The sequence below is a fragment of the Mesoplodon bidens genome, assembly GCF_964165515.1.
Source record: "Mesoplodon bidens genome assembly, chromosome: 1".
NCBI lineage: Eukaryota > Metazoa > Chordata > Mammalia > Artiodactyla > Ziphiidae > Mesoplodon > Mesoplodon bidens.
In genome coordinates this window covers 181182209-181326387 of record NC_138176.1, presented here as the reverse complement: position 1 = coordinate 181326387, position 144179 = coordinate 181182209, and the positions used below count along the sequence as shown (strand labels likewise).

At 38.4% G+C, this 144179-nt stretch overlaps 2 protein-coding genes and 1 pseudogene across 3 annotated transcripts in view; 1 reads left to right on the top strand and 2 right to left on the bottom strand.

The window, feature by feature from the left end:
• Positions 1 to 15908: 15908 nt before the first annotated feature.
• LOC308617178 (heterogeneous nuclear ribonucleoprotein K-like) lies at positions 15909 to 18300 on the bottom strand (annotated as a pseudogene). The gene has a single exon. The product of its transcript is annotated as a heterogeneous nuclear ribonucleoprotein K-like (transcript).
• A 26701-nt stretch (positions 18301 to 45001) lies between these two features.
• On the top strand, positions 45002 to 103781 carry RASSF6 (Ras association domain family member 6; the record flags this gene model as incomplete). Its single annotated transcript, XM_081232654.1, has 11 exons — positions 45002 to 45190; positions 56946 to 57044; positions 76190 to 76268; positions 81004 to 81143; positions 87770 to 87867; positions 89195 to 89379; positions 92559 to 92660; positions 92994 to 93045; positions 103298 to 103416; positions 103513 to 103610; positions 103706 to 103781. The coding sequence occupies exons 2-11, from the start codon at positions 56980 to 56982 to the stop codon at positions 103779 to 103781; spliced, it is 1014 nt and encodes a 337-aa protein (XP_081088780.1). The 5' UTR covers positions 45002 to 45190; positions 56946 to 56979.
• A 5283-nt stretch (positions 103782 to 109064) lies between these two features.
• Positions 109065 to 144179, bottom strand: part of LOC308616375 (alpha-fetoprotein-like) — a 43235-nt gene continuing 8120 nt past the window's right edge. The window contains 10 exon segments of the mRNA XM_081232627.1: positions 109065 to 110016; positions 116848 to 116980; positions 123866 to 124092; positions 126517 to 126655; positions 129127 to 129224; positions 130870 to 131002; positions 132649 to 132860; positions 138356 to 138485; positions 139523 to 139620; positions 142637 to 142769. Coding sequence (XP_081088753.1) covers positions 109972 to 110016; positions 116848 to 116980; positions 123866 to 124092; positions 126517 to 126655; positions 129127 to 129224; positions 130870 to 131002; positions 132649 to 132860; positions 138356 to 138485; positions 139523 to 139620; positions 142637 to 142769 — 1348 coding nt within the window. The 3' untranslated portion in view covers positions 109065 to 109971.

Sequence of the window (144179 nt, the reverse complement as noted above, 5' to 3'; positions counted from 1 at the left end):
TGTGTTTGGGGTCTCCTTTTCGCAGGCTGCAGGTTCGTAGTTCCTGTTGTTTTTGGTGTCTGCCCCCAGTGGCTAAGGTTGGTTCAGTGGGCTATGTAGGCTTCCTGGTGGAGGGGACTAGTGCCTGTGTTCTGGTGTATGAGGCTGGATCTTGTCTTTCTGGTGGGCAGGACGATGTCCACTGATTTGTTTTGGGTTGTCTGTGAACTTAGTATGATTTTAGGCAGCTCTCTGAGAATGGGTGGTGTTGTGTTCCTATCTTGCTAGTTGTTTGGCATGGGGTGTCCAGCACTGCAACTTGCTGGTCATTGAGCAGAACTGGGTGCTGGTGTTGAGATGGAGATCTCTGGGAGATTTTTGCCATTTGATATTACGTTGAGCTGAGGAGTCTCTTGTGGTCCAGTGTCCTGAAGTTGGCTCTCCCACCTCAGTTGCACAGCAGTGACTCCTGGCTGGAGCACCAAGAGCCTTTCATCCACACGGCTCAGAATAAAAGGGAGAAAAAAAAAAGAAAGAAAGAAAGGAAGGAAAGAAGGAAGGAAGGAAGGAAGAAAGAAATAAAGAAAGAAAGAAAGAAAGAAAGAAAGAAAGAAAGAAAGAAAGAAAGAAAGAAAGAAAGAAAGAAAGAAAGAAATGAAGGAAGGGAGAAAGAAAGGAAGAAAGAACAAAAAAGAAAGAAAGGAAGAAAGAAGATAAAATAAAATAAAGATAAAATAAAATAAAGTTATTAAATAAAAAATAATTATTAAGAAAAAAATGTTTAAGTTAAAAAAAAAGAAAAAAAAACCAGATGGACAGAACCCTAGGACAAATGGTGAAAGCAAAGCTATACAGACAAAATTTCACACAGTAGCATACACATGCAGACTCACACAAAGAGGAAAAGGGGAAGAAATAATATATAATTTCTCCCAAAGTCCACCTCCTCAATTTGGGATGATTCGTTGCCTATTCAGGTATTCCACAGATGCAGGGTACATCAAGTTGATTGTGGAGATTTAATCCGCTGCTCCTGAGGCTGCTGGGAGAAATTTCCCTTTCTCTTCTTTGTTCGCACAGCTCCCGGGGTTCAGCTTTGTATTTGGCTCTGCCTCTGCATGTAGGTCGCCTGAGGGCATCTGTTCTTTGCTCAGACAGGACGGGGTTAAAGGAGCATCTGATGTGGGGGCTCTGGCTCACTCAGGCCGGGGGGAGGGAGGGGTACGGATGCAGGGCGAGCCTGCGGTGGCAGAGGCCAGCAGGATGTTGCACCAGCCTGAGGCGCACCGTGCGTTCTCCTGGGGAAGTTGTCCCTGAATCACGGGACCCTGGCAGTGGCGGGCTGCACAGGCTCCCGAGAGGGGAGCTCTGTGGAGTGACCTGAGCTTGCACACAGGCTTCTTGGTGGCTGCAGTAGCAGCAGCCTTTCATCTCATGCCCGTCTTTAGGGTCCACGCTGGTAGCCTTGGCTCACGCCCGTCTCTGGAACTCCTTTAAACAGCGCTCTGAATCCCCTCTCCTCGTGCACCAGGAAACAAAGAGGCAAGAAAACGTCTCTTGCCTCTTCAGCAGCTCCAGACTTTTTCCTGGACTCCCTCCCGGCTAGCTGTGGTGCACTAGCCCCCTTCAGGCTGTGTTCTCGCCGCCAACCCCAGTCCTCTCCCTGGGATCCGACCTCCGAAGCCCGAGCCTCAGCTCCCAGCCTCCGCCCACATCGGCGGGTGAGGAGACGAGCCTCTTGGGCTGGTGAGTGCTTGTCAGCACTGATCCTCTGTGCAGGAATCTCTCCACTTTGCCCTCCGCACCCCTGTGGCTGCACTCTCCTCCGCGACTCCGAAGCTTCCCCCGTCCCCCATGTGCAGTCTCCACCCACAAAGGGGCTTCTAGTGTGTGGAAACCTTTCCTCCTTCACAGCTCCCTTCCACTGGTGCAGGTCCCGTCCCTATTCTTTTGTCTCTGTTTTTTCTTTTTTCTTTTGCCCTACCCAGGTACGTGGGGAGTTTCTTGCCTTTTGGGAGGTCTGAGGTCTTCTGCCAGCGTTCAGTGGGTGTTCTATAGGAGCATTTCCACGTGCAGATGTATTTCTGATGTATCTGTGAGGAGGAAGGTGATCTCCGTGTCTTACTCTTCTGCCATCTTCTCAAATCCCCCCCAAAACAATCTTGAGAAAGAAAAATGAAGCTGGAGGAATCAGGCTCCCTGACTTCATACTAAACTATAAATCTACAGTAATCAAGACAGTATGGTACTGTCACAAAAACAGAAATATAGGTCAATGGAATAGGATAGAAAGCCCAGAGATAAACTCACGCACATATGGTCACCTTATCTTTGATAAAGGAGGCAAGAATATACAATGAGAAAAGACAGACTCTTCAATAAGTGGTGCTGGGAAAACTGGACAGCTACATGTAAAAGAATGAAATTAGAACACTCCCTAACACCATGCACAAAAATAAACTCAAAATGGATTAAAGACCTAAATGGAAGGCCAGAAACTATCAAACTCTTAGAGGAAAACATAGGCAGAACACTCTATGACATAAATCACAGCAAGATCCTTTTGGACCCACCTCCTAGAGAAATGGAAATAAAAACAAAAATAAACAAATGAGACCTAATGAAACTTAAAATCTTTTGCACAGGAAAGGAAACCATAAACAAGATGAAAAGACAACCCTCAGAATGGGAGAAAATATTTGCAAATGGAGCAACTTACAAAGGATTAATCTCCAAAACATACAAGTTTCTCATGTAGCTCAATATCAAAAAAACAAACAACCCATCCAAAAATGGGCAGAAGACCTAAACAGACATTTCTCCAAAGAATATATACAGATTGCCAACAAACACATGAAAGAATGCTCAACATCACTAATCATTAGAGAAATGCAAATCAAAAGTACAATGATGTATCACCTCACATCAGTCAGAATACCCATCATCAAAAAATCTACAAACAATAAATGCTGGAGAGGGTGTGGAGAAAAGGATACCCTCTTGCACTTTTGCTGGGAATATAAACTGATACATCCACTCTGGAGAACTGTATGGCGGTTCCTTAAAAAACTAAAAATAGGACTACCATATGACACAGCAATCCCACTACTGGGCATATACCCAGAGAAAACCATAATTCAAAATGAGTCACGTACCACAATGTTCATTTGAGCTCTATTTACAATAGCCAGGACATGGAAGCAACCTAAGTGTCCAACAGAATAAAGGATAAGGAAGATTTGGCACATATATACAATAGAATATTACTCAACCATAGAAAGAAATGAAATTGAACTATTTGTAGTGAGGTGGATAGACCTAGAAACTGTCATACATAGTGAAATAAGTCAGAAGGAGAAAAACAAATACCGTATGCTAACACATATATATGGAATCTAAAAAAAAAAAAAAAAAAGTGGTTCTGAAGATCCTAGGGGTAGGACAGGAATAAAAATGCAGACGTAGAGAATGGACTTGAGGACAGGCGGAGGGGGAAGCGTAAGCTGGGACGAAGTGAGAGAGTAACATGGACATATACACACTACCAAATGTAAAATAGATAGCTAGTGGGAAGCGGCCACATAGCACAGGGAGGTCAGCTCGGTGCTTTGTGTCCACCTAGAGGGGTGGGATGGGGAGGGTTAGAGGGAGACACAAAAGGGAGGAGATATGAGGATATATGTATATGTATAGCTGATTCACTTTGTTATATAGCAGAAATTAACACACCATTGTAAAGCAATTATACTCCAATAAAGATGTTAAAAATAAATAAATAAATAAATAAATAATGCAAAATTTTTTTAAAAAAGATATATGCATCCCCATGTTCTTTGGAGCATTATTTATAATAGCCAAGATATGGAAACAACCTAAATGTCCATTTTTGGGTGAATGGATAAAGAAGATGTTCTCTCTCTCTCTCTCTCTCTCCCTCTCTGTATATATATATATATATATATATATATATATATATATACATGTGTGTGTGTGTGTGTGTGTATAATTATGGAAAATGGAATAGAGTATTATTCATCCACAAAAAAAGAGGGAAGTCTTGCCCTTTGGGAAAACACGGATGGACCTTGAGGGCATTATGCTAAGGGAAAGGCAAATACTATATGATTTCACTTATATGTGTAATCTAAAAAAAAAAAAACATAAGAAATGAAACAAAAGTCAAACAAACAGAGCTCGTGGCTACAGAGAACAGATTGGTGGTGACCAGAGGCAGGGGGTTGCGGAGTGGGTAAAATGAGAGGGGGCGTTAAAAAGTGCAAACTCCAGCTATAAAATGAATCTGTCATGGGAATATAATGTACAGCATGGGCAGTATAGTTAGTAATAATGTATTGTATATTTGACCATTGCTAAGAGAATAGATCTTAAAATTTTTCATCACAAGATAAAACATTTTGTAACTATGTATGGTGATGGATGTTAACTAGACTTACTGTGGTGATCATTCCACAATACATACCAATATCTAATCACTGTGTTGCATACCTGAAACTAATATAATGTTATATAGCAATTATATCTCCACAACAACAAAAAGAAATAGGCCCTGTACCCATACATATTTTTTGGTTGTTGAAATAACATATTCTTTCATACCACCTGGCAAATAACCTTCGCTCTTGTTCTCTGAGTGTTTCCCAGTCATCACAGAAACCTGAGTCACCCTGGAATTCCCCAGGATCCAGGAGCTAAAGGGTTAATGGTTAGCACAAATAAGCTCCAAGCCCTTGCTTCTGTATTTGGCCAGCATCTCTACCAGTTGCTAAATATTTTTAATATCAAACCTGCTCAGGATGTAAATTTCTTTTTGAAAAGTCTTTTGGGAGCCCAGAGGATGAGGTGATTAATTTCAACCCTGGAGATTTAGGAAGGCTATAGAAAGCAGTTGAAATGTGAGTTGAGTCTGTAAGTGACCAAAATAAACCTTTCTTCTTTTATCTAGTCATTTTTGCTTTGATGTTTCTAATTACCTCTATATTAGAAAATAAAGCTATTACTTAGTTTTAAAAAATCATGTATAGGGAGCTTCCCTGGTGGCGCAGTCATTGAGAATCTGCCTGCCAATGCAGGGGACACAGGTTCGGGCCCTGGTCTGGGAAGATCCCACATGCCGCGGAGCAACTGGGCCCATGAGCCACAACTACTGAGCCTGCATGTCTGGAGCCTGTGCTCCACAATAAGAGAGGCCCACGCACCATGGTGAATAGTGGCCCCCGCTCGCCACAACTACAGAAAGCCCTCGCACAGAAACGAAAACCCAACACAGCCAAAAATGAATAAATAATAAACTAATTAATTTTTTAAAATGTATAAAGAAAAACAAAACCTAAGTGTCCATCAACAGATGAATGAATAAAGAAGATGTGGCACATATATACAATGGAATATTACTCAGCCATAAAAACAAATGAAACTGGGTTATTTGTAGTGAGTGGATGGACCTAGAGTCTGTTATACAGAGTGAAGTAAGTCAGAAAGGGAAAAATAAATACCGTATGCTAACACATATATATGGAATCTAAAATAAACCAAAAAATGGTCATGAAGAACCTGGGAGTAGGACGGGAATAAGGACGCAGACCTACTAGAGAATGGACTTGAAGACACAGGGAGGGGGAAGGGTAAACTGGGACAAAGTGAGAGAGTGGCATGGACATATATACATTACCAAATGCAAAATCGATAGCTAGTGGGAAGCAGCCGCATAGCACAGGGAGATCAGCTGGGTGCTTTGTGACCACCTAGAGGGGTGGGATAGAGAGGGTGGGAGGGAGACGCAAGAGGGAAGAGATATGGGTATATATGTATATGTATATGTATAGCTGATTCACTTTGTTATAAAGCAGAAACTAACACACCATTGTAAAGCAATTATACTCCAATAAAGATGTTAAAAAAATAAAATAGAATAAAAAGTAAAATTAAAAAGAAAAACAAAAAGTTCAACAGAAGTTAATCTTTGCCATTCCAAAAATATATGTACCCTACAGGCCTCAGAGAAACAACAATTTTCATACACAAAGTCCTTACAGAGTATCAGAGCACACCCTGGTTTTTCCAAGTTGTGGAGATTTGGACAAATTGCACACCTCTCTTCACTTCAGTTTCCTTGTACTTAAATGAGATAATGAAAGTGCCATTCCAAATGGTAGTTATGAATAATAAGCAGGATAATGCATGTACAGTGCTTAACTCAATGTCAGTACATAGTAGATGCTCATTAAAGTTGGCTATTATTAAGACTGTCCGAGTAGTACTGCAGAAACTTGGCCTCAGGCAAGTCACTTCTTCCTTCCAAGAACCCTCTGTCATGTGATGACAGTTTTCTCAATAGGTCCTTGGCCAATTAAAGAAAGCAATGTGTGAAGGTGGCTTCATTAGGTGGGAACCATATAGGAATGTGTCAGGCAGCTAGTCTCAACCTGACTCAGGCTCTGACAGGAACAGGGTGGGTAGCCATTTACAGGACCTTCTGGTCTCACCAGTAATCAGATCATTTACTGAAACACAAATTAAAGTTCCCTGAATATGCAGGTCTCGGTACTAATCAGGAAGAGCTTTCTTCTCACCATTATGTTATTTACCAATGCAGCGTCAAGGTAGAAATTGTCTTCAAATAATAGTAAAAAATAATGGCTGAAATGTAGTGAATTCTTACTATACAGTCTGTGGGCTAAGCACTTCATTACACATTCTCAAATTTTATGCTTACAGTAATGAAGTAGTACTATTTTTATATCAATTTTCTAGAAAAGAAAACAGATCTTTAGAGAGGTGAAGGAATCAGCCTGCGGTCGCACACCAGTTAGTGCATCTGTGCTTTGATCTGATCACAGGGAGCTCCAGAGCCAGTACTTTTGATAACTCTTCTGCAATGTCTAACTGGGTCAAACCCACTACCTTGCTGAAATAATTCATTTTGAGTCACCTACAAGAAGCTGTGTACATGTGATATAGATGCAGCTTTTCGATGACCAGAGAAATAACCAAAATGTTATCTTTTGGACCAGGACACACTGCTATGTTTCACCAACACTTTGCCTATATTGCATGGTTTCCAATGATCAGAAACTCTTGTGTTACTTGAGCAATGCCAACTGGATATTTCTTTGGTTAAAATATATTCTAACTGCATATGAACTGTTCATGAGCCTTCTATTCTCTAAATAGGGATTATTCCTCAATACTACAACCTCTGTCATCAGCTAAACCATTAGAAATCCCAGTACCTCCTTAAGATGAGAAGCAATGATGAGGTCCAGGCATCCTAAAGTCATATGGGTGTTAGGTGGGAAGATTATGTGATAAGGTAGTCAGATTATTACACTGAAAACAATGGAATTGACCCTAGAATTTAACAGTCCTAAAACTAAGAGCCTTGTGACTGAATTGGTTGGTTGTTTTGCCATTGTGAAGGGCTTGCCTCTCAACTGATTTTTTTTTTAATTTTGAAAATAGTACATTTCGTATTTGACACATATGTAGCACTTCTGTATTGGGTATATGAAGAAATTCATAAAGAAAGTCCCAGCCCTTGAAAACTTTATATTTTAACCTGAAAATAAAGAAATTATAGGAAAGATATTTAAGAACATTTATAACAAAATACTGATGCAAAGTGGTGATCACAACCATTGCTATACAGTTTACTTAGTCACCTATCTTGCATAGCCGAGAAATTTCTAAGTTGATGCCACTGGTGTACAGGCTCCATGTAGTATTGCTAAAGTTGTTATACATCTGAATTGGGATGGACACAAATGATGATACTCTTACTAACTTACACAGTGTTTTCTCTGTGGCAGACAATGCTTTCATTTAAACTTCCTTAAGCCCTACGACATAGGGGAGGAAAGTGAGGCAGTGAGGTGAAAAGAGGTACAGCATCTGGAGTCATAGAACTTGCAAGTGGCAGAGTTGGGATTTGAACCCAGAAAATAGGACTCCAGAATCTTAGATCATCACTACCATACTCTGACTCAGTGTTACTCATAAAAGCTCAGCTTTAAGCCCAAGGCAACGGCTTCTCATAAGGAACCCTAGGGCGGAAGTTCGTGCTCTGGGAAGATTGCAAGAGCTACCCAAACTGAGAATGATGGAAGATGAACAAACTAACGGACCAGAATGACCAGCCCTCCTAGAATGGCCACTTACCAAGAGAGAGTGAGGGCAGGATGACCACCTAGGGACACTTCTATGTGCAAATGCCCCTCTGGCCCTCAGTGTTCATGATTTGGGAGGAAAGAAGGGTATCTGGCACATGTGAACTTTCCTGAGCATTACACAATATAAAGTGTTGTAGCAAATCACCAATGGGGACTGAGGACACAGAAGTCACAGGTCTCTGTTTTCCAGAAAATTACATTCTAACGTTAAAGCTTATTGGAAGCTATTCTTGATTCTCACTTCCCTCAGGCTCTGCTCGTATTTCTGTAAATATTTCATTTTCAAGAAATTTCTAGTATTACACAGTGGTTCCATCTTTTTCACACTGAGAAATGAGCTGACTGTCCACATTAATCAGTCAACTCCTGAAAACCAGACAAACAAGTTATAAGAAATCCTGCACCCCCAAGCCTTGCTGTGATTCAGACATAGCCGTCAGTGAAGCTTAGGATGTGATGTGAGCTGGTTCCCAGAACTACTGATATCCCTCAGCTATGGACTCTGAGACCAATGTGCAGTAACGAGCTCGGGACAAATGGAGGGCTTCGTGCTGCAAAAAGCAGTCTAAGCGCCACATCTACTCTGTGTGTGCCAAGTAATGCCAATTCATGAGTTGACTCTGTCAACACCACTTGATACATTCACCATAAGCTGGAGGATCATTGACAAGCTGCCTCAAGTATGGTCATAGGAAAATTAGGAGGTATTCATTAATGCCAAGACAATGACTTTGTCTTATAACTTTGCCAAGTTAACGTTGCATGAAATCGTGTGTTTTGAGATTATTTTCAACACAACATTTATCATACATCTCCTATGAGCCAAGAAATGAGTCAACTTCTTGGAATACAAAGATTAATAAGACACAGTCACCTCCAGTGAAGAACTCGTAATACAATATTAGTGGAAGCAACAAATGTCCATGATATATTAATACAACAGGAGCAAAATTTGTCCTCTTTCCTCTCTGATTTCAGATTTAAATTTGATGGTAACCTAGTCCTTGTTTATAAATAAAAATGTAATTTTGCCTTCTTGGTCTTAGATTTTGAAGAGAGCAACAAAGATCATACTGTTTTCAACTTCTAGGTGAAAACTTTCAAAAAGCTTATGGCAATGCGATAAGAACTGTTTTACTAGAAACAAAATTTCCAAGATACAAATTGCAGCCATTCTCAAGTAAAGAAATAAATCAGTTTGGGGATAACAAACCTGCTGATGATTCCCTGTGGGCCAATGTAATTGCCTAATTCGGAGATCGTCTCAACAATGAAGAAGGACAACTGTTAATGGTGTTTTAAAGACCTACGTTGTCAATACACTAGCATATCCCACTTTTCCCTGCTAAGAGGATCCTGATTTGACCGTGTGTTCTCCACAATGTGACAATGTGAATTCTGCCCAGGGATGAATTATGAGAAATCTAAATCCATAATGATAATCCCATTCTTATTTGTCAGTGATTGGTTCAGGGGTTGACCTGCAATCTATTCCTGCTCAGTTAGATGACAGGGCAGTCAGCTAGGGAGTCTTCTAGATAGGACTTTTTTCCCTGATTAAATAGAGGTATATGATATACGCTGTCTTTCTATTAAGGGCATTGTCCTGTGTAGGTATGATACCTGTGCAGATATGATACTTGAAGTTTCCACAGTCATCATGATGAAACACATTGTCAGTGTGACAGGATCAGGAGAAACTTGATAACATGGTCAAGCTGCATGGTCAAGCTGCATGGTCAAGCTGCTGAGCCATTCCTAAAACCATTATTTCATAACTTCTTGTTATGTGAGATTATAATAAGCAATGATTTATGCAAACAAGCAAAGTACTTTGTCCCAAACTCAAAGACAGAAAATAGGAAGGGCTGACATTTCAAACCTAGATATAGCTGACTCAAATGCCATTGGCTTGGTCGACTATGCCAGGCTAAAGAAGTAAAAAAAAAAAAAAAAACCAACAAGAAAGTAAAAAATGGATATTAAGTATCCTGGCTCTCTCCTTTAAAGGCACACCACTAACATGATATTCCTGTTCCATAGCCTGGACAAGTCCCAGATCTATTCAGGAGTTGCTGCTTTCTTTACCAAAAGTCAAGGTCAGCTATGGGGCAGCTGGTAACAGTCTGACCAGTGGAGTTTAGCCAAATGATCCTGGACAAGACAGTTCAGTTTAAAGCTGCTTTGGGGATTCAAATCTAAATCTCAGCAGTATCAACAATTCTTAACAGTTTTCAGTGTAAACAAACACTGCCTGAATAAGCATTCTTCTTGATTTTTAGTTGTGCGTAAATTATCTTCTTTAAAAACTTTTCAGAGCAGTCAAATTTCTGAAGGTGTTCATATTATGTCAATACTTTTACAATTTTTTTCATGATAAAATTGTGAGTCATCTTGTACTGAAGACAGAGGTATATATTTTTCATAAGTCAAAATTACTGATATTTTAAGAAGGGCAAAGCAGTTTGAAACATTCCTGGAGAAAGAATAATATTCTCCTATCATGGATAAAGATGACAGTGGCCTCAGAAGTAAAAGCAATTCCTAGGAGAAATGCAAATCAGATCCACAATGAGATATCACCTCACTCCTGTTAGAATGGCCATCATGAAAAAGACACCAGATAGGTGCTGGTGTGGATGTGGAGAAAAGGGAACCCACGTACACCATTGGTGGGAATGTACATTGGCACACACACTATGGAAAAGAGTATGGAGATTCCTCAAAAATTTTTAAATGGAACTACCATATCGTCCAGCGCTTCCACTTCTGGGTATTTATCCAAAGAAACCAAAAACACTAATTTGAAAAGATACAAGCACACTAGTGTTCATTGCAGCATTATTTACAATAGCCAAGACATGGAAACAGCCTAAGTGTGCATCAGCAGATGAATGGATAAAGAAAATATAGTACACACACACACACACACACACACACACACAGGAATGTTATTCAGCCATAAAAAAAGGAGGAAATCCTGCCGTTTGTGACAACATGGATGGAGTTTGAGGGCACTATGCTGAGTAAATAAGTCAGCCAGAGAAAGACAAATACTACCTGGTATCACTCACACATAGAATCTTAAAAAAAAAAAAATGCTTAGAAAAAGAGAACAAGTTTGTGGTTAACAGATGCAGGGCATAAGGGGTGGTGGAATTAGATGAAGGTTGTCCAAATATACAAACTTCCAGTTAAAAGACAAATATGCTCTAAGGATGTAATGTACAACACGATGACTACAGTTTACACTGCTGTATTGTACATTTGAAAGTTGTCATGAGTGTGGTTCCTAAAAGTTCTCATCAGAAGGAAAAAAAATTGTTTGTACTTATATGAGGTGACAGATATTAACTAAACATATTGTGGTAATTATTTCACAATATAGGTATGTCAAGTCATTATGCTGTATACCTTAAACTTATACCGTGATATATGTCAATTATTTCTCAATAAAACTGAAGGGGAAATAAAGCTATTCCTAGGAAAGAGAAAGTATTTTTATAAAAGGCTTTTTTCCCCAGAACTGGGTGGTGGTGGAAAGAGAGAGAAAAATAAGCATCTGAGTGTCTGGCTGCTCAAAGTGTGGTCCGGGAACAAGCAGCAATGGCATCGCCTAAAAGAGTACTGGAAATGCAGAGGCTCAGGCCCCACCCCAGATCTATAGGATCAGAACTTGCAAGTTAACTAGACCTCAGGTGATTCACACGCACATTATAGTTTGAGAAGCAACAGCTTAGAACAATGATTCTCTAGCTTGGCTACACTTTGAATTTTCTGCAGAGCTTTAAAAAACGCATGGCTGGATCCAACTCCCGGAACTTCTGATTTAATTGTTCTGGGTTACGGTTGGGGCATTTAGGTTTTTCAAAGTTCCCAAGCAATTATAATGTGCAGCCGAGCATTGATTCAGTGGGCTGACAGTGGCATTCCAGTTTATTTGTTCTCCTCAGTGACACTAGGAAGTGTGTAAGTCTCTCAGTTTTAAACCTGAAGTGATGAGATCCTGTGACAAAAGAATGCTTTAGGATCAGATGTAGGACATTCAATAAGAAGTCATAGAATTCTGAGTGTAGACGTGCTTTACTTTATATAATTGATCTTTCCTTATAACTTACATGTTCAATGAATCTTTATAAATAAGAATAATTTTGTGCTCTTTACATCTATTATTCATTGTGCTAGACAATTCTTTTTTAATCATTCCATAAACTCTTACAAAGAAGGTATTATTGTCCCTCTTTCACAGATTTGGAAACTGAGGGCTCAGAGATGTCAAGTTATTTTCCAAAGTCACATAAGTAATTTTCCAAAGTCACACACCTGACAAACAGTGATGTCAGGATTTAAGGAGTGGTCTTTCTGTCTCCAAAGTTGATGTTCTTTCCCTTGATCTAATTGTTTTCATATACTTAAGCACAAGTCATATTCCAAATTCATCAAGTTTGTCATTTCTGTAAATACATAAGATAAATCATTTTGAAAAGCAAAGAGCTATTTGAAGGAATCACCCTAATTCATCTACTTTATATATTATGAGGTTTATATAGATTTTTCAAAGGAATGTAGTCCAAGCTCCATCTTTAGCCCTCACTTGATGGGTTTTAAAACAAGTAACCAGGGTTATTTCACCTCCTTTCTTCTTGCTCTCCACTGTCCCACCTCACCACTAGCTTCAATTAAAATGAAATTTAAAAGTTGCAAGCCAAAAGAAAATTACTTTGCTATTGCCATATGCTTATATTCAGCTATCCAATTACTTGAGCTCATGGAAATAAGCAAGGAATAATCAAAACCTTATTGCCCTGTATGGGTTTAGCAGGCCTTCTGTGGTGATTTTCCTAACAAGAAGCTATGGAGACCCAGTAAGATGCTGCTGGTACCCTGTATTCAAACCATTTAAGAATGAAATTTATCCTGCAAAGGAAATTCCCTATCACGAACACTTGGTGGGGTTTTTTTTGGAGAATTTATATCACAATGTGCCACAGCATATCACTTCTTTAGTACCAGACTGCTGGTCTCTGGGTGAAAGAACTGAGTTTACTTAAAATAAATTAGTTAACTGATAAAAATGTCCTAAAAATGGGAAGAAAAACCTCCAAAACATTCTGGGCAGCGTGCACATGCCCCAACAGATAAAACAATGCCTTAGAGAGTCCATCAAATGGCTACTTCACCTGCAAATATATTGTTCCCAATACTTAGAAATTGACAAGCACTATGCTAAGTGGTGTATATGCATCATTTCACTGAAAACTCATAGCAGCTCTACAAAGAAGATTCTACTAATTTCATCTTACAAATGAAGGCTCTGAGGCAAGGAGAGGTTAAGTGACATGCATAAAACCATACTGCTTGTAACTGTCGACCTAAGAATTGAATGACTGCAACCTGTCTAGATCCCATGTCTTTAGCCCAATACTGCCACTTAGAGGTAAAATGGGATATCACTTCCAATAGGTCAAAGATTTAAAATGAAAAGTCCTGGACAGGCCTGACCAGCATCTATTCCCTCTGTTCCTCCTACCCAATAGATCTCTGACTTTCCTAATGAAATATCTGGTAACCATGTAGTAATCACGCAGTAACTGTGATGTGAAAATGGACTTATCCATTTCCACAGTTCCAGTTGACAGTCAGTCAGCCTATTCTCAAACCCCTTGCAACTATGGTCAATGTACCTTAGTTCAATCTGCCTGAAGAACAGGAAATATCATTTGATATGTAAGAAGTGCCACTTTCTACCCTGGAAATAGACAAGGAAGCCCATCGCCCCTTCATGACCATGCATCTTTGTGACTGTGGAGTGACGTCCAGCTGGGGATAAAGCCAGAATGAAGAAACAGAACCAAGCTCTTAACCAAAACATGTCTGATGTGGGATCGTCCTTTGGTTTTCAGTTACAAGAGCCAATAAATCCGCATTATTGTTTAAATCCCATTGACTCAGGTTTTCTGCAACTGAAAGCTCTTCATTAATAAATAGACACCAACACTGTATACTTTGGTGTTTGAAATGATTTTAAATGAGGGATTTACTTTCTACATGCTATAGTTTTGTTTTGTTTTGTTTTGTTTTTTGCGGTACGCGGGCCTCTCACTGTTGTGGCCTCTCCCGTTGCGGAACACAGGCTCCGGACGCGCAGGCTCAACGGCCATGGCTCACAGGCACAGCCGCTCTGCGGCATGTGGGATCCTCCCAGACCAGGGCACGAACCCGTGTCCCCTGCATCGGCAGGCGGACTCTCAACCACTGCGCCACCAGGGAAGCCCTACGTGCTATAGTTTTAATAAGGGCTTCCTTGTGGACATCTTCCTGGGATAAAAGATATAGAATTATATCCACACCCAAGCAGTAATCAGATCATTTTTATGCAGCTTATCTAGATTTTGTCATTTGAAATTCATGATAGGTTCATAAGACTAAAGGAATTCACGCTGAGTCAGTCATATTACTATTCACCAACTTGTGTAACAGTGTGAAATAAAAGTTACATCAAACTCAAGGAAAACAAAATTTTTTTCCTAGCATTATGGGAGTTTTATTTGGAAGTGAACTTTTAACTATCAATACAAATGCTAAGATACTACACAAAACATCCACAGGAACTTTTTTCATCTTTTTTTGAATTGTTCACAAATATTTCCTACATAATCCAACATACAACAGAGAAATGGTACATCTCTTTCTTTCAATTTGCATACAATGGAAAAACAAGAATATATATATATATATATATATATATATATATATATATATATTTTACAAAGTTTAGCTAATAGACACTACCAAGCTGACAGTTTAAGTCTATAGGTGAGAAATTATCTAATAAAAAACAATCATAATTTATTTAGCATCAGTCACTTCCATAACCAAGTATTATTCTGATTAATAAAACTTGCCACCATTAGGCTTCTGGTATATTCTTATACCAAATACTCCATCTGTTGTGTTGTTCCCCACCTTGGTTCTTCACAATTACAAGCAGAAAATCGTTGCAAAGTAGGGGCAAGTATTTGCAAAAACAAGCAAAAATCGCCAGCTTATTATAAGCATGAATGTATGGTGGAATTTCTTCCCAAGCAATGGACTTTCAAATCACTTAAGAAATCACCAATGTGATTCCTTGAATATTTCGAATGTGTCAAGATATTTTGCCTTGAATGTGTCAAGATATTTTGCCTAAGTCAAACAAGAGATTTATTTATTTATATCCAACAGAGGACTGAAAATTAAACTTAGTGTTTAGTTTGGGGGCAGTTTGGGGGGAATTCAGCCATTTTAAAAATGACCGTCTTACAGATGAATGGATAAAGAAGATGTGGCAATATATACAATGGAATACTACTCAGCCATAAAAAGAAATGAAATTGAGTTATTTGTAGTGAGGTGGATGGACCTAGAGTCTGTCATACAGAGTGAAATAAGTCAGAAAGAGAAAAACAAATACCGTATGCTAACACATATATATGGCATCTAAAAAAAAATGGTTCTGAAGAACCTAGGGGCAGGACAGGAATAAACATGCAGACGTAGAAAATGGGCTTGAAGACAAGGGGAGGGGGAAGGGTAAGCTGGGACGAGGTGAGAGAGTGGCATGGACTTATATATACACTACCAAATGTAAAATAGATAGCTAGTAGGAAGCAGCCGCATCACACGGGAAGATCAGTTCGGTGTTTGTGACCACCTAGAGGGGTGGGATAGGGAGGGTGGGAGGGAGACTCAAGAGGGAGGGGATATGGGGATATATGTATATGTATAGCTGACTCACTTTGTTATAAAGCAGAAACTAACACACCATTGTAAAGCAATTATACTCCAATAAAGATGTTAAAAAAGGGGCTTCCCTGGTGGCGCAGTGGTTGAGAGTCTGCCTGCCGATGCAGGGGACACGGGTTTGTGCCCCGGTCCGGGAAGATCCCACATGCCGCGGAGCGGCTAGGCCCGTGAGCCATGGCCGCTAAGCCTGCGCATCCGGAGCCTGTGTTCCGCAATGGGAGAGGCCACAACAGTGAGAAGCCCGCGTACCGGGAAAAAAAAAAAAAAAGATGTTAAAAAAAAAAGTCTTAAAAAAAATGACCACCAAAAACAGGTTCACTAAATTTATTTTAAAAATCATAAAATGTTTCTTACAAAAGAGCATTACATTGTGCACACTGCTCCGAATAGATGCCAGGGACATATGGACTATTGTTACTTTTCCTCCCTGTCCCACCACCACAAATGTTACAGTGGCCACAAAGCAAAGTGTTCACAATAATTACATGGGGGGACTTTTTTTAAACCACCAACAATGAGCAAAAATTAAAATTCACTCACTCTGCTGCTGTTTCAAAATTTCAATGTTCATTTTTGCACACCCTCCCCCAACCCCCAACCCTGTTTGTAAGGAACTAAAACATTTCATCTGGTGAACTGCAAAGATTTCGCTACACCTCAAATGCAGCGCACCCATGAAGCAGAGGAATGTTGGCTCTTTAAACAGAAGCAGATTAAAAAAAAAATGCAGGACTCCTTCAGTTCTTCACTATTCTTAGAAAAACTTTCCAGAATACTGCTTCACAGTATAAAAAAGAAAAAAATATCTTGCATTAGAATCCTTCAACATCTGCATACTTCTTCACACTGTTCTGCAGCAAATACTGTGCATTCTGTATCTGGTCTTGTGTTCCTGTAATGGTAATGATCCGATCTTTGGAACCTTCTAAAGGCTCATCAATTTTGATTGAAGCTCCTGACTCATGACAGGTTTGTTTAATCCACTGACCACATTTGCCAATAATCAATCCAGCCAAATCTTTGGGAATAGTTACTTGTGTAGTAATAATAGGTCCACCAAGATCACCATATGAGCCACGACCCCCTGCATAGGAATAATCATGTCCAGAGCCACCCTGTGGTTCATAAGCCATCTGTCACTCTGATGGGCTCCATGTATCTATGGCAGAGTCCCAGGTTTTATCAGCACTGAAACCAACCATGCCATCATAACGGTCTCCAGGTCTCCCTCTTCTGTCATAAGCCATTAGCTCTCCTCCTCTAGGCGGTGGTGGAGAAGGAGGAAGATTCTGAGCTCTGCCACCACCCCGGCCACCTCGTCCAGAAGGAGGTCCTTGACGAGGGCTCATATCATCATAATCTCTTCTGGATGGAGGCATGGGACGCCTACCCCGACGAGGAGGCATTCTGTCAAAACTACCTCTTGCCCGCATGGGAAATCCCAAGGGACGTCCACGGCAGTCATCAAACATTGTAAAACCACCATAATCATAGGTTTCATCGTAAAAATTGGGATCATACAGCTGAGAACGTCCTTTGATGGGAGACTCTGATATAAGATCAAGGATGATCTTTATGCACTCTACAACCTTAAAAGGTTTTCCTCCAGTAAGGACTACTCTGTCAGTGGATTGAGGACAACATTCCTGGAAAAGCTTGATTGCTGTCTGAGTGTTCACTTGAAATTCTTTGATTTTAGCACCTTTGACCCCAATAATTCCTCCAGCCAGACTCTGATGAATCAACAGTCTCAACTCACAGTCAAAGTTGCCTCCTTTATAGTGCTGGTAATTTAAGCATTCCATAGCATCAGATTCTAGCGGGAGCTGGCTGATTGCAGTGGGTGATGGCAACTGCAGGCCCTCTTCCAAGGTAGGGATGATTTTCTTCAGAATTTCTCTGTTGCAGTATCAGCACTGATACTCAATGTGCGCTCGGGGCCACTGCTGTCTGGGACTGAAACACTGACATTGTAGTCTGTATGGAGAGCCTTAATATTCTTGCCTCCTTTTCCAACCACTGCCTCAGCATTCTTGCTCTGAAACAGAATGCATAATTCAACCATCTCATCAGTGTTTCTAGATCTTTTAAAAGCTTGTTCCTCTTCCATATCTTCAGCAGGGTGTTTACCAAGTTCGCCATTGGTTTCGGTGTTGGTAAAGGCTTCCTCTGGCTGTTCAGTTTCCATTTTTTTGTATTAAAGGGACACACCAATCAGTTATTAAATACATCCTTACAGGGCAGAACTGAAGTGTTCTGGGAGGGACCAACTGACACCCTAGTGCTGCAGTAGCCTGTAGGCCGCAAATAAGCAGGAAGTAGGCAAGACGTCAAGGTTGATGCAGCAGAGAAACAGGATAATGACACCTTTCATGGAAAACAAGCTTTATCTTCTGAGAATTTGGAGCAAATGTTATCAGTCATAGGTACCTTTTAGTCTAAGAACAGGAAATGATGTTGAGAAATAAAACATGACCAAAAGGATTGTTTCTCATTTTGTTCAAAACCGTTTCCTCCATGAACTTTTCCTCTAGGAATTCAAAGAATTACATAGATGGAGCATGACTCAGTCTCTCCACTGACCTCACTTACTGACAGTTGGGAATTTTGGCTTCCCCATGTCAGTACCCTGACACAGGTCTTTCTACTTGTTTACCTACAGGGAGCTGACTCAGAGGAAACCTCAGAGTTTCAAAACGCCTTACAAGCAAATGGCAAAACATGCACCAGCTAAACAAAAACTTGATTGTCATCTTTCCATAAGCATTTCTATGTTTCTATGATGAATAAATGAATGAATGAATAAATAAATAAATAAATAAATAATAAATATCACATTTATTAAAATACTTGGAAAGGAGGAAGATTGCCAAGCCTTTAACAAAATTATTGTGGACCTATTACATGTCTAAAGAAAAGAATATCGAAAAATTGAGGAAATCTGGAGAGAAAATACTGTGTAAATTAGAGATGTGAACCTGGAAAGCTAGATTAAGATACATCAAGTTTACCTGCAATGTTCTAGCCAAGTTAAGTTGAAATTACTAATAGGTGAAGTAAAGAAGGTGTCACACCCTCCACTGGGACACCACTGTGGTTGAACCTGCAGTGTGTGCTGCTCATTGTGTGAGGGAGAAATCACACCTTGGGGAGGGGGTATCTCATGAAAATGGCATTCATTCAGAAGAATTTATTTTTAGATTTGGACTTGCATTAGGTGATTTGGGGGGAGGGTTAGGAAATAGGGCTTCGCTCTGGGCTGAATGTTGTCAGAAAGTGGGGCAATTCTATGGTTGGGTCTCTTATTAAATCTTACCTAGACAGAGGGATATCAAGACTGAGGCTAAAACTGTAACGAGTAAAGAAGCAGCAGGCATGCTGATCAGCCTGCACAGCCGGATGTTTGATCATTTTTGTGGCTTAGCCCACATTCATGATTTACTCTGTGTCCAGCTGTAGTTATGAAGTGGTCTTATTTGTGTCTTGATCCATCAGGGTCACAGAGCAGCTTGTCTGATGTCAGTGTTCTGTGAAATTGTTTATTTCAAAAGAAGAACATGAAGATCTTGCTGGGAGTACCAGCTCAACTCCTGGAGGTTGGGGACAGCTTTTCTCTTTCTCAAAACCATACGAGATTTTCAGCATCAAATTATATAAAACAATTCTTCCTAATAAACAAAGAAACAGGTCCAAAAAGACTGAGAAAGAGATCTGTAAAGTTATAGTGTGAGTGAGGAGAAAATTGTTTTATCAAGTTGACAGCCACTTTCATTAGACAAGCTGATAAAATTTCTCATCTTCATCATTCAAATTCAGATAAATTTTTTAAACTTTGTCAATACAAAGTTTCAAAATTAGCTAAATAAATTTTCTTTATGTCAAGAAAAACTGGGCAGAATTTTTAAGAGTCCACAAATACTGAGCTGGAAATATTTACAAAGCACGGGCTATACAGAAACATATTTTGATGTATGCCACAACAAACCTGCCTGACCCTTTTGAAAAGTGATTAGGCCATAGACATCAGGAGGTATAAAATTATACATGTGTTTTGAGTTAGTAACACTGATCATAAGGCTATATTCTTTGTAAATATTCCTTAAAAATAGAAAAATTACATGCTTAAGATGTTACCATCAAATTACTAGTGGTAATTACAGTTGTTTTTCTTTTTTAAAAAAGGTGCTGCCGGGCTTCCCTGGTGGCGCAGTGGTTGAGAGTCCGCCTGCCAATGCAGGGGACACGGGTTCGTGCCCCGGCCCGGGAGGATCCCACGTGCCGCGGAGCGGCTGGGCCCATGAGCCATGGCCGCTGAGTCTGCACGTCCGGAGCCTGTGCTCCACCATGGGAGAGGCCACAACAGTGAGAGGCCCGCGTACCGCAAAAAAAAATAATAAAATAAAATAAATAAATAAAAAAGGTGCTGTACTCTTTTTAATTATTTAATTATTTTATTTATTTATTTTTGGCTGCGTTGGGTCTTTGTTGCTGCGCACGGGCTTTCTCTAGCTGCTGCGAGCGGGGGCTACTCTTCGTTGCAGTGCGCCGGCTTCTCATTGCGGTGGCTTCTCTTGTTGCAGAGCACGGGCTCCAGGCACGCGGGCTTCAGTAGCTGCAGCACGCAGGCTCAGTAGTTGTGCCCCTGGGGCTCTAGAAGCGCAGGCTCAGTACTTGTGGCGCATGGGCTTAGTTGCTCCTCGGCATGTGGGATCTTCCCAGACCAGGGCTCAAACCCGTGTCCCCTGCATTGGCAGGCGGATTCTTAACCACTGCGCCACCAGGGAAGTCCCTAATTACAATTTAATAGCATCCTAATTTCAAACAATAGGAGAAACAATAAATTTGCATCTAAGTCTCCTAGATTATCTATTAAGGCATAATTTAACTGATCATTACTGGAGGTGCTATGGCCCGTCAAAATTGTCCTGCTTTTGAGTCCATTGGGTCTTTTATCTCCACCTTATCAGTCATCGGATATGGGTAGGGCCCAGAAGGCTATGACCTTAGGTGAGGTCAGCTCACCTCGGCAGTTCATCTCAGCAGCTGAGGCATTTCTGAAGGGTCTGAGCTGAAGGTCATCTGCTCACAGTATTCCAGTAATGTTACTGAGTCCAAGCTCATTCTGCTCGCCCCACGACAGGCCGATAAATCTGGAGGTGAGGTGTTGGGGCAAGGTATAGCGAGTTTATTCGGAAAGCCGGAAGTCCAAGAAGATGGCAGACTAGAATCCTAGAGAACCGTCTTCCCAGGGTCTGGATGCTAATTTCTTTTATAGAACAGAGAGCGGGTTGGTGAGGAGGTAAAGTTAAAAAGGCCATAAGTTTTGCAAATGTCTTCTGGTTTCGCCAGACTCAGGAGGGGGTGTGTTAATTTCTTCTTTCCTGCAGCCATTCACAGGTGAGCTGGGTCAGGATGTTCCTTGTGAGCTGAACAAAGGTATTTTAGTTTAGCATTCAGGCAGAGGGGCAGGGTGTCCTGAGACAGGCCATTATGTGTGTTTATAGCTATAGTCAACATCCTTTTAGTGAGTAACTTGTAACAAAAGCAACAGAAAGCAAAGAGACAGATCTAATATGGAATCAGATTTGTTCTTCCCTATTCCAGTAGCTAAGGTGATGAAGGAGAACCTAGGGCACAGCCCATGTCCACTGCAGTCCACCCCTAGCACTGCCGGGATCCACTTCCTCACATACATAGAGGGAGCAGCTTTTCTAGGATTCTGGGGATCTCTCTTCCTAAGGGAAGCTTGGGTGAGGAAATGAAATGGGAAGAACTATGGTCCCAACCACTGCAACTGATATGATCTCTCTCCTCCATTATCCATTGTAGATTTCCTTTCTCTTTAGCTGGCACCTCTGCTTGTCTCAGAGGCTTCCTGGTGACATGATTTGGAAATTCGTCCTCAAAGAGCCTAAAGCCCTGATCACCATGATCTTCTCAAGGCAGGATTACTATACTGGTCTATTTTCCATCAAAACTGGGCAAGAGAATGCCAAGTGGCACCTAAGTGGATCACCTGAGTTTGATCCACTGGTATGGGAGGCTACATAACATCATATTCAGTCAGAGTCACATGTTCCACAAAGGAGATTCATCCTTCAGGAGTCAGCCCATGACCATGAGCTCCGCTTGTACTTAACAGAGTGCCTGGCACCAGGAAAGCTCTTGTCATCCTCAGCAAATGTGTGAGGGAGGAAAAGGAGCCTACTATGCAGAAATTGCTTAGGGGTATGTGTGTGTGTGTTTTGTTTGAGCTGAAGCATAGTAGGTGCTTAGTACATATGAATTTAATGAACTGTAAATGCACAGTTTTTACATTTTGCAAAATACATTTTGCAAAATAAGGTATTTTTAACCATTAACATTCCCCTTGCTATCCCCAAACAGCATAAGAGCAGCTAACCTCCAACCATGAAGGAAGATGACTCCATATTAAAGGATACAGATTTTTTTCTATTTCTATGGTATTCCATTATACATTTTATTTCTATATTTCTATTGTGTTAATCCTTTATAGGGTTTCTAACCATCCTATATTGCCACTTCAGGCTCCTATCTTCAGGCTGGAGAAAAGGCTGATTACTATTCCTCCTTTATGTGTCACAAATGAAAAAAAATACTGTGAAAACAATAGTAGTATGGACAGGATAATTAGTTACTTTATTACTAGCTCAGGTGGCAGCTCAGGTAAGTCTCTTAATCTGTGACCTCTGTTATATAAAAAGCAGGCAGCTGGATCTCAGCTCCTTTCCATTCTAACAGATGTTTGTTGACAGTTTTTCATTTAATGGGAAGTGCATCTGTAGCCTCCACACACACACAAAAAAAGTGTCTCAGTCCCTGCCACTAGAGGACGCCACAGCCTAAGACCTGAGATGAGGTTGCCACTAAGGCCACTGCACTGCGGCTGCAGTGAGTTACCGCATTGTATTGCAATGCATTTTTTGCTGTATTGTAGCGTAATGTATTGCATTGAATTGCATTAGATTAAGTTGTGTCATATGATATGGATTTATATGGTATTTAATTGAATTGCCTTAGAGAACCTGTTCTCTATTTGCTACTACATTTTTAAATTGATGCCTATAATTCGTGCCCATAATCGTCATTTTCTTAAATCACAGTGGCTAAATTGAAGTACAATAAAGCATAATTCATCTCAAGAAATCTTCACCAGACTCACTTAGAAAGAGGCAGAATGCTCTAGTTGGAAGGGCGTGGGTGATCCAATCTATCTTGTTAACCATTGCCTCTTCACAGCCTAGAGCACTGCTTGCACACAGTAGGCTCTTAAGAACATATTTCAATGAATTACACACAGTTTTATTCCATGTATGCTATTATTGGGGTGAACTTGGGCAAATTATTTAATCCAGTATTTTTTAGAGTGGATCCACTGATTAGCCATAGTTGGATCATCTGGGTGTTTACTTAAATTATTATTTCTTAAACTACCTTAGATCTAATACTTTAGCACTCCTCTGAGTTGTTGGTGGTGGTCGTGGGAAATCTGCCTTTTTAATAAGCATCCCATGTGTAATTGAAGCTTCAGAACCACTGGCTTAGTCTACTTCTGGTCTCAATTCCCCCCTCCCATATTCATCTGAGGAATTAATCAATTAACTAACTCATTTCTTTGATGCAAATATGTCTATGGAGTCATCACCACTTGTAAGGGATGGAAAATGTCAGGCCTCACGCTGCAGAAGCAGAGCACAGTCAGGGAAGAGTGAGACGTGGGCTTTCTCCTGCCCATTGCTTCTAGTCCCTGCCTTGCTCAGCCACAAGCAGCAGCCCTGGATGTGAAGAAGAGGGAACACAGGGTCCAGCAGGGATGGTGGAGGAGGGGTTTGTACACAACCTTGAAAAAGAGAAGCAGCAAACAACGGTCAAGGCTCTACTGTATTCCAAAGGCTGATCCCTGACCAGCAGCAGAGCATCACTTGGGAACTCATTAAAAAATGCAAGTTCTTGGATTTCACCAAGGACTGACTGAATCAGAAACTCTGGGACGGTCACCCAGGAGTGTAAGTTCTAATAAGTCCTCAGGTGATTCTGATGCATTCTAAGTTTTGCGAACCAGTGCTCTGTCTGTATGCAGTGCCCCCAGGGCCAGCTGAACCTGGGGCACCTGAGTCCCTACCTGATTCCCCAGCTGAAGCCTGGGCCCCTGTTGACCCACATATGCAGTGGTCTCCATGCACAGTGGCTGCAAGGTCGTGCTTTTCCTTCACGGATCAAACGGTGTTTAGCAAGATGACCACCTTGGAAAATCTCACAGACCCTTAAATAAGTATTAATATTGGCATATTAATTCATCTGTTAATTTTATCAACCAACAAATAATTTTTAGTGTCTACTGTATTCCAGGCACAATTGTACCACTCAGATTATAGTATGGAACTGAAGGGATGAAAAGCCCTGTCCTCATGGAGTTTATAGTCAGGTGAAAGGAGATGAGCAGTACACAATGGCAAAATTGAAGAGCAGTAAGTGCTGCGGAGTCCTCACTGTTCATTGCAGCACTATTCACAGTCGCCAAGACATGGAAGCAACCTAAGTGTCCATCAGCAGATGAATGGATAAAGAAGATGTGGCACCTATATACAATGGAATATTACACAGTCATTAAAAAGAATGAAATAATGCCATGTGCAGCAACATGGATGGACCTAGTGATCATCATACTAAGTAAGTCATACAGAGAAAGACAATTATCATATGATATCTCTTATATGTGGAATCTAAAATATGATACAAATGAATTTATTTACAAAACAGAAACAGACTCACAGACACAGAAAACAAACCTACGGTTACCAAAGGGGAAAGTGGGGAGACGGATAAGTGAGGAGTTTGGAATTAAGAGATACACACTACTATATATAAAATAGATAAACAACAAGGACCTACTGTACAGTACAGGGAACTATATTCAATACCTTGTAATAACCCATGGAAAAGAATCTGAAAAATATATATATACATATCTATATACATATATATTTGAATCACTTTGCTGTACACCTGAAACTAACATATTGTAAATCAACTATACCTCAATAAATACATAAATAAATAAATAAATAAACTTTAAAAAATAAGTTCTATGGAGGAAGTAAAGCAGGGAAGGGGGATGGGTGGTGCCAGGGTGGGGGGGTAAGCATGCAGTTTTAAGTGGAGAATCTCTATGGAGGTGACAATTCAGCATAAACTCAAGATAAGCCATGTGCATGTCTTCTCTGGGAGGGATGTATGTCAGGTAGAGGACATAGCAATTGAAAGCACCCTGAGGATGATCCAGAGGCCAGCATGGCTAGAAAAAAGAGGGTTGGGTTGCACTGGTGTATACATTTGTCAAAGGTCATCGAATGGAACATTTAAGATTTGTGCATTTCATTATACCTAAAAAAAAGGAACAATTTTGGTTTATACAGCTATATTGAACTCTAGTTAATAATGTTAATGATATGCACACAAAGGTGTCTGGGGGTAAACTGATTTCTATAATTTATTTTAAATGGATCAAAACATAAGATGATGACGTAAAATGGATAGATGGAAGGATGGATACATAGATATATAATTTAATAAACAAGTATAGGAAAGTGTTCATTGTTGAATCCATGGAGTGAGTATATAGTATTCATTGTAAAAGTCTTTCTACTTTTCTGTATATTTGAATTTTTTTATAATAAACTGATCAGTCCAGGTTTTCCTACCCCAGCACTGGTTCCCATGGAGATTTCTGCTCGTGGGTTTCTGTTCCAGCAAGTTGTAATTCTCTGTACATGCCTGTTGGTCTAATCAATTTGGGGGAAGTGGTTTGATTGTGACCTCACTTCTCTTACACATCTAAGAAGAGATGTTGCATTTTCAGTCTGTTCAGCATTTTATTTGTTAGGACAGAGTGGTGACTTCCAAGCTCCTTACATGCTAGATCAGAAGCCAGAAATCTCTATGTTATTCCTTAGATTTGTGACTGAGGCCATGAAGAGTAGGCCTGCTGGTGGCAGCTGAAGGGCCGCCTTCATAGGGGGACTCTATGAGGTTTTGGACATGAACAGTACAATTGGGGCCTGGTGCCAGTGTGGCCGAGAGCAGGAACATCTCTTGTGTATCTGCTGACATATGCACCACTTTGGCCCTTCCACAGTGACAGTGTTGGAACCTCAGGATAAAATACTCAGGCTTGGGCATCCAACGCTTCACAAAGAAACCCAGAAGCAGTGGAAGTGGAGTGGCCTCAAATGGTTGTAGATAGGGGTCAAGTTGAAGAAAATGGAGAACTGAGTTGTGATCCCTAGAGAAAGCTAGAAGCCCTGAGGCGGGATATTGCCAGGGCCGAGTTCTCATGCTGTGTCGGTAGAGAACAAATGGTAGTGAAATATGAGGTTATACTTACCCCAGGTTGAGCCACATTTCACCCTCACGAGTGTTCACCTCTCCTTACAGAGGTTTCTGGGTTAAGACAAATGATTAGAGCAAAGAGAGTTAGGAACACAGCAACTCTCAGTGGCAGCAAAGAAAATGTGTTGAAGTCTGCAGCGTAACAATCCACACACAGGTCAGATAGCAACATGTGTAGAAAGGAAAACTGGTAATGTGTGTCCTGAAAGTGCAGCCTCAGTATCACTGAGCACTGGTGTCTGCAGTCTCAAGTTCTCCAGCTTTATAAAGAATGGCAAAGAAACCAGACTCAAAGTAAGAGATTGGCAGGAACAAGGGCACCCTCTGGCTATAACATTGCAATGGAAATGTGAGCCTCTGAGGTTCAGGTTCCAGGAAGCTGTACCAATAGGAGCCTGAAGTTAGGAAAGCCAACCTACTGCTTCTGATGACAGCTGATGTGGAGTTAGAGAGGTGCTGATGGGTTAGCTAATCCCTTCTTGTTCACTCAAAGCCTGGGGATACATCTTGAGTCCCAGCCTACAAGAGCTCAGCCTTCTGCAAGCAAAGGTGGCCATGGGACCTTGGTCTGGATACAGGAAGCTAAACTGTGTGCAAAATGAGGCAACGGGTTCTCAACTCCCATCCCTGCTATCTAGCTCTTTACCTTTTCCTCAGGCTTTAATTATGCTGGGGTGGGTGTCAGGGGATGGGGCAGCCGGGAAGATTGATGTGGATTGGTGGTCACACGTGAATTTGGAGGAGGAAGAAGAGCTGCTCCCCAAATAACCCTCCCACTTCTTTCTCCCTCATGCACTGACTATTAAGAAACAACACTACGGGGCTTCCCTGGTGGCGCAGTGGTTGAGAGTCCACCTGCCAATGCAGGGGACACGGGTTCGTGCCCCGGTCTGGGAGGATCCCACATGCTGCAGAGTGGCTGTGCCCGTGAGCCATGGCCGCTGAGCCTGCGCCTCCGGAGCCTGGGCTCCGCAACGGGAGAGGCCACAACAGTGAGAGGCCCGCGTACCGCAAAAACAACAACAACAACAAAAAAACCCAACAACAACACTAGTCCCTGGAAAGATGCTGTCGAAATTAAAACATTCTTCCAGGGGACTTCCCTGGCGGTCCAGTGGTTAAACCTCCGCGCTTCAAATACAGGAGGCGCAGGTTTGACCCCTAATTGGGGAACTAAGATCCTACATGCTGCGCGACGCTGCCAAAAAAAAAAACTTCTTCCCTTTGTCTATGGCCCTTAATAGCTGCAGCATTTGAAAACTCATGAAATTCAAAGCCTTTTCAATTATATACAACACTCTAAGAAGTTTATACACATCTTGATACCAAGATTATGAAAACCTTATGTGGGTGTATTTATTCATATTTATATACGTACATAGGTGTGCATGTGTATATGTTGAAAGGGGGGAGGGGCAAAACTGGCAACTTCTTCAGGCATTAAAATAATAGCTAACACTTACACATATGCTTACTCTGTGCCAGGAACTGTTCTAAAGCCTTCGCACATTCACTCTGCTTACTCATTTAATCCTCACAACAACCATATGAAGTAGATATTACTGTTTTCATCATTATCCCTATCTTACAGATAGGGAAAAAAGGACACACAGAAGTCAAGAGTGAAGACGGGATTTGGATCCATGATATTCGTGCTACAGGCTCTGGGCTATAGGGGCTCTCATCCTGGGGTCCATTTAAAAGGCTGGATGGGTGAGTCTTTCTAATTCTACAATTCAATTCAATTCCACTCTTACTGCTAAAAGAGATTCTCTACAGTTGTTTCCTTGTTCAGACCTTTGCTTGCAGGAACATGTTGGGAGATTGGAACCTTTGCCTGTAGGATAGAAAATGACAGATTAGGGGAACGGAATGTCACATTTCCAGACATGTCTGGGGAAAAAAGATTTAGAACATCGAGCTTCTTTGACCTCTTCCCTCCTTCCTTTCAACCATGCCTTTTAGACATTCCTCTTCTCACTGACAGGCATCTTACATAGTCCAAGACCAAAAGAAAACACCCCACTTTCTCCCTAAACTACAGGTCTGCTGGGCAATGCAGGGACTGAGACACATTTGTCTGCCAGTAGCCCATCACAAAGGTCAAGCACAAATAAGTGTTAAAGACAAGGTTGATTTGATTTACGTGATTCAAGAAATGTCTTCATCTCTGCAGCAATTATGTTATAATAACTGTAGCCACCATCTAACTAGTAGCCACTATTTGTTGGTAATTATCTTAGGCTCTCACTAATCCATAACATAGCCCTCTACGGTATTAGCTCCAGTTCATAGACAAGGAAACTGAGGCTTCTGCATTCTCCTTGACTGTCTTCACTCCATCTACCTTTGATTTTTCTGTCTTTTAATTTTCCCTGCTCCCTCCTGCTCCAGATCTTTTGCACATGCTGTTCCTTCTAAATATAATACTCTTCCCCCAACCTCCTTTAAATTATGATACAGTTTAGAACTTATCTAACAGTGTAATTATACATTCATTAGTTTCATTTTAAAATAATGTCTGCCTCCCACTTGATGCTCTGAGGTCCATGAGAGCAGGGATTAACAGGTGTCTTTGTTCACCATCATATCATCAGAAATTTGTGCAATGCCAGGGACATGATAGGGACTCAATAATAGAGGTTACACTAATTAGTTTGCTCAAATTGGCAGAGCTAAGAGTCAAACCTACTTCTGCCTGTGTGTGTTGCCTCCAACATATTCATGACATTTCACAAAAAGAAATCAACCTTAAATTAATAACCTAAAAAGAAGTGCCAAGGAAAAGGAGCTAGGCAAACAGTTGCACAACCACAATTGCAAAACATAGGTCTTGGGCTGAATGACATTGCAAAGTCTTCAACTTTTGAGTTCATGGAGACCCCCTGTCCTTTCTACCTGACTTCTCTCATAGTTACCTCTCCATCTGTCTATCTAGCAATCTGTGGCTTAGGTTCGCACCACTCTTCCTACCCTTTCCTTGTCCCCGATTAATTGCTGTTGCCTTCAGCCTAAGTTTGTCATTAGATATAGATATAGATATAGATATATACATACATATACATATAGACATATATGTCTATGCTTTCAGAAAGTATTAAAATGGATTCTTGAGTCACATTGGAAAACAAAAAACTTCAAATTAAACTTTTTTCATTGGCCACCGTCTACTTTCATTTTTCATGTAGCTCCATCCTTCCATTATAACTCATAACTCCAGTCTTGGAAGCATCACTTTTGAGATCTTTGCCCTCTCCTGTTCACACATCTGTAAATAGCAATAACAGCTCCTATTAATTGAGCAACTATTATGTGAAAGGCACATGGTGCTTCACTTACCTCTCCTTATATAATATGACTACATCTGAGGTCTCTATCAAGGTTCTTATGTCACAGATGAGGAAACTAGGGCTCCAAGAGTTTAGCTGGCCAAGGCACAAACCCAGTATGAAGCAGGACCAGAATTAAAATCACATCTGATCACAGTGTCTCTGTTCTTTCTGCCAAACTGCAAAATGGCCAAAACATTTAACTCAATTTAAAAGAAGTAATAAGGTGGAAGCGTGCACTCGGATCCTTAGGCACCACTTTCCCCTTCGCGAGTAGAGCCTGGGTACAGAAACTCACCATCCTTTGCCTGATTTCATCAAACAAGCCTTCTGACAGGTCTCCAATCCTCTAGCTTTCTCCGGGCTTCAGTCTCTCTTCTCCAGGATGACCCAGCCATGGAGCTGAAAGGATCTTGGTGTTCTGGCCAGGTGTCAGGCCTGAGCCTCTAAGGTGGGAGAGCTGAGTTCAGGACACTGGTCCACCAGAGACCTTCTGACCCCTCATAATACCAATCAGCAAAAGCTCTCCCAGAGATCTCCATCTCAAAGCTAAGACCCAGCTCCACTCAACGACCAGCAGGCTCCAGTGCTGGACACCCCATGCCAAACAACTAGCAAGACAGGAACACAACCCCACCCCTTAACAGAGAGGCTGCCTAAAATCATAATAAGTTCACAGACACACAACCGGACACGGTCCTGCCCACCAGACAGGCAAGATCCAGACTCATCCATTAGAACACAAGCATCAGTCCCCTCCACCAGGAAGCCTACATAACCCACTGAACCAACCTCAGCCACTGGGGGCAGAAACCAAAAACAATGAGAACCACGAAACTGCATCCTGTGAAAAGGAGACCCCAAACACAGTAAGTTAAACAAAATGAGAAGACACAGAAATACAGAGCAGATGAAGGAGCAAGGTAAAAACAAACCAGACAAAACAAATGAATTGGAAATAGGCAGTCTACCTGAAAAAGAATTCAGAGTAATGATAGTAAAGATGATCCAAAATCTTGGAAACACAGTGGAGAAAGTGCAAGGAACGTTTAACAAGGACCTAGAAGAACTAAAGAGCAAACAATGATGAACAACACAATAAATGAAATTTTAAATTCTCTAGAAGGAATCAATAGAAGAATAACTGAGGCAGAAGAACAGGTAAGTGACCTAGAAGATAAAATAGTGGAAATAACTACCGCAGAGCAAAATAAAGAAAAAAGAATGAAAAGAATTGAGGACAGTCTCAGAGACCTCTGGGACAACATTAAAAGCACCAACATTTGAATTATAAGGGTCCCAGAGAAGAGGAGAAAAAGAAAGGGACTGAGAAAATATTTGAAGAGACGATAGTTGAAAACTTCCTAAATATGGGAAAGGAAATAGTCAGTCAAGTCCAGGAAGAGCAGAGAGTCCCATACAGGATAAATCCAAGGAGAAACATGCCAAGACACACATTAATCAAGCTATCAAAAATTAAATACAAAGAAAAAATATTAAAAGCAGCAAGGGAAAAACAATAAATATCATACAAGGGAATCCCATAAGGTTAACAGCTGATCTTTCAGCAGAAACTCTGCAAGCCAGAAGGGAGTGGCAGACATATTTAAAGAGATGAAAGAGAAAAACCTACAACCAAGATTACTCTACCCAGCAGGGATCTCATTCAGATTATGGAGAAATTAAAACCTTTACAGGCAAACAAAAGCTAAGAGCATTCAGCACCATCAAACCAGCTTTACAACAAATGCTAAAGGAACTTCTCTAGGCAGGAAACACAAGAGAAGGGAAAGACCTACAATAACAAACAAAAAACAATTAAGAAAATGGTAATAGGAACCTACATATCAATAACTACCTTAAATGTAAATGGATTAAATGCTCCAACCAAAAGACATAGACTGGCTGAATGGATCCAAAAACAAGACTCGTATATATGCTGTCTGCAAGAGACCCACTTCAAACCTAGGGACACATACAGACTGAAAGTGAGGGCATGGAATAAGATATTCCATGCAAATGGAAATCAAAACAAAGCTGGAGTAGCAATTCTCATTCTCATCAGACAAATTCTCATCAGAAAAAACAGACTTTAAAATAAAGACTATTACAAGACTCAAAGAAGGACACTACATAATGATCAAGGGATTAATCCAAGAAGAAGATATAACAATTGTAAATATTTATACACCCAACATAGGAGCACCTCAGTTCATAAGGCAAATGCTAACAGCCTTAAAAGGGGAAATTGACAGTACACAATAATAGTAGGGGACTATAACACCCCACTTTTACCAATGGAAAGATCATCCAAAATGAAAATAAATAAGGAAACACAAGTTTTAAATGACACATTAAACAAGATGGACTTAATTGATATTTATAGGACATTCCATCCAAAAACAACAGAATACACTTTCTTCTCAAGTGCTCATGGAACATACTCCAGGATAAATCATATCTCGGGTCACAAATCAAGCCTTGGTAAATTTAAGAAAATTCAGAATTGTATCAAGTATCTTTTCCGACCACAATGCTATGAGACTAGACATCAATTACAGGAAAAGATCTGTAAAAAATACAAACACATGGAGGCTAAACAATACAGTACTAAATAACCAAGAGATAACTGAAGAAATCAAAGAGGAAATCAAAAAATACTAGAAACAAATGACATTGAAAACACAGTAACCCAAAACCAATGGGAAGCAGCAAAAGCAGTTCTAAGAGGGAAGTTTATAGCCATACAGTCCTACGTCAAGAAACAAGAAAAATCTCAAATAAACAACCTAACCTTACACCTAAAGCAATTAGAGAAAGAAGAAAAAAAAAAACCCTCGAAGTTAGCAGAAGGAAAGAAGTCATAAAGATCAGATCAGAAATAAATGAAAAAGAAATGAAGGAAACGATAGCAAAGATCAATAAAACTAAAAGCTGGTTCTTTGAGAAGATAAACAAAATTGATAAACCATTAGCCAGGCTCACTAAGAAAAAAAGGGAGAAGACTCAAATCAACAGAATTAGAAATGAAAAAGGAGAAGTAACAACTGACACTGCAGAAATACAAAGGATCATGAGAGATTACTACAAACAACTATATGCCAATAAAATGGACAACCTGGAAGAAATGGACAAATTCTTAGAAAAGCACCACCTTCCAAGACTGAACCAGGAAGAAATAGAAAATATAAACAGACCAATCACAAACACTGAAGTTGAAACTGTGATTAAAAATCTTCCAACAAACAAAAGCCTAGGACCAGATGGCTTCACAGGCGAATTCTATCAAACATTTAGAGAAGAGCTAACACCTATCCTTCTCAAATTCTTCCAAAATATAGCAGAGGGAGGAACACTCTCAAACTCATTCTATGAGGCTACCATCACCCTGATACCAAAACCAGTGGTTAAATATGAGTTGCAATGTAGAATCTGAAACGATGTCAATGAAGTTTTTATACTCTGATATAATAAAATCATCTGGTCTGTTTTAAACTTTGGATGGATCTTTTACCCGTGCAAGATTCTGTGACATTATGTATTGGTCATTTGGAAAATATTGGCTTAATGACTTATGCAGATCTTCCAAATGTTAAGACATTTCATTATATAATATCAAAAAATCACATTGTCTATATCATCACTGGTCTCATCAGAAAAGTGCTGAAGAATTGGGAAAACTCTTCCCAAGAATCACAAAAATATACTCCAGAAAATCACAAAAACATATTCAATGTCATTAATCATTGGGGTAATACAAATTAAAACCACAATGAGATACAACTATATACCTAATAGAATGGCTAAAATTAAAAAGACTAACCATACCCAGTGTTGATGAATATGTGAAACAATTAGGATTCACATGTGGACAGAATGGGGAGCAGGATTACAAAGGAGCATGAGGATACTTCTGATGGTGATAGACATGGTCATTATCTTGAATGTGATGATGATTCCATGGTGGTATACATATGTCAAAACTTACTAAATTGTATGTTTTAACTATGTACAGATTATTATATATCAACTATACTCAGTAAAACTTAATACATGACAAAAAATCCAATTGTCCAAACTGAAAGTTAAAGAAATGTACTCAGAATATTCCCTTCTCTTAACTTTCACATTGCATATTGACAAGTAATATAAATTTCACCTATGAAATCTAATTATGATATTATTTCTGTTTTCATTGTTATCAATGAAAGAGGATTGGTGGGAAATGTCTGATGCCTGGTAGAAGTTCAATAAACATTTGTTAAATAAGAAGATAAATCTTCGTTAGAACCTGCAACCATTCCAAGTAAATGTACAGGCTAAGTAAGATCACTGTGGTGACTATACAGATGCAGTTTCAAAACAAGCAAATTGTCCACAAGCAGTAAGGAACACATCAGTACCTGCCTGTGAGTAGGAGTGAGGGACTACAACGGGGAGGAGGGAAATGTGGGGGTGATGGAAATATTCTCTGTCTTGATTGCAGTGGTGGTTGCAGGGTGTGTACATTCGTCAAAACTCAAAACTGTACACTTAAGATGGGTGCATTGTATTAGGCATAAATTACACCTTAATAAAATTTATTTAAACATAAAAACTAAATTATAATGCAGGAGAAACTTGAGAACTATTCCTCTACATTCCTGGGATTGTTGGCCCAACAAAATATAAAGCAGCAAAACTACAGAATATTAGATGTCAAAGCAAAGACTATGTAGCTGTGGAAATTAATAAAAAAAATACATAGCCTAAATGAAAAATGTTCAAATATACTAATATTAATTCCAGATCATTTTATTCTAACTAATAAGCAGACACTACCCAATAATTACAGTTACTTAAGTGTTTAACCCAGTTCTGCCAAAATGCTGTGATCTATGTGATATCACAAGAATTTACCCCAAGAAGAATCCCTTAGCACAAAGAGGATATGCTCCAGGAGCTGCATATTGTGACTGTAACCAACACAAACTCAACTGTATCTTGTTTTCTGAAATTATGCAAGTGTCTATGCTTAGAATATATGATGGAGTAGCCAGGGTTATTAAGGGTGGGAGAGAAAGCAATTGTGCATCCTTCGAAGTAAGACAATAGTTAATAGCTTAGAACATTGTTTTTAAGTCTGTCATTATGTATGATACCTTTGAGCACATCATATAGAGTCAGGATTAATGAAATTTGTGTTATTTGTTTGATAATCATATGTCCATGATTTCCTTGAAAATTCTTAATTTCATGTATTCTATCCAGGAATCCAATCAAATATTCCAATTTTTTGTTTAGAAATATTGTCATCATTACAATACGGCCTTAAAAAACATCCAGGTTACAACCTGACTTTCAGCAGCATTCAACTATTGGGTTGGCCAAAAAGTTCATTTGAGGTTTTTCTGTTATGGAAAACCCAAACGAACTTTTTAGCCAACACAATACTATACTGAAGTTTCAGTACACTGATCTTAATTGCTTATAAGCTGTTACTGCATGGAATTGAAGTTTTCATACGTTATTATTATTATTACTATTACTTTATTAGTTCTTTTCCAAAACTTGAAGAGAGGTCTTACATGGTATCAAAAATTCTGTGCATTGGGAGAGAAGGAATGGAGAAACAGAATGGAATACAGATCAAATTAGCTAAATGCCATATTTATAAAAACAACAATCACTGTCACATTCCATTGAATTTCTTTATGTTTTGTGCACAATTATCAGTTTTCAAAAGCAGTACCATTTAGGGTGGGATAATGACTACTGCTCATTTCATTTATTTGAAAATGATTCTCTATTCATTTACTGAGTACATTTGTTTATATATATTGAATATTAATCCCTTATCAGTCATATCATTTGCAAATATTTTCTCCCATTCTGTAAGTTGTCTTTTCGTTTTGACAGTTTCCTTTGCTGTGCAAAAGCTTTTAAGTTTAATTAGATCCCATTTGTTTATTTTTGTTCTTATTCCTTTTACTTTAGAAGGTGGATCAAAAAAATAATGCTGGGCTTCCCTGGTGGCACAGTGGTTGAGAGCCCACCTGCCAATGCAGGGGACACAGGTTCGTGCCCCAGTATGGGAAGATCCCATGTGCCGTGGAGCAGCTAGGCCCATGAGCCATGGCCACTGAGCCTGTGCGTCCAGAGCCTGTGCTCTGCAACGGGAGAGGCCACAACAGTGAGAGGCCCGCATACAGCAAAAAAAAAAAAAAAAAAATTGCTACAATTTATGTCAGAGAGTGTTCTGCCTATGTTTTCCTCTAGGAGTTTTATAGTATCTGGTCTTACATTTAGGTTTTTAATCCATTTTGAGTTTATTTTTTTATATGGTGCTAGAGAATGTTCTAATTTCATTCTTTTACATGTATTTGTCCAGTTTTCCTTGCACCACTTATTGAAGAGACTCTCTTTTCTCCATTGTATATTCTTGCCCCCTTTGTTGTAGATTAATTGACCATAAGTGTGTTGGTTTATTTCTGGGCCCTCTATTCTGTTCCACTGATCTATGTGTCTGTTTTTGTGTTAGTATCATTCTGTTTTTGTGTTAGTATCATACTGTTTTGGTTACTGTAGCTTTGGAATATAGTCTGAAGTCAGGGAGTGTGATTCCTCCAGTTCTGTTCTTCTTTCTCAAGATTGCTTTGGTTATTTGGGGTCTTTGTGTTTCCATACAAATTTTAAAATTAATTGTTCTGGTTATGTGGAAAATACCATTTTGATAGGGATTTTGATAGGGATTGTATTGAATCTGTAGACTGCCTCAGGTAGCATGATCATTTTAACAATATTAATTCTTCCACTCCATGTTGGTGAGGATGTGGAGAAAAGGAAACACTTTTACATTGTTGGTGGGAAAATAAATTGGTGTAGCCACTGCATAATATAGTATAGAGGTTTCTCAAAAAACTAAAAATAGAGCTACCATATGATCCAGCAATCCCGCTCCTGGGTATATAGCCAAAAAACATACAAACCCCAAAACTCTAATTCAAAAAGATACATACACCCCAATGTTCATAGAAGCATTATTTAAATTGCCAAGGTATATGGAAGCAACCTAAGTGTCCATCAACAGATGAATGGAATATACAATGGAATACTACTCAGCCATAAAAAAAGAACGAAGTTTTGCCATTTGCAGTAACATGGATGGACTTGAAGGGCATTGTGCTAAGTGAAAAAAGTTAGACAGAGAAAGATAAACACTGTATGATATCACTTATATATGGAATCTAAAAAATACAAAAAAACTAGTGAATATAACAAAACAGGAGCAGACTCACAGATATAGAGAACAAATTAGTGGTTTCCATTGGGGGGAGGGGCAACATAGAGGTGGGGCAATGGGAGGTACAAACTATGGGGGTAAGTTAGATTCAAGGATGTAGTGTACAACACAGGGAACATAGTCAATATTTTGTAATAACTGTAACTGGAAAATAATCTTTAAAAATGTTATTAAAAATGTTATAAAAAGTTTTTAATTTAAATAAAGAGTACATTTGTTAAAAAAACATTGTGCCTTCTACTTCTTAAAATCTATCTAAACACCTCTATGCCCTGTGTTTTTCTGTCACTGAATTTTGAAAATATGTGTGCTTTGAAATCTCTTTTCTCCTATGGCAGAGAAGACTGAATGGAGTCCATCTAGATGTTGAAGATTTTTAGTTTCTTGAGGGCAGAGATTGTCTTATTCATCTTTGTATGACCATCTCTGCACCTGCCTGGCACAAAGTAATTTTTCTTTTTCTTTTCTGTTTTTTTTGAAAAGAAAGGTAGACTGCTACATGTGTGCCTCATTCAGATGTATCTGGAGTCTTGAAAGCATGACTGCCCTACGTTCTCCTATAAATGCACCTTGAGAGCTTGTTGGGTAATTTCATCAGGGGAGAACAGCTACTCATATACCCTTGGCCAAAGAACGGTCTGCCTATGTAGGGGAAGGTCATCTTCTTTGACCTAGGGGAGCATGCAGCTGCAGGAAGGACATTCTTGGAGGGGTGAGGGAGAAAGGGGACACCTCCTAGCCAGCCAGTTTAGCTATATCAACCCTTGTGATCAATGGGGTGACAGATGTCTCAGTCAGATCAACCTTATATTCCAGTAATTTTTCAATGTCTGACTAAGCTGAATGCTTTCCACTGGCCATTACACTATTGAAAACCAGTCCATATTGAAGATAAGAGAGGAGAAAGAAAATGCATTAGAAACAGAGATTATTTTATCACTTCTCAATTAATATAATGTTTTTCATTGTTCAATTGTAAAAGCAGTTGTGTGGCATTTATGCCCATGATTAGGACAAACTAGAGCCTGATTCTAAAGTCAATATAAGTACAAAATATACAATAACTACAGAAGAGTGAGACTTTTTAAAAATTTATCAACTGTGGGCTTCCCTGGTGGCGCAGTGGTTGAGAGTCCACCTGCCAATGCAGGGGACACGGGTTTGTGCCCTGGTCCGGGAAGATCCCACATGCTGCGGAGCGGCTGGGCCTGTGAGCCATGGCCGCTGAGCCTGCGCGTCCGGAGCCTGTACTCCGCAACGGGTGAGGCCACAACAGTGAGAGGCCCGCATACCGCAAAAAAAAAAAAAAAAAAAAAAAAAAAAAAAAAAATTCATCAACTATATAAGAGTTTTTAAATGACCCGTACATTAATAACAGCTTTACTTTAATTAAATTTTTAGGGGAATTTTAGAAGGGAATTTCCCCTCCCTTATTTTTCTCAACAATTTTTTAAAAAGTCCAAGTTCTAACGTCTTTGTTTTTATTTAAAAAGCAATTAAATGTTTCTTAATTTAAACAGGAAATGATGGTTTATTCTTCAAATTCAAGAAAAATGTTGGGATTTTTCCCAGAGAATTAATGTTGTTATTATAATTTATTAAGATCTCCATGGCAAAATTCCCAAATGTAAAATGTATTTATTTTAAGCTTTACATATTGGAAAAATAATTTATCCTGTTGCCTTATCAATGCCTGGCTTCCTTTTTAAGGCGATTTCTAGTTAGGTTTTTATTGCGAGTCCGCTCATTGTTTGGAGCTCCTCTGCTTCCTTTCTTTACTTCATTTAGTGCGTTGCCTTGGCTTCCAGTGCAGCCTCAGATACCTAACAAGGTGTAGGCTATGAAACAAACTGGTATGAGTGACCCACAGCAATTGGGTCATAGTGTTAGAATCAAGCAATTTGTTGTTCTCTTTGTATTTTCTTCCAGTTGCAATCAGCTCTAAATATTTTTCAGGAGTGATTTAGTGGGATGTAGAAATGACCCATTCTAATTATACACATCTCTTTTTTTCTCCTTTTCTGTGCCATTTCTATGGGTGATTGTATCCCTGCAGCAGAATTATATTAAGAACACATTGTGATGGACATATATACACTACCAAATGTAAAATATAGCTAGTGGGAAGCAGCCGCATAGCACAGGGAGATCAGCTCGGTGTTTTGTGACCACCTAGAGGGGTGGGATAGGAAGGGTGGGAGGGAGATACAAGAGGGAGGAGATAATGGGGACATATGTATATGTTTAGCTGATTCACTTTGTTATACAGCAGAAACTAACACACCATTGTAAAGCAATTATTCTCCAAGAAAGATGTTTAAAAAAAAAACACACATTGTGATCTTAAGATTTCTCTCACTTTCCAAGTAATAATATATTAGTGTGTACGCATGTTCATGTGTGTGTACACGTGTGAGAAAAACACCAGATGTATCAGTTAGCCTGTGCCCTGAAAAATACCAACCTAAAACTTAGTGGCTTAACGCAACAGCCATTATGCAGCTCATAGTTCTGTGGATCAGCAATTTGGGCTGGGCTCAGGTGGGCAGTTCTGCTGTTCTCAGTTGAACTCTGTTACGGGTCTTCAGTCAGCTGCAGGTTAGCTTACTGACTCTCCTTTTAGGCTGTCAGCTGGGGTAATAAAACAATGGAGCCAAGGGTCTCTCATCATCCTACAGGCTAGCCCAGGCTTGTTCACATGGTTGTTCAGGGCCCCAAGAGCAATAAAAGTGTATGTGCCAGTGCACAACTAGTCTTCAAGCCTCTGCTTACATCACTGGGTACTGACCCATTGACCAAAGCAAATCATATGGCCAAGCCCAGAACCAGTGTAAGAAAGTCCTTCCAAGGGATACAGGGAAGCAGGAACAAATGAGAGCTATTATTGCAGTCAAACCACCATTCACTTCAATGTCCTAAAACAAAGCATCAAACAAGAAAAATATCTACTTCTAGGATCCTTTAGCCCCTAGACCTGAAGTCATTAATTGCTAATATGGATTAGCCTACTGGCCTAGGAGAATTGCCAATGACAACGGAAAATCGTGAAATCACTAAATGTAAATAAACTATTTATGCTATAGTGAGCAGTTATTTATGTATCACAAAGCTAGAATAACCCAGAAAATTTTAGAAATAAATGATGATCAGGTTACACTGCCAGATGTTAAGTTGTACTATAAAGCTTTTATAATAATATGGAACCAATGCCAGTATAACTAGATAGGTCAATGGAACAAAGTATAAATTCTAGAATCATGTTTTAAAATATATATGCCCTTAGTACTAGATAAAAGTATCACTTCAAATCAGAAAAAAGTATGATCTTGATTTTTTTACTCAACACGTATTTATTAAGCCACCATGAATTGCTCACGAACCATGTTTCTTTAGCCTTTGACATGGACCTGGCATTGTTCTAGGCACTGAGGACAGAACACTGAATCTAGAAGTCAAGGTCCCTGTTCTCTTAGATCTTATTTTTAATGAGAGGACATGTAAAATAAACAGGTCACCCAAAACAATAAATATATATTCAATAATAAACAGAACAGCAAAATACATTCAGATAGTGATAACAATTGCCCTTAATGAAATAAAACAGGGGACTCTGATAGAGAAAGACTGGAGGGTTTATTTAAATAGAGTGGTCCAATGTTCATTGCAGCACTATTTACAATAGCCAGGACATGGAAGCAACCTAAGTGTCCATCGACAGATGAATGGATAAAGATGTGGCACATATATACAATGGAATATTAGTCATAAAAGAAACGAAACTGAGTTATTTGTAGTGAGGTGGATGGACCTAGAGATTGTCATATAGAGTGAAGTAAGTCATAAAGACAAAAATAAATACCGTATGCTAACACATATATATGGAATCTAAAAAAAAAAAAAAAAAAAAAAACGTTCTGAAGAACCTAGGGGCAGGACAGGAATAAAGACGCAGATGTAGAGAATGGACTTGAGGACACGGGGAGGAGGAAGGGTAAGCTGGTACGAAGTAAGAGAGTGGCATGGACATATATACACTACGAAATGTAAAATAGATAGCTAGTGGGAAGCAGCCGCAAAGCACAGGGAGATCAGCTCAGTGCTTTGTGACCACGTAGAGGGGTGGGATAGGTAAGGTGGGAGGGAGGGAGACCCAAGAGGGAGGGGATATGGGGATATATGTATACATATAGCTGATTCACTTTGTTATAAAGCAGAAACTAACACACTATTGTAAAGCAATTATACTCCAATAAAGATGTTAAAAATAAATAAAAATTAAAAATAGAATGGTCATGGGAGGCCTCTCCGAGGAGTAACATTTGAGGAGAAGAAAAAAATGAAAAGAAAGAAGCCATGACAAGAGCAGAGCTTTCTTGGCAGAGACAATACCAAATGCAAAGGCAGTGAGGCAAGAACCAGCTTGGTGTGTCCCAGGAACAAAAATCAAACCAGGACAGCAAGAGAGAGTCAGTATCAGGAGAGCAGAGAATCAGTAAGGTCAAAGATGTAGGGAGTTCAGATCTAGATTTTATCCCAGATACAGGGGACAACCGGCAGAAAGGTTTTCAGCAAAAGAGATGAAAGGTGGCATTGTGATCTGGTTTTTGTTTATAGGAGATTACATTGACTACAGGTGGAGAATGGACTATTGTGGGACAAGAGTACAGCCAGAAAGACCAGTTAGGAGGCCATTTGTAGTATCTGAGCAAGAAGTGATACTGCCTAATCTAACAGGTAGTGGAGATGCAGAGACTAAGATACAACTTCAAGACTTGCTGGGAGTGGAAGGATGGAAAGAAAAGAATCGAGTGACTATTAAACATTTGGCCTGAAGAAACAGACTGACAGATATTGAGAACAAACTAGTGGTTACTGATAGGGAGAGGAGAAAGATAGGGGTAGGGGATTAAGAGGTACAAACTACTATGTATAGAATAAATGAGCTACAGGATATGTTACACAGCACAGGGAATATAAGCAATATTTTATAATAACTTTAGATGGAGTATAACCTATAAAAATTTTTAATCACTATGTTGTACACCTGAAACTAATATAATATTGTAAATCAACTATATCTCAAATATATAAATAAGTAAGTAAGTGAATAAACAAATAAAACTCTGGCCTGAGTTAACAATGAACCTGCTAGTCATGTGCTAGGCTTTGGAGATAAAATAGAGCAGAAGACATAGTCCTTACCTTGTGGAATTTATAATCTATAATTAGTCAATAAATCCTACTTGGTTAATAACTAATAATTTTTAAAAATTAATTTAGATTTAAATATCACAGTTGTTAGCATCATAAAGTCCAGATGGGTTGAGATGTTAAATTTAATAGATAATCTCTAAATAAATAAACTAGAAGAAAAAAATATATATATATACTTTAAGGATGGGAAAGCTTTTTAACACTGAGTTATAAGCAATAAAGAAAAATAGTAATAAATTTAATAACTAAATTTTTAAACTCTCGTAGGTCAAAAATTATCATAAACAAAGTTAAAAGGCAAATAATACTGGGAAATATAGTCACAGCATATATGACAATATGTTGATGTGATTAATATATAAAGAGATCTTAGAAATCAATACCGAAGAAATGAACAAAGAGTACAATAAACAAAAAGCAAAAATGCAGGGTCAGTCTAAATGTGAGTTCAGTCTTACAGGTAATCAATAATATACATATTTAAAATAGGATATGATTTTTTTACCTTTCAAATAGGGAAATGTTTAAAAGAAGAAAAACAATCCAAGAGTTACTCCAGGAGTATAAAATTGAGAGACACTTGAGAGAAATTCTATGAAAATGTGCATTACCTTTCATCTGGCAACTTGATTTTTTGAAATGTCTAAAAGGCATAATTGTGGTTGTGTGCAATTGCATACAAATATTTACTACAGCGTTGTTTATAGTAATATAAATTTCTCAATAGGGAACTGATTAAATAAATAATGGTATATCCATATGGTGTAATACAGTGCAGCTAGTTAAAAACATATTGCAGAAAAAAAACTGACTGACATGTGGTAAATTGTTCATAATATGTTTAATGTGATAAAAGCAGGTTATAAAACAATAAGCAAATGTAATAGCATTTTGGTAAATATCCATAGAGAAAGTATGTCAATAAAGACATTCACCAAATTGTTCTTGGTAACTATATTTGAGAGATGGAATTGTAGGTGAATTTTTTCCTCTACATATCTGTGCTTTTCATATTTTCCACATGTGCAATTATGTATTTTTTATATTACAAAATAAAAATTACATATTTATAAAAGGTTAAGTACTCCAGAACAAAAGGAATCACTGAAACTAGTAAAAGGAAACCAGTTGAAAATGAATAATCGGAATAAAGGTTTCAAGGATGCTTGCAGATAAAAAAGGCAAAACAAGGTTTCTCTGATACTGATAATAAAGAAATGCAGACAATGGGAGTGGGGCATGGATTTGAACAAAGACATTCTGGAGCCTAGGAGCTGTGGACGCTGCAGCTGCTGTTAGTCATCATTCAAAGGTCAGTCCATACCAGCAGTCACAAATGGGGGGTTGTAAGGCCAACGTGGCCATCAAATGAATCCCCACAGGTAATACCAGGTCACACTGTCCTCATATATGAGGTTGTAGAAGGTTTGATTGTAATCCAATAAGCCCATTTGCCTGTTCAGTTTATTAAAATAGCCCAAGGAATGATCAGTCTGATCATCCCTGGTCTCCACACACGCAAGTTAACTAGATAAACTGTCTGACCTTTCGAACATAGAGAATCCTTAAAGTTCTATATCAAATATGTAACCTGCAAATCTAGAGTGACGGTCAGTCTGTTAATTTGACATTTGAATACACAGGACACCAGAAATCAACTCTGCCTACTCAACTCATTGTAGGAATTATATTTAATTCCTTTTGAGGGCTCTGAGGTTTATTCTTGTAAAATAACCTTTTTTTTTTCATGATCAAAGTGCTTTACACAGGAAACAGGTAAAGTACCAATGATACCAAAAAGTGCATTTGTGTGAGTGTAAATAAAAGCACTATTTCCAGAGTATCTGTCATCTGGGTGTCTCTAAGTTTTTGGTGCCCTTTTTTGGGGTCTGATTTTACTAATTTTAAGTAAATTTGGTAGTTTTCAAAGAGGGAGCTCTTTTTTTTTTTTAACTGTCAGTTCCTTTATCCATTCCTTTCTTTTTAATTGAGGTATAATTGACATATAATATTATACTAGTTGCAGGTATACAACATAATGATTCAATATTTACATATATTGTGACATCATCACCATAATAAGTCTAGTTAACTAGACTTTAGTGCCTTTTTTAAAATTAGAGGTATTAAGGAAAAGCAGTCTCCAAACACAATTCACTAGGTAGTGACTAAATTACTATTCATTTCCTCTTGTATACTTTTATTACAATAGTTTTGAAATTTTGATATCTACCAGATTCTTCTGTGAAGCTTATTTAAAACATACCCTAGATCTACCACCTACTAGATCTACTAGATCTACCCTAGATCTACTAGATCGGAGTCTCATAGGTGCTGAGGCCCATGGGTTATGAGGGTTTCGCAAGATACTGGGTGGCTCTTGTTTGCTCTGAGCGGGAGAACCACCGCTCTGGGTGAAAAGGTGCCAGTAAGGAAAGGAGGTGGCAAAAGAACAAGGGGGGAAAATTAAGAAATTTCTGATTAAAAGAGAAGATTTTCAAAAGAAAGACAAGTGAATAACGACATTCAGTCCTAGTCGGTGTCATTGCTTAAAGACTATTTCTCTACAGACTAGAGAGGAGAGATTCGAATCCGGCCAGTTCAGAGGTTAAAGCGTTAACCAGCATGTCAATTCACTTGTCCTCAAGATGTGTGACAGGGAGCAAAGGAGAGTTCCTATCAGTGGTTCCGAAGAAAGAAAGTAAACACTCCCAACATGCACTGAGGCACAGGGAGTGGCTCAGGTTTCTAACACCTCCCTGCTGTGGCGAAAAGGAGTAATAATTAACAGTTTCTTGGGCTTGCTGTTCGTGGGAGGGACACTGCCAGGCGCAGAGGGAGCCCCTCCCGGGCAGGAGCGTGTGCGCCCCTCCCCCCGCGCTTGTCTCCGACCCCGGCTCCACCTCCGGGACAGGTGAGCAAGCCCTGACTCTCCAACGAAGATCAGAGTTTGGAACTGAGCAGGGAAACACACTCTCCGGAGCAGGTTCAGCTCAACAACGAAGGTAAAAATCTCCCATTCACAGTGTAGCAGGTGAAACATGGGGGTAGGGGAAAACAAAAACCCTCTAGTCTACTCCCTGAGGTCAAGTTGAGGGCAAGTTGTTAGAAAGCAAAATCCATAGGGAGCCAAGTTTGAAGGCGTGCATGTGTCAGAGCAGCCCGAAACCCGGACGTATTTTCCTTTTGATTTTTTCAGAACACCCTTTCCTGACCAAGGTAAGCATATGGGGAGGGGGGAGGGAAAAGAAGGGAGGGCTTGAAGGTAAGTGTGGCCATCAAACCCTCCCCCCTTTTCTGACAGGTGTCGAACTCAAGTTCTTCACCCGGAATTGTGGTTTGCCTGGAAAAGATACTAGACTCCTGCATGACTTCCCCCTTTCCCTCAGTACCCTTATGGTTACAAGGTTACGTTCAACCAGCAGACTTGAAAGGTCTTTTTAATTGCGGTTCAGCTAAACTTTTATATTTTCCACAAATCAACAGAGACTTCACACACACACACACACACACACACACAAAATTGAAAAGGATTTCTGATATAATTTAAGACTGCCCCAAACAATGAAAGGATAATCATAATTAAATAAGAGTCCATGAGTTAAGGGTCGAATTCTGAAGCAAGAGAGCTATAGGTTCAAATCTTGGCTTTGCCACTTACTGGTTTGTCCCATATCAAGTTACTTAACCTAGCCAAGCCTCAGTTTGTCATCTATAAAATAAACGTCATAACAGGATCTGCCAATAGGGCTTTGATGGGAATTAAACACTTAGCAAGCCTTCTATAAATAGCTATACGTAGTGCCTCCAATTAGCATTAAGAAATTTGCAGCTCTGCCAAAGGGTCCATGTCAAGGAGGGTGAGTGAGCTAGTGAGACCAGACAGTATGGGGGTACCGCAGTTGAACTGGTTTCCAGTGAGTGGGTCCAGGACACAAAAGCAGATGGCAAGTGAGCAAAGCATGACCTCTGAGTAGCAATGAAATTATCTGGCTTCTTGCCACTTTTCCAATAGAGTATGTGGTGGCAAATTCAAACTTTTTGCTACTCAATTATTTTTACTTTGGAGAAGTCTCACTTATATGAATATGTTATTTCTAACAAGAAACAATAATAGGAGAGAAACACTCAACCCCCTGCTGTAGAACCCATCAATTTTGAGTTTTATTTATGAGAGAGACTGCCCCTGAATAACTTTGATAAAATTAGACCATATAGTCCATGTTCTTACATTGTAGCACATATTGTATTGTTTGTATTAAAGTGATATGGACTTTTATTTGTGTTTACGGACAAGAAATATAAATGAATGATACCTGTGTTTTGCTGGCCTTTACCAGTTAAATTATAGGGAAGTGAACTTACTTTATGAATTTTTCTTTAAAGGGCATTTTGGTTAATGTTGCTGATGGTTTTATTAATGTGGATAACTTTGAGGAAGTAATAAACTTAGTAGGTGTGACTAGCAAAGTATTTCCAATTATGACATTTTATCTTTTTATTTTATTCATATAAAACAGTTAAATGCTTTGCAATTGATCCTAGCTTAATATTATCATTGTTTTAATGGATTCAAATTGCAGGGTTGAAAATCTGCAAAGTATGTACTGTGTTTTTGTTTTGTTTATTTGAGTTTTACTTTGGTTTTTTTTTGTTTTTAGAGCTAGAAGGAACTTTTTTTTCTTCCAGTTTTATTGAGATATAATTGACATACAGCACTGTATGAGTTTAAGGTGTACAGAGCAATGATTTGACTTACATACATCATAAAATGATTACCACAATAAATTTAGTGAACATCCATCATCTTACATAGATAAAAAATTAAAGAAATAGAAAAACAAATTTTTACTTGTGATGAAAATTCTTAGGATTTACTTTTTAACAACTTTCATATACAACATACAGCAGTGTTAGTTATATTTATCATTTTGTACATTACATCCCTGGTACTTATTTGTCTTATAATTGGAAGTTTTACCTTTTGACTACCTTCATCCAATTCCCCCTCCCACCCACCCTTATAATGGGATAGTGACTGGAGAATTGGAGATAGAGTTCTAAAGCCAAATAAACTGAACTGTACTATTATATTGTCCTCCGGGGCTTGATTGAGTTTAGTGTAGTTTAACTAAAAACTTATAAAATAATCCAATCTATTTAGAATAAATTATAGTACCAGTGTTTACTAAATAGTTTTCAAAGAGGAAATATGCCTTTATGCTGAATAAATATTAGAATTTAAACAAGTTATCAATATTTGATTTTTGTATTCCTTAATAGGCATATATCTAAATAACAAACGGTGGCCCCAACTGAGATAAATCCATTAACCATACTTGAGAATAATTTGAGACTTATTTATTTAACCACATAACCAGTTATAAATCTTCCTAAAGTCTATTTTAGTATACAAATGTTTTTCTGCTATTTCTAATGCTTATAAAATTTTGTGATAAACTATTAAATGTTTTGGTCAATCAGAAGAGATAGAAGTAATCATCAGTGATTAAGCAAAAATTAACTTTTCTTGGTTACATTTAAAATAGTATAACATATATGTAATATGTCTTTTTAACATGTAATTCAAGGTTTCATATTTGATACTTGTTTTAACTTCCTAAAGTAAGATGCATCCTCTTCCTTTCATCAAAATAGAAATCTAGTGCTAATAGTCAATTTACTTGTACAGATTCTTTGGTTACAATGCAGACAGGGAATTTAGGATTGTTAGAGATACATGGGCTTCATATAAAAGTTTAGATTTTTAAAAATAGTCAAGTAAAGGTCAATTGAAAATACAACCTCTGAGAAAGAACTTCTTTTGAATGTTCTCTCTTTTCACTAAAGTCTAGGTTTAGAGAGGGTTGGATCTGTTGGAAAAAAAATTAGTCTTTTAAAGCTATCAAGTAGAGTGATTTCATCATTTCATAACATCGTCTCAAGTACCAAACGAACCAATACTACTGCTTTCAGTAGTTGAACATGAAGGTTTCTCTCTCTTAAGGGATGAGGGTGTTATCTTAGTAGCTGAGACGGTTGAAGGACATCGCCGTCATTATCCCAGAGTCTAGGAAATGGAGCTCAAGAGGAGGGCTGATTCTTTTGCAGCCAACAGATGAACAGGAAAAACTGAGCCATGGCCCCTGTGAAGTCAACCTTAGAATTTCCTCTTGGAAACCCAGATGAAACAGAAACTCTTGAGCTGTGCCATAGAAGCAATTCCAGAAGAAGCCATTGGCAGATGGAGTAGCTCCTTCCCAGACTGAGTGGTGGCAAGATGCCTTGAGTCCTGAATGGCTTCCAACTACCTCGCTTCTCCTACTACTCCTGCTTTTCTCACCTCCCTGAGGGCACTCTGGGGAGAATGGAGCACAGGGCATTATCGCCATGTAAATATGCAATAGCATACTAAAGGTTTGGCATTTCAAATTAGATTCCACTGGACTGATGGTGATGGTATACTCACATAGAAACCTGGTTGTTTGATATTCATCCTGTTTATCCTGTCTTAAATTCAAGCACTGTAATACAGTTTTGTTTGTATCTCAAAACAAGCATTCCCTAACTGCAATCAATATCACTTAATAAAATGATAGTGATTATAGTCCAACGCTCAACTTTTACCATCTCTGCAAATGACACACATTCTTTAGAAAAAATATAGAGCCAAATATTTCCCAGAAACCACACTTTTCTTGACTCTTTTCCTGTTTTCTAAGAATTGGATAACGGTTAGAATTATAGAAGTTTTGTCTTGTTTCCTTGAAGTGATGTAATTGTATACGGGTCTACTCTTCTCTACTACAAGGTTCCACGTCAGAGCTTAGAGAAAACAGCTTTATTTTAGAGGTAAATACATATTTGTAACTTTCCATTGCCTCTTCAGGCCAAAAATAATAAGTAAAACAAAACCCACTATGCATACAGCCTTTAATCTTAATTCATAATTGAAATACACACTGGCTATTCTAATGTTATACTCTCTGCTCTTTTTTCTTTTTTTGGAATTTTTATGGTGTGTGTTATTAAGTTATGTTCCTCGTATATGACTTAGAAAGTACATATGAAATCAAAAAGAAAATAATTATCACTCAATTTCATAGCTCTCAATTTTACTGTTAATATTTTTGTACATCTCTCCACATCTTGAATATACAGATATTCATAATTTTATATATGTATTCTCTACATACTTGCATATATACATTCACTCTAGGAGATACAAAAATGAAATGAGCAATCATCCTCTTCTAGAGGAAATCAGGTAAAATGAAATATGATTAGGGAGAGAAAGTAGTAAGTAATTAGAAAGCTGCAGATATTTTTCTATCAAAGTTCAAAGGCAGGAGAAATTCTCTTTGGCTGGAGGACACAAGGAAATTAGCACATGTATTTTTTTTTGGTTCATTGTAAAATCATGACCACTTTGACACTTCCTTCACGCAGGGGCTTCAGGAATCAGGAGCTGCAGATATAGATGCAGGCTACACTTCCTGGCTAGCACAGCAGCAGCACAGAGAGGGAGCTCATGAAATATTTGTTGATATACAAAGGAGTGAGCCAAGTTTCCCACTTTTAAACAAGCAACCATTTAATTAATCCACGTTTGGACCAAGGAAGGTACTTTAAATGAGTGGCACTTTTGAGTTCACTGAGCTTCACCTCCCATCCTCTGGCCTCATTCTGGCCAGTCCAGGCAAGCCCACATCTAGGCAGGATGCAGAGCAGGAAGAGGTGAACCACTGATGCTCTCAGATGCTCTCTGTTCTCAGCGTTGCCCAGATACTGGTGCTGACTTATTCTACTTTCTCAGGTTCCTGAACCCTGCTGCCTGCTCAGACTGATTCTATCTTCCTGGTCTTCTCTCTTCCCTGTTGAGCCTCCAAGGTCTGTTCAAGCCTAGACCTGCCTAGTACTTCTAGGACTGTTTATTTCTCCAGGATTTAATTACTTGCCTGTTTAATTCCATATCTCTTGAGCTCTAGTCTGTCTGGACATAATTAAAAAATAAATAGCCAAACATTAAATAAGTGATCTTATTTCATACACAATCTAAGTAATAAGCTCTGGGCCCAGGATGGGAGAGCCCTGTACGATTATCCCTCCCAGTGAAGTATATAGAGTTTTAACAACTACCTTCCTCCTCAAGTCATAGTTTGTTCTGTTCTACCAAAATAATTGTGAATATTCAAAGTAAGACCCTTAGGCTTCTAGACCTGTAATTTTTCTTTTGTTAATAAATCTTTCTGTTAATCATAACCTCTGGTTATCCTCCTCTTAAGCCTTTTGAGGTAACTAGCTCAGACTCTTAAATTTACCAAGTCTTTATAACTTAGAGGATATTCACAAAGGCATTACCAGATTTTAATTTGCAGTGAATCGTGGTTAATGGGAATGCAAAAGGGAAACTTTTGGAATTCATAGATCTATTTCTCACTTCAGCAATTAATAATAAAATGGGATTTTTACTAAATCACATTTTTACCTTTCAGGTATTTCAATTGTTTGAATATTTTGCTTAGCCAACTTTTGGATTCAGACATGGTCGATATTATTTCCTATTCAATTAGCATATACTGCTTATGAAGAAAAATTTTATCCTATTTTCATTTTTCTTTCATAATTTCCATTCAACTGTCCTTATTTCTAGGGTCAGAGAATAATGTAAGGGCTTTTGAAATTGTTTCCTTTTTCATTAATTAATTAATTAATTAATTAATTAATTTTTGGCTGCACTGGGTATTCCTTGCTGTGCACAGGCTTTCTCTAGTTGTGGTGAACAGGGGCTACTCTTCGCTGCACTGTGCAGGCTTCTCATTATGGTGGCATGTCTTTTTTCAGAGCATGGACTCTAGGTGCTTGGGCTTCAGTAGTTGTGGCTCACGGGCTCTAGAGCACAGACTCAGTAGTTGTGGTGCATGGGCTTAGTTACTCCATGGCATGTAGGATCTTCCCAGACCAAGACTCGAACCCATGTCCCCTGCATTGGCGGGCAGATTCTTAGCCACCAGGGAAGTCCCAGGGCTTTTGAAATTGTTTAATCACATCTTCTGAAGCTAGCTATGATTTGCTTCAGCATAGGTCATGAGTTTGACAATATAATTACATAGCGATTTTTGCTGTCTTTAATGATACCTTAGCTAATTTTTTTTATGAACACAAATAGAATGGAGCCAATCAGGAAGCCACTGCCATGATTCTTCAGCCCATCACAGTCAATTTGCACTTTGTGCTTCTTCAGTTCAAAATATCCCCGACTTCTAGTCCCAGCTAAAATATCATATTAACTATGAGGTCAAGAAAAGTTTTATTAATCGTAATTAGTCCTTTGGGTCACAGCTACAATTTGACATTTAGTCAGTCACTCAACAAATATTAATTAAATCCCTTCCATGTTCTAGGCAAAATTCTAAGAACTGGATGTACACAAGTAAACAAAAAAACAAACAAAAAAGCCCACATCCTAAACAGTTCATGTTGTAGTTGGGGAATACAGGCAATGTAAATAAATAAGATCCTTTCAGATACTGATGTGTACCTAGATGAAAATAATGTGATAATGACTGACTGAGACTTGCTTAGGGAAAGCCTCTGAGAGAAGAGACCCAGGGACTGAGATCCACATCATGGGAAGCAGGCAGCCACGTGAAGGTCTGAGGTAAGGTGCTCCAAGTAGAAGGAGCAACAAGTTCAAATCCCTGAGGCAGGAATGAGCTTAGGGAGTGACTGAAAACCAGAAAGAAGGCCAATGTACTGATAGATGAAGTGTAATCAATGAGGGAAATAATGAAGGGAATGAATACTGAACAGATTGACAGGATCTTGGGGGTCATCATAAGGAGGTTATATTTTATTCTAGTTCATTCTTGGAAGTCTTTGCAATGTTTTAATCATGAAATGAGAAGATCTAATTTGCTCTTTGAAATTATCATCCTGGATGCCATGTGGAGAATGGAATATGGGTCACGATGTGGGTGCAGGGAAACCAGTCAGGAGGCTGATGCAATAAACCAAGAGAACGATGGTGGTGGGTTGGCTCAGAGTGGTAGCATTGGAAACAGAAGCTTTGGAGTTACCTATTGGAGGTACCAATAGGACTTACTTTCAGACTGGAATCTAGTTATGATGAAAGAGGAAAAAATAAGACAGAGTTTTAGTTTTGGTGCCCAGTTGGGTAGATTGGAAAGAATTGTGGAGGAGGGAGTTCTGGAGCATGGGAGAAAGTCAGTGATTCTGGTTTGGCCATGTTGACACTGAGATGCCTGATAGACATCCAAGTAGAGATAAAGTAGGTAGTGACATGAGTCTGGAGCTCAGCAGAGAGGCTGGGATGGAACTGGATTAAATTAACTGGAAGAAAGTGTAGTTAGAGAAAAGAGGATGGCTGAGGACAGACTATTAGAACTAGCCAGCATTTTATATAAAGGAGGAAGCAGTAGAGAGGACTAAAATGTTGAGACCTGCGAGACCAAGGAAATAAAGTAAGGTTGTGTGATTGCTGTTTTGTCTCAAAAGTCTCCAAAAAAAGTGTTTCAGAGGAGGGAACAACCAAGTCTGTCAATTGCTGCTAAGAGGCAGAGAAAATGAGGAGAGAAAATGAACCACTTGGCAAGATATGGGGTGCTGGAATGTGGAAAGAGAGGTACAGGAGAAATAAAAGTATAGAAGTAAAGAATAGATGGTAAATAATTTGGATCCAGGAGGGAGAAAGTTACGTTTGGGTAGCAAGGTGACCACCTGGGGGTGGGGGTGGGGGGTGGACCTCACTAGGGAGCATCAGTAACTCTTTCTGAGGATGATTAGAATGACAAAGTCTAGGGGCAAAACTCAGGTTTTAGAAGCAAGAACAAAGGCTATATAACCAAACAGCCCAGACCAAATCTTGTGACTGAGTAATTGGGATCTGTTGGGCTCTTGGAGCTTGCTGTGTCTCTGTCCCAAGGTAGCCTAAAATGCCCTTGTAGCTTCTGACCTATACAGTTAATTTGCCTGGTTGGCTAAGCTTCTGTCTCTTCTGTCATGAGTCCTCCACAAAACCCCCTTCCAATGATGTGCTATCAAAGAGGATGACATTCCCAACTAGAGGAGCACCACTCTTTGAGCAAGAGGATATGAGTAGAAAATTAAATAAGGTATAAATCAATCATGACAATACCAATGGACAGCAGAAAGCGGCATCACAGCAGTGTAGAACAGGTCATGGGGAGATTGATACGATCCCACTTGAGCAGATACTAGAATCTGCAATGATGAGGGAAAGGGAAATAGTGAGAAGAGACTTGCTGACACGTAATTCCACTAGACTAGAAGGCCTGGTATTAAAGAAAGCTTCAATTTTGAGTTTGGAAATGTAGGTTTGGGTGAAACTGCAGAAAGCCTGAACATTAGGTTAAGAGACTTGGGCTATATTTGCTAAGAACGAGATCCCAAGGTTTGTGAACAAGATGATGTGATGATCAAAATGGTAAAAGCATAAAGGGAAACTAGTCAAGCATTCAGCTTGACTATTAGAGCTTGACTATTACATTATGCCTGTTGAGATGTGCTCATAGCTCACTATAAGGAAAAACTATGCATCAGGATTTCATGATGATAGCTTTTCTTTATCTTTTTTTCTTTCTCTCTTTTTCCCTTTCTTTCTTTTCTTTTTTTTTTTTTTTTTTTGCTGGTATTCTCCTGGAGAAAGAAAACATAGAATGTCTTTCACACAGTTTACCACAACCAAAATCAAAATGACCTGCTTCAGAAGGAAAAGGAGGAAATTCCTCCCCTTTTTTTAAAAAATAAAAAAATTGAGTTATTTGTAGTGAGGTGGATGGACCTAGAGTCTGTCATACAGAGTGAAGTAAGTCAGAAAGAGAAAGACAAATACCGTATGCTAACACATATATATGGAATTAAAAAAAATGTCATGAAGAACATAGGGGTAAGATGGGAATAAAGACACAGACCTACTAGAGAATGGACTTGAGGATATGGGGAGGGGGAAGGGTAAGCTGTGACAAAGTGAGAGAGTGGCATGGACATATATACACTACCAAACGTAAAATAGATAGCTAGTGGGAAGCAGCCACATAGCACAGGGAGATCAGCTCGGTGCTTTGTGACCACCTAGAGGGGTGGGATAGGAAGGGTGGGAGGGAGGGAGATGCAAGAGGGAAGAGATATGGGGACATATGTATATGTATAACTGATTCACTTTGTTATAAAGCAGAAACTAACACACCATTGTAAGGCAATTATACTCCAATAAAGGTGTTTTAAAAAATGGAACTTTTCTCTCTAGCCTACCTTTTTATCCTGGCTATAGCTCCTATGATTCAATAGGCTTGAAGCAATGATAATTAAATATTCTATTTCTGCAAAATGGAATGACTAGAAAATATTATATAAAATCTCTGATCACACCCTAATGCCATTTATATGAAGACATAAATGAGGTTATTACTCATGTCTGACCACAGTTTCCAGAGCCTGAAGGAGACTGGAAGGATGTTACATCACACTTAATCAACACTGCAAGTCAGAGCTTGATTTTGGCTGCCTGGTAAATTCAGGCTGTGTTTGTGAGATGGGACAGGGTTCAATCAGTTTGAATTCAATTGCTGGAATAGAAGGAATATGTTCCCTTGCACAGAATCATACAGGAGAGAATTTCTTCTAGAAATACTCCAAAAACAGACTTACTAAACTGCCTGATCCTTCCTTGCCTTGGGCCACAGTTTCTCTAGTTTTTCAGTTTACACAGTACATTTTCCTTTTTTCTGCACACCGCCAAACATGGCCCTAGGATTTCTTCCCTACTTTAGCTAGCTTGTATTATCATGTTGCCCCCCAAAATTTCAATGGTTGCAACATGCCTCTTTTTGGGTCACATAAGCCTTTGGGAATTTAATATATTTTTAAAGAAAATAACACTGAGCTGCTATATAAACAGAAGTTTAAAACTAAATGAATTTTTTTCACAAGTCAATTTTATTTTACAAATAAAATTTGGAAATTTTATTTACAAATATAACACGAAGACATAGAATTTTTTCTCAAAAATATCTAGAAATTTTACTATAAAATATAACATCAGGAAGGCTTCAGAAACATTATTTCAACTAGACAGAATTCCTCATGGGCCTTCTCTTTTTTCCTTTTTACACTTCTCAATAAAGCATAAGCTCTGCACCAGGAAGCAGCAGCTTCAAACACCCTAAGCCCATCTGTGCATTTATAGAGAGATGGAACAGGAGGATAACTTTTTTTTTTTTTTTTTTTTTTTTGCGGTACGCAGGCCTCTCACTGCTGTGGCCTCTCCCGTTGCGGAGCACAGGCTCCGGACGTGCAGACTCAGCGGCCATGGCTCACGTGCCCAGCCGCTCCGCGGCATGTGGGATCCTCCCGGACCGGGGCACGAGCCCGTGTCCCCTGCATCGGCAGGCGGACTCTCAACCACTGCGCCACCAGGGAAGCCCGAGGATAACTTTTAAATCACTAAAACCTGGTAGTATCGGAACTGTGGATAAATGGAAAAATGAAGAAAATTCTTAGCATGTATTCCAAATCAAATACTAAAAGTTCAGAAATAGGACTCCTTATAAAGGGAGTTATGCCAAATTCAGACATACTGGATCCCTGCATCACTGGGAGCATGGCTAGTACAGCCGTGAACTGGGAAGTGATTATCAGCACATCTTTGATCCAGGATTTCACTTATAAATTTGCAAATCAGTAGCATTTATCATGGGCCAACATTGCAGTTTGTTTTGTCCTTTGTTAGAAATCTTGCTCCACCCCTGTCTGCCTTTCTCTCTCCCCTTCTCTATCACACAGTTGTCAGTCTCTTGAATTGATTACCAAGGGGAAAACCATATGTCAAGCTATGTATTTCTGGCTCATCTAGTACTTCTTCATATGCCCTCTTTATCATATTTCTTTAGATGGTCAAAATTAAATTATATGTTCCTCTTCCTTTACTACTATTTTCCATAGATTATATGAAGAATATAATTTTCAGTTTAAAATGGGAAAGTGATATCAAAAGAGAATAAAATAGATTTTTCTCAAAAGCATGTATTGAGTAATAAGAATGGAGTAAAACACCTAAACATCTTAAAGCTATATGGAGGCGGGGGAGGGGGTGGGAGGGGACGGGAAAAAACAACACAGTATTACTTGTTCGAAAAACAAATTATCCTGTGAATAACCATGAAAAGCAGGTTTAGAGGATGCCATTTAGAAACCCACTCAAAGTGAGTCTTAGTTAGAACTCTGAACTTATCCTCAAAATTAATTCCCTTTGACATAGGAAAAAAATCTTTTAAAAGAATCTTAGAACAGACAAATTTATAGAAACTCAAACCCTTTTCAAGCTGCAAAAACAATGCTGGAAAGAAAAAAAAGAGGAAACCCTAAAGACATTCAGACCTTGCTTCAGATTATTTGTTCCACTACTTACTAAGTGAAATGGAAATAACACCCCTACTTTGCTGGCATGGTCTGAGGAGTAAATGAGATAACATCCATCAAATGGCCCACAATCAGAATGTAAGATCCAGAGCAGGCACATGGTTAAAAAAAAAAAAAAACTCTCTTTCCTCCTGGCCCCTCCAACCCAACCCTCATGCCCATACAAAAAACACTACTTAAAAACTCTCCCCAAAATACTTTTACACAATAGGGACACAACAAATAATTTCAGTTTAAGGCAGAAACTAATTGATGAATGCATCACAGGAACATATCATTAATATTATTCTAATGTTTTAGGGTAGCCTCAGATGATCTCAGAAAGGGGGAGAAAATGACTATGATGGCTCACCACTCCTCTTCTTGGATCTTCATCAACGAGAGGACATTCATTACCAGGTAACTGTACACCTGTATTATATGTTATTCTAGTTATCAGTCATTTGTGGATTACACCTTATGTGTATTATGCATTTTGTCATTCTAAGCTTCATTTTGAAAGCTTTAACTGTATTGGAAAAACTTGGAAAATGGCATCATTACATTTTCTAATTTTTCTCATTTGCTACAAAGAGAGCCCAGTGAATTAAAAGTTATAAAAATTATGAGGGCTTTGTAAAATATTTCAGAAAATATGATATAAAGAGTGCCTAAATTTGGGTCTTCCATAGGTATTATAATAAAGTCTAAATGTGTATCAATAAAAAAAGCATGATGTATGACCCACAAGATCAATGATATGAATCATCAGTTGAGACACTGAATTAGAAATTGAATAAATATGTTCCTAAAGACTGAAAAGCCATAGCCTATCATGGAACAATCACTCATATTTCATAAATAGTGGTCTAATTTCACCAAAAGCTAAATTTCTATTTTAATAGCTGTCACAGTTCTCAGGAACAGCATTAAGTAAAGGATCCGAGGCTCCTCATAAATAATATATCCAAAGAATTAGCCTATGGGCCTAAACCAGGCTTTCTTGGCCTCTCCTTCCCTCCGTTGCTCCTCAGGATATACTTCATTTTTACTGTCTCCCTCTTGATGTTAGATTATGCAATAGATGGCCAACAGCTACAGCTGTTGCATCACAGCAGACAGCATCTTATGCTAGTTTAGGAATAATAGAGCAGGGATTTGAAAACTATAAGAGTAAAGATAAGAGATAAACCTGGATGAGCTAGAGCAGAAACTGAAAAGGGAAAAGACACAAAGGTAAGAAAAAAAAACAAGTCACCCTGGAAAGTGATCCATGTCTTACAGGGAAGAGAAACAAAGCCAAATAAATGACAGAGGAAAGTCGTATAAATGATGCAGGATTGCACAATAGGAAAGCAAAAGGAATAAATATGGTCAAAAATGGAATTAAAGCTACAGCTGAAGGATAAGCATGAAATATAAGAGGTGGGAAGAAGGCAGGAAGTAAAAGATAGAGGAGTTACTCATTCATTCCCCAAATACTTATAAACTGCTTCCTAAAAGCAGTTTATACTCCTGTGGACCCTGAGCGTTCAGTAATGAATGAAACAAAACGCTTACCCTCTTGGGGTTGCCTCCTAAAAGAGGGATACAGTCAAAATGTAGGATAAATGTAAAACAAGATGCACTCTTAGGTGCTGAAAGATATGAAGAATAAAAATAAAGCTGGAAGGGGAGTAATGATTGCGGGGGGTAGAGAGCAGTGAGTTATGATTTCATATAAGATGACCAAGGAAGGCCTCAGGAAGGAGATAGCAGTAGAGAAAAGCCTGAAGGAGGGAAGCGAGTGAGCTGTGTGGGTATCTGGCTGGCAGCCTCCCAGGTCCCCTTCCAGGAAAGGGGACAACAAGTTTACAGCCCTGAGGCAGGCACACGCCTGTAAGGGTGCAGGAAGCTGGTATGGGAAAGTGAAATAGGGAGGACAGTAGGAGAAGGTGAGGTCAGAGACAGAATGGCACCAGAATATGTAAGGCCTCATAGGCCACTGAGACTTTGTCTTTCCCACTTACAAGATGAGAAATCATTGAAGATTATTGAGTACACGAGTGACTGAATCTGTCTGGCTGCTGCTTTAAGAACAGACTGAAGAGGAGACAAGGATAGAAGCAGAGAAACTATCGAGGAGCTGATAGTCCAGGGTAGAGGTGATGGTGGCTTGGACCAAGGTGGCAGCGGTGGAGGTGGGGAAAAATGGTCAGATCCTGGGTATATTTTGAAGGAAGGAACAATAGGATTTCCTGAAGGCTTAGATGTGGGTATGAGAGAAAGAGAATGATTAAGGATGATTCCAAGGATTTGGGTCAGGAAGAATGGAGTTAATACTTTCTGACATTATAAAGACTACAGGAGGAGCAGGTTTGGGGTAGGAGATCGGGAGTTCAGCCCTAGACAAGTTACATTGGAGACTGACTAATATCACCAAGGGAATAAGTGTGATAGAGAAGATTCAAGGTCCAGGGTTAGAAAAGATTGAAAGGAAAAGTAGGAAACAACAAGGCAAGGCAGTAGTACATTGGATGGAAAGTGGGCAGAAGGAATGTGGACACTGAACAGAGAGGAGGGGCAGTGACAGAGTGGGTAAGTATAGAAAACACCACTTGGGGATGTCAAGGTAGCTAAAGTGTTGCTGGAGATACAAGGAGAAGAGGGAAGTTGAGAAAATGGAAAATTGAAATGAAAGGCAGAAATTAATTTTTAAAATAAGTGCAGATGGGCCTCCCTGGTGGCGCAGTGGTTGAGAGTCCGCCCCCCGATGCAGGGGATACGGGTTCGTGCCCCGGTCCGGGAGGATCCCATATGCCGCGGAGCGGCTGGGCCCGTGAGCCATGGCCGCTGAGCCTGCGCATCTGGAGCCTGTGCTCCGCAACGGGAGAGGCCACAACAGTGAGAGGCCCGCATACCGCAAAAAAAAAAAAAAAAAAAAAAAAAAAATAAGTGCAGATGGCTGATAATGAAAGTCAGAGAAAGTAACATCCATATGAAACCAAAGGGAAGAGAGACAGGAAGATCCTAGAGAGAACTAAGAGATGGACATGGTAACAGGATGGACATTGTTGAGAGGACCTGAAAGATGATGGTTTGGGAAGAGAAAATGATGAAAAAATCATGTGAGTGATCTGCAGGGGAAGCAGCAAGCAGGCAAATGAGATTCAAGATAGAGGGATGATGGAGAAGATGGGAGAGACTGTGAAGAAAGGGAAGAGGCTCACGAGAGAGTGACAGAAAAGGCAAAACAGGGTAAGAGCCCAGCACAGCCCCAAGAAGGTACCCCTACCACAGTGCCTCCCCCCAGAGAAAATTACAGAAACATTGAACAAAGGTGTCTCCAAAGACAGTAGCCCTGGGTCTACACCAGTGTTCCTTTTTGCGTAAATGCCTTCTGTGCAGTGTAAGTTTAACCAACCAGGAAAACAAATTTACCACACTGGGAGGCAAGTTTCGAGAAGAAACAGTACACGGCATAAGAGAAGAATGTACGAACCCTTGTCCGTATTTTCCTGTTATTCAACTCTGCTTGACTCAGGTCAGCCCATGGAATCCTGATTCTCATCTCCCACCAGCCCCACCCTCAGTGCATTGCTAAACTACTCCTGGGGCCACCTCTCAGTCTGAGGTTGCAATCGTTTTCTTTTTCATCTACTTCAGCTACACAGCTGCTCTTCACCTCTTGGATTCCTGAGGAAGCAAAGTCCTTTCTCACCAAAACCTTTAGATTTACCCTTATGATCGGATTAAAAAGCACCCTAAGCAGGCACCGCATAATCCAAATAGCAATTCACAGTCCCCTTCTGCACTCACTGGCATCTCCATGACCTCTCTTCCCCTATAAAGCCTCAAGACAAATGTCATAGAGAAGTCCCAGCACCCTCCCTAACTCATGTCTGCTCCAAGGGGTGGTCCTGTTCTTCCCAATCCTGCTATTTGTTCACATGTGTTTCTCTTTATTCTCAGTCCTTGAATCCTCTGTTTCTCTAGAACAGCTTTCTTCCACCTTCATGAAGCTCTTTGTTCTGTTCTTAATTGGTTTATGTTGATCTCATTTGTAACCATGAGCAGCTGATGGTAACTTCTCGTCCTGGACACCACATTCCTTTTATTCATCTGTGTATTCAAGTATTTTCACTGAAATAAACACCTATTCCATACACTGGTGGTTACCAGGGCAACTTTTGTTTCCTTTGTAATATTTTATAGTTTCCTAGTCTCAGTTCCTCACTTTTCCCATGAAATCCTCCCTGAACTGCAGTAAGATTTTAATTAGCCTGTTAATTACTTGTGTATTTGTTCTTCTCAAATATTTACTTCCTAATTATGAAAGTATGATTATTTTATAAATTATTGTATTTTATATATTTATATTATAAAAGCTGAGAAAATATAGAAACATATAGATTGAAAGAATAAAATTATCCATAATCTTACTACTTAGAAAATGTACTGTTTAATTTTGTCATATTACCCATATTCTAAGGATTTTATTTTATAGAGTTGAGATCATTCTATATCTTGTTTTACACACCTGGCATTATATTACAAATATTTCCCCATACTATTAAAATAATCTTCCTAAAGATGATTTTAATGATACTATATCACTCAACAATATAGAAATGTCATAATATAATTCCTTTAATTTTGACCTTCAAGATGGCTCCAATATTTTGAATACACAAGGACTAGTTCACAGAAGTGTAATTACTGAATCAAAGTATACAAGTAAATCTAATTATTGTTATTGTTACAAATTAGCTTTCTAAACTAGTTTGATGAGCTGTCTCTCCCACCAACAGCTTAAGGCTTCTTACCTTGTCTTTACTGCCTCATAACAGATGCTTGGTTTCCCAAGGTAGAATGTAAGCCCCTTGAAGGTAAGACCTAATTATCTTTTGCATCCTCTTTCCCAAGGTGAGGTACCTGGATGCCCTTGATACATGAGATGATTTTAGGTTAAACGTAAATAATTGGTTTTTATTTGAACACTCTTGGAAAGCATTACAAAAATATAACTAGCACATGAAATCTTTGATTTCACAAACATTATTTCTCAGGACAGATAAAAGCTTACTTAGTAACCAAGTTACTAAGTAACTTGGTTGGGTTTCTGTCACTCACAACCATGGGTCCTATAACTAATGAAAACACTCATCCTGAACCACATGCTATCAGAACACTCTCACTTTCTAAAGTATTATATTTATTTATTTTATTCCCCAAATAAGACTGAAAATTTAAGGGGAGAGGGTAGTGTTTCATATATAATTCTGCAAATATTAATGCAATAAGTAATATATAATTGTTGAATAAATATATAAAAAGAGGAACATCAACTAGAAAAATATTAAGTGATAACAGATTATACTTGGAGTTAGCCAAACTCATAAAAGCAGTACATGAATAATTAGTTTTGAACAGCACATCCATAGCCCTCAGCCAGACTGTATCAATCACCACTTTCCCACAAAATACCTTGAAGCCAGCATTTTGCCATTTTTTAATCACTGAAAATATTTTTATACATATATTCTAATCATTTAGAATATAAGAAGAGAAAGAAAACTAACAAAATTTGAGAACCTATATGCATTCCCATTTTATAACTGGCCTACAATGAAATATGTTAAAATGAAACCACATATTCTGGGGGAGGATATTTCCAAAGTGTCTGCATTTCTAGTGACCCTTATTTTGTGTCATATTTTGAATTCACTGAATTGGGCACTTGCAGTTTATCTTCTATACCACAGAGACCCTTTCAGACCCTAGTATCCATGTATTATTGGCATTCCAGGTGGTAAAGTAAAATAATATAGCATTTACGCAAACACTGGACTTGAAGATAGCGTTCCTCAAAATGTGGTCCAGGGGCCACCTGCCTTCCGATCAAGATGCTTATTAACAATGCAGATGCTGCGCTCCGCCTCAGAGCTAATCAGGTGATTCTGATGTATTACTGGAGTCTAGAAACTACTGCTCAGAGGAGGAAAGGCTTAAAGTTTGAGAACTTCTACCCACCTGAAATAAACAAAATTTCTGGAACTCAGGGAAATCTTTACAAAATAGTCACCAAAAATTATAATGATACCATTGACTACCTATGATATCCAGCTTGTCATAAACCCCTCCATTCTTCATTTATTCACTTTAGTTATTCAGCTCCCATTCTGTGATAGGCATTGTTCTGGCAAGACAGAACTCACCAACTTATTAAGGGATATTTATTTTCATGCCCAGAAATACATGAAAAAGCTGCAAATTAATAGGAAAATAGACCTTCCTTAATGTAAATTTTGCTTTCAGCAAATATAGGATCCATGAAATAAGAGGTATTGATTTAATAGCACAGTAAGCAATATAACATTTATGTCTTACTCCTGGATAAGAATTTTCTGAGTTTAGAAACTTCCCTGAGTGAAGGGTGTTGGCATAAGTTAACTCCATGCTCAAATGATTAAGATTCCAGTTGCTGTTTCCTTGCCTGGGGTTGTCACTGCTCTGTTGCTTCACGTGGTAAATATTCTAAGTGAGCTGAGTATTAAAAAAAAAAAAAAAAAAGTGGTTCCCTATGGTTGCTTTCAAAGTGCTTTCACTTCAGGTTTTAGGCTAAAATCAGGGCATTTTAGGCGCGAGTAAATGCCAATCCTGAATTTGAAAGAAGAGTTCAAATCCAGTTTTAGAATGTAGATCAGATTTCACTCTCGGAACTTGTTAGATTTTTTTATTCTCCTACTTAGGAACCTAATACAAACCCTCGCAGGCTGCAGCTCTTCCAACAGTGGCCACAAGGCACATGTGCATTCCTGTCCTTACTAACTAACCTTAATTAGCATGATGTAATAAATTTGAGCAGAAAGTGCATCACTCCAAACAGTTCCTTTTGCCAAGCAGGTTGGCCAGTACCCTTTGCTGAAACAAAGAAAGCAGCCACCTGCACCTCTGAGCACAAAGAGCCAGTGTTCCAGAGGCTGCGTCCTACCTGGCGGGCAGAACCAGAGGGCAATGTTTGCCCAGGTCCCATGGCCTGGGTCTTCTCTGGATCAAAGGAACGGGCGCAAACACTGCGAGCCCCAGCATGCCCTGCAGGTAGGTGTATAAAGACAGGGCACCACTCTTCTGAAGACCGTTGGACTTTTGTCTTTAATGAAGGATAAGGGAGTCCTCCCTGACATAGTTTGATAGGAGTCAGGATTTTAAAATAAGCTAGGGCAAAAAGTTTGAGACATGTGTAGGACCATCTCCTTTAAAAATGAGGAATCTTGGGCTTCCCTGGTGGTGCAGTGGTTGAGAGTCCGCCTGCCGATGCAGGGGACACGGGTTCATGCCCCGGTCTGGGAAGATCCCACATGCTGAGGAGCGGCTGGGCCCGTGAGCCATGGCCACTGAGCCTGCGCGTCCGGAGCCTGTGCTCTGCAATGGGAGAGGCCACGACAGTGAGAGGCCCACGTACCGCAAAAAAAAAAAAAAAAAAAATGAGGAATCTTTTTCTATGTGGGAGTTTTTCTTTTAAATTTATGTAAACATTCCCATTATTCATGTCTGGTGACCTAGTAAAAATTCATTTTTATTGTGAGAAATTGGATATCACAATTTTACATAAAGGTCAATAATATCACCCCCAGACTAGTGAAAAGGGTCATTAAGCTTTATGTCAGATATTTTTCAATGAATATATATTGTTAACAGTCATTGAGCATACCAATATGACTGCTATTCACAATAAAATTTATCTACTCCACATTTACCTATTTTATCACTTTAGTCCATTAAAAAACAACAAGATCATCTGTCTGCCCAATACACACTGAAAATGTTTCAATAGTCTGATGAGGTCAAAATTCAAAGACTCTAGAAATAGATGACACAGAGTTTACTTGAATTTCTGGTCACGTTAGCTATGCTGGTAAAAGATCTTTCCCCTCTAAATGTTGCTCAGCATTCAGTTTTCTATATTTTATTCCCTAAACAAACAATTGCTAAGAGCAAACCATTAGCTGACTAGAAGCTGGGGTAGCAATTTTGAGCAAAAACAGACAAGAGCCCTACTCTCATGGAGGTTGTAGTCTGAAGCCACAAATCTCCAACTTGAGCCTTTATCAGAATCTCTGGAGGGCTTGGTAAAATAAAGATTGCTGGGCCCCATTCCCAGAGTTTCTGATTCAGCAGGTCTGGAGTAGAGTGAGCACTTGCACATATAAGTTCCCAGGTGGTACAGATGCTACTGCTCTGGAAATCACGGTGAGACCACAGCTCTAAAAGCCTGGTAACAAAATGAGGTCAGTGTTCAGAAGGAAAAGAACCAAGTTCTACGAGAAAATAAGGATCTAGCCTAAGCAGGGAAGTCCAGAGATCTGAAGGTGAAGCAAGCTAACAAGGTTAAGAGAGTCAGCAGGACAGCACTCCTGACACAGGGAGCCAGCCTGACATCTTCACGGCCAGAGGGAGCACAGAGTTCCAGCCAGTGAAAGTTCCCAGAATGGTTGAGGTGCAGGACACAGGAAAAAGCATCTCTATAAAAGAGGCTAAAGAGGAAGAGAGACCAAGCAGGACTTTACCTGCTGTGATAAGGATTTGGGGTTTTTATACCAAGAGCAGTAGAGAGACATTTAAGGATGTTAACCAAAGCAGATGATATGCTTATGTATGTTCCACATACTCTGGATAGAGTGTGAAGAGTATATGGAGGATGCCCAGAATAGAAACAAGGAGGCCGCTTAATATGTTTTTTCCAGGGTAAAGAGAATCAGTGGTCAAAGTCACGGCGGCATTACAGAAGAGCACCATAAAAGCCCTGTAAGGAAAGCCCTGTCTCTAGTTCACGCTCACGTAGATGGCCCCGAGGATCACTGACCACCTCTTGTGTTTCAGACACTCTAGTAACAATCCCGATGGTCCAGGTGGCTGAAAGCCATATCAGTCCGAAAGCCTTAACAGAATAGTTTCCCCATCTCAAGGGAACAAGGGGCATCAGACTGTGATGTCAAGGTAATCATCCTCAACAAGCACAAAATTTCCTAGCTGTTCATACACAAAGCGTGTTCTTTTACAGTCAGCCTGCATCTGCTCCAATCATGACACATGTTGTGTGACACATCTGTGTTTACTTTTTAACTGGCTTTAAAAAAAACTCTATAGGGCACGTATTAGAGAGACCTAAAAGTTTAAATCATGGAAAAATGAGAAACAAGATCCTAACGGAAGCTAGAAACCAATGTAATTGTTTCATTTCCCCATTTCTACACCCAGCCCCCCAGCAAGTCCCATCAACTCCACCTCCAATATCCAACCACTTCTCACCATCTAGTCCAAGCCACCACTATCTCTTGCCTGGACAACTATAAGTGCCTCCTAATTGGGCTGCCAGCTTCCATTCCCTGTCCCCGTAATCCATCCTCCCCCAGCAGCCAGAATGTCTCTTTACAATGTCGTCACAGCGTCCTGCTTGAACCCTTCAAAGCTTCCTATTGCAGACTCCTTAGAGACTCCCAATGCGATCTAAGGCCCAATGCAATCTGGCCTGGAGAACCTTTTGAACCTCATCTTGAGCCATTCTTCCCTTGTTTTTCTCCTTTAAACATGTCAAGCTTAGTCCTGCACACAAGATGTGGCACCGGCATCTCTTGCTCGGGACACTTTCTTTGACTCTTCACAGGGCTATAGCTCCTTCCCATTATTCAGGTGTCAGTTTAATATTTCAGGCCTCCTGATCACCTTTTCTAAAATGCCCTCTTTCATCCGCTGCATCACAGGATGATGTTTTCTTGTTCTTATGGCACTTACCCCTATGTAAAATCAACATATTTCTTTATTTGCTCTTTTGGGTTTTTTTTTTTTTCTATCTTCCTCCTCCAGAAAGCAACTCCCATCACTGCAGGGGCCCATTGGTTTTAAATATTGCAGTCTCCCCAGCATCTATTACATTGTTTGTTACATAGTAATCCCCTAATAAACTTTTGTTGATGATGAGTGAGTATGGGAGTATCAGCATCAAGGAACTAAATCAGGACTTTAGTATTTTGGCTTGACATATGTCACCCTTAAATACTGTTTCATACCTAGTGGCAAGGTGATTATATCAGGGCTTCTCTTCATTTTAACATACATGCAAATTTCCTGGGGATCTCGGTTAAAATACAGATTCTGATTTCTAACAAGATGCCTCCCAAGTATTCAGACAATATTTGGATAGGAGTCACCCTTGAATCCCGTGATAGAATAATGACCTCCTAAAGATGTCTACTTCCTAATCCCCTGAACCTGTGAATATTTTACGTTACATCGCAAAAGGGAATTAAGGTTGCAGATGGAATTAAGGATGCTAATCCATTAGCATCCCTTAAATTTGGGAGATTATCCAGATGGGCCCAATGTTATCATAAGTGTCCTTAAATGTGGGAAGGTAGGAGAACTATGTGAGAAGGTTCCATGTCAAAGTAATGGAGTGGGAAGGATTGTATAGACACTGCTGGCTTTGAAGATGGAAAAGGGAGCTGGAAGCCAAGGAATGTGGGTAGGCTGTGGAAAGTGGAGAAAGCAAGGAAATGTATTCTCCCTTAGAGCCTTCAAAAGAAGTACAGCCTTGCTGACACCTTGGTTATAGCCAGTGAGACCTGCATTTGACCTGTAGAACCGTAAGATAATGTTTATGTTGTTGAAAGCCACTAGGTTTGTAGTAATTTTTTACAGCAGCAATAGGAAACTAGAACAAACCTCCCAAAGAATGTCTGCAAGGACAGTGTTCTCTGGCCTCTTGGTTCAGTAACAGAGGAGGAAAGGGCAGAAGTGTTAGCAGGCTGGTTATATGTAACTATTTTAGTTTCAGTTGGAATGTCCACCTATTTCAACCTGCAACCTGCGAGTTGATAGACTTCCCTTCCCCTAAAAGAATAATATCACCATGATTCTCAGCATCTTGAGATCTAAAAGAATGGATCTCAAAAGCGTGGTGTCTGGACTAGCAGCATCAGAATCACCTGGGAACATGTTAAAAATGCAAATTCTGGGGCTTCCCTGGTGGCGCAGTGGTTGGGAGTCCGCCTGCCGATGCAGGGTACACGGGTTCATGCCCCGGTCCGGGAAGATCCCACATGCTGCGGAGCGGCTGGGCCCGTGAGCCATGGCCGCTGAGCCTGCGCGTCTGGAACCTGTGCTCCGCAACGGGAGAGGCCACAACAGTGAAAGGCCTGCATACTGCAAAAAAAAAAAGAAAAAAAGAAAAAAAGCAAATTCTCAGGACCCACACCAGACATAACTCAATAAGAAACTTTGGAGGTGCCACTAATGATCTGTTTCAACAAGCCCTTCAGGTCCGGTTTTAGAACCATTTATCTAACATAGCACATCTACCACTGTGTTTCATATTGTCCACACATTCAGGGCACGTAATTTTTCTGTAGTTTTCAAACAGCTTTTTCTTGGGCACTAAATATTTCTTTGTTCTCTCCAAAACCATCAGCTACAACAAGAAACAGACTATTCCATCAAAGTGGAGGTAGTTTCAAGTCCCTACTTTGGATTAGAATATAATATAAAAATCAGTACCGATTTGCAAATAGTGTCAGGGCTGCGAGCCAGAGACCATACTTCTCTGTGTTTCAGGCCAGAAAAGGAGATTGTAGGGCATAGACTTCCCCCATTCTTTCTCCCCTGTCCCCAAACTGCTTGGGCTGCCCTTAGGAAGTCAGCTGCATGTGATAACAGAAACCAAGGTCTGATGCGGAAGCTGCTCATTGCAGCCGCCAACTGGAATAATAGACTGTGAATTTTTTAAAAATCTTTTTCATAAAAATCTTCAGAAGCCAAACCATAGAGGGAAAGAGAGTAGATAAGCGTCTTCCTTTATCTGAGGTTGTTAGAAAACAAGCTAGTGTGTTAATATATAAAATCTGATAGTTACACTTATAAAGGAATTCTCTTCAAAATCAGATATCAGTTCTAAAGCAGAAGCACGAGCATTTTAATAAATGATACAATCCTTCTTTGCCTCTCCCTTTTTATCCCCTCTTCCATGTCTTACCAACATCTAGTGACATTGTTCTGAGTAGATACAGCTCCTCTCTTAAACCGTGGAGTTTTCATAATCAAGAAAACATTTTGGGGGGTTTTGTTTTCTATCAACCGACTAGCCATCAGTCACTTCAAATTTCTTTTTAATATTGTAAAGTTATACCTTAATCTTTAATTCTTTTGCTCTTATCTGAGTTCTAGGTGTTAAGGACCTGAGAGAAGTTGATGGATCTATTTATTAATGGCTCCAGAGCCATTGTTTACAGGGGTAATCTTAAAAAGATGTATACCTCGGAAAATACAAAAGTCACAAAATGGCCACAAGCAGCCAGAGGGTGGTTATGTGGTGGAAGTGAGACAAGCCTAGTTATATTACCTTATTGATTAGATTACTAATGGATCTCAGGAAACTACCAGGTCCTTTTTTTTTTTTTTTTTTTTTTTTTTGCGGTACACGGGCCTCTCACTGTTGTGGCCTCTCCCGTTGCAGAGCACAGGCTCCAGACGCACAGGCTCAGCGGCTATGGCTCATGGGCCCAGCCGCTCTGCAGCATGTGGGATCATCCCGGACCGGGGCACGAACCCATGTCCCCTGCATCGGCAGGCAGACTCTCAACCACTGCGCCACCAGGGAAGCCCCCTAGGTCCTTTTTATTATCAATTGTCAGCACTGACAGAGACAGGTTCTAGAATAAAACTGCTTGGAAGAAAAAGGCAAACAAGTCACAGGCACCATCATCCCAACCACCAGCAATAATTAATGATACTTGAGCAGAGTTGCTAAAGATGTTCAAAACCCTTCCTTTTCAAAAAGGGCAGCCCTTTGAAGGAAGTCGGGAGAGTTAAACAAATTCAGGGCTCCCTGATCATTTAGGTTTTGCATTTTTGCTTCAGTCGAGATAGCCCTTCCCTTCCCAGCTTCTCAGTATTCAAACTGTGGAACCCAATCCCTTCATTTGCAATGGAAATGCATAACCTACTTTGCTAGCTGAAGAAAGTCTCTAAGCAAAGATTGAAAAGCAGTCTTCTTTCCTCATCGTTTGAGCCAGGAGATGAGGCCAAAGACAAAAAGAAATGGGGCCGTAGCCACTTATGAAAGAGGGGCGGCAGGAGTTTGCAATTTTAATTCCAGGATTCAAGTGGACAGTAACAAAGGATAACGTGGGTTAAGAGAATCCTGCTCCTGCTTGCAGACGTCAGTGATATGGAATGATGGTTTGTCTTGGCAAAGAGCTTAATGATAAGGCTTTATTCATTCTTTTGCCCGCATATTTCCTGGTTCCCCTTTCCAAAAACATACAGAAGTTCATATTACATGTTTATGGAAGAAAAATGATGAAAACATTATGGCTGTATTCTGCACTTACTATATAGAGTTTGAAAAGTATACAGAACTACAACACATAAAATAAAAAATCACAACCGTAATTCCCAGAAAATGATCAATTTGCTATCTTTACATGTTAATATGTTTTTTTGTAAAACTAATTCTGAGTTAAGTTTTAAATTCAGTTTTTTGAACCTGACATTAAATAGTTAATCTCAATGCTAAAATGTAACATTATGAACAAAATTGGGAGGGGCGACTGTGTAAGAGAGCAAGCTAGCATTTTTATTCTGCCTCAATTTCTCATCTTTTTGAAAAGACTCTTTCGAATGTTTTAGGTTCCTGCTCTTGAACATGGCAATACACACAGCAGAATGCTGTCTCTAGTGCCGCTGTCACTATCTGGTTCGGTGGCTGCCTGGCTGGGAGCCTGGACATTTTTCAGCAAGTCTCCAAGAGGCAGAAATAACACAAACGCAGGAAGCACAACCATGGCCAAATTTGCCTTTGGTGACTGCATTGGGTTGTATTTTCCACTGAAGTTTATTTTGTGTCATGTGGCAATCTCTGAAGCTTGTGTTGGGCTACAGCATACAACAGTATTTCTGGTTTGCCTTTGTCCAAATTGTAAGAATCACTTAGCAAAGAATGAGACGGGGTTTTCGGGTTTCCAGGAAAAGGATCAGATAGCCACTGAATTATGCTGCAAATCACTACTAAAATGAGGGAGAACTCTTATTACAACGAAAATTTGACATTCATTCTGTCTATGGATGCAGGGCATAACTCATTTCCACTCATCATGCTGTCCAATATGTCAATGCATATTACAGTTTATAAAATTAAAAACAAAGTGTTTCTTCCGGCCAAATAGCGTGATAAGATTGAGGAACTCCTCTCTTGCTCAGCCCATTATTCATGACAAACGTCAGAATGTGGGTAATTCCCATCTGCTGAGCAGATGCAATTCAGACCACAAAGTGCAAAGTACACCTAAGCATTTTACAGTCAACTCTGGATCCACTTTTACTCATTAAAACTGAGCTGGGAGCCTTACAGGATCAGGGAACCTTTAAAGGAGCAGGAACCCTGGCATCATTCCCCTACACCTGTCGCCCCCCGCCCCCGCCCATGTTAAGTCTTTCCCTGGTTAGCACTCACCCAGGAGCTGTAGTGACTAATTCTGGGTGTCCATCTGCATCTATCAGGGTCCCCTCTCTGTACTGTCAATGCACAGTGCCAGCTTCTGTCCTGGTGAAGCTTAAGATTCTATGTGTTCATTTAGTTAGAAGTCCAGTTTACATGGAAGTTTGCTATTCCTTAGTTTTATAAAAACACTATTCATGTTATATATTATGTGATAATGTTTTTTTTAAATCCTTACAATATATTATGATACAGTATTTCATGTTCGAGAAAACCAAGCTCTTCTTAGAAAATCAATTTATGTATCACACATAAACTATGGCTTTATGCACACATAAAGTATGGCTGTTTGTACCATGCCGACTTCTTGGGTGTCCCTGTGGCTTCTAGACAAATTTGCAAACTGAGAAGACTGGATATGGAATTCATTTCTTATCACCCACCTTATAGCTTTGTTAGGGCAGCTGAACAGTTGCTAAGCAGTCTGATCTAGGCTGGTGGGGGACTCTTTGGGGCTGAGAGGGAAAAGTACACAGATGATTTTTTTCCTTTTTTATGAGATAGGGAGGTCCATAGGTAACATTTAAGTTAAATTCTAAAAAATACATTATAATTAGCACTGACAAGTCACCATGTATATTAAATCAGTCTTCCCTTTCCTGACTAGGGACTGCCTAGATAACACTTTAGTGGTGGCCTTTGGATCTCCTAAACCAAATAATCCCTATACTTATTTTAGGTCTCTTCTAGACTTTAGATTCTTCTGTACATGAGGGACATTTGATCACCTTTCCAAAGAACATAGCCTTGGCTCTCCACCCCAATACCATTGCAATTGTTCCACTCACCTTGCTGCCTCTGTGTTGTTTTGTCCTGAAATCTGTCTCCCATAAGCTCCCTAGTGGCCCTTAGGAGCATCATACCTTACACTTGCCTGCAACCTCCAGTAAGTGCCCATTGCCTGCAGGGTGAATTTTAAGCTTCTTAAAATGGTTCACAAGGTGCCTGCCTGCTTCTTCATCACTCACCATTCCCCATTTTACATGTTCTACTCTTAGAGTCCCAACTCTTTGAGCTTTTGCCACAAAAACTACAGAAATATCTAGAATGTCCTTGTTAATATTTTCTTTGCCTGGTAAGCTTCTCACACTCTTCTTGCTTAATCCTTCCCCTCCAGAGTGCACAATAGGCAGCATCTATTCCCCCAAGCTCTCACCCACCTCAGTGTATGGCTGAGGCCTCTTTATTGTGCTCACACAACAAACCATTAGGACAGGTCTTCTGTTAGAGGACAAAATTTGAATCAGTCAGCAGATAAGGGATAATCAACTTGACAATAACTTCTTCAGCTCTTTGTGCCCTTAATGCCAACAAGTCGAGTTCGAATGTTGCAGGCTACACTTTACCCTCATGTTGTAGTAACCCATTGCTTCGACAGGTGCATAAACTAATCATCTCCAAAAGTTCCTCTGGTAAAGTCCATATGATTAAAATGTGATGAAATTTTAATATTTAGAATGCATACACCATTACTATAGTTGTTCATCTAACTTCTGAATTTTCTTTTCTAGTTCCTCACTTTATTGCATCATTAACTTACCTAATTTTATCCCAACACTATTTTACTGAGCTCTTTTCTTCTTCCACATGCCAAAATCCTTCAAAGTTTCACTGATAGTCAGAAAGATCCTGCCTGTGGTGAGAAAAATATGGAAGATTTCTGTGGTATTTAGTTACCCTGTATTACACATGGTTTATAGGTTGGCCAATTGCCTCTGTAAAGTGTCAGATAATAATATTTTAGGCTTTGTAGGCCATATGGTTTGTATCACAACTACTCAACTCTGCAGTTATAGAAAGAAAGCACCTATAGACAATAGGCAAACAAATTAGTGTGGCTGTATTCTAATAAAACTTTATTTGCAAGAGCAGGTGGCCTGGGACCACAGTTTGCTGACTCCCTGGGTCATTTGGAGACTTATTTCTGTGCAGAAAGATTTAGTCAGGTTTTTTCAGATACAGAAACATTTTCCAAGTAGCTTGTTCCTAGAGAATAATCTTTCTAATCAAACATGGTCCTGAGGTAAATACTTTGAAGGATACTTGTACCATACCTTATCATGCAGTTTTATCAGAAACAGAAGCTGAGGGAATAAGGTTATGTAAAGATTCATTTACTTTAATGACAACTCTCACAGCTCAGCATATCAGGAGTTGCATCCCAAGTGAACCGGAAATTTCCGTATGCTGCCCTGGCACCCAATAATGAGAGCTATAAGAGTGTTCATGCTCTTTACCAGTATGTTAATTTTAAGGAACTATTCCACAGCAATGACTCCAATGAAACAAAATCCCTTGTGTGCCCAGTGATGTTTAGAACAGAAATATTCATCAACACTAAAATTCTAAAGTAAGCCAGTTGGGAAATGGAAAAATAACATGGAGGAATTCTGTAGAATTTTTTTATGTGGTATTTGTGTGGAGTGTACTGATCCTTGGAAATGTGTGCATTAAAAATTACAAGTGAGGACTTCCTTGGTGGCTCAGTGGTTGAGAGTCCGCCTGCCGATACAGGGGACACGGGTACGTGTCCCGGTCCGGGAAGATCCCACATGCTGCCGAGCAGCTGGGCCCGTGAGCCATGGCCGCTGAGCCTGCGCATCCAGAGCCTGTGTTCTGCAACGGGAGAGGCCACAACAGTGAGAGGCCCACATACCGCAAAAAAAAAAAAAAAAAGAAAAAAAAGAAAAAAAATTACAAGTGAGAAAAGTCAAGTGGAAAGTATGTTTACCTGATCTCAAACATAAAAATCAATATACATGAACTCTGTCATTCATTATTCATTAAATGCTTATTGAATAAGCACCCACTATGGGCAAAGCTCTGATCTAAGCACTGGAAGACAGCAATGAATAAAATAGACCAAAATTCCTGCCCTCACAGAGCCAAGTATTCTTATGGGAGGGAGGCAAGTATTGAAGATCAAAGAGATTTTAGCAATTACTATATCTGGAAGTTTAATATCATGAGATGTCTCCCCCATAAAACAACTTATATAAAAAAGCTTTCCACCTCTTGATATGTTTGGTTTTATTTTAGGAATAAGACTTCTTCTGATCCTTTCATTCAACCAATGTTTGTTGAGTTCTTTCTATGTGCCATGCTCTCTTCCAGGCACATGAAACATAGTGTGAACAAAATATGGAAGCAAGCCTAGTCTCTTGGAGCTACAGTCTAGTGAAGGAGACAGAATATAAGATAAATAAATAAAATATATTAAAGGTTAGATGGTGACCAAGGGGCAGAGGTAAGGAGGAAAGCAGGATATGAATGTTGGGAGAAAGCAAACTTTCAGATTTGGTTGTCAAGAAGGACTCCTTGAGCAGGTGACTTTGGAGTAAATACCTTAAAAAAATGAATGCACTAACAGTGTGATGGCGTGGGGGAGGTCATTCTGGGCAGAGGGATCAGCATGTACAAAGACCCTGGGGTGAGAATGTGCCTGGAGTACTCAAGGAACATCAAGGAGGCCAGCGGCTAGAGTTCAGTGAGCGAAGGAAAGAGAAGTAGAAATGAGATGGAAGGTATAACAGGGATCAGATCACAACTGGCCTTTGAAGTCATTGGAAGGATATTGGCTTTTATTCTAATGATGAGAAGATATTAAAGAGCTTTGAGTAAAGGAGAGAGGTGATCAGGTTTGTTTTAATATAACTCCTGCTGTTGAGAATAGACAACAAATACAGGGAGGCTTTTAGGAGACTGTTGCCATAATGCAGGTTAGAGAAGATAGCTTGGACCAGCAGGGTGAGTGAGAGCAGCATCTTGAGCTGTGGTAGCACAAAGGGAGGATGGAGGTGTGGCAGGAACCAGCATTCCCGTTGCCAGAGCCCACCTGCCACAGAGGGTGAGATGCTCAGGAGCAACAACAATTCCTGAACTGTTGCTGTATCTCCAGTGGAAAGCATAAAGTCAGGCACATACTAGGTGCTTAAATTAGGTTGATTAAATGTTGTAAAACAAAAGAGGAATGTGAAACGAAATCTGTTTTACAGCTGTCTCCTGCTGCAGAACACTCTCCTCACCACTTTGTCTGCAGTCATTTTCCATCCTTTGGTTATTTATTTATTTATTCTCTTATGAAAATATTTTAATTGTTAACTGTCAAAATAAAACTAACTCAAAATTTTATAAAACAACAACCCCGGGAAGAACTTGACAACAGAGAGGACAGTAGAAAAAAAGTTAAAATCATCTCAAATCCTACCACCCACTAGAAATATTTTGATGTATATACTCCAGAATTGGTTTTTTTTTTTTTTTTTTTGGCCGCATTACATAGCTTGCGGGTCTTAGTTCCCTGAACAGCGATCAAACTTGGGCCCTTAGCCATGAAAGCCTGGAGTCCTAACCACTGGACAGCCAGGGAATTCCCTTTTACTCCAGAATTTTAAACAAAGAATATTTTTAAATGTCAGTTTGTTACTGTCAGATAAAAAGAACCTATACTTACACCACGTGGAAAATAACTCCTTCCTTGTTTATCAGGAAAGTCTTTCAAAATAGCACATAAATTAGCTACTACACATTGTATATGCAAAACTATGTGTTTATATATAGGATTAACCCGCTCCACCCCCTGCAGGGAAGCCAAAGCTTTCATCAGGGTTTCAAAAGATACTGTGACTTAAATGGGTTGAGAACCACTGCTTTAGATTATAAATTCAATTCAAACAGCTCTTTGCAGCCAGTCATTTCTTCATTAAGGAAAATTTTGAAGGACTTATTAAAAATCAAATTCAACTTTGAAATTCTTAACACACATCTTCACTAAGGGAAAGTAACCACCTAAGACCAGATTTTATTTGTTTTACTTTGATTATTTATTTATGAATTAACACCTTCAACATTTGTTGATGTCCTAAGAAGGCTTCAGTTTTCAATGACCTATATTAAAATGACAGAATAGTAAAGATTCCATTGAACCATTTTTTCCTATCTCATACCTTTCTGAACTGAAGGCACCATTATTGCCTTCTACCATTAAAGAGCCTAAGACTGATTGTAACTGAATGTAATATTGTTTTTTTAGGGAACAACTTAATTCTTTATTGAAGACCTATAACATCTTTTATAGGAACCAGAAAAATCTGCATATTTTATATGGACAGGTAAGCCCATCAAAGAAATGCAGTACAGTTTGATTCACAGGAGAAAAAAATCCATAAAAGTACAGAGAAATCAGGATAAGTTGGAGTCCATAATGCAAAACGTCTGGGAGAAGCGGGTGAATCTTTAACTTGATCATGATTTTTCAGTTTTAGACTATATTGCAAAATCCTAGTCCTGAAACATCTGTGACTTTCCAAGTGTTTTTTAGAATGGGAAAACATTTAAAACAACTTTAATGACATATTTGCTTTCTACTTTAAAAACAGAGTATGAACATCTTTTGAACAGCAATTCCATTAAAAATCTATCCTAGAAACAATTCAGCAAGCATTTTTAAGGTTGCAACTGGCAGGCTACTGTACAAAGTGGCCTTAGATTGGTTTTTTTAATGCCTCATCCTCCACAAGCCTTCCTACTCAGTCTTGTATTCTAATGGGACTCACTTCACATCTTTACAATATCTTCCTGGTCCTAGGGAACATTAGAACTTTCTACCTACGTTTCAGATCTTCAAATGTGTACAGCATTGACTTTAGGCCACCATTGGCTTAAATCTGCAATTGGAACAGAAGGAAATTTATAAACCTCTCTGGCCTTTACTAGTGAGCTTAAATGATTTAGTTTAATTGGACATTTCAATTACCTTCCCAAATGTAATTTCCTACAGAAGTAGGAAATAACTAATCCCTTTATAAAGAAATGGGCCTAAATTTTTTAAATGACCTAATTTTAAATTATTTCAATATTATCCTGTATCTTAGATTTCTCATATAGGTAACTGTAAAAATATAAAATTTAAGAAAAGATCAAAACTTTAAGAAAATGATTTTATATTTTAATTCAGTTGTTTCCATAGAATTCATGATGTTAAGAAGTTCATTTCCTTTAGGAAAATGTTTGAATTTTGATGTGACAAGCATATAAGTTGAGGCATGTCATTTCCTATTCTGTGAATCAGTGCTCAATCTGCAAAAGTCATTTGATTATTTAGAATAAAGTGTCCTGTCTTACATAATTTTTTAAAACTGTATGAAGTAAAGTATACAGTGAGAATATCAGATTGCTTAATATTTCCATCTTTACTCACCACCAATAAAGTTAGAATCTGGAATTTTCCAAGTCTCTGACTTAGTTACAATGATGGACACTGTTAAAAGGGGCAGTCCATGGAGAATAGCGTGTAGCTTTCTAAATCTCTGATTAATTAACTCAATGAATATTTATTGTATACAACACAGCAGACATTGTTCTAAAAGCTAGAGACATAGCAATGAAGAAACTAGACAATGTCCTGCCTTCATGCTGCTTACATTTTAGTAGTCAGAAAAGAAACAAAAAAGTAAACTGTGTATCCAATGGCGATAAAGGCTGTGGAGAGGGACTTCCCTGGTGGCACAGTGGTTAAGAATCTGCCTGTCAATGCAGGGGACATGGGCTCGAGCCCTGGTCTGGGAAGATCCCACATGCTGCAGAGCAACTAAGCCTGTGCGACACAACTACTGAGTTGCCTACTGCAGCTACGTGCTGCAGCTACTGAAGCCTGCGCACCTAGAGCCCGTGCTCTGCAACAAGAGAAGCCACCACAATGAGAAGCCCATGCACCGCAGCAAAGAGTAGCCCCTGCTCGCCGCAACTAGAGAAAACCCACGTGCAGCAATGAAGACCCAATGCAGCCAAAAAAAGAAAGGCTGTGGAGAATAACAAAGCAGGGAAGAGGGCTTAGGAATCTAAGTGGATGGGGAAAGAGGAACATTTGACCAAAGACTGAAAGCTGTCAGGGAGCAAATCTTGTAGAAGTCTGTGGGACACACATTCTAGGCACAGACATATCCAGCAGCCCAATAAAGGTCCTGAGCCTGGCTGGTGTAACTGAGGTACGGTGGAGAAGCCAGTGCAGCAGGAACCTTGTGGGAATGGGATAGTAGAGAACAAGGAAGCTATAGAGAGAACTGAGAAGGGGAGAGCACCAGAGCATGTAGGGTCTTATAGATCATTGTGAAGACTTCAGCTTGTATTTGGAATGAGATGGAAACCCACTGAGGAGTTGTGATTATCTAAAGATTCATTTTAAAAGGATCTCTCTAATGAACTTATGGTTACCGGAGGGGAAGGGGGGAGGGATAGTTAGGGAGTTTGGGATTGACATGTACACACTGCTATATTTAAAGTGGATAACCAACAAGGACCTACTGTACAGCACAGGAAACCTGCTCAATATTATGTAACAATCTAAATGGGAAAAGAATTTGAAAAAGAATAGATACATATATATGTATAGCTGAATCACTTTGCTGTACACCCAAAACTAACAGCATTGTTAATCAACTATACTCCAATGTAAAATAAAAAGCTAAAAAAGTAAAAAATAAAACGATCTCTCTAGCTACTAGGAATACATAGAGGGGCAAGAGAAGAATGAGGTAGACCACAAAGAAACTATTGCAATAATCAGGCAAACAATGACAGTGGCATAAACTAGAATTGTGGTAGTACCCATGGTGAGTAGAGCCATATTGGGGATATATTTTTAAGGTAAAGCTAATAAGATTTGCTAACATATTGGATTTTGAGAGGTTAAGTATGAAAGAAAGATTAATGGTGACTTTAAAAATGTTGACCTGAACAACTGGAAAGATGGGGGTTCTATTTACCAAGATGGGGAAGACTGGGAAAGGAAAATATTTACAGGAAGAAAGATCAAAAGTTAATTAGGAACATACTAAATTTGATGTCAAGTTTGACAACTGAAGTTTAGGGGAAGGTTTGGGCTGTATATATAAAGTTGGGAGCTATTAGTTTAGAGATGGCGCATAAGGATCATTGAGATCACCAAGGGTATTGGTGTAGATCTAGAAGAGAAAAGGCCTGAAGATTGAGACAATGAGATTAGATAAGTATAAACAAGCCTTCAGGGATAATTTATTTAGTTAACTTCAAAAGGGATGATTTCTTTTTTTTAATTAAATTTATTTATTTATTTACGGCTGCACTGGGTCTTCGTTGCTGCGCACGGGCTTTCTCTAGTTGCGGCGAACGGGGGCTACTCTTGGTTGCAGTGTGCAGGCTTCTCACTGTAGTGGCTTCTCTTGTGGAGCACAGGTTCTAGGTGCACAGGCTTCAGTAGTTGTGGCGCTCAAGCTCAGTAGTTGTGGCTTACGGGCTCTAGAGCACAGGCTCAGTAGTTGCAGCACGCAGGCCTCGTTGCTCCATGGCATGTGGAGTCCTCCCGGACCAGGGTTTGAACCCGTGTCCCCTGCATTGGCAGGCGGATTCTCAACCTCTGCACCACCAGGGAAGTCCTATAGATGGTTTCTGAAATTTAAAAATGTTCTGATATTCCTTACATGAGAAAACCTCATTTTCTGATAATAGTTGGAGTATTTCTTCTTGAAAGCAAAAGTTAGATAACCTCAGAAGAGCAGTTATTCTATGAGTTTTTGATATAAGGGATTCATTGTAGTATAATTAAGCCACGAAAAGATGTTATACATCAATAACTAAAATGTAGGCTCTGCATCATGTACTGCCCTTTCAGAGAGCAAATTATGTTTGGCTGTTAAGGACAACTGATTGGTACCTGACCTCACAGTGATCTGAAATATGAACTCAAAAGGGGGAGAAAGAGCAACACTTTGTTTCAGGAGTGACTCCAAAGTAGGTTTGTCAGCCAAAGAAATAATAAGCAATAACATTTATTGAGCACTTTAAATACGAGGTCCTATGAATCAAGGATTGTTATGATTTCATTCTTCAGAAGAAGCAGCCCAGGTTTATAGGTTTGACCTCTTGTCCAAGAGAACACGCCTAGGAAATGGCAGAGCCAGAGTTCAAACACAGGTCTGTCTGATTCCAGAGTCTGGAGTTTTCATTACACTCTCAAATAAGAATTGAGTCATTTATGTTTATATTTATTATGTTTTCTAATTATTGATTTTTCATAATAACAAGTAGTTATTGCATGTTAGAGTAGTTATTGGATAGTTGGAATATTCTTTCTATATTTCCCAAATTTATTATAATAATAACACTACTTTAATAACAGACTTTTACATATATAAGAGAGAAATAGATTAGAAAATACATTCTATGGGAATGTGCTTTGGTATTAATATCTACATCCACAGGATAAATAAGTGTTCAATCCTGTTTACTAATTTTTCTTTGCATAGAATTTCCTTCTTTTGTTATAATAGTTCCAACTTAAAAGAGATTACTCAAGTGCTATTGATTTTTTTCAAAAATATAATTTGTTGTGTATTTCACAGTGTTTTTACATACATTATTTCACTTCTTCTGCATAAGTTTGTGAGCTAAATTTTTCCTGTTCAGAAATGAGAAAATAACCACTAAACTAACAATAGCTGTTCTTCTGAATTCTACTTTAGAACAGTTTTTAATTCTGCTTTAATTTTACACTAAATACAATTAGAGAATTAAAATTCCACTTAATTGAAGAAGCAGAGTTCAGAAAATATTTTAGCGTACTGTGCCCTCTGGTGGGCATGTCATTACCATTATGACTTTGCTGGTTATAGCTGTTTTCAAAAATAAAAGACTGTTTCAAAAGTAGAAATGTTTTGTAGATAAATTTAAAAGCCAAACAGTCCCACCTGGGAATTTATTTTTTATCTATTAAGATGTCTTACAGACTTCATTTCTACATCTTCAGTTAAAACATTTGCCTTCTATAAAAAATACAAAAACAGTGTTTGTGATGATTGGTTTCTTCCCTAGACTGACGATGGTAAACTAATTGTTGAAGGAACGCTGGACATTTTCTGGGGAGTAAAGCAGCCTATACAACTGAAAATACAAGATGAGAAGCAAATCCCTTCTTTCACTGTGCTGAAGTCACCAGATGTCTTTTCCAAAAGGTGAGCTACCTTTTATGATTTTAGTTCCTTAGAAAATGATCTTCATATTTACCTTTTTTTGTGTGCCTCAAGGATGAAAGCTCTAAAGTTTATATACAACCTCATTTAATTCCCCATCAACTCTAGGACATATGTGTCCAGAAACCAGGGCTCTGAGATGTTAGGTAGTTTGTGCAAGATCCCCAATTACCATGAAGCAGAACTGGACTGGACCTCAGGTCTGTTGGCTCCAGCTCTGGCTCTTGACCTCTCTGCTGTATTCCTTCTCTTCTGGGAGACTGCATTCTTTCACTAGAAAAAACAAAATGTAAAGGCAAGATTTCATTAGCCCTGGTCTTATCACCAAAAAGAGGGGGATAAAATTTAAATTTCTCCTCTTCTTAGAACAAAGGGCTTTTCCGTTGTTCTGGAGTTTTCATTACACTGCTTTCTGGAAAGGAGACTTAATTATGTTCCATCTGATTGCTGTGTCCTGTTAGGATCAGGACAAAGTGCATGTGAAGTACAGTAAATGCACAAAACAGTACTTTGTGTGGGTTTATGCAACTGTACCTTGAATACATAAGTTGGGCTGAGATATATATTTGCATTATTCTTAACAATTTTTAGAAAAATTAATAAATATTCCCAAAGAAATCACAGATATAAATATTGTTTTCTTCCTCCCTCCCTTCTCCCCTTCCTTTTTAATCCTTGACTTTCTAACACATCTCCTTTTCGCGTGTACTTGGAGGTATCAAGCATTCTCTTCATCCATCCTTCTATCCATAACTAGATGAGCTGGAGTTCTAGCAGGAAAGAGGATGGAGAGAGTGCAGCCAGGACCTTTTCCTCAATCTGACCTTTGGTCATAACAAAGGAAAATCAAGTATCACCTTGAGGGAAGCCCCACTTTTCCTTTGGGGAAAACACTGAAGTCCCACTATGATTTGCACCTTGCCAATCTTTCTCAAATGTGAGGTTCCAGCAATTCTGAACATTTTATAATTCCCTACACATGTCATGCAGTTTCTTACTTTCCTGACTCTCTGCCTGGAAGCCTATCTGCTTCTCGACATCCATTTGCTAGACTCTTCCACCAATCCTTTAAGATTCAGGTCGGTAACACATTCTCCAGAGAGCCTTTTCTGACCCTGTAGTAGGTGCCCTGACAACTTTTCTATATCCCTTTCAGAGCACGCCATTAACTGTATTTTTATACCCCTGCTTCCCCCTCTAGCCTGTGAGCTCCTCAAGGGTAAGGAGCATGCTTTATTCATCTTTATCCTGGTGTTCAGCAATGTGTCGGCACAAAGAGAGGACTCAGAATTTAGTATCAAATGAAGCCCACAGAATCCTGGTGGTTAAATTACCTCTGCTCTGTTGGGTAAACTGTCTCTCCATCTACCACTTCTGATTAGTCTCCCATCCAAGCTAATGAAGGTCAAAGGGCCCAGTACTTATGAAGAGCAGAAGAGAAACCACAGACTTAGGCAGCCTGATGAAGCCCTGCATCCCTCACATTCAGGTATTAGAAGATTGATGGGGCTGATGATTCTAAATGATGAGGAGCATCATTTAAAAGTAAAAATTACCCCTGGGCCTTGCTTTTAGGAAACTGTACAAGATATGAATTTGGCAGAATTAGCTATCATTCTTCATATTACCTAAGAACTCATTGCAAAGTTCTCTGAGCAGCCAGCTCTTTCTGATGCATTTAAATTATTTGAATCATGAATGCTTGATTAATATGGAACACTATGGGAAGATATCAAAGAGTTGCAGTAAGCTACCTGTATTAGCACATTAAGCTATCACGATTTTGAATGGATATCCCAACATATTTTCTTTAATTTCTCAAATTAAAATTCAAACCCTTTTTCCTAGAAACACTGAATTTGAGGATGAGTTTCAGAAGCCCAGGTAGACAAGGTATATTGATGCCTTTCCATATTCTGTGGCAGATTATAAATTAATCTCCTTATGATGTGACTTCCATAGAATCCATTTACCTTTTCTTATTGTTTATCAGAACAGTGCTGTGAAACAAACATAAATTATCTCCTTTAGTTTAAAGCTGAGAAAAAAAATAATAAAGTTGAGAAAGACTACCCTAGAAAACTTTGCTTGCCCTTTACCACAGTAATGAGACTTACTGGGAGAATATTTGAAGTGCAGTGTATCAGATTTTTCTGGTGGGTAAGAATTGTCAGAAAAAGATCCTTGGTCTCTGATTCCCTAGTGGGGTGCAGAACCACTTTGTTTCAATCCAGTCCTAGACACCCTCACTCTGGTTGCCACCCTCAAGGTGGTATTCGTTTAAACTCTGAGCCTTGAATGAAATTGTGTAAGGAAATGGACTATTCCCTCACTCCCTAACAATTCTTATTGTTCTCTTTCCCACACTGGGTTTCTGAGGGCAGGACTTATACCTCTACTCTCTCAGGATCACAGATTTAATATCTCCAGTGGATGGATATGGAACGTGGAATGAAAGACATGGAAGTTGTGTACTCAGCTGCAGGAAGGGCTGCAATCTTTTCTTTCAATTCACCGTTGGGGAGAATCATCAGTTTGTCAAGCTAGTTTGTTTTAGTTATCTTTGAAATGAGTCACACTGAATCAGCTTAATGGGAGTGGTATACGTTTAAAAATAAATCAGGTTGAGCTGTGACCACTTGTGATCTTTTATGGAAACAATTCTATGGACAGTACTTTGATCTCTCATATCTGGTCCAAGTATTTTGTTTTGGAAAGTTTTCAAAAAAACAGCTTTATTGAGGTTATGTTTGCTTGCACGAGTTTTCATTTCTGCTTTTAATGTCTTTCCAAAGTCTGCTTTGACATGCGTTGGACAAGTCATGGCAGAATGGCATAAAGAGCAAAAACTGGACAGGTATACATTTGAATGGCATCAATAGTGTTTTTCCTTTTACCATGTGGGTAGAGAAGTGGCCGCCTTCTATGTGTCTATCAAATTTCTACCTCCTATTTATTTTGCAGCTCATTAGAAAACCTCCCCACAGTTTAAATTTGCTAACGATTTATATCCTGAAGCTTGATCAGGGCAACGCTAACAGTCCTGTGCTTAGGCAAGTTAAACTGTTTGGTAGTACATGAAGTCCCAATGAGTTTCCTTTGGAAAACTTTGGGTAACTGCCTTCAAGCTTAGTCACTTGCACAGTTGTATGTGGAGGCACTTCAAATTACACAATCCAGAGCTGAAAACGGGTGGGTTTTGGGGTGATGGGGGGGTTGTTTATTTTTGCTAAGATGGTAGGAAGGAAAATGGGCCAAACACTGACCATATTGAGGCATGTTTGTTTCTCTGTATTTGTGTGACACCACTAAGCTGAGAGAAGGTGAGGACAGGGGTGAAGTTGGGCAGGATTACCAAGAATTTATAGCACATCACTGGTCTGGTGTGCTTGGGCTCTCTCATCTTCCCCCATGGGAGATAGCATTGGGGTGCTTTGCATTTTTAGTTTCCATTTTTCGTTTGTATTCTGTCTTTTCCATTGCCAACACTCTTTCTATGATAATCACATCTGCCTTTTTAAATTAATCTTCTATAGCTTGGGGAAAATTGATAATTTTATCTATCATAAGAATAACTAGAGGGCTTCCCTGGTGGCGCAGTGGTTGAGAGTCCGCCTGCCAATGCAGGGGACATGGGTCCGTGCCCCGGTCCAGGAAGATCCCACATGCCATGGAGCGGCTGGGCCCGTGAGCCATGGCCGCTGAGCCTGCACGTCCGGAGCCTGTGCTCCGTAATGGGAGAGGCCACAACAGTGAGAGGCCCGTGTACCGGAAAAAAAAAAAGAATAACTAGAAAAGGGAGCCCTCCTACACTGTTGGTGGCAATGTAAATTGGTGCAGCCACTATGGAGAACATTATGGAGGTTCCTTAAAAAACTAAAAATAGAGTTACCATATGATACTGCAATCCCACTCCTGGGCATATATCCGTAAAAGATTAAAACTCTAATTTGAAAAGATACATGAACCCCAATGTTCATAGCAGCACTATTTACAGTAGCTAAGACTTGGAAGCAACCTAAATGTCCATTGAAAGATGAATGTATAAAGATGATGTTGTGTATATATATATATATATATACAATGGAACATTACTCAGCCATAAAAAAGAATTAAATAATTCCATTTGCAGCAACATGGATAGACCTGGAGAATATCACACTGAGTGAAGTAAGTCAGACAAAGACAAATACCAAAAATATCACTTATATGTGGAATCTAAAAAAAATGATACAAATGAACTTATTTACAAAACAGAAATAGACTCACAGACACAGAAAACAAACTTACAGTTACCAAAGTGGAAAAGTGGGGGAGGGATAAATTAGGAGTTTGGGGTTAACAGATACACACTACTATATATAAAATAGGTAAACAACAAGGACCTCCTGTATAGCACAAGAACTATATTCAATATCTTGTAATAACCTATAATGGAAAAGAATCTGAAAAGGGAAATATATGCATATATATATATCTTAATCACTTTGCTATACACCTAAAACATTGTAAATTAACTATACTTCAACTGAAAATAAAAAAGAAAAAGGAAGAATAACTAGAGTCTGAGTCAGGACCAAAACAATTCTCCTTTGAGTTAAAGTTATTGCCTAAAGTTCTTGAACTTTTAAGACATTTATTTTGACTGGCTATATTCTGTATACTACAGCTTACTAGAAAATTAATAAACAAATATATTAGGATTATCTTATCTAGTCATAAGGCTTTTATTATGAAGCTCAAATGATATAGAAGTTGTAAAAAGACATCAAAGGAATTCAGAGATCAAGGAAGAAAAGGACCATGTTTATTCATATTTGCTACCACTAGTATGAATAAGCATTTTTTGTTACTGTTGCCACCAGTGACATTAGGGAAGAATTAATGCCACAGAGTCCCTATGGGTGAATATTTTTTGGTCATAAGGAAAACAGACATTATGGAAGAGACTCTTAGTAGGACTAAGACTGGCCCCAGCTACAATAGTGTCTATTAACGTAGAGACATCTAGGAATACCTTGGATCCCTAATGGCTCCTGATCCATCATGAATTAGATACAGATGATGGGGATTATTATGAGGATGACAATGAAGATGAGGACAATCACGATAGTTTTTAACACATATTGAGTGCTTACTATGTGTTGGGCACTTTTTCAAGGATTTTACACAAATTAACTCATTTAATCTTCTCAATAACCTTATCCTACCTCATACTATAATCATCTCCATTTCATAGGTGAGAACACTAATGCACAAAGAAGATAAGTAGCTTATCTAAAACCAGAAAGAAAATAACAATGAGTGTTGGCCCAACTGGTAAAAATAAGCAGTTGCCCAGTTTTATGTATTCTGGGCATTAGACTGCATTGAAAATTGTTAGTGCCCTATATAAATCATGATCTTCAGAAAAGAAGTTTCTCATACACTTTCCTCCTTTATAAATCGCATTCTGTATAGTCCTCAGGGGTCTTAAAGACAGGCTTTATATCATTATATTGGAGTCACTTTACCTAAAAACGCTTTGAATACAACAGGAACTTAATGCAAGTTGGTAGAATAAACACTTTGTATCTAAACTCTCCTAAAAGAATTGTGAGATATCTGTATAAGAATGGATTCTGTATGGTATTAAGGAGTGTGCTAATTTCATTCTTTTACATGTAGCTGTCCAGTTTTCCCAGCACCACTTATTGAAGAGGCTGTCTTTTCTCCATTGTATATTCTTGCCTCCCTTATCAAAAATAAGGTGACCATATGTGTCCATCGACAGATGAATGGATAAAGAAGATGTGACACATATATACAATGGAATATTACTCAGCCATAAAACAAAACGAAATTGAGTTATTTGTAGAGAGGTGGATGGACCTAGAGTTTGTCATACAGAGTGAGGTAAGTCAGAAAGAGAAAAACAAATACTGTATGCTAACACATATATATGGAATCTTAAAAAAAAAGGTGGGGGTTCTGAAGAACCTAGGGGCAGGACAGGAATAAAGACGCAGACGTAGAGAATGGACTTGAGGACACAGGGAGGGGGATGGGTAAGTGAGAGTGGCATGGACATATATACATTACCAAATGTAAAATAAATAGCTAGTGGGAAGCAGCTACATAGCACAGGGAGGTCAGCTCGGTGCTTTGTGACCACCTAGAGGGGTGGGATGGGGTGGGCGGGAGGGAGATGCAAGAGGGAGGAGATATTGTATATATATAGCTGATTCACTTTGTTATAAAGCAGAAACTAACACACCATTGTAAAGCAATTTTACTCCAATAAAGATGTTTAAAAAAATGAATTATATTGGTTTCTACTAATTCCATTGGCACATATGTTTTACAGAATCTATATAATCTTGTGGTTCAGTGTGTAACTGAATTATTGTGTCAAAACATGCTCAAAATCAGTACAAGAATTATTTAAAATGCAAGCTGACTACTCTGGTATAAATATAATTTTAATAATATAAAAAATTGTTATAACTTAAGATGATGTGTCTACCTATAGAGGCCCACAGCATTATATTAATACTGTAAATCTGAAAACCATCCTATGCCTTTTTATGAATAGAATAATATCACTTACAAGATTTATTACTTTTCAGGGGAATGACACGCTGGGGAGAATTTGATGATCTTTACCGTATTAGTGATTTGGACAGGACTCAGATTCCAGTGTCTGGAGCAACAGATTCCCAGGAAGGTCAGTATCAAAATCTTATTAATGAGGAGACTTTTTTAAACTAATACAAAGCATGAATCCTACATGTTTTTCTGAAATTCAACATTTTATATACCGTTACTTATTAAACCCTTATTTTATATTAAAAAATATATTTTAGGAACATACTAACTTAAGTCACTACAGTGCTTATATGATGTTTAAGAACCTTACTTTGCTATATAAAAACATTATTTTTTAAATTACATCAAGTCCCTTAGATTTACTAGATTAGGGAGAACTGATGGTTTGAATAAAGTTTGTGTACATAAAATTGTTTTATATTTTCCCCAAGGATTAGGATCATTTATTATACTCAGAAGATTTCTATGTTAGACCAAGCCCTTCAGATTGAATTTTACATCTTTTGAGAAGTTGAACATTTCGGTTAATAGATATTTATATAACATTGCTTCTCAGAGGCAGATATACTGCATTCACTATATTTGATAGGGTTGTTACAAGCATTTATTTAAAAAAGAGAAACCTACTTGAACATCAAGTGAGTTCATTATCAAATTTGACAAATGAATGGAAAATGCCAGCCCCTATGACATGTGACAACAGTAATCATAATAATGATGATGTGTTAGTAATAACATTAGTATCTGTCATTTACTGAGACTCGGGCATGATATCTTACATTTTACACAGATTTTCATTTTCATGTAACATGTAGAGATCCAAGGAGAAGATGATGACTGAGGCTGGGGTGGGGTTCACATTCCTAGGATGGTGATATTACCAAACTGATTTCAGACCGAACAAGGGTATGGTGCTGGCATTATCTTCATGAATCTACCAACAACTTCCAATGTTTAGCTTAATTTTTTTTCAAAGCATTCTCAGTTCAGTCCTCTCTGCTGTCTCTATAACAACTCAGATTTTGTAACAAGCATGATGCTCCTTCCTGGATTCTCTTATTTTTGTCTTATGGCCTTTTGGCATCTTTTATATAAGGGTCCTTATAATTAGCCCTTTGACAACACTCATCTAAACATAAGGGAATCCCAATCTCTTGGCACCAAAGATACAATAAAAATACATTTTTATTTAAGCACCAGTGCTAGAGAAAGATGAAGTATCACATGCTTATACTCTAATTACAATATAATTAAAATTCCAAGGTAAAATAGAAAACAAGTGTCACCAGATGGCCCTATTCTTAAAGATCGTTGTTATTTTCTGTTTAAAAGCGTTATAGCCCATTGCTTAGCTATATAATTACTAAGTATGTAATCAAATCCACCCATGATGCAAAGAGGTGAGCAGCTAAATTATATGGGCTTATAACCTTTATTCTCCCCAGATTACTTATCTTATCACAGTAGCACTCTGAAGCTTCATGCAGATGAAGAACCTGAATCCCCATTGCTCTATAGAACCATGAGTGAAGCAACCTTGGTGAGAAAAAGGATGAAGCCTCCGATGATGGATAGAAAGGACAGACGGAAGCATAGGGCCTCTATTAACGGACACTTTTATAACCATGAAGTGAGTTACAGTTTCATCAATGTCATTTAAAAGAATGTTGTCTATTGTGCTAACAATATCACTCAATTCAATTTTTTTTTTTTTTTTTTTGCGGTACTCGGGCCTCTCACTGTTGTGGCCTCTCCTGTTGCGGAGCACAGGCTCCGGACGTGCAGGCTCAGTGGCCATGGCCCACGGGCCCAGCCGCTCCGCGGCATGTGGGATCCTCCCGGACCGGGACACGAAACTGTGTCCCCTGCATCGGCAGGCGGACTCTCAACCACTGCGCCACCAGGGAAGCCCTCAATTCAATTTATAATTTAAAAAAATAATAATGTCTTTAGATATACTACTACTATTATTATTGGGTACTCTCTATGTGTTAAGCATTAAACTGTTTTGATGGATTATCTCATTAATCACTTAAACAATCCTATGAAGCAGATACCATTATGTTCCCTACTTTATGTATGAGTTAACTGAGGTTCACAGAGGTTACACAATCCATCACTGGTCACACTGCTTTTAAGTAACAACTCTGAACCCGAACCCAGCTTCTGTCTGATGCCAGAACCCAAGTTCTTAACCAACATGATCAGTGAACCCTAAGTGGCAGGCCCTGTGATACACACTGGAAATATAAAGATGACTCAATTGATGCCTTTGCCAGCATGGAGCTCAGGGCTTGGGCAAAGAAACCAATACATCCTCAAATGGTATTAAAATATGTAAATGCTACAAAAGAGATTGGTTCAAAGCACATTCAAACATTAATATTTAAATAAAAGGAAAAAATCAGCTATAGGCTTGTTTATTCTGATCAATTAAATTTTCCAGGTCTTATACATAAACCCATAGCAGTTTTTACACAAGTGCCATTGTAGTTTATACTATTTGCATTTTGATTTTTTTCACTTAATATGTGTTAAATTTATATGTGCCTTTCTATAGTATTTATAAGACATTTAACTTGGCGGAAGGTAGGAAACACATCATGTTTTTGTAGAACTCAAATTTTTCATGTCATGTACTATAACGATCATTCATCCATTCATTTAATAAATACTTAAAAAGCACTCACTCTGTGCAAGGCACCACTCTAAGCCCTTTCATACAAAATATTGACTCATTCATCATAAGCTTTTTTTCTTTTGGGCTTTCTACATTTTTCCCTTTTTTTTTCATCCATTGGGAGAGTATCCATATGTTCCTTTGGAGACTGGTATGGAGAAATCTCCCTTGTGAATTCTCTGTTCAAATTAGACATTTTTCTGGCTCAAGAATTTCCTCCTGGCCAAAAAGTAACATTGACAGTCCCCCAAAGATATGCAACTACCAATTGTCCTGGTTTCTTCTTCTCCTCAGAATTATGCTGTATGTCATCAGCACTTGTGAGGTGATTTGTGTTAAAGTAGGCTGTGAAAGCCACATTATTCCAAATGAGCAGCTTCCAGATGGGATATGCGGGGCTAAGAATGAAATGGGCACTAAGTTGGAAGCACAGCATCATAGCTGAATGCTTGGGCGTTGCAGCCTGATGACCTGACTGCAAATTCTTGCTGAGCAAATAAAAAATTACTCAATCTCTTAGCCTTCATTCCTTCATCCTTCCTTCTTTACAAGGCTGTTGATGGGATTAAGTGGAACGAGGTGAGTTCAGTGCTTAGCATAAGTATCTGCACGAAGGAAGAACTCTGTTTACATTAGCTTTATTGATATTGATTGAAAGATCAAGTGGAACTAAAGATATTTCACACAAATATCATTCACTGCAGTATAATAACTAGCAGAAAACAAAACCCCGTAACCCAAAACACTCTATCAATGTGTATGCAATGATGGGCATCTAGGAATTTAAGTTGATATAGTTGTAAGATATGTTTTTATATCATGAAACCTCTTGATAATGCCTCCAGTATTAGAGGCTTATATTGTGATACAGTAGTCCCAAGAGAATACATTCCAAGACTCCCAGTGGATACCTGAAACTGAAGATAGTACTGAATTCTATATATACTATGTTTTTCCCTATACATACATACCTATGATAAAGTTTAATGTATAAATTAGGCAAAATAAGAGGTTAACAACAATATCTAGTAATAAGGTAGAATATTTATAAAAATATACTGTAAAAAATGTTATGTGAATGTGTTCTCTCTCTCCCTCCATCTCTCTCAAAATATCTTATTGCACTGTATTCACCTTTGTAAGGGTGTGAGATGATAAAATACCTGTGGTATAATGAAATGAAGTGAGGTGAATAACGGAGGCATGGTGATGCAGCATTAGGCTACTCTTGACCTTCTGACAGTATGTCAGAAGGGGGATCATCTGCTTCAGATGATCCTGGACCATCAAGCCATGATGACGTCGATAGTTGGCTGTCAGGAGCAGACATTGTCAATGGTTGGGGATCTTCGGCCGGATGGAGTAGGATGCTGCAAGATTTTATCATGGTACTCAGAATGGCACACAATTTAAAACGTATGAATTGTTTACTTCTGGAATTTTCCATTTAATATTTTTTCATCTCTCTCAGGATTCTATTCATTTTAAAATAGGAATAACGATCAAATAATGAGAAAAATTTTATGGTTATATGTTTCTTATGATTTTTTTATGGTGCATTACTAATCCCCAAGAGGAATGTGTCAGACTTATCTGACCATAGAAATCTTTTACCAAGTATTATCTAAAAGGCAGACTCTTGATTAGAGCAATTTGCAGGAAATATTGTTCTAGATATTCAATTAGCAACACTTTTACCTCAATCCTCAGTTGAGATATAGGCTGAACCATATGAAATTGCCAACACTGGACCATTTCTGACCAACCAAAAAGGAGTGATTTTATACAGTTCAAACTAAAACAATTTAGAGCAATTATTCCCAACCAGGAGGGAATTTTGAAATCTTAAACTACACTGAAGAATGGTGTGACTATCTAGTGAAACTGTTTTGAACATTCTCAAATGATGTTTTACCTAACTTACTCTAGAAAAAATATAAAGCTGCTTAAAAGCATACATAGTACAGTATTCAACAAAAACAAAGAAAGTAAAAATAAGAAAGCAAATTTTTAAACTGATGATCTTGGATTTTTTGTCCAAAGGAAGGCCAGGTTCAAAATATTGACTCTTGTTAGTTTGTCACGTTAAGTCCTTAAAATTATATCAATCTTTTTTTTTTCTCTTTTAGACATCAATTTTCACTCCAGCCTTTGGATCAGAAACTAAGGTCAGAATAAACAGTAATATGAGAACTGAAGAAGTAATAAAGCAAATTCTCCAAAAATTTAAGGTAATCTCTATCAGTGAACTGAGCTATAAATATCTTGTATATAATTTAACTGTAGACACATAAATGGATTTTTCTGAAATTAAATGTTCAGTTCCAAAGAATTCTTTCCTATGTATGGTTGACCCTTGAACAAAACGGGTTTGAACTGCATGGGTCCATTTATAATATAAATGGACTGTGCCTGAGAAATTACATTATCCCCAGAGAGCAGAAAAGGTTTTATATCTGAAAGTAAAAAATGAAAGTGAAGAAACATATATAATTTGGGTCTGGTTGGCTTGGAAAACATTGACAACAAAGAACTCATGTCTATTCTTTCTTTTCCATTGACAGATTGAAAATAGTGCCCGGGATTTTGCACTTTACATTATTTTTGCAACAGGAGGTAAGAAAGCTTGGTGGTTGTTCTTACATGACTCCAGTGTGTTATTGTTTTCTGCCCATAAGAAAGGCAGAAAAGAAGTTTACCTCCTTCTGTGGAAGAACGGGAGGGAGGGAAGGAAGAAGGAAGAGAGGGGGAGTGTTTTACATTATTTGTATTTCACAATTTCAGAGGAAGACACCCTAAGATTAAGGTATCCTAGAAGAGTTTACAATACAAAAGACTTTGCTTGTTGGCCAGTCATTAAATTATCTGAATGACGATCAAAGAGCACTGGATAATAGGTGGAAGGTTCCCAGGAATTGTTAGGCATTTAAGTTGACCTCTGTACTTCTTTCTTTTTCACTTTCCCTTATCATTCTAGCTCTTACTAGAGTCATCATTACATAGCATTTCTTCTTCATCTTTCTTAGCAGATTGTCTGACACATTGTGGGAGTGTTCTCTCTTCCTCAGTAGAGAAAAATGTGCAGAACTTTGTGGTGGAGGTAAAAGTTTAGCAGCAGGACATTGGAAAGAGGCTATATGTGGGGTGCTAGGAGTAGGGAGTGAAAGATTAGAGAAACCCTAAAGCAATACTAAAATGAAATATTTGAAAGCCTTAAAACTGAAAAAATTTAAATGTTAAATTATAAAAATAGCTCAGGTTATAATTTAAGTATCAGAATGTTTGAGCCAGAAATTGAATAGAATAAAATAATACATTTTGATCTGGAACAATTACAAGAAAATGAAAGCTGGATTTCCAAACACATACCAAATTAAAGTCCTTATAAATCAAAGCTTAAATATAAGAAATATATTAAATTTTTGAAAATTCTAAGAGTGTGTGTATGTGTGTGTATTCATTCTAGTTGTTTTAGAAAAGAACTAAAAGGTAGAAACATTGAACTGTATAAAAATGTATTGATAAAAGATACAAACATTATGAAGAAGGGTCACAATGAAAGCAACTGTAGACATATAAACAAAGTTTTAAAATTGATTCAACTATCAACTGCTATGGAAGAAAATCACAGAGATAGGCACCACTGAAGACGAATTGGAGCAGAAGCAGAATAACTAGAAGCAGACCCTGTGGTGTCTTTCTACCCTGCTGCCTCTGAAAAAGAGCCCAGCAAATAGTTAAAGACCCAGAGTGAGGGCAGAGACCAGAAGCAAGAAGAACTACAATCCTGCAGCCTGTGGAACAAAAAATACATTCACAGAAAGATAGACAAGATGAAAAAGCAGAGGGCTACGTACCAGATGAAGGAACAAGATAAAACCCCAGAAAAACAGCTAAATGAAGTGGAGATAGAAAACCTTCCAGAAAAAGAATTCAGAATAATGAGAGTGAAGATAATCCAGGACCTCAGAAAAAGAATGGAAGCAAAGATTGAGAAGGTGCAAAAAATGTTTAACAAAGATCTAGAAGAATTAAAGAACAAACAAACAGAGATGAACAATACAATAACTGAAATGAAAAATGCACTAGAATGAATCAATAGCAGAATAACTGAGGCAGAAAAACGGATAAGTGACCTGGAAGACACAATGGTGGAATTCACTGCTTTGGAACAGAATAAAGAAAAAAGAATGAAAAGAAATGCAGACAGCCTAAGAGACCTCTGGGACAACATTAAACCCAACAACATGTGCATTATAGGGGTCCAAGAAGGAGAAGAGAGAGAGAAAGGACCTGAGAAAATATTTGAAGAGATTATAGTTGAAAACTTCCCTAACATGGGAAAGGAAATAGCCACCCAAGTCCAGGAAACGCAGAGAGTCCCATACAGGACAAACCCAAGGAGAAACATGCTGAGACACATAGTAATCAAATTGGCAAAAATTATTGGCAAAGAAAAATTATTGAAGGCAGCAAGGGAAAAATGACAAAAAACATACAAGGGAACTCCCATAAGGTTAACAACTGATTTCTCAGCAGAAACTCTACAAGCCAGAAGGGAGTGGCATGATATACTTAAAGTGATGAATGGGAAGAACCTACAACCAAGATTACCCAGCAAGGATCTCATTCAGGTATGATGGAGAAAGCAAAAGCTTTACAGACAAGCAAAACCTAAGAGAATTCAGCACCACCAAACCAGCTCTACAACAAATGCTAAAGGAACTTCTCTAAGTGGGAAACACAAGAGAAGAAAAGAACCTACAAAAACAAACCCAAAACAATAAAGAAAATGGTAATAGGAACATACATATTGATAATTACCTTAAATGTGAAAGGATTAAATGCTCCAACCAAAAGACACAGGCTTGCTGAATGGACACAAAAACAAGACCCATATATATGCTGTCTACAAGAGACCCACTTCAGACCTAGGGACACATACTAACTGAAAGTGAAGGGATGGAAAAAGATATTCCATGCAAATGGAAATCAAAAGAAAGCTGGAGTAGCAATACTCATATCAGATGAAATAGACTTTAAAATAAAGAATGTTGCAAGAGACAAGGAAGGACACTACATAGTAATCAAGGGATCAATCCAAGAAGAAGATATAACAAATATAAATATATATGCACCCAACATAGGAGCACCTCAATACATAAGGCAACTACTAACAGCTCTAAAAGAGGAAATCGAGAGTAACACAGTAATACTGGGGGACTTTAACACCTCACTTACACCAATGGATGGATCATCCATACAGAAAATTAATAAGGAAACACAAGCTTTAAATGACACAATAGACCACATCGATTTAATTGATATTTATAAGACATTGCATCCAAAAACAGAAGATTACACTTTCTTTTCCAGTGCACACGGAACATTCTCTAGGATAGATCACATCTTGGGTGACAAATCAAGCCTCAGTAAATTTAACAAAACTGAAATCATACCAAGCATCTTTTCTGACCACAACACTATGAGATTAGAAATCAATTACAGGGGAAAAAATGGAAAAACACAAACAATATGTTACTAAATAACCAAGAGATCACTAAAGAAATCAAACAGGAAATCAAAAAATACCTAGAAACAAATGACAATGAAAACTCGATGATCCAAAACCTATGGGATGCAGCAAAAGCAGTTCTAAGAGGGAAGTTTATAGCTATACAAGCCTACCTCAAGAAACAAGAAAAATCTCAAATAAACAATCTAATGTTACACCTAAAGGAACTAGGGAAAGAAAAACAAACAAAACCCAGAGTTAGCAGAAGGAAAGAAATCATAAAGATCAGAGCAGAAATAAATGAAATAGAAACAAAGAAAACAATAGCAAAGGTCAATAAAACTAAAAGCTGGTTCTTTGAGAAGATAAACAAAATTGATAAACCACTAGCCAGCCTCATCAAGAAAAAGAGGGAGAGGACTCAAATCAATAAAATTAGAAACGGAAATGGAGAAGTTACAACTGACACTGCAGAAATGCAAAGCATCCTAAGAGACTACTACAAGCAACTCTATGCCAATAAAATGGACAACTTGGAAGAAATGGGCAAATTCTTAGAAAGGTATAACCTTCCAAGACTGAACCAGGAAGAAATAGAAAATATGAACAGACAAATCACAAGTAATGAAATTGAAACTGTGATTTAAAATCTTCCAACAAACAAAAGTGCAGGACCAGATGATTTCACAGGTGAATTCTATCAAACATTTAGAGAAGAGCTAACACTCATCCTTCTGAAACTATTCCAAACAATTGCAGAAGAAGGAAAACTCCCAAACTCACTCTATAAGGCCACCATCACTCTGATACCAAAACCAGACAAAGATACTATAAGAAAAGAAAATTACAGACCAATATCACTGATGAATATAGATGCAAAAATCCTCAACAAAATGTTAGCAAAGAATCCAACAACACATTAAAAGGATCATACAGCATGATCAAGTGGGATTTATTCCAGAGATGCAAGGATTCTTCAATATATGCAAATCAATCAACGTGATACACCATATTAACAAATTGAAGAATAAAAACCATATGATCATCTTAATAGATGCAGAAAAAGCTTTTGACAAAATTCGACACCGATTTATGATAAAAGCTCTCCAGAAAGTGGGCATAGAGGGAACCTACTTCAGCATAATAAAGGCCATATATGACAAACACACAGCAAACATCATTCTCAATGGTGAAAAACTGAAAGCATTTCCCCTAGGATCAGGAACAAGACAAGGATGTCCACTCTCACCACTGTTATTCAACATAGTTTTGGAAGTCCTAGCCATGGCAATCAGAGAAGAAAAAGAAATAAAAGGAATACAAATTGGAAAAGAAGAAGTAAAACTGTCACTGCACATGACATGCTACTATACACAGAGAATCCTAAAGATGCCACCAGAAAACTACTAGAGCTAATCAATGAATCTGGTAAAGTTGCAGGATACAAAATTAATGCACAGAAATCTCTTGCATTCCAATACACTAATGATGAAAAATCTGAAAGAGAAATTAAGGAAACACTCCCATGTACCACTACAACAAAAAGAATAAAATACCTAGGAATAAACTTACTTAGGGAGACAAAAGACCTGTATGCAGGAAACTATAATACACTGATGAAAGAAATTAAAGATGATACCAACAGATGGAGAGATATACCATGTTCTTGGATTGGAAGAATCAACATTGTGAAAATGACTATACTACCCAAAGCAATCTACAGATTCATTGCAATCCCTAACAAACTACCAATGACATTTTTTACAGAACTAGAACAAAAAACTCTTAAAACCCCAAATAGCCAAAGCAGTCTTGAGGGAAAAAACTGGAGCTGGAGGAATCAGAATCCCTGACTTCAGACCATACTACAAAGCTACAGTAATCAAGACAATATGGTACTGGCACAAAAACAGAAATATAGATCAATGGAACAGGATAGAAAGTCCAGAGGTAAACCCACACACCTATGGTCAACTAATCTATAACAAAGGTGGCAAGGATATACAATGGAGAAAAGACAGCCTCTTCAATAAGTGGTGCTGGGAAAACTGGACAGCTACATGTAAAAGAATGAAATTAGGGCTTCCCTAGTGGCGCAGTGGTTGAGAGTCCGCCTGCCGATGCAGAGGACACGGGTTCGTGCCCCAGTCTGGGAGGATCCCACATGCCGCGGAGCGGCTGGGCCCGTGAGCCATGGCTGCTGAGCCTGCGTGTCCGGAGCCTGTGCTCCGCAACGGGAGAGGCCACAACAGTGAGAGGCCCTTGTACTGCAAAAAAAAAAAAAAAAAAAGAATGAAATTAGAGCACTCCCTAAAAACATACACAAAAATAAACCCAAAATGCATTAAAGACCTGAATGTAAGACCAGGTACTATAAAACTCTTTGAGGAAAATATAAGCAGAACATTCTTTGACATAAATCACACCAAGATATTTTTTGATCCACCCCCTAGAGTAATGGAAATAAAAACAAAAATAAACAAGTGGGACCTAATGAAACTTCAAAGGTTTTGCACAGAAAAGGAAACCATAAACAAGACGAAAAGACAACCCTCAGAATGGGAGAAAATATTTGCAAATGAATCATTGGACAAAGGATTAATCTCCAAAATATATAAACAGCTCATGCAGCTCAATAGTGAAAAAACAAACAACCCAATCCAAAAATGGGCAGAAGACCTAAATAGACATTTCTCCATAGAAGACATACAGATGGCCAAGAAGCACATGGAATGCTGCTCAAGATCACTAATCATTAGAGAAATGCAAATCAAAACTACAATGAGGGATCACCTCACACCAGTTAGAATGAGTATCATCAGAAAATCTACAAACAAATGCTGGAGAGGGTGTGGAGAAAAGGGAACCTTCTTGCACTGTTGGTGGGAATGTGAATTGATACGGCCACTATGGAGAACAGTATGGAGGTTCCTTAAAGAACTAAGAATAGAATTACCATATGACCTAGCAATCCCACTACTGGGCATATACCCAGAGAAAACCATAATTCAAAAAGACACATGCACCCCAATTTCATTGCAGCACTATTTACAATAGCCAGGTCATGGAAGCAACCTAAATGCCCATCGACAGATGAATGGATAAAGAAGATGTGGTACATATATACAATGGAATATTACTCAGCCATAAAAAGGAACGAAATTGGGTCATTTGTAGAGACGTGGATGCATCTAGAGACTGTCATACAGAGTGAAGTAAGCCAGAAAGAGAAAAACAAATATCATATATTAAAGCATATATGTGGAACCTAGGAAATGGTACAGATGAATGGGTTTGCAGGGCAGAAATTGAGGCACAGATGTCGAGAACAAACGTATGGACACCAAGGGGGGAAAGCAGCGGGGGGTGGGAGTTGATGAATTGGGAGATTGGGATTGACGTGTATACACTGATGTGGATAAAATGGACGACTAATAAGAAAATAAATAATTTTTTTAAAAAGAAATAAAAAGATACAAGCATTATGAAGAATATCAGAAAAATATTAATACCTACAATATCAAAAAGTTCTTGCAGGGCTTCCCTGGTGGCGCAGTGTTTGAGAGTCCGCCTGCCGATGCAGGGGACACGGGTTCGTGCCCCGGTCCGGGAAGATCCCACATGCCATGGAGTGGCTGGGCCCGTGAGCCATGGCTGCTGAGCCTGCACGTCCGGAGCCTGTGCTCCGCAACAGGAGAGGCCACAACAGTGAGAGGCCCGCGTACCGCAAAAAAAAAAAAAAAAAAAATTTCTTGCGAAATGATAGTGAAAAGACAACCCAATACAAATAAAGTATGATAAAGCAATTCAAAGAATAACAAAGTAACCAGTAAATATTTTTAGGAAAGCCTTAAACTCAAGGAAATACAAGTATTAAAGGAAATGCAGAAGTTAAGGAAATGTAAACTCAATCCTTAAATTCAATGTAATATTATTATGTCTGGTGTGGATAAGGGTAAAAGCATATGTTCTTGCAATTCTGGTGAAGATCTGTCTGTCTACTTTCTTAAAATTCATTCTAGCAACATTTGTTAAAATCCACAGTATACATATCCTTTAGCCTAGCAATTCCACTGGTGAGAATCTGTTTCACAAAAATAAAAGGACTACTGACTACAGATTTATGTGCAAGACTATTTATAATGACAAAAAGCTAAAGGCCAAGTTACCCTTCATAGAGGAATGATTTAATAAGTGATTATTATGCAACCATTAAATGAAATGAGTTAGATCCATACCAGTTGAATGGAAGGAATTCTATAATATACATTTAATTAAAAATGCAAGATGCCGGGCTTCCCTGGTAGCGCAGTGGTTGAGAGTCCGCCTGCCGATGCAGGGGAAACGGGTTCGTGCCCCGGTCTGGGAGTATCCCACATGCCGCGGAGCGGCTGGGCCCGTGAGCCATGGCCGCTGGGCCTGTGTGTCCGGAGACTGTGCTCCGCAACGGGAGAGGCCACAACAGTGAGAGGCCCACATACCACAAAAAAAAAAAAAAAAAAAAAAAAAAAAAATGCAAGATGCCTATAACTGTATATAGTATGATCCCATTTTAAAAAAAGAATTATAAATCCCTATTTATATATGTAGTTTATATGATCACATGATCAGGGAGAAAGGTATGGAAAGATAAATACCAAGCCATTAACATTGATTACTTGGTTAGGGGGTTGGGGAGATACAGAAAAGACAATGGGAAGGAGAAAAAGCACAAAAGGAAAAACAAAAAACAAATTATGATTTTTAAAAATATATGTGTACAATAAAAATAGCAAGTGTGATACGACCACCTTTATGTATTTTGTGTGTGTGTGCATAAAGAGATATGTGAAGGGATGACTACAAAAAGTGAAAAGCTGCTTATCCTAGAGTTCTGGGATTCCAGGTGATTTTTACTCTCTGCCTTATTCTTTTCCTCATAATTACAGTAGTATGTATGTTATTGAGGAATAATTCAGAATAACTGACAAATATAATTGTATATATTTGTATTGTGTACAATGTGATGATTGGACATACATGTACACTGTGCAACGATTAGCAAGATCAAGATAATCAACACATCTGTCAGCTTACATAGTTAACTCTTTTTTTTCTTGGGCTAAGAATGCTTAAGATCTACTCTCAGCAACCTTCAAGTGTACATTAGATCCTCAGAAATTATTCTTCTAATAACTGAAAATTTGTACTCTTTGACCTATATAACGTCCTTTCCCCTCCCCAATATGTATGCTATTTTTAAAATCAGGGGAAAATGCTTATTTTTACTGTAAAATGTAGTTATTTCAGTTTTACCTGTGAAAATTATGTTTTCTTTTAAAATGTGTCAAAATTTCTTATACATGAAATCCAGAAGTGAAGATAATCAGAACTAAGACTTTTTTAGGGACCAGGAATAGAGAAAAGAATGGAGCTTATAGCACCTGTTTAGGTAGTAATGTGGAAAATAGATGGCTGTGTTTTTTAATACCTTTTATCTACTAAGCGCATGATCTATAACAGTGTTTCTCAAATTGTAGCACACTTCAGAATTACCTGGAGAGTTCATTTAGAACACAAATTCTCAAGCCCCTCCAGATCTGAGGACAGTCTGGGAATGCATATTTCTAATAATTATCCCAGGTGACCATGAAGCAAGGAACATTGCCCTATGATATCAAGAATGAAGCAAATTGAGGATGCAAAACCAAGTTAATACAAGATGTAAAGGTCAGAAGAGGATTCTGGTGGGTTAATGACAGGAGCTAAATTATGGGGTTCCCCATTGCTTCAGAAAAGGTAGAGGAATTAAAGCAATAAACACTGACTCTGTGGACATAGGAATGGATGTCACTTTAATTGTGGGGAAGCTGGACTTCTATGTTCTAGATCCTCTCTTGCCCTTTTTCCTGGGGTAGGTCCAGTCCAGGGGATGAGAACAGTTCTGACACTTGAAACTTTTAAAAGCCCAAGGAAACACATGATACTGTAGAAAGGACTAACTGGTCCACGTTTTTCCCTTCAGTCTACTTCAACAGAGCAGACAGGTTATTCTTTAACCATGGAAGTCAGACCATGTCACACCTCTTCTTAGATCCTCTGATGGTCTCTCTTCTGACAGTAAAGTCACAATCTTTGTGCTGGTCCCATTACCTCTTCTCTTCATCATTTAACAACCCTCCCCTCATCTCCGTGCCAGCCACCCTGTTCCCTTGCTGCTCTTTCACAGCATTAGGCATGCACTGACCTCAGAGGTGCTCTATTGATTTACTTACCCTTTTGGCACACACTTCCCCTAAATAGCTTCATGGTTCCTCTCTCATCTCCTTCAGGTCTTTGCTCAAATGTTACATCTTCAGTGAGGCCTTCCTCCACCACCCTACAATAATTGCAAACTTCTCCCCTGCACACACATATTTACACATGTGCATGCTTTCTACCCCCTCCCTTGCTTTATTTTTTCCCCTGAATACTTATCACTATATGTGACATGTCTTATTGATGTATCTTCCTTATCATCTTCTTCTCCACTAGAGTGTAACGTTCATGAGGGAAGTGATTTTAGTCTGCTTTTTTCTGTAGTGTACCCACTACAGAGAACAAGGCCTGGTACATAGCTGTAACTCAAAAAATGTTTGAGGAAGGAAGGAGGAAAGAAAATGAATGTAAAGGCACTGTGTCCTAAAATGAAATCACAGATGTGAAACTACTTCAGCAGAAAGCTAGAAGTATTTTGTGGTGGCAGTATTTGTGACTTTTGGAAATTTGAAGTTCTGGGACTATACCAAATAGGAAGTTATTTTTTTCTCATCTCATTATTATGGTTGAATGGATGAAGTCCATAGTTTAATGAAATAATAAAAAATACCCCTAATGCGAATAACAATTCTGAATATATTTTTAAGAAAAGCCAAGGATTGGACGTGGGGTGAGAGAGAAATGAAGAACTGAAGATAATTACAAAGTTTTGGATCTGAACTACTAGAAAGATAGAATTACATTAATGGAACTAGGAAAGATCAATAAATATTTGTTGAATGAATGAAAAATTGTAAAAAAATTTTTAGCAGTGTTGCATGATAAAAGGCATAAATGAGACTGAAGATTTGTCTGAACATCCAAACCAAAGGCAAAGTTGGCATTCTGAGATAGGAAGTCAAGCCCTGAAGGATAGCAAGAGAAAGAAGTCCATTTTTAGTTCATTTAAAATGTTTTAATATCAATTTACTTTTTTGAGTGAGTTCCTCCTGTTGTATGTTCTTTTTAGGTCTTTCAAAGTGAGGTGAAGAAGCAAAATGAATGGACAAATTATGTTGCTATTTTTTTCTCTAGAATGGACTCCTGACTGTAGTTGATTCTTATTTTCATTTGCAGAGCAGAGACGGCTAAAGGAAACAGACATTCCGCTACTGCATAGACTCCTACAGGGACCATCCAAAAAGAATGCTCGCATTTTCCTCATGGATAAAGATGCAGAAGAAATTAGCAGTGATGTATGGATGCCATTGCCCTGAATCTATCTTTGCCCTCTCCTCACTCAGCATCTCTCACACAAATGCTCTGCTTTTTTTTGTTTGTTTTTCTTTCAGGTGGCTCAGTATATTAACTTTCATTTTTCTCTCCTGGAATCCATCCTTCAAAGATTAAATGAAGAAGAGAAAAGAGAGATTCAAAGAACAATAACAAAGTAAGTTAAGAGCTTGCACACTGGGTGCTTCGTTCTTTAATAGGTTCAAGGCACAAAATGTGTCCAGTTGTTAATACTTTTTCTCCTTATTTCAGATTCAGTACAGAAAAGGCTATCATACTGAAATGTCTTCAAAGTAAACAGGTAATAAAAACAGAGACAACAGTTTAGCAATACAGGTCACTATTGCTAAAACACTTCAACAAAATTAGAAGGGTGTTACAACTATTTGAGTGCATAAATTCTACACTTGCATTTATACAAATATATGTGAACTTGAATCTGTAGGAAATTGAATGTGGAAAAAGCTTGTCTCTCTTTAAACTGAAGAGGTTAAGTAGGGTTCACAGTTGGACTGAAGGAACTTGAATTTAGTTTCAGTAGCTGGAATAGGCTCAGATACTATGTATTTCAAATAGTTTTTATAGTAAAACACTCAATGAACTTGAATTTAAATGGCATCTTCAGATGCCATACAGCTTAAACTTATTTTAGCTTCAACTGTCAAGAGAACTTTCATCAACTGACTCTCAGAAATGATTCAGAAGTAAAAGCTGCCAGCTCTTAAAATAAAAAATCAGCACATTACTACCCCACCAAGGAATCTGATGATGATGGTGTTTCACAGCTCCTTAAACTCTAGCCTTTTCATAAAATCTAGGACTATCTTTCTATGGATATGTGGCTTTAGGCTATCTATAACATCAGAGCTATCTGTCCTTTGGGATGGAAAAGATTATAGACTCTGTTAAGAAATCCAAATTGTAATTTTCTCAACCTAAGCCCTTCTTTTTTTTCCCCCTCTGTTCTACTGATGACTTTCAGAAGTGTTCTTAAGCTTTTCTTTTGTCAATTGAACTAGTTTTCTTTATTTTTTCCAAACAAACATATCACAGAGATTTAGTGTATTTTGTTGGCTAGGCTAAGACTTGACCCATGATAACCATTTGTTGCTGAAAGAATATAGAAGATAATGCAAAGCTGTGGTAGCCGAAGTTGGGCAGGAAATCTGGAGCTCTGCCCTTTTTCTCTAAGACAACTCATTCTACAAAACAACACTCAGGGTCCATCAAGTACACTTAACCAATCTGAAAAAGCACTGAGAATACCACAAGTATCATCTATGATTTTGTTTATGAACTCTATATTAAAAGGGAGTTTTATGCAGCTCTTTTCCATTCCACTACTACTTCTATTTGCATTCCTCATAAGCATGGGATTAAACTGATTATATTATGCACACTATAGGGTAAGGTTGAATGTAATAAACCCAGTTGGAAGATCAATTATCAAAATATGAAACATGTTTAAGACAAAGGTATTACTTCTCAGTGTAACCAAATCCTAAACCAGACGAAAGTAAAAGTGTGCTGTGAGCTTTTCAGTCCTAGGAAATCTCCTTTATTGAATAAGACATGGGCTTGCATCTTCATCCTATTATCTATCAGTTAATAAGAAAATCCCATCTCACAAAAATAAAGCGAATGTAATGGTTAAAATTCAGTATGCTTATTTAAAGTAGTGTCAAGTATCTGCCATAAACATGACAAAAGATTCATCTTTAATATATTGAAAGTCTACAAAATGCATTTAAAAATACCATGCCTGGATAGAATAAATAAGACATATGGCTTGAAAAGTAAAATTGCAGAAGAGGAAATGTAAATGGCTACTAAGTATGTGAAAAAAGTTGTATCTTAATAGTGATCAGTTGTATTAGTCTGTGTCTAATCAGGAGACAGAAACCACACAGTCATTTAAACAGGCGAAATTTAATATAAAGAATTACTTAACGGTGATGATAGAGTAATTATAAAAATGTGAAGAGAACTCCAAAGGGTACCCTAAGCCTGAGGAAGAATACCCCACAAAGGAAAAGCTTGGAGAGAGGAGCTGACAATTCATTGGAGAAGGTGTGGTTGCAGCCCAGTGGATTGGGGAGACATCCTCTGGTTGCCCAGGACACAGCAGGGCCACAGTCATAGGCAAATCAGGAACAACTCTCTGGAGTGTGGATCAGGTGGGCAGGTGAGCAGAGGGACTTGGGGCTTCTCTGCAGGCACAAAGCCAGATCACAGAGTGTCAGTGCCTGGAGGTCTACAGGAAATAAAGTCTGGAGGAACAGGTAAGCTGAGGCTGAAGGGTAGGCACACAAATGAAATCAGGGGCACTGCTGCCAGTGCTGCTAGGACTGGGGGGGCTGCAGGGGCCATCTCTGCAGGAACCTAGTACAACTCTGTGTATGCCTTGGACTGTGGTATCTTTGAGGCTGCATGGGACAAAGGTGGGGCAAATGGCTTACCAGATGATCAGCCCCACAAGGCACTCTCTGAGAGCATGCACCAAGTTGAGAAGGTATGGAGAGTAATGATCTGAGCTAGGACACAGGCCTCTACTGGGCCTCCAGGCCGTGCCACCACAAACCAAATCAAAAGGGGTTGGAGGAACACAAGATAAAGAAAGCTGCACCCTACAGGCAACTAGCACTGAAGAAACCACTCTGGGTAGAGCAGTGAAGGAAGAAAGTCAGCTTCCCAGAATCAGGAAAGACCAACTTCCTCCTACAGTGTTTCTCCAGTGCCCCTTACTGACAAAGCATGACATCATGTAAGCTGCAAAGGAAGGATATAGAAAGGCTCCCATGTACATTTTCACAGACAACAACAAAGTGAATTTGGAGCAGAGACGCAATAAAATAACTGGCATGTCAACAAAATGCAAAGCAAAGGAAAGTAAAATTCATCTATTAAAGAAGATTAAGAAATGATAATACTAAATACTCAACAAATTACAATGAGATGGGCACTTAAACTACTGGTAGAATTACAAATGAATATAACTTTCCTTGAAAGCAATTTAGTAATAAGTTCATCCTATAATTCTACTTGTAGGATCTTATATGAAAATAATCAGATATACAAAGACACTATGTAAAGATGATTATTATTTATTGTGATAAAAGAAAGTAAATAGCCTAATGTTCAAAAATAGGAAAAAAAGATTAAGGAAGGAAAGAAACATTTACCTATAGAATGTTATGCAGCTCTTAAATTGTTTTCTAATAAATTTTAATTATAAGAGTAAATTCTCCTTATGTATCTGGATAAGAATATAGATACAATATCCAAAAGTTTATTATCCATAAGATGTATAGATATATGTTTATATATGTAAGTATATTATTATTTGTACATAAACACTACAAACCAAAAACATGTTAAATGAAGTTATGTCTGGTTTGTAGAATTATGTATGGGTGATTCTGTTTTTCATATTTTTCTACACTTATTAAATAATCTGTAATGAACATGTATTGCTTTTTCTATTTAGGAAATAGAAAATGTATGATTAAAAAGTTGCCAACAAAAAAGTAGCAAGTACATGCAAGCACAGAGTTCTACTAGATGCAAAAAAATTCAAATAAATTATTCAAGTGAGATGTTAACATCACTACCGTGGTAGTTTTAAAATATATGTATGAAGTCTTTGATACTCCTCCTCTCAAGATATGGAGCCTAATCTTCCTCACCTTGCCAATGGGCTTGACTTAGTAACTCACTTCTAAGGAACAGAGGAAAACAGAAGTGCCAGGGTGTGGCTTTGGAGACTAGGTCATAAAAGTCACTGTGGTGTCCTCCTTGTTTGTTCTCTTGGATTGCTGGCTCTGGGGGGAGCCAACTGCCACATCCAGAGTAGCCCTAGGGAAAGGCCTATATAACAGGAACTGAGACCTTCTTCCAGAAGCCCAGAAGCCAGCAAGGAACTGAGGCACCCTGTCCACAGCCCACAGCCGTGGGAGTGCATCATCGGCCAGCCCGAGTCAAGCCTTCAATGACTGCAGCCCTGGCAAAGAGCTTGACTACAACCTCATGAGAGACCTGAGCCAGAAATCCCAGCTAAACCACTCCTGGATTCCTGATCCTCAGAAAATGTGTGAGGTACGAAATGTTTGTTGTAGTATGCTGCTACGTTTTAGGATAATTTGTTACATCACAATAGATAACTGATATAATTTCTGAGACAAAAATCTGTTCACTTCAGAGTCATCTTTACATAATACAAGAATATAAACTTTTGTCACAAAACCGTTCATCCTTGTTTTAGGTGGTCCAAATATTTCACTACCAGTTACATATTAGTTCAAATTCAGTTCTAGATAATGTTATACTTATTAATCGTAGAGGACCTGTCACATTCATCTTTGTATACTTTGTTGTACTTAATATGGTGTCCTGTGTATTGGATGTGCTCAATAAAAATCAGTTGAATAAAGGACTGAATGAATTAATGAATGAATAAAAGAATGAGTGAATAAATTGTCTAAAATATTTTTTACATCCCCTGTATATATGCCTCCTTTTTCACAAATCTGATCTAGTAGCTAAAAACATATCAAAACCTTTCTATATGGTTTTCCCTAATATGGTGGTGTATTTTATCATCTCTTGGCAGTATGAAATATACAGTTAGACAGTGTTACTATGGAATTTTGTTTAGGGTTGCTCAGCTTGGCTTCAAGAACTGAAGAAATCCATTTGCAAGGCAGTTGATCAGGTGGAAATGATGGCAGATGTATCTATTATATTGAGATATCTACATGTGAAAGGAAAGGAATAGGATGCAATTCAAGAGGGCAAAACCCTCAACAGCATCCATTTTTCTCCTAAATAACAGCTAAACTATTAGACTGAGACATTTGAAATTGTCCATATTTGGCCTACAAAAGCAGCAATTTTATATTGTTGAAACTAACCACACTTAGCATTTGCCTTACATAGATCAACTCATTTAACATCCATTACACTCCTGTGAGGAAATTAATCTTTTAACCTGATTTTAAAGGTGAGGAAAGTAAGCCATGGAGAGGTTAGGAGATTTGCTAAGCTCTTTAGTAGAAGACTGAGGTAGGATTTGAACTTATGGCTCCAGAACCCACACTCTTAACCACTGGAATATATGGCCTCACCCTAATTACACACCCTCAAATGGCATCTCTCTGTCTTCATTTGTGATATAGAAATAATAGTACCTACTTTATTATACGGTTGTAGGAGTTATAGGAATAATATATTTAAAGGCTGACACTTTGCACATAAGAAGTGTGTGATAAATATTAGCTGTTGTTATAACTAAACTATAATATGTCCTCACCCAACACTGTAGCCTAGGCTTTCACTAAGTCTTACTGCCCACAACTACTTTATTCTTGTCTCAAAACCCACCCATCTGAATCACTCACAATTCGGGTTCACACTCTCCACATCTATCTGTTAAAACATGCCTAAGTTTCTAGTCATTGGTCAGGGTCACTCCTTCCATGAACTTTCCTGGTCTCTGTGGCTATGTGTGATCTCAAACTCCTGGGTTCCACAATAGTTAGCTCTGCTCTTGTGACACTGGAAACATGAAATCTGCCCATTATTATAATTCCTTATGTGTTTATATCTTGTTTAAATTCATTAGTGATCTGGTCATATCATATTCATATTATTCCCTGCAACACCTAGCACAGTGTATTGAATACAATAGATACTTAAATGTTTATTGGATTTACTTTGCTAGTATATATGAACATGCTGAAATTACTGGAGTAAGGAAAAACTGAAATCAAGTAAAGAGCACTATAATGAGAATTAAACATTTTCTCTAACCAAAATCATTTATTTAGTAAGCACTAAAATATCACTGCTTATTTTTACTTCATTACACACACACACACAAAATCTGCAAAACTAAGTCGAAATGATAAGTTCTTTATGTCATTTATGCCGGGATTTCCAGGGAAAAGACTACTATTACAAATCATCACTGAAAGCTCAAGTGAATATAAATATGTTAGGACCCCTTGGTGACAATGTCAACATCACATATCTCAGGTAAAGATGAAAGGGAATACAGTCATGTAAGTACCTTTATTGTAAAACACATTTCATTCAGTTCATCAATAATCATTTTCAGTAGTGGAACAGATAGAAACCACAAATGGCACTTGGGGTCTTTTTCACTCCAGAAACCCAGCAGCCAGGTCCCAATTCAATGTGGCAGCTCTCATTACATCCACCTGAGGTTTTGAAAGGCCCCTTGGTTTCATATTTCTGTTGCTGCTTCTGAGAAGTAGAAAGCTTATGGGGAGAGAGAAGGGATGGAAGTGGTTTGTAGGAGAGTTACAATAAGTAGATTTCTCTGCTGAGTAGGAAAGGAGAGATTTAGTGTAGACTAGTTAATGTTCCTGAGTAACATTGCTAGTAGCTGAAAAATGATGTTGATTCTTCTTTTGAATATTAGACATGCATTTCATTATTCATGAAAAACAAAAAGCAGTTCTCAGCGAAGATTGTACATTGACATATGCTGGAATCATTTAGCCTCCCAAAAGAGACTGGCACTTTTTGATCAGTTTGGACCCCTAAAAAAAAGCAAATAAGCACATCTGTGAGAAAGAGAAAACAGCTAAGCAGCTCTGATCCCCAAACAGAAAACCTTTAAGACTTCCCTTTTGCATGCCTGAGATGGGTTCTAATAAGCCTGCCTCTCAAGGTCTCAGAATTTCTAACAGGCCTAGTCCCTTAGCTTAAGGACTTAATTAACTGCAACACCTCATCCACTTTCAGGATCCCAGATTTAGAATAAATAAAAATTTGCTTCCTCCTCACAAAAATACAGCACTCATTTGCTGCAGGGTAAGAATGAACAATCAATGTCATCTTCTCGCTGCATTTTAAAACAGCTCTAGGGTAATCCCATGCTAAATCACTACATATTCAGGTATAGAAATTCAAGAGGAACAAAACCACTAAAATTGATCAGATTATCTCTACTCCCTTCATATGTACTGGTGTAGGCCTTGAATATTAAGTCCGAAAGTTTTCCCCAATTTGTACCTGTATAGTCCTGATTCAAATAAAAATCATTTGTGGAAGCCCAAGTAGATAAAAGTGAAATTTTTAGCTTAGTGGAAATGGGACCCCTAGAACTCCACTGCTAAGGAATGAACACACACACATCTGAGGGATAGATGACTCACACTCCTAAAAGCCTCTAGGATCCTGTAGAAAATGGTTAGAAGTCTAGTAATTTAGTTCTTCTTCCCACCTTCAAACAGTACCACACCTAAATTGTCTAGAAAGATTGAAATCTATTTAGGCTTGTTTTTAAAAATACCTCTGGAACTTACGTATCCTTACTTCCACGGTGACCCATGACTTTTTTTGTTTTGTTTTGTTTGAATGTTAATTTATTTCCTTTTTTTAATTCATGTTTTAAAATTAGTTAATTTACAATGTTGTATTAGATTCAGGTGTACAGCAAAATGATTCAAGTATATACATCTATTCTTTTTCAGATTCTTTTCCATTATAGGCTATTACAAGGCATTGAATATAGTGCCCTGTGCTATATGGTAGATCCTTGTTGTTTATCTATTTTATACACAGTAGTGTGTACATGTTAATCTCATATGTTAATCTCAAATTCCTAATTTATCGCCCCCACCCCCTGCCATCCCCTCTGGTAACCATTAAGTTTGTTTTCTATGTCTGTGAGTCTATTTCTGTTTTGGAAATAAGATCATTTATATCATTTTTTAGATTCCACATAGAAGTTGTATCATATGGTATTTGTCTTTCTCTGTCTGACTTACTTCACTTAGTATGATTATCTCTAGGTCCATCCATGTTGCTGCAAATGGCGTTACTTCACTCTTTTTTATGGCTGAGCAATATTCCATTGTGTATATATATCACATCTTCTTTGTCCATTCATCTGTCGATGGACATTTAGGTTGCTTCCATGTCTTGACTATTGTAAATAGTGCTGCTATGAATATTGGAGTGCATGTATCTTTTTGAATTAGAGTTTTTGTCTTTTCTGGATATATGCTCAGAAGCAGGATTGCTGGATCATATTAGTAGCTCTATTTTTAGTTTTTTAAGGAACCTCCATACAGTTCTCCATAGTGGCTGCACCAATTTACATTCCCACCAACAGTGTAGGAGGGTTCCCTTTTCTCCACACCCTCTCCAGCATTTATTATTTGTAGACCTTTTAATGACGGCCATTCTGACTGGTATGAGGTGATACCTCATTGTAGTTTTGATTTGCATTTCTCTAATGATTAGTGATATTGAGCATCTTTTCATGTGCCGGTTGGCCATCTGTATGTCCTCTTTGGAGAAATGTCTATTTAGGTCTTCTGCCCATTTTTTGATTGGGTTGTTTGGTTTTTTGGTATTAAGCTGTATGAGCTGTTTGTATGTTTTGGAAATTAATCCCTTGTCAGTAGAATTGTTTGCAAATATTTTCTTCCAGCCTGTACGTTGTCTGTATGGGAGACTGCTAACCTGTCATCCATCTGAAGACTTTGGAATAAACATTACTAGTCTATATCTCCAAATCCTATGACATGCTTTTCAAACCATTTTACATTCTAGATACTGCTGGACATAACAACTTGCCAAGATCCTTTTAAAATGGGTCACCTCTTATCTCTTTTGAAATCCCAATTCAATAAGAGTAACAATATACTGGAAAGAATAAAGCCTACTGATACTAAAAAGAAAAAAAAAACACCATCAATGTAAGAGCTATAATGAACTTCTGAAAAATAGTCATTGGTGTGATATCAATCAACATATCAAAATGCAGAGATAGAAGCTCAGAATAGTAACATTAGAGAAGTACCAGCAGTAAAAGACCAGAAAGTCATTGATTTCTGAGCTCCTTTGGTTCTTATCTCCTGCTCAGGAGATAAGATAAACTTCCTAAAGATTCCTGAAGTCACTACTATCCTTTCAATATACTAATTTTTACTTAGGTTAGCCAGAATTTGATCCTATTATTTACAACTAAAGAACCCCAACTAACATACCAGCTTAAAATATAACTGTATAAATATATGGGTGAAATAATATTTAAATATGCAAGGGCCCCTACAGTTTATCACCCGGGTGCCCATTCTGAAAAAATACATAAATACATACACACCTAACTTAAGAATGTAGCCAAAAAAAACTTAAAAGAATCCAAGAAAAAAAACACAAAATGGGATGTTAGAAATAGTCAATTTTACCCAGAGTTACACTTAAAAAGAGACTCTTAGTGGACAGCCATAAATCAGTCCCAGAAATAACTAAATCCAAACTGAAAGATTAAGTCAGAGGACTTTTCAAATGTTGTCAAACTCTAAGTTTCAAATCTTATCAAACTTTAAGATGATAGAATATTCTATTACAAAAACTGTATGATTACAAAAACTTTAAGATGATAGAATATTCTATTACAAAAACTATCACTGCTAAACCTGGTATAATTTAGCAGTGTGATATATTTTAATGGTGTGATGAAAGTAGATGCTTTATTTGTCAACATGGAAAAAGAATGGTAATTAGAAACTCTCAAAAAAGAAGGATGTACTAGGAAATCATAGTCCAAATATGTAAAACTAAATAAATGTGGCATATTTTCTGCAGTTGATAGTAAGAAAAAAGACTTCATTTAATCTTGACACTTTTTAAATGATCCAAGATAAGTCATTGAACTATTGGTCAATCCATTCATTGTACGGCTGTAAATAATATTACAGTTAAACACACTATTGAACACTATTTAATGGCTTCCAGTTTTTGGATCAACCTATTGACAAAGCATATAAGCCTCACATTTACAAAGCAGGATGAATAAACCTAGACAGTGTGGAAGTAATGGTATAGCTTTAAAAAGGGAAGCTGGCAAAGAAATCAAAAGAAGTTTAGACATGTTAATTATGTTTTGGAAAATCACTAGATGCTGATTAAAGTCGAAGGACCAAGAAATAGAGCATAACCAATAAAAGAGCTAAAACTACAAAAATACTTTACCTAAAAAAAAAAAAAATTGAGAGTCTACTGGTAGTATTGTCCAAGTTAGTGTAAGTATACTATATTCTTTAAGTGACAGCAGTATTTTAAAAAACTATTAAAGTAATAATGGTAATCACTAGGCATACTAAAAGTGAAAACTTAAATTGCTTACCTTTGGGGAATGGGAAATGTACCCTGCTCTTCTGTCTGAACTCTTTTCATGTTCGTGTATTACTTATGTAATTTTCAAAACTTGTGTGACGTATCATAAGAAACTAAATTCAGTATCCCAGAGTGACCTGATCCATGTGGTTGCAATATCACATTGCTTAATCTGATCCTTATTTTTTCTCCAGAAATGCATCTCAGGATTGCAGTAGCTTTGATAGTAGACCCATCAAGTTGTAAGCATAGGCCACTTAAACCAGCAAGTCTTTCCACATGAACTTGTGTTAAGTCACAACTAAAAGCAGAACTTGGCTTTTTTTATTGTTAACTTTTATGTATTATTTTCAAACCATCATTTCAACCTGCCCAAATTCCTGAGATTTCTTGTTAACTTTCTTCTATGTTATATTCTGTTGGGTGACAGATAAGTATCTCAGGCTACAATTATCATTCCCCACTGACCTGGAGGAGAGAATTTCTGAGTAGTTTTCTCCTTAAAACTGCTGAAGTCTACAATTCACATCATTATTTCATGAAATATGAAATTCCTTTCCTTTGGAAGATCCAAATTCACCTTGTATAGCTGAGTTTGTTATTTTATTCCTTCTTTTTGTTTCATTCTTATTCTTACCAACATTCCAACATTAATTTTGGTTCACTTTTTTCTCCTTAGAATTTTCCTGCATTCTGGTTTACTTCTCAAAATATGTCTGCCATCTTGCCTAAAAATGTTTTACCCTCCCACTAGCCACAGCTAGAAAGGCAGTCTTCAAAGCTGCCCACTTTCTCTTTTAACAGGCATAACAGATTCATATAATTGACTATTCTAATCTCAGAAAAGAAAACAAAGAAAATGCATGTAGGTCCCTGGAGCAGTTAGTCTAACTTGGAACATCTACAGACTGCTAATTGGCTAAGCCTCTTCACTTCTGGGATTTTGGTTCCATGGAGACTCCCCAAGCCACTAGGTATTATTCCTTTGCATTACAGTCAAACCTAGACCTCTTCCACAAACATAGAGGCACAAAGACTCACCGAAATTCTTGATAATAAGATTCCAAAATATTTCGATCATATATTCCTATATTTTTTGCTAAGCCTATTCATATAAGGTTATTGCTTTTATATTCCAGTCTTACTTTGTATTTAATGTCCCCAAAATCTTTCACTTCCTTTCATAAATAGGTTATTTTTCTATTGTTTTATTATTTTTGTGACTGTCCTTGGTTCCAACTTCTCACTAAGTTAGATATATAAAAATATTGGGAAGGGAGGGAGGAAACAGTTTATGATTATCTATTTTCACCTTAGGAAAGTTGTTCTTAAAGTGGTCACCAAACCAGCAGCATGAGTAGCACCTGGGAATTTGTTAGAAATGCAAATAATCAAACCCCACCCTAGCTCTATTAAATCAGGAATGCTGGAAATGGAAAATATTGATTTTGTTTTAACAAGCCCTCTAAGTAACTCTGATGCACACGAATATTTCAGAATCACCTCCTTAAAATAATCATACGGAGATATACTTGGTCGAACTTTATAGCTGGTGCAGAATTACATATAATAAGCATTTCTATCTGAAGAAGTTCATCTAGCAAATTTTAATTAACATGATATATTCTTCAGATAGCCCCTATTTTCTCCTAAAAGAAAGTAGAGAGGGAAGGGGAGGGAAGGGGAAAAGTTTGGGCTTTTCAACGATTAAGTTGAAGAGCACTGTCAGACAAAAAGTGTGGGAAAAAAAGCACACAGAAGTCTTCCTATCATGTTATTGATGAAATAGTTCAAGCAAGAAGCATTCACACTCAAGAGCAAGAACACTTCAAGAAAATTCCTTTGGGAATTTTTAGACACAGGCCCTTCTGCAAAAGTGTTTATCTGTGTGGATATGGGGTTGTTACTCAGGTAGAGATCTGTTTTCTGAACGTTTTACAAAAAAGTGAAAGGGCTTTAAAGTAAATAAATGGGCACTTGTGACTATTTTCATTTTGTGTATCAGCTGGTCTGGGAGTCAGCAAACATTTTTTGTGAACAGCCAGATAATATTTGGAGCTTTGCAGTTCATTCAGTCTGTCACAACCACTCAGTCTTACAACTACTCAACTCTGCTGTTGTAAAAAGCGGCCATAGACAACACGTAAATAAATGGGCAAGGCTGTGTGCCAACACAACCTTGTTTACATAAACAGGGAGTGGAGCTGAGTTAGCCAGAGGGCTGTAGTTTGCCTACCTTTGACTAGACCATAGATATATGACTTTTAACATAATCACATGTACAGTTTAGGTAAAAAAGTAGAAAAGAGCCACTGAAGGTAATTGAGGCATTCATGAAAATTGTTACCTGTGAAAACGTTTCCCTGGGCCACTGCTAAACCTAGTCCTAACTAGGACTAACTAGCCGCAGCCTGTTTTGACTGTAAAGCCTGCTATATTATATTTTATTTTTTGAACCACATGCTTGCATTCTTCTACTCAGATACTATTACCTACTGTATCCTACTTTCTGCTTCTCAAGTCATGTCCCCAGGAGAACGGTCCATCCCAGGTCCCCTCCATGAATTTACATGAATTTTCTGTGCCACACAGGGATGGTAGGATTAGCATGATATTCTTAGAAATTTAAGTCATACAACGTTACCGTCTTATGAAAAGTCATTTGCTTGTTAACTGTATGCAATTAGATTAGTTACACAAAACAGTCTACTGGTACTCAGTTTGGTGTGTATGCACAAAGAGACACTTTTTTCTGGTCACTGTTCTTTTCTCTTTCTATTCTTCAGCCCCCTGTTCTAATGATCTGCCACTGAGAAAATGCAATCCTTTTCACCTAAACCGGTTTCCTAGTTAAGCCCCAAACTACATTTGGTGACTCTTCCTGATTATGCCCCCAGAAATTTCTAGAACGAAGCTACAGTTTGCTCTATATTTCCAAGGACACCACCTCTATAATGAGAAAGTCTTCAACTCATCCTTCTTCCTCCCACCCTCAGTCCTAAACATCTCAGTTCATCTGCTGTCATGACTTTGTATTTATCTTTATTCATGTCTAACATGACTAGTTCCCTCAAATGAACATAAATATTAATATATCTTAAACCCAAATATAGTCAATTACACCCATCCACTTAAACTGTGATTTTCTGCTAATCCATTCATGATTGGCATGGAGAAAGGATTTTTTTTTTAACTGTACCCTAAGAGTACTAAGACAATAGACAAGGAAACAGAGATACCTCTTCTTGGAGACACATTTCACTTTTCTCTGCTTGACAGCACATCTCCACCAGGTGAGCAAAATCCACAATAACTGATTGGAACTGCATCTCTGCTGCATATGGTTCCTGCTTCACAAGGTTGCTGAGGAGTCTGAATAAGAAATGAGTGGCAAAAATACAATCACTCCCTGAGTTCTAGAAGGCCAGCTTGCAAACCTGCCTTACTTATTTAAAGCTGCACACCACCCATTCCTTTGCATAGCTCTCACTCTTAAGTTTACAGGCCCTGAAAATGCCCTGATGTCCTCATAGTTTTCACAGTATCCATCTCCATCTTTTATTCAACATATTTTTCTTCAAGCACATCTCATCAATATAACTATTATATTAAATTAAATTAAATTACCTTTATGTAATTATTACTAGGGTAAATATTATTTTCTATTTTTATTACATTGGATGGTAAATAGGTTATACAATAAATTAGCTTTTCCTATAATATTTTGTTATGAGCAACATTTATTCTAAACAACTAACTTCCCAATAAATATTACAAGTATAACACACCTGGAAGTTGAGGCCCCCTTATATGTTATTAATAATAAAACCAATATACTAATTTGAAACTTCAGTAGTTTGACAATCATCTCAGATTTCCCTCACAGAATGAGTTTCCCCACAACTATATAAACATCGGTGTTTCAACCACTTCAAATATTTAAAATTATAACCTGGTTTCTGTCTCTCTATTTAATAAAGTAGTATCGGGCTTCCCTGGTGGCACAGTGGTTGAGAGTCCGCCTGCCGATGCAGGGGACACGGGTTCGTGCCCCGGTCCAGGAAGATCCCACATGCCGCGGAGCAGCTGGGCCCGTGAGCCATGGCCGCTGAGCCTGCGCGTCTGGAGCCTGTGCTCCGCAACAGGAGAGGCCACAACAGTGAGCGGCCCGCGTACCGCAAAAAATATATAAATAAAAAAATAAAGTAGTATCCCAAATCTTCCAATGTTGTCTTTTTTTTTTTTCTTTACTGATCAAGAGAGATTTAATTACAAAGAAAACAAGCATGAAGGGTAGGGGAAATGTACATTAATCCATATTTTATTGCTTACCCCAAAACCTTCATTTACTCTTCATTTTCAAATTCACATTGATAATACCTAGTGGCCTTATTTGTACTTGAATAGGTATAAAAGAAAATATCTCAAAGCTTTAAGTAGCTATTTCTATGACACTCTAACCCAAGGGTCCGGCAAATATTTTAGCCTTTTTCAGCCAAGAGGCAAAATTGAGGATATTATATAAGTACTTATATCACAAGACAGAGAACTCCAGGCCCGCCCCAACCCTGGGGTGGGCTGCCCCAAGTGGCTGGCGGGCACAGTTTGTGCCAGTTGCCATCAGCTGGAAATGATGGTGAAGAGGGACCAGACGTGGGGAAGGGGGCGCGCGCCGCTTGTCTCACTCTGTACCCCAGTGACACGCCCTTTTCTTCTCCCCGCACCCCGCTCTCAGTGCGGGCAGCTGGCCCAAAGCAAGGTGACTCTCTGAGTCGCTTGACTCCTGGACTGAGATGCCACCCACCCCTCTGCTGCCCGGTAGTCGTCAACAGTGAAGTCCCCACCATGCACGTGACACCAGCGCAGTCACTGGGCAGAGCGAGCTCGGTCCCAGGCGGGGAAGGCAGGAGCGAAGCCGGGAACGGAGGCGAAGCAGACGCGGCACTCTGCAGCTCCCAGGCTTAGCTTGTTCAGGCGGTGCCCGCAGGACCTACAGAAACAGCCCTGGCCAGATGGCCGTAGCGTGCTGACCCCATCTAAGCAATCAGATATTTAGCTTAACTTGGTAGCGCCCTGGACATGCCTCTGAACTTCCCATTTCAGCTCCACCCTCTCCCACCCTCCCCCAACCCCCAGTCTTGAGGATAGACAGAGCTGAAACAGCAGCATGACTGAAGATAAGGAAGCACAAGCCAATTTTCTTGTCGGAAACTACTACAGTGATGAGGTGGGTTTGAGAAGCATGTAATCACTGCATCCTCTGAGCACCAGCAAGACACAGTCAATAGAAGCTAGGAGATTTTAATTAACTCCATGTTTGCCCCTAGTCCTAAGACCTGGGAACTTAGAAAAAAATCAGAGAGGGGACAAAGACATATGTACAAAAATATTCATTGTCACAATTTATGATACTTAGAAACTGAAAACAATTTTCATGCCCAGAAACAGGGACTGGTTAAGTTCATTATTGTACCCACAAACTGGAATATTAAAAAGCCATTAAAATGCTGTTTTGAAGAATAATCAGTGACAAAACTGCATATATTATCATTTTTAAAGCTACATTAAAAATGATGACAACAGCCAACATCTTTTGAGTATCTTGATATTTGTTCTGTTTCAGACAACGCGCTGAAAATTTATAAATGTTACCTCGTGTAACGTTCTCTGTCACCTCCTTAATAAAGCTCTATGTCATCTCCACTTTGCATTTGTAACACTAGTTTCAACTCCTTGGGAATAATATAGATCTGGGCATATATAACAAGCCAGTGAGGTGAGCCTCCCTCCCAGAAGGCATGAGGATTGAGAATTACTTTCGAGAACTCGTCCTGAGACAAAAAGTCAGGCTCACAGACTTCCGCCCATTAAGAAAGGTCTGGTCAGTGGAAGACAGGAGTAATTCAGTGGTTTCCCAGCTGGGCCTCCATTACACTCATTTCTGAGTTATATGGAATCAGGATAACTCTTTGAAAGGGGGCTGTAAGAGTGCTTTCATTAAAGTCCTGCACACCGTTAAGACACAAGCAGCACTGCCACAGCACCTGCTAAACGTGTACAATCCTGAGGTTTGGGGGAGGTATTATTTTTTCCTTACAACAAAACATAAAGCAACTTTGTCATCAACTGAAAGGGATCCAGTCTGCTGCTGAGCAGGAGACAGAAGTACCTGGAGGACATGACTGTTCCCAGTGGCACAGGAGTGGTGCCAAGGATCCAGGAACGCCTGGAGAATTCCTGCGGAGTGGGAGAAGCAAGGGGAGTTTCATAAGCTCTCCCCTGAGGATTCTGAGGATAATTGCTGGAACTGAAATTCTGTATAAGCAGGTAGTAGCAAGAATGTGCCAAACTTGCATTATTATGTATTCAAACCATAGACTGATGGATAGAGGGCAATTGTGGGAGTGTGCACTTGTGTACAGATATGGAATTATGTATCCCTACACTATACATATATTTATAATGGGTATCTCTGCAGTGTTGGAATAAAAGTATTATGTTTTTCTTCTCTTTTCTGTATTTTCTAAATTTTCTGCAAAGACTAGGTATTACTTTAATAATAAAGTAAATCAACATTTTACAAAGAAATAGAATAGTATAAGCATTCTTTTTTCTATCCAACCGTTCTGTACATATTTGATCTTTTTTTAAATTATGTTTTATTATAGTTGAGATATGTACATATTCAATTTTCCAATTAGACCTAAACTTGATCTCACTTGAAAGAAAACACTGTGCTTATTTTTGTCTCTGTATCATTCAAGTCTGTATGGTTATGTATGATGTATGGTCAAAACAGTTGATACTATCTTTGAATAATAATTATCAGTTTTTAACAAATTAATTATTCAAAGTGAGAAATACAGGCTACTTCCCATTGGAATTTTGGTGGTTTTTGTCTCAGAAAATATTCCCCCACAGATAACAGTATTGTTCATGATGCTGACATTCACTACCCAACCCATAAAAGCATAGGACAGCTTCAGTCCCATGTTACAGAAACGAACCATCATGAGTACCTACACAGTGAGATTACCCCATTTCCCAGCACCCACTGGGGCTTCTATGGTCTGGCCTAATAGATTCAGCATCCCAAGTGGCCAAAGCTGGTATAGGAGGGGCACTGGTTTTACTGTGAGTTCATGCAAAATCTGGACTTCTTTTTCCTTCCAATGTCATAAAAAGTGCACAAACTTTGCAGTCAAACTTACTTTGGCTCAAGTTAGGTCCTCCACTCACTAGTCTGTGTGACGATGGGTAAGATACTTAACCTCTCCGACTCTGCTCTATAAAATGAGAATTTGAACACCTACATTGCAAGGTTTTTGTGAGGACCAAAAATAATACTATATTAAAGGGCTGAGTACAGTAACTGGCATACTGAGGCACTTAATAAATAGTGGCAAAGATAATATGAATAATTATATTAATTATTTCATCAAATTATGGCAATGATAATGAATAATTGTAGTAATAGCACAACTTGCAACTTTCATTTCAAATTATTGGTTGCTTCCAACCACAGTCTCCCTTCTCCCTGACTCCCACAATAAATGGTACATTGTCACAGCTTCTCATCTACTTATTCATTTATTCACTCAGCAAATAATTGATGAGCAGTTTTATAATTTTCCTGAGGGTCTGAGCTGTAGATTTAACAATAATAGAGAAACCTAGCGGAGGAGGTAGGAAGGCTCTTTCATATGTACCCTTCTTCTCTTTCCTCACAAGCTCTGGGATTCCAATTGTCTTCATGGTTTGGCCCCTCCCAACCCCTCTAGTCTCAACCCCAAAAGTTTCTCTCCCCTCTCTCACCTATGCCTCAGACACAGCCAACTATTCTGCTCTCTCCTCTGTCCTGCTGGGTCATCTGGTTTCTGTATGCACGTCCCCAGAGGCACCAGTAGAGGGAACACTTGCATGACCGCTGAGCTTCCAGATCAGGTGGCAGCTGCTTACCTAAAGCACAGGGAGCTCAGCTCTGTGCTCAGTGACGACCTAGATGGGTGGGATGGGGGTGTGGAGGTGGGAGGGAGGTCCAAGAGGGAGGGGATATAGGTATACATACAGCTGATTCACTTCATTGTACAGCAGAAACTAACACAACACTGTAAAGCAATTATACTCCAATAAATAAACAAACAAGGAGAAACACTTTCGCTGTACTGGGATAGGTAAGGGGAAAAAAGGGTCCCATTATGAGAATGCAGGTCTGGGAATGAGATTTGGAGCAGAGGTATCAGCATGTCATGGTACCTTTCCCTGACACTCCAGATATGAAGGCTGCCTTTTCTACAACTGGGGACTCTGTGCCATTTGGAAGCTAGGCCCCCCTCCCTTACAACGACTTGCCACATACCTGTGATCTGCTTGCAGTGGGTTTATCTCTCCTGTCCACTTCCTCGCACCCACCCAGCCCACCCCCCGGATCTCTCTACCTATCAACCTAACTGCTGTTTTAAAACATTTCCCCTAATTCTATTCATTCCTTTAGTTTTAAATTTTTTAATTTACCTTTTAAAATATTAGATCCTACTTTTAATCCTCAACACCATCAAGTTGTTTCCAGCTTTTCATTTCAATGATATTAATCTTTTATTTTCATTACATTTATTCACCCTTTCTTTAAAGCACATTCTAGTCTTTATATACTATCTTAAGTCTTAACATTCCAACTCTGTATTTTTCTTAATTGGATTTTAAAATCTTTTCCTTTGAACTTCTATTCTCTTTATTTCCTCTGTCTTATTCCATGACCTCATTTCTGCCTTCTCTTTATAATCCTGCTGCATTTTGTCTTTCCCCTCCAGGAGCCTCTTCACTTTTTTTTTTCTTTTTGTGTGTGTATGTGGACTTATGCTATGATGATCAGTCAGAACTATATAGGGGTGAAAGCCATGGGGAGAACCCCTACCACTTCCCAGGAAAGTGGAGAGCTTTGTCCAGCCCAGCCCTTGACTCCCAATATGTATCCTCCCAGAATATTCTAGAAATCTCTACATTAGCTGTCTCTGTGTTATTGCTTTCTCCATACAGAAAACACAGTGAATTCACTAGAACACGGATGCTTCCTAATATTTCACACTTTTCATCATCTAGCCCTTACATGAAGAGTTTCAAGTATTAAAAATTATCACCAGCATTATAAGCCCTTGATTAGGGCACACTAACAGCTACATGTTGGTAGTTAAGTATATGTGCTTTGAGCCAGGTAGCTTGGGTACAAATTCCAGTTCAACAACTTATTTACCTGTTGCATGATCTCATACCATTTCTTCTTGCCTTCTTAGCCTCAGTTTCCTCACAATTAAAATGGGGTAATAATATTATCTACCTCCTAAATCTGCAGTAAGGATTTGGTGAGATGACATACATAAAGGGTGCCTATCTATGCCAGAGAATTTCCTCAAGAGAAAGCAAAGCCCGAACTCTAAAAATAAAGTATTATCTTCTCACATCAGCCTGGGCTAAAGAAAGAATGGCTAAGTGTTACAGTGGTTTTTGGATGCTTACTGCAAAGTTTTACAGTCTAGTTTGTGATCAGCTCACCTTTTGTTCTAATGAGCTGGAGTTTCTTATGCTCCATCAAATTAAAATCAAGTCTCAGGTCAACGTGACTGCTAATTTGACCCAGATGCAAGACTGATGATTGCACTTCTAGAAAAGCTCAAATCCAGTGTGTTTCTGTGTTTTATAACTGGACATCTGTAACTACCACAGAACTTGGTATATGATAAATCACCTATAAACACTTGTTGAATTAATGAAAAAGTGAATAAATGAATGGTGAAAGGAATCCCTGGGAACTGAATCACCTTGGGAACTGAAGAAAGGACCTCAAGGGACAGTTGGCTTATGAATTTTAAGTACTGTGATAAAACAGAATAAGTGACAACCTTGCTCTTGCTCACCACGGGAATGTGTTTATTCCCAAGGCAACAAAAACTTTGCCTCACTTGGCAAGATGATATTGTTGGACAAAAAATATTTAGACTCTCCAAGAGCAAGGTTTAGAGTAAATAAATTAATTAGAAGTAAGCTACCAACCATTTCTAATGATCGTGGGGGAGAAGGAACTATGAGGACCAGGACCTGCTTTCTCCTGAGGACAGGATCAGGGGCACTTGAGGAGGGTGGGAAGAGTGGGTGGGCACTAAAGGGGAACTGCCCCACTGCCAGGAGGTGGAGGGCTTTTGATGCACTGTGTTGATTCAGGGTAACCAGTATATATATATACATATAAACAAAGATCCTTACTTTTGCTTTTCGGTTTGTAATTCCTCCTCCTGAGCTCTGCACAAGTCCACATTAAGGTTGACGACTTGGTCACAGGATAAATGTGGAGAAATGTAAGTTCCATCTATTTGCAGATCATCAAAGCAAGGCTTCCTGAAGGCATACGAGTCATCACAGCAGTGACCCACGCCAGCATTGATAGGCTCTGCTTCGTGTCTTCTGCATAAAGCTCCAAGAATTAGCTTTGCCTTCCCCAGAAAAGAAGTAAAATAAGAGCCATAAGGTTTGTGGTCATTAATATTATTTTTTTATCCATAGAAAAGTATTCTCAAATTCTAGTTTCTGCTAATTTGGCCTGGATTTCACGGTCTGGGAAAGAACAAGAGTGTCAGGTGAAGCCTGGTTCTCAGCCCTGTCCTCCCTCTTCCTGTCATCCTCAAAGGTCAGTTCCCTTGGACCCGACCTCCCAATTCCTCCCCAGTGTGCAGTTTATAGACCAGTGTTGACTTGAGGCAGGAGTTTCTTATGCTTCATCAAATTAAAATCAAGTCTCAGGTCAACGTGACTGCTAATTTGACCCAGATGCAAGACTGATGATTGCACTTCTAGAAAAGCTCAAATACAATGTGTTTCTGTGTTTTATAACTGGACATCTGTAACTACCACAGAACTTGGTATATGATAAATCACCTATAAACACTTGTTGAATTAATGAAAAAGTGAATAAATGAATGGTGAAAGGAATCCCTGGATTTTATTTCAGTTGTCTCCTTCCATTTTCTTGTCTCCTTCTAGAACAGTCACCTTGCCTTGCTCCCAGGGTGTGTCTGATACTTATCCTGATGTGTCTGCAAGGCTGCCTGTATTCCACTCTGAGTATAATGACCACACAAATTCCCTGTCACTTATGTATGTGGGGATGAAGTGAGTGAAACCAGTGAGCATCAACATTTATGAATTTATTGAAGTAACCAAAGAGATCACTTAAAAACAAGGTTTTAGGAATAGAAATCAAGAGTTCCCCAAGGAAGGCATGATTAGATAATAAAAATTTATAATAAAATAAAAGGAAAACAGAGCTGGATAATAAAAAATTTTAAATCTGTAACCAAAAAAAACTATATTTTATCAGAAAAAAAGACTAACTTAGTATAGAGGAGATGCTCTACCAAGAATATAAGACAAAGAAAGCTGTAAACAAACAAGAATTCAGTAGCATTAAAATATACCACTTGAGAGAGACCTAGAGATGAGCATCCAGGCCCTGGAGTAATGTTCTCCATTGCTAGGAGGGAATAATTCATATTCCTGGAAGAACTATCCCTCAAGACCATCCCTGCCCTTCCTCTGATTCCATTTGCATGAATACCCATATCCTAATTCAACTTCCCAAGTAATGTGATTCAGGGAAAAGTGTAGCCTAGTTATTAGACCCAATTATTCTTGACATTGGGAAGACATTTCTCACTGTAAATGAATACCTGGTATTCTGTCCAATGAAGGTAACACTTGTAAATTTGATGTAAGATAACAGAAAATATAAATATTTGGTCTTTGACCCTGGTTCCTGACACAAAGCTCCTGGTATGCTTATAAATTGCTAAGTGATAAGGGCATTGGGAGAAGCTTTTGTTCTAATGAGATGACTCTGAGTGAGCTCCTGGATGGCTCCTGGATGGGGGTTAGTCTCCAGAAAGACCAAGACATGATTAGAAGCTTGGAATTTTTAGCCCCACCCCCATGCTCCAGAGAGGGGAAAGAGGCTGGAAATACAGTTAATAATTGGTCACGTCTATGTGAGGAAGCCTCCATAAAATCCCAATAGTATGGGGTTCAGTGAGCTTTCAGGTGAGTGAACACATCTATGTACTGAGAGTGTGAGACACCCCAACTCCACAGGAAGCTCCTGTACTTGGGACCCTCCCAGGCCTCACCCTATGTACCTCTTATCTGGCTGTTCTTCTGCATCTTTTTCATATCCTTCAATAAACTGGTAACTGTGTTTTCCTGAGTTCTGTGAACTGCTCTAGAAAATTAATTGAACCCAACGAGGGGGTCGTGGAAACCTCCAATTTATAGCTAATCAGTCAGAAGCACAGATGACAACTTGGACTTGTGATTGGCATCTGAAGTGAGGTGGGAGGAGTCTTGTGGAACTGAGCCCTCACCCGTAAGATCTGATGTTATCTCCAAGCAGATAGTGTTAGAATTGAGTTAAAATTGTAGGATTCCCAGTGCTTGCTTTGGGGAAAAAAAAACCCACGTATCTGGTGTCAGAAGTGTTGTGAGTATGGTAATCGTGTGAGAGTAAAGGAGAAACACAAGAGGAAACTGGGTGGTTTTTTCCTACACTCTTGATTAGTATGAGTTAGTCTAAAATCAGCAAAATCGCTGTTGTTGACTTGAAAATCCAGGGAATAGACCTTGGGATATGATCCAGGCAAAGGTCTGGTGAATCTGACATCCCCAGTTTTTGCAAAGTGATAGTCTTAGCCCTGCTGCTAATCAAAGACAATTGGCATGAACTGACCAGAAATAAATTCTCTTAAGGACAGAATTATTAGGTTCCATTGACAATTCATAGACGTGTCCACCAACATGAGACTGGTTGCTGGGGCTTGGAGTTCAGAACTTTTAACAACAGACAAACATGCAGTCAAGGATATGCTTACCGAGTTCTCCATGCAAAAAAACTGTTGCTCATCATTCAGTGGGCAACATTTGGTGGCAGCAGCTGCCATGTTCTTCGTGAATATAACCAACTCCTGAGCAGACAGTTGTGGGGCTTTCTTAGTATAAAGGACTATGAGCCTGAAAGAATAATTTCCTTTTATTCCTGGCAATGGCTATGTGCCCAAAATGAAGAATTCTACAAAGATTTCCTCAATATCTGACATTGTCTCTGATGTGGGATGAGCAGGTCATTAGATTGGGTTTAAGTCTATCCCTTTAGTTCTTGACCCAGTGGCTCAATGGCTTACTCAGTATACCTGGAATTCCCTTTCCACTTCACACATTGCTCCACTCTGATCCATCTTCTTTCTACTTATGAAGAATACTGTGATAGCTAATTTGGATGGCTGCAAAATCAGACTCATAGTAAACAGCTTCTGAAATAAATATATGCACAGGCCATTAAAGCATGTATTGGTTGTCTACAATGTGTACGAATAGAAGCTACAGCAACCAACGATCAGTAAACATGTCCTACTCTCATGGTCTCACACCCCTAGTGGGGGAGATAGAGGAGTACACTCAGTGTCATGAGAGGAATAGAGAATGCTATAGGTGCACACAGAACGACATCTAATCCCATCCCAGGGAGGTCAGGTAGGCTTCCTAGAGGAAATGACATGTGAGCTGAGATCTGACAATAACTAAAAATGAGCCAGGTGAAGGGGAGTGAAAGTAAGAAGGGAGCACTTAGAAAGTCACTGATTGTGATTTTTTTCTTAATTAGGGGGGATTGGGAATTGGAGAGAGGAGAAGGAAGAAAGCTTAACTATAGAATCAGATTTACATTGTTTTTTTTTTTTTTGCTGTACGTGGGCCTCTCACTGTTGTGGCCTCTCCCGTTGCGGAGCACAGGCTCCGGACGTGCAGGCTCAACGGCCATGGCTCACGGGCCCAACCGCTCCGCGGCATGTGGGATCTTCCCAGACCGGGGCACGAACCCGTGTCCCCTGCATCGGCAGGCGGACTCTCAACCACTGCGCCACCAGGGAAGCCCCCTTACATTGTTTTTAAGATAATTATGGTTGCTATATAAAGAATGGATTGGAGGTGGGCAAGAGGCGAAGTGAGGGAAGAAAACTCCATGCCAGTAATTCAAGTGTTGGTCTGAACTAGGAGAGTGGTAGTGGGAACTGAGGGATATGGAGAGAGATTTTAATGAGAAAGACTCTGCAGAACTGAATTTGAGGACAACAAAAATGTCAGAATCATTTATTGCATTTATATTATAATGGAGTTAGGGGAAGAATTTAGCTATAGCATCCAATGAAATAGTCAACCTAATCCAGTGCTTCTTAAAGTGTGACCTCTGGATTGGCAGCATCCCCTGGGTACTTGTTAGAAGTTCTCATGCCCCACCCCAGATTTACTGAATCAGAAACTCTAGGGGTGGGCTGTGTTTAACAAGTCCTCCAAGTAATTTTGATGCACTCTAAAGTTTGAGAGCCACCAGTCTAATCCTTAAGCTAGACGTTAGCAATTAAACACAACAGTAAAAAATAATAATAAGCCAAATATTCTAAAACAAGAATAATTTTTTTTGATCCATTATTCTGGACATTTAATTTAAGCTCAATATTATGGGACACTGTATCAAACTGAACTTTTCCCCAATACTCTGTTTCTTTTTTTTTTTTTTTTTTGAGTAGAGTCCCCTGTGCTATACAGCAGGTTCTTATTAGTTACCTATTTTATATCTGTTTCAATTTTAAGATCATTTTATCAAAACACAAACACACACACACACACACACTAAACTGTTTGGATTTTTATTGAAATAACATCCACAAACATGTAGTGCCCTCCACCTGGTTTTCTGCATTCAGTTGTATATTTTTTTTGAATTTTTGAATTGTATTTTATTTACTTTTTTATACAGCAGGTTCTTATTAGTTATCCATTTTATACATATTAGTGTATATATGTGTGATGAATTGGGAGATTGGGATTGACATATATACTCTGTTTCTTAATAAACTATTACAGTAAGATCTTAAAGATAACTGAAAATTGGCTTTTCTTTTTTTGGATATCTTAATCTTTGAAATACAATGGGATTTACCAGGCTCTCTGCACACAAAGAGTTACGTGTGCTCCCTCTGACTAAGGTACCTATTTATCTCTCTCTTGATGGTGAAAATACTGTATTTGCTATATTGACCTGACTTGAAACTGACAAAGCAAACCTAGATTAGACCTCTGTTGCAGCCTTGACTCCAGATTGCATGCAAAGCCCCAAACTAAATGTCCAGGTGAAGGGTAGAGGGCTCCTATGGGATTGCGGAAGGGCAGTCAGGGTCAGCTGGCTCCCTGACCTCTGGGCATTGATTGGAATCTGGAAACTGGCCTAAAAAGCAATGTAAAAGCACCCAAGGTTATGTGGACAACTGTCTTATCAAGACAAAGATAGCTAGGTTAATTCTGAACTGAGTTTTTCCTTGGCCTCTGAGATTTTAAGGTTGAAGATAGACTCTTAGCAACTCTCAGCAGCAGGAGTCAACAAAAACTCATGAATAACCATAAATCTGGACAATATCTTGGAAGCATACCTGTCATGGAAGTTAGTATCTCCTAATTTCTCATGTAAATCACACTGATTTTTCACATGCTCATGGCTTTCATGAACCACTCTTTGAAACATCTCTTCCTGAAAAATAAAGATAATCAGTGTTTATCTATCGTTGCAACAATATATCTTGAGGTAAGATTGCAAAACCATCTTCTGTAATAGTTTAATGTGACTGTTTTACTAAACCCAGGGTTTTATTTACTTAGTGAGTTTGGAAATGTTGAAAAAACGCATTTTGCTGAAACAGGAATGGCCATGTACTTTGTGGAGAAAAAAGTGGGACAGCAAGATTGATATTTAGTTTCCTGTGGTATGAACTCATTTATGGGCTTAAATGGCATATTTTATAAGCATAAAGCTAATCATTCATCAAGCCAAAAAGAGGTCCTTAAAAGTAATTTTTAGATCTAAGTTTAATTGATCAGAATGTGGGTGTGTATGCGTGCATATTGGTTATTTTTAATAATCCAGCATTTTTATGTAAACAGTACAGATATAGAGATATGGATGTAGGTATAGAAATATAGATACATATTAAGAAGTCATGTTTTAATAAAAACAAGTACCAGACTTGAACATAGTAAAGCACTCCACAAATACACGTTGAAGGGAATCACATGGAATTCTCAGAGCTAAATGAAAGTTCAAAGAATTCTTGAACAGTGCAAATAAAATTCCAGTGGGAAGATATGAGTGACCTTGCAGACTTAGCTCTTTGGTAGGAGCACTGGTTATCTTCTTAAGTAATCAGACCCAGTCCACCTGATCCTAATAAACAGTATTTGTTATAGTAAAAATTTTACCTGATTGGTAAACTGTTTGCCTGGATTTAACACTTAGCCTTGTCCTTACTGCCTGTGTGACATTGGACAAGTCACCTGAACCTTCTGAAACTCAAAACTCTCATCTACAAAATGTAGCTAGTACTTATGCCATTACCTATCTTACCAAGCTGTTGTGAGTATAAAATAGGACACTTGTTGTAAAGCTATTTTGTAAACTCCAAACATCCATGCTCCTATAAGGGGCTATTATCATAATGATGATTGTGGAGTCTACAGGTGATGTTATGAAAGGGTGCTAACCTACAAAAGACTAAGTCGCCTTCATTTAGCCTTCTCTCCGGGAACAGGAAGATGCTAGGTGTACCTGCTTGAGCTCAAACAGGACAAGAAATGCCTTCGTCCTCCATCCCCACCTCTCTATAAATATGTAAGCCACCAATTAGCATAACAAAAGCCGGAACCACCTGGCTCCTGGTAAACTGTGGATAACAGATCATCTGGTCAGAGATTTGTAAGGCAACTGGCTTTTTCCAGGTCAACTACACAACAGGAGCTGCTGACTGTGAACAGTATGATTTCTGGCCTGAGATAGGGACAGTTTCCAGGCCTGCTTGGTGGAAACCGTCAACCTTCCCCCACCCTAATAGGCTATGCTTTCATGCTACCTGCTACCATGCCAAGCAAACTTTAAAGAGAAGATTGCACAGAGTTGTTTTCATAAAACACAGAATCTATGAGGCAGTGACTCACACAAAAAGTTGCTGCTGTATAATGATGTGGCCTTTGGTTTAGACAGAAATCAAAGTTTTTGGGTAGTGCTTGCAATTAGAAAGGACATGCATAATCATCTTACAAAAGTACAGCACTACTAACAGCATTGGACTTTTCCCTATATTTATAATCACTTATGAGAAACAGGTTTAAAAAAAGGAATTTACCCCATGACTATAGCATTCCAGAGGATTTTCTAATTTACAGCATTTTCCCAGTAAGTTTTGATATACTGTATCCACTCTTAAAATCACTGGAACTGCCAACTCTGGATGTCTTCTTGAATATTCATAAAGAAACCTGTAAGCACATGAAGCACGTTAGAAAGTAAACACTGAATTTCTGAAGCCATAGTTTTCTTTCAAAAGCCAACTATGACCATGACATTTATTCAATATTTTAACTGACTTTAGGTATTTGCAAATCTTGGGAGGCTGGCAGGAAAGTTTTATTGGCTATATTTTGAGATAAGGAAACCAAATCAATAAAATTACGTGATTTTTCCAAAGTTACACAGTAGTGAGTGGCAGATTCAAACTTGAACCTAAAACATCCTGATAAGATTTAGTTCCTGGCTCAAGGTCTCCCCTTACTTTTACTAGAAATTCATTTCAAGTGTTTGGGTGAGAACATTTTCTTGATGACTTTGAGGCTAGATTTTATAAATATTACAATTTTTTTTGTAAGACTGTGCTGACTAGGTATTAAATAAGCACCTTCCCCTATTTTTCACATAGGCCTTCAAGCATGAGTTGTCCATAATCTGCACATTCTTCTGGGTTACAAGAAAGAGAAATTTGGACTCTAGAATATTTTCAAAGGAATCATAGAATTGCAGAAGGGACATCTGAAGTGATCTTATCCAACTGCCTCAGTTTACAGTTGGAACCCAAAAGTGTGGGGAAATCAAGTGGCTTGAACTGCATTTCAAAGTTGATGCATGACCAAGCTAGACTGGAACTCAGGTCTCACAACTCAGAGTCTAACGTAATTTCCACTGGGAAGTTGTGCCTATCGACTTTTTCAATACTAAATGCAAGTTTAGGGATAAGTGAGTTCAGGTAGTGACATTTACTTTTATAAGCCAGTGTCAAATGTAATTTCAGAAATATAGCTAAAGTCAATCTACAGAAAACTTTGAGGAAAATTCAAATTCTTATGTTTTGTTAGAATTTAGCTGCTCCAAGTAATACTTCACAAAGTGACTTTGGAACTATTTCAATCATTCAGTAATACTGTCTTAATATTATAATATATTGAAATCAGTTTGCTTTATGCCCAAAATAGTTTGCACTTCTGAATGGACACCAGAGATGTTAGAACTCCATCTCTAGATCAGCTCGGTGCTTTGTGCCCGCCTGGAGGGGTGGGATGGGGAGGGTGGGAGGGAGGGAGATGCATGAGGGAAGGGATGTGGGAACAGATGTATATGTATGACTGATTCACTTTGTTATAAAGCAGAAACTAATAAAAAAATATATATATTAAAAAAAAAGAACTCCATCTCTTTAACCTTGTAATGCCACACTATGGCTTTGATAGTAGGCATTAAATTAATTAGAAGAGCTGGCCAGGCATACCAATCTGAAACCCTTACTTAGGGATGACTTTAAGTCCCTCAGAGCAAAGCTTGCACACACGTGACACTCACTGTGTTTTTTAAAACTCCTATATTAGTTGTCAACATTTAAAAATCAAGAGACTTCCAACTTCTCTCAAAATGCAGTTGATCCAACGACCCAAAGCCTACATTCCCATATGGTAACAAGTAGCTAGAGCCAAATAGTAGCTGAAACCTTGGACTCCACAAGGCATCTCCTCTCAGCCATTTAACCATTCACTCACATCATTGGCTCGCCTCTGTCAACATTCAAGTTTGCAATCTCTCCCAAAGAATCCATAAATACAATATACCATTACTAAGATTTTACAAAAAGCCATATTACTCTTGTAGGAAGTCATCTTGTTTGTCAGTGAATTGTTTGCATACAAACTGGTCTTCTGTAAACCTGCTAAGTGGCAGGGATGAGAGATCAGGTTTGTCATTTTCTGAGTTGATAATGCATTCCCCTCGGAATGGTTCTGGCAGTTCACAGCATGGAGTGATCTTGCTGGATAGTGTAGCCTGTTTAGAGCAGGTATAGTTCATAAGCTGGCTCTATAAACATAAAAGAGCAGTTATTTTTGATGACTTCATTCTGAACTTATTTCTTTTTATTGTTATTAGTAGAAAACCAGAGAAAAACTTGGCATCTTATATTGCTTTTTCCATGGCAAACTGAGAGACCAAAAAAAGTCATTTATAGTGACTCATTCTAATAAGAAACCTTCTCTATTTGACTTTGCTCAAGTGCCACAAGTTCTTCTAACATCTCTTAAAGAACTTAAAGTGAGACAGACTGTATTATTGTTTTCAAGTTTAGCCCAACAAAATACAAATGAAGAGTTTTATTACTTGCTACTGTTGTTATCGTTCTGGGATCCCAGTTTAGAAAACATTTTGTCTCTGTCATTTTCTACATACATTACTGTAATATTACTATAAAACTTACATATTTACTTATATATACCCATACAAAAATAAGTACATGTGTGTATGAACAAGCTAGTCTCTATACTTAAGGAACTCACAATCTAGTTGGAGAGTCAAATAATTAAACAACAATAATAATGCATTATAAACTAAATTGTTAGAGAAATGCATGTATTATATTTTGGAAGGAAAAAGAGAGATTGGCAATCCAGACTGGATAAAGGTCAGATTGAAGATCTTGAATGATTTGAATCTTAAAGGACAAATAGTTAGAAACAAATGGAGAGGAAAAGCATACTAGAATTATCCATCTTTATATATAAAGAGTCTTAGAGGTGAAGAACATGGCATACTTGGGAAATGGTATATAGGACATTTTGAGCTCATTGGGAAAATTTAGTTGAGATTAAGATTAAGGGATCAGGAGAGAAGAAGAATGTACTGAAGTTCTAGATCTGAGAGTGGTAAATTGAAGCTGCATTGTGAGGTCAGGTTGAGACCAATAAGGGAGAGTGTGTACACTAGTTAAGTGGCGAGCCTGCTCTCAGTGGCTTAATAGGATCCAGTCTGTTTCTTTCTCAATAAAGTCCTATTGAGAAGGGGAGGTGTATTGCCTCTGGGCAGTAGTTCTGAGAACCAGGCTGACAGAGGCCCTGTCATCTTCAACCTGTAGCTTCTAACATTGACCTCAGATTGGGTGTTTTGGACAGGAGATTTTATAGGCCAGGCCTAGAAATGACATAAATCACTTCTGACTAGGCTCCACCTAGTTGTGAGACTGGAGTAAATGTCATTTTCCAAGAACTCTGTCTTGGAAAAGAACAGTTAATTAAATAGTCCCTTTGCAAAACTAATTACTTAAAGGAGAAAACATATATACATGCGGGGAAAGGAGGTATAACTACATAATTGATGTTTTTAGTTATCAAATAATAATATTGTCCTGTAGAACTGTATATTTCTAAATGAGAAAGTGCTAATGAAGGAGATTTTTTTAAAGTAAAATGTATATTTTAAAACCTGACAAAAATAAGTACAGTTGATTCTCATTATTCACAGTAGTTATAAATACTGAATTCGTGAATATTGAATCATCTACCCTAGAGGAAATACAGACCAAGTTTTCTGCAAGTCTCTGGCCACATTTTCATCAACAGATCAAGACATAACCTTATTTTCTGTATGTTTCTGTTTAAAAACACCTTATTTAATATAGAGTAGCCCCCCCTTACCCACAGGGGTTACATTCCAAGACCCCCAGTCAATGCCTGAAACTGCAGATAGTACCAAATATTATATATACTATGTTTGTTCCTGTACATACATACCTATGATAAAGTTTAATTTATAAATTAGGGACAGTAAGAGGTTAACAAAAATAATTTATAATAAAATAGAACAATTATAACAATATACTGTAATAAAAGTTATGTGAATCTGGTCTCTCAAAATACCTTATTGTACAATTTTAATGCCTTTTCCACCTTAACTAAGCACTTATCATGCCCTGTGGCGAAAACTTTCACAGTTTGAGGTGTGACAGCAAAACTAACATGAATTTCTTTTTCCTTCTTCACAATTTCACAGATAAAAGGTTTGTTCTTACCATTGATCTTAGCAACCTCAGCATATGATTTTTTTTTTCTTATTCCTATTAAGTTGAGAACTTTCACCTTTCCACTTCAAGGGTACACTTTATGGCTTCTCTTTGGCAGATCCAAATTGCCAGCATCACTACTCTTGTGCACTGGGGCCATTGTTAAGTAAAGTAAGGGTGACTTGAACACAAGCACTGTGATCCCAGGACAGCCAATCTGATAATCTATATGGCTGCTAAGTGGCTAATCCCCGAGAAAAGGGATGATTCACGGCCCTGATGAGATGGAACAAGATGGCACAAGATTTCATCATGCTACTCAGAACGGTGCACAATTTAAAACTTGTGAATTGTTTATTTCTGGATTTTTCTGTTTAATATTTTCAGAGGAAAGTTGACTGTCATTAACTGAAACCTCAGGAAGCAAAGGGGGCAATAAGGGGGACTACTGCATATGGGTGATTTATTCACATTGAACTCATAGCCACCAGCACTATTCCTCATGCATGAACAAAGCTTATCTAAATTACATATTCTAAAATAGAGCTACCATACAACCCAGCAATCCCACTACTGGGCATATACCCTGAGATAACCATAATTCAAAAAGAGTCATGTACCACAATGTTCATTGCAGCTCTATTTACAATAGCCAGGACATGGAAGCAACCTAAGTGTCCATCAACAGATGAATGGATAAAGAAGATGTGGCACATATATACAATGGAATATTACTCAGCCAGAAAAAGAAACGAAACTGACTTATTTTTAGTGAGGTGGATGGACCTAGAGATTGTCATACAGAGTGAAGTAAGTTAGAAAGAGAAAAATAAATACCGTATGCTAACACATACATATGGAATCTAAAAAAAAAAAAAAAGGTTCTGAAGAACCTAGGGGCAGGACAGGAATAAAGATGCAGACATAAGGAATGGACTTGAGGACACGGGGAGGGGGAAAGGGTAAGCTGGGATGAGGTGAGAGAGTGGCATGGACTTATATACACTACCAAATGTAAAATAGATAGCTAGTGGGAAGCAGCCGCATAGCACAGGGAGATCAGCTCTGTGCTTTGTGACCACCTAGAGGGGTGGGATAGGGAGGGTGGGAGGCAGACGCAAGAGGGAGGAGATATGGGGATGTATGTATATGTATAGCTGATTCACTTTGTTATAAAGCAGAAACTAACACACCATTGTAAAGCAATTATACTCTAATAAAATAAAATACATATTCTTTCCACAAGGCACATCACAGCTTCTAGGAACACTAGACAACACTTCAGAACTATTCTCAGGCCATTTTAAACAGCTAACTCATCAACAAAAAGCACAGAAATGCAGAAAATGTGGCACTAAATAGACTGTAAAAGGAACACCTATTTACAGTATGAGAGCTACAACAAGAAGGCAGAGAGCATCAACTTGTTCTATTATAGCTGGAGCCATGCACATCTGGCAACTCAGATTTACACTGCTCTGAGCATGCATAAATCTGGGAATGACCACAAAGTGCTGTGAGTATTGATTTGGGGGTCACAAATAAATTTTGGCATGTAGGTGAATTCTCAAGTACCGAATTCATGAATAATAAAGATTGACTGAAACAATGTTTAAATAAATCCATAACAAAAGAAATGGAGAAGCTGTCACATCAGTTTGTATCTCCATCCCTCCTCCAGTTTCACAGACAAACCTGAAAACAGGTAAGTTACAGTGCTATTTAAGTTATTTCAGAGAATTCGAAAGGAAAAAAAATTCTAATTCATCTTTTAGAAGTTATCATAACTGGATACTAAAACATGATAAAATATGTGCCAAAAAAGAAAGTTCTAGATCCATTTCACATCAAAAGATAAATGCAAAAATGTGACATATATATATATATATATATATATATATATATATATATATATGTAGAGAGAGAGAGAGACCATACATATAGTAAAATGATATTGACTTGAGCAATGTAAAAATGGGTAAATATTAAGAAATCTTCTAATATAATTCTTCAATGGATAAGTCAAACAATAAAAATCAAATGATCACCCTAAGAAGACAAAAGAATATTTACTAATGTTCAGAATTCATCCTATTTAAAACAAAACAAGACAACCTCTAAAACAGAGTGAAACATCTCAACACATAAAAGTATTTTGTCAAGCTAATAACTCTAAACCTGTTTCCTTTATAGTCTAGAATAAAACAGGAATGCCAGAACTATCTAAAGTTACCTTATATTGCTTATGAATACTACCTAATACAATTAAATAACTGGAGATTGTTCTAGCATTCCTGTCATAGTATAGACCATAACAGGAGCTGTTTTAGAGTTACCAGTTTGGCATTGGTATTTTTTATGTGTTAAAGGATTTTAGAGATTTTTCTTTTGTTTTGTTTTAATACCTATGGATAGGTCCCAAAGTTCCCTGTAATTTTCACCTAATCTTCATGCAAATAGGATTCTGAGAGTCTGTCCTAAAGAGCCAGCATGACTTCTAAGTGTATAGGATAGTATTGCTTCCAGTATGCGTTGAGATTCTTGCCATACAGGAAGTAATCCAAGAAGCAACTTTATATTGTCTATCTCCAGGATGGAATTGGCAGTAGCAGCCACCATCTTTCGGTCAAGCTGAATGTGGCACTGACCAAACAATGGCCAACTGTGATGGCTGCCAAGGGAAAGCTATGGTCCGACCCCAACTCTCCGTTCCAGCTAAGTAGACATTTGAGGACTTAGAATCTTAGGGGTTCTACTGAGTGTTCGATTCAATGATTTTTCTATTTTAATTGATATCGTTACCCACATTCCTTAATCTGTTGTGTAATGGGACAAAAATTGTTGGGGGTAAGGATTCCTGCCCATAAGAGTCATAGATTTCTCACTGAAATCATGATTGTAGTCTTCCTTTGTTTCTGTTTTATTTTTTATCATGATGAAAATTATTCAGTTTTCAAACTTGTAGAATGAATAGGAACATGCTTGTAACTTGTGATTTACTAAAACGTTATCAGGATTTTAACAGCTACAATTTTTTCCTTCTCTGGAATTTTGAGACTTTACATTTGGACGTGTGGCAGGTGAGTTCTATGCTGTCCATGCCCCGGCCTTTGTCCTTCGATGCCACATCTTTGCTTTTGGTGGTTTCTTCTTTCCTCCAGGCTGAAAAGGCCTGAGGGTATAGTTTGCAATTCTAAGACTTTCTAGAGATTCAAAGATTAAGTGAAATACAATCCCAATTTGGAAGAAAATTAGTAGCCAGCTCTAAAACTTTAAGAATAAAAGAATAAAGTAGATAGAATGAGGAAGGAAGGAAGGAAGAAAAGAAGGAAGGAAGCAAGGAAGGGAGGAAAAGAAAGAAAAAAATTGTTTCATGAGAAGAGAAGAGAGAGGAGGGGAGACACCATTCTGTTGGTAATATTGAGAAATGATAATTACTTTTTTAGATTCATTTATAACACCCTCACCTTTATTTTTAAAGTACAAGTATTTTAAAGAGTTTTAAGAAAAGAGAAAGTCTTACTCTGCCAAGCACACACGCTACTGCATTTCCTTCACAACAGATCTGATGCAGATTTTTAATATCCATGGCCAGTTTGGCAATTTCAGAAAAGTTAGCTTTAGGTTGTTTTTTAGTCAACAGAACCAATTCCCTGAAAAAAAAAATGTACATTTTAAACAGTTTTTTGAATTCAATTCTTTCTAAAATTAGTTGTAGTTCATTGAGTAACCAAAAGAATAGAAACACAGTTGCAAATGTAGGATGAAGACAGTTGTATATTATAAATGTCTTCTATTTCTACAGTGATAGAACCCAGAGCCATACAAAGATGTAAATCACAAAATGAAAATTATTCAATTCATAATCGTGTAAATACAGTCATTTTCATCATTCAAATTATTGCTTAAAGTAGTTGAGTTGCTTAGATAGGTAATTTGGGAATTTATCTGACCTGACTTTCCAAATAAAATTCTTTATCAGAAAGATAATAATTGTAAGAGGTTTGGTTCTCCCTTGTCCCTCTCTGTTGACAACTGAAAAACATCCCTGACATTTTTCTAGAAATATGAAAAATGGGCTTGCCTTATAAGGAAAACTGAGCTTCCAGGCAGCCCAATGTTATCCTAAATTGGGGAAGAAGGTGATATAAGGGAAGATGCATATCTTCAGGGGTAAACTTGGGACAGAAACACAATCTGGCCCCAAGATAGAGGCACACTGAGTAGCATCAAATTCCCCTCCCACTCCACAGTCCTCTATCCCCACCCCAAAAAACACCACTCACTTTTTCTGTCCTACATGACATTAGAGCCAAAATATTTCTTATCTTCCAAGAGAAAAATACCTTTTGTACTCCAGCCTTTACCATGCAGAGCTACTAAGTGTGAGCATCTGAATGTACAGAATCTTTTGTGCACTGGAGAAGAGCCTAAAGGATTTGAGCTGTTGGAAGAAGTTGATAAAGGAGATATCAACCCCACAGGAGATAGTGGGTAGAGAGGAGGACTGTGCAGTTTCAGGCACAGCCCAGTGTGCCCTATTGAACAGGCAAGTAGCACACGTGAAGAAAAAGGAAACAGATTTGCACTGAGACATTAGCAAACGAAAGATAAATGATTTTTCAAATGAGTTTAATCAAAGAGGGTGATCCAAAGCAACAAAGTCCACAAATCTAAATAGGTAACTTACACTGCTTTTGCTACTTTGTGGTTGAATTTAATCCCAATCTCACATAAGTGGTGATGCCTCGAAGACATTTCTCTAACGTATTTTCTGATGGGTTCTAGCTGTATTTAGAAAACCAACTCATCAAAGAACAGAAGAAGTTCATCTCATGGTTAGTAAAGAAGAGAGAAAAATAAAAATCATGTATCTCCTCAAAATTAGAAAGTTTTTATTGTCTTATCTATGAGGCCAAATGTAAAAGCATAATTTGGTGAAGGTTCTATTTTTTTGTTTTTTGTTTTTTATAAAATAGCATCTCCCTTCCCCAGAGATTGTTCATCCCAGAACTTAGACATTTGGCATATAAATGAGAAGAAGAAAGTGAACAAACAAAAATCCAGAGAGCCACTAGAATAACTTTTGATAATGTCTTACAGTTGTATTTTGGTTTTATTCAAGTTACTAGCCCTGTCATCTTGAACATGTCTCCAAATGCTTATCTATGATATATGCTCCAGTTTTGCAATATATATTAATGGAGCCCCCCACCCCCCGAAAATGTTCATATTCTTTAACCCAGAATTTTGACTTTTGACTTCTAATAAAAAGCACATGTATTTAAGTCTCTAACCAAAACTATATATTCAATTTGACCACAACAATGTACAAAATAAAACCTGTGAATGAAAAAAATGAATAAAAGGAAATATACCAAAATTGGTATCTCTGTGTGGTGGGAGAATAACAACATTTTAAATTTCAGAAGAGCTCTATACATTCACTTAAAACATTATATTGACCATATATTATTTTAACTTGGGGTAACAGCACCTTACAATGCTTTTTTTTTAAGAACAAGTTAGATAATGTATACAGAGGCAATATTCAAACCACAAATCTGGCACAATGATAATAAATTATACTTTATGATTAATTATAAATATAATTATTATTTTTATTCTTATTTTGTTGTATTATACTCATTTGAAATCAAATACAAACAAGCTTATCCACTTCTTCACAAGAGAGTCTGTGAAGGCTTAACTCATAAACCACATTCTCTGATCATAGATACAACTTTTTACATGATTGGCTATGCAGTTTTCTCTGGGCAAGGAGTAAGAACTTCTAGGAACAGACATTCTGGAGGCAGCAAGACTGTAAAAAACACAAAGTGAGGGAGAGGTGAAAAGAACTCTTAGCTAACTTAAAAGCATCTGCTTATGCTTAGTATGTGGATGGACCTAGAGATTGTCATACTGAGTGAAATAAGTCAGACAAAGAAAGACAAATATCATATGATATTGCTAATATGTGGAATCTAAAAAAAAAGTACAAATGAACTTATTTATAAAACAGACATAGAGTCGCAGATGTAGAAAATAAACTTATGGTTACCAGGGGGAAATTGGGGTAGGGGGAGGGTAGGGATAAATAGGGAGATTGGGATTGACATATACACACTACTATATAAAAAATCGATAACTGAGAACCTACTGTATAGCACAAGGAACTCAATACTCTGCAATGACCTATATGGGAAAAGAATCTAAACAAGGGTGGATATATGTATATGTATAACTGATTCACTTTGCTGTGCAGCAGAAACTAACACAACATTGTAAATCAACTATATTCAAATAAAATTTTTTAAAAAAATTATAGGGGCATGTTATACATTAAGGAAAAATTTCCTCCGAAAGGGTTAAGATTAAGAAAACTTTGAAACAAGTTACCTAAAAAAAACTAACCTTCATGAAAAAGTTCATTCTTCCAAAATGCCAGGTAATGAGACTTAAGTCTACACAATCACTTGTTTTTGTTGTTTTTAATAATATGAAACCAACAGGAGAAAAAATGACTCTCCTGCTTAGGAATTCAGAATTGGCTTCTGAAGGAATTGGAGATGACTAGGGAAAGAAATATATATAAGTAGCTTTAATGATAATAGCTACGATTATTGAGTACTTGGCATATGTCAGACTCTTTAGATACATTATTTAATTTCTTACACAAGGTAGATATTGAGGAGCTCAATAGGAGAAATAGCTTTAGAGGAATAGAGAAATAGGGGTTGAGAGGAATATGGGAGAAATTCTCACTGAGGAGATCAAAGAAAACAGCAAGGAAGAAGCGGCACTGCCCTTAGACTTGAGGAATTCATCAAAACGATTATCAAACTACTATTCATTTCAACATGACCTTGGGAAAATCCATCTGGTGTGCCTTCTAAGGATGGTTATTTTGTGTTGATATTTAGAACCTTTAATGAACATACATAAAAAGTACTTTTATCATGGAACTAGTCACCGATTTATGTCTATTCAATGAAGGAGAAAAAGCCACACGGTTCAAATTAAGTGTGAGGCTAACTGTATTTTCCAAAGATGGCTATAATAACAACTTCTATCCCATATTCTTCTTACAATGAGCCTTCGTTACAGTATATTTACTTTCCCCTTCAAACTGGTGAGATTTTTATGATATTTCAACCAATAGAGTAGAGTAGAATTAACTTTTGAATCCTGGTCATAAAAGGCCATGCAATTTCTGCTTCATCCACTAGAAAACTCATTCTTGAGACTTTGGCCATATGTCAGCAGTCCAGCTGCCCTGAGGCTGCCATTCTGTGAAGCAGCCCAAACCAGCCAAGGCAGAGAGACCACACTGAAAGGCCCTGAGATAATATGAGGAGAAAGAGATGTTGGACCAACCCCCAGGTACTACAGACCTTCAGAGCCCCAGCCATTGACTGCAACCCCATGAAAAATCAGTAGCCAGAAAAGCCCAGATGAGCTCTTCCTGAATTCCTGACCCACTGAAACCATAAGAGTAATAAACTAATTGTTATTCTTTTGAGCCACTAAATTTTGGGGTGTTTTGTTATACAGAAATAATAACTGGAATATTAAATATTTATTATGAAGTTATATTTATGCTAGATCATGCTTCTCAAAATTTAAGGACTATATGAATTGCCTGAGTATCTTGTTAAAATGAAGTCTTCTTTCGCAAGTCTGGAGAAAATCTTCAGACTGTATTTCTAACAAGCTGCCAGGTGATGCATATGCTGCTGGTCCATAGCCCACACTTAGCATAGCAGGTCCCTAAGTAAGAGCTGACATATGAATAGTTTACCTTTATCTGGAAGCATTCAGTCTTATTTTCTTCTCGGCAACAAGACTGAACAGCTGTTTCATAGCAAGCAGACATGGTCAGAATAGTGGGTCCATACAAGAATGGATGTTTCCTAGAAGTTTCATAAATGTACCTGTAATTTGACAAATACAAAGCTATATAATTTGGAATTCAAGAACATATGCTGACACTGTTTCTTAAAAACTTAGGATTCATTTAGTTTTGTTGACCTGAAACTTCTAGAATTTCATGGTGACAGAAATAGGATAGCACTGTACTTAAATGCATCAAAAGTTCACTACAGAGAGATCACTGTGAGGTTAGACAGTGCCCATGAAGTCACCAACTGTACTTTCTGGACCAGTAGGTAAAGAAAATCAGTAATTAAAACTTTTCATTTTTATATAAGTAGTAGGAGATAGAAAGTTCAATAGTCTAAACTGATTGTAAATGGAGGATTGTACAACTGGTGAAGGGGAATTAAATTTAGAAGCTATTGGTGGGTGAAGAGGAATCTCTGAAATCATCCATAAGATCTTTCTAGACTAGAAAAGTTAATGCCATTGTCCTCCAAGACATGTCACACAATATTTTGGTTTCTTACTAAATCCCAGTCTTAATTTGCTTCTCAAATTTATTCTTTACACTCATTATAGAGCCTGGGTACCAGGTCTGCCTTTCACTTATAATCATATCTCCTCACACTATTCCACAATGCTTACTCATATTATTTACTCCCCACCTCCCCATACACACAAATACCCCAAAAAAGTTGACATTGCAGACAAAAACTGGCTCAATGCTCACACAAATCCACTTTCTCTTCTTGTGTTCACAGGAAGACTACTTTTCCAGCCTCTCTTGCAGTTAGGTGGGAATATATAACTGAGTTCTAATCAATGAAATATGAATAAACATGCCATACACCACTCCTAGGTTTGGGTATTAATTACTTTGCACAGTTCCCTAGTCTCTCTCTTTCTTTTTTGCAGTAACCTTGGAAACACATGCTCCAGATTGTATAGCTCCAAGATGGAAGGATCTTGCACTCCTGAGTTACCCCTTGGAAGAGAGGTGTCAGGAGCTGAGCTGAGCTGGAGAAGCCTGACCTGCCAAGTTCCAGAGTAGCCAATGAAGACAAAAAGCCAAAATGAAAGTATAGTTAAGGCTTTAATCATTTATTGGGATAGTATAAGCAAAAGGCTAAGCTAGAGAAAATGCTGACCCCCCCCCCAACCTCCACCCTCACCCCCCTTATTCTTGGAAGTTCAGTCAATAGATTTGTTTCATTTCAGCAAAGTTTCTCAAGCCCAACTTGTAAAACAAGAAAAGCAGAATTGACATTATCAAGATACAACTGCCACCCAAGATAAGGCAAAATTCTTGGTTGATAGGAAATTTCATTGGAGCCATTCAATATCTCTGCTCTCTGCTCTAAACTAAGAGTTCATTTTTGTGCTGCAGTAACTTAGTTCCCATAGAGGATTTTCAGTATGAACTAATCTAATTTCAAATCACCAAAGGCAAAGTTGAACTTAGCATA